Raw genomic sequence first — 144,179 nt, forward strand, 5'->3', positions numbered from 1 at the left:
TTACAGACTTCACTCTTACTATTATCTAATGATTTTACATTATAAATAAAAATAAACTATGTATTTCAACTTTGTGTTTGACAGAAGATTCTGAGATCTAAGTTGACCACCTCATTCTCTAGAAATGCATGCATGTCCTGCATATGTGTAAAAACAAACATTAGTGGCTGTCCATACATCTTAAGATCGGCATGACACACACCTATAAGAAATACTAAAACAAAGGAGGATAAATAAAAATATCATGAACAGTAATGGCTGCAATCCACCTAAAAATCCCCCTACTTTTCATACAGACTGAACCACTTGCTTCTCCGGTGCAAGCTCAAAGGTGAATATATGTGTTTCATCTGCCTAAGAAACATATGAATATTGAGTATGAGCCTGTGTTACCTTAAGTACTAGTTACTTTTTAAAGTAACTAGCACTTTTTCTGAGGAACTGCTAAAAAAAGGTAACACATACAAGGCTCTTGCTGTTAATGGAAAAAATGCAGCACAGATTTAGTTTGTCATATTAACCTTCTGATTCCCACATATATGATTTTACTTGAGATATTTCTTCCTTTCAATCTAAATAGCGACCGCAGATTAAATAATTCGGTATTTGAGCAGTTCATTTGTTATTTGTTAATGATTGTTAGTTAGTTTGGGACGCGCTTCAACAACATATTTGTAATGTGCATCTTTGTCCTTATTTGTAATTTGTATTGTCCTATTATTAAATGTATATTGATGTGTGGTCTAATTTAATTCAGTGGTGTTATAAAGATTTGTAATCTTTGGTATTTTCTACAGATCTTTGTAGGAACTGTCACTGAACTGAGGAAACCGTTTCGACTCGGACCGAAGACCTCTGAGCTGATGATATGCACATTTATTATGATTATAGTTATGATTTCTCATTGTTTATGCAAAAAGGTGAGCTGATGAAGACAAGTTTATTCACATTATATGCTCTAGACATGTTTCACATCATTACTGGGTGCTTTAATAACTTTTGGCATAAGTTACACCATTGCACAATCAAGTAAACAAACTAGTGAATTTAAGCATTTCCTAGAAACGGTTTAGACATTCAGAATAACACAGAGATAAAGAAAACACTCAGCTCCCTCCACAAACACACACACACACACACACACACACAAGCAGACAAGAAAATAAAAACAGCTGCCTGCAATTTCTATCTTTTGCATTCATTCTTTTGTAGGTATTGATAAAGTCTTTATTTTTTATTCAAATCAGCATGTTTTTAGCATCAGTCTTACATTATAGTACAGCCAGGCTACTTATTTCAAAGCTGATTTGACATTAAGTGCAGCCTGCACTGGATTCATACTGTATTTGATTTAACTGGTTTTGTTTTAATATACTTATAAGCAGAAGTTTATAAACATTTCCGAAAGTCAGCATTAGGGCGTAACTTGTTCAACACTGGTTTCCTGACTAGCCGCATCATTTCCACATATAATGATATAATGACCTGTAGGTTGTTTCTGCTCAATTAAACATAATAGTGCTGTGCGTCCAGTATATTCTGAGTTGATAGAAACCTTGTGATGGCTTCACTGTGCCCATGTACAAAGCTTAATCCAAAACAGAATATTTTTGAGCTCATGATTAAAAACTCACATTTTGATTCTTCTGTCAAAACTGGTGTGCTGTTAAAGTTCAAATTAAATTGGTCTATTCAATCTAATGGACATATAGATACCAAATTATTTTTGACACTAAAATGTTAACATGCATATTGTTTACACATTGTTGTTTTCCCAAGAGTGAGCATCAACGTCATGCTACGTGTGAAAAAAAAGGTACATCATTTGTCACAGGAGCAGTACCTTTTCAAAAGCTCACCTTTGTACCTAAAGAGTCCATACTGGTACCTTAAAGTTACATATTAGTACGTAAAGTGCACATATTAATACCTAAAAGGTCCAAAAGTGTAGCTTTTGAAAAGGTATCGCCCCAGTGACAGTTTTGTACCTTTTTTTCTGAGACTGCAGGACATTTCTTTCAACCAGTATTTATGTAAAATGTTTCCATCCTACAAATTTCAACAGAGCAGTGTGAGTCTAAATGTGTTGTTTTTTTTTGTTTAGTTTTTTTAACAGCATCGTTCCCTAAGGCAAGACACTACAGGAAGAAGCAAGAGTTTCGCAACATGTTGTTTCAGACTAGAAAACTGTTTATTTTGTTGCACTTTATATTTATACACATATACACACACACACACACAAATAAACACATGCTAAATCTAGCTTGACGGCAGGAAATGTGCTCGTGATACGTGTTCACACCCAGCTTTCTTCTTCAAGCCAATAAATATCAGTTCAGTGAGCCTCTCAGACACTTTCTGATCTTCATCTCAGACTCTTTCAGACTCTTTCATTCACACAAACTCAAGAACAACTCAAAGGTAAATCTGCATACAGTACACATGCAGTTAAACTTGTAAATCCTGAAGTTCAGATACTGAAGGATCTTCTATTGCATCACATTCTTCAAATCAAGATATTAAGCTTGCGTAAAAGCTTTAGTTCGAGTTAGTTTATTAATAAAATAGTATTTTATTTGACTTAAAATAAATCATGTTACACTGCAGCAGATGTTGATGTCAAACACAAACTGCTTGGATGAGAAGAAACACTTCACACAGTTTGACATATTGTTATGCATTTTACACCACAAAATCTATTTAAATGAGTATTTCAATTTTTAAGATCTATGAACTTCATAAGATTTTTGAACTCAACAGGTAATCTGACACTATTTTGTGTCTTAGTTATAATGCATTTAGAAAGCGTATATCTGAATGATTATGTGATGAATGTTTTGTTATTTGGACAATAATTCACAAATTTGGTTAAACATGTACTTGTATAAAACTCGTTCAACAGCTTTAATCAGATCATTAAAAGATTTGAGCTAGATCATCTTTAGGCTGTGCAGGTCATAACCATTAAAAACATTCAAACATCTAAATTAAGTTTTAATATAAAAAAAAATACAATAATTACAAATGATATTTAAATCTTTTGACATCTTATCTACATAAAACCTGTTATAGAGCTTTCTGATTCCTATAGCCTACATATTTCATCTCTCTGCATCTCTAATGATCTGTCTTTCAAATGTTTTCAGGATGAGAACGGAGGTTTTCCTCGTGCTCCTCATGACTCTGGTGTTCACTGATGGACTGAATAATGTCACGTTCAGCCGAGAGAAACGGGCTCTTTTCTCTAACACGGCATATCCTTGCCAGAGATCTCAGAATAACAATGCATATTATACTTTTAATCGCCGACATATTCTCTCAGAGGATTTTGACACAAACAGTGGATTGGCTTGGGCAGATTATCTCACTAGACAGGGTCTTTGTGGCAGAACACGTCTTCAGTCCTTCCTCCCTGGACGCTACAGCAATAGCATTAAGAGAATCTGCAACGGACAAGGCGTCAGAGACACGGGAAACTTGTGCATCAGTAGGAGGACATTCACAGTGTACATTGTTGAAAGCTTTTTGAGAAATGGACGATGTGAAGTTACACCTAATAACAACAGATATTATGTTGTTGTTGCTTGTGAGGCCATTGATAATGAATGTGTGCCTGTTCACTATGAGAAACAAACTAGGTACCGACCGTCCAGTTACGGTCAGATCTGCAGACCATAAGCAGAGGATGTACTAAGAATACATGTTTAACCATTTATTAAAACGTTGCTATGCCACATGCATGTTTAGACTGGATATAATTCCAGAAGCTTCTCAATAAAAGCTTTCTTAGCAGAGCACAGTTTGGTTTTATAAAACAAACTGATCAAATGTGTAACTCAAATGCTATGTAAGTTGCTTTAAATAAAAGCATCTGCCAAAGCCATTAATGTGTCTGTTCTTTTGTGAAATCATTTTAAATGTGTTTGAGTCGAGACACCCCAGGTGAATACGATAAAACAAATCTAATTAGGATCAAAACATTTCCAAATATTTTCTTTACACACGTTTCCTGAAATGTTATGTGTTAATGAGGCAATATATAATAAAATATGCACTAACACAACATTTTTAGAAATCTAAACACTGGATCAGTGTTTGGGTAACATTACAAGTATGTAATCAGATTACTTTTTTCAAGTATCTAGTAAAGTAACACATTACTTTTAAATTGACAACAAAATAGAGGGTTTTTTTTTCAAATGAGTAATGTAAGTTACTTAATTTTTCAAATGTATTTACAGACATCTCTCCTGTCTCCATGTTGAGTGAATCAGGAGTAAGTGCAGAGGCAATTCCTTCAACATGAGGTTTATGCATTTCATTTTTGCTGCAAAGGACCTTTACAGTTGACGAGTTTACAGTTTTGTTTTGTGTTTTGCCCAGTAAACTCCATCAAATGATGTTAAGCTCCCATTATGTCTCATTTCTTCTCCAGTTTTCCTCAGATCCTTCAGGTTCTTCATCAATTTATCTTTTCCCTCCTCCTTCAGTCTGTCAATCAAGAAATCCAGATGTTGAAGAGTGAAAGCGCTGTCTGCTTATGAGACCTTACACACACTTCATGCAGCTCATCATTGTAACACTTCATGACTGGACCCACGAGCAGCGCACGAGCAAATCAACCTATGGTAAGCTCACACTACAGGATTTTTGGCTGGATTTTGCTGTCCCGGACAGATTTCCAGAGTTTGCGAACAAAACCCTAGGATCACGACCAAATCGTTGCTCGTTGTGGTCGCCGGAGCTCGTTAAGTATGAGCAGAAGTTATCAACGTGATCTGAACCTGTCTCGAGCTATCACAGACACTACGACATTTTCAAACCTGTTTGATATTATCGCCACGTGATATCATAATGTGAGCAACACAGTGACAAGGTGGAACTAATCCAGCCAATCACAGTGCAGATGGTAGAAATGGAGAAAGGTCGATCAAATTAACCGTACATCATCTTCCAGGAAGAATGCAGCTGGTCCTAGGTGAGATGCAAGCAGGTGAGTGGGTATCCAAATCATAATGGGAAACTCAACTGAATGATAATGAGTCCTTATGTATTGCAGGTGCTGGTTGACGGGGCTGAACACAGGTAGAACGCAGATGGGTGAGTCCTTCCGATTGACTCAACATTAGCGATGTTACGTTCTGTGCCGAGGCTTGCATCGCTTTAGAGGAATGACGTCATTGATGATATCTGAAGCCTCGCTTGACCAGATTGGATCAGGTAGTTTACAAATTCACAGTCCTCTGCCCTGTTAAACCCAGCTACTTTCCAGTGTTAAACTAATGATATTCCCCCTCCTGCCTATTATGAGCAACCACTTGGTTTACACACATGTGATAGCCCCATTCATTTCAAGCCAATATGTTTATTATACAGTTATGTAATGTTATACAATAATTATATGCCACTAGAAAATACACATTATATTCATATACATAGATTAGTCTGTGGAAATTATTATTATTATTATTATTATTATTATTATTTTCTTCACCATTATTTCTATGCCTTAACTGGCACAGAAAATACAGTGTATTACAGATCACATCAGGTCATCTGTAATGTATTTGCTTGTTTTACACTCAGGCCATCAGGTGGTAGTGTGAGCAAATGAAGCCTTGAGAAATGAACCCTTCTGTGAACCACTTGGCTGAAACTGTGTTGGAAAAACCTTCTGAGGCTTCTTCTCGTCATCACTACTCAACATACATTGAAGTCAATAGGCAAGAATGATTAAACAGTCCTAATCACGATGAGACCAGACAATGAGTGTGACATGCACGGATAAATCATTCAGAAACAAAATACTCCAATAATGTACGGACATTTTATGTTAACTTTAACCCATTACTCTAAAATAATAGTTTTATTTGACTGAATACTTCAACAAGCCACAACGTATTTCTTTAAATAGCTCTAAATGTGTTATTAGCCATCTGGGGTCAGTTGTTCAAAAGTAATCTGATCAGATGTTGGCCATCAGAATAAAGCAAATCTTGAAAATGGGTTTTTCAAAAGACAACAAGTATTCTGAATTCAGATTAGATCATACAATCCAATCTCGGTTTTGATCTGGATTAAATCCTCAGTTTGTGTTGTTCAAAATGTTTTAGTAAGCTTGTGATACTTTTGATAAAAAAAAAAACAGACAACAACAACAACAAACTGGCTTATTCTGATCCCAGGGTGGATTTCAGGAACAAAAATGGAAAAAGAAAAAGAAAAAAAACCAACCCCGGTGGAATGTTGTGTATGTATGAATGAATGATATGCAACAATTGACAGTCAACAGAGCAGCCACAGCAAACATAGATTGGCAGACCATTTTTAACAAGCCTGTAGTCAATATATGCTCTGCAACTCAACAAGCAGATGACAGACACAACAGCACATGCAGTCATATAATAGTTTGGTGTGAGGAACAGAACATTATTATGTGAAAAGAGAACACACACACACACACACTGTGGGTGGGTGGGGGGGGGGTATTAATATAATTGCACTTCTAAATGTGATGCATGGAAATAAAATACTTGTGGCACAAACAAAACCAAAACTAAACACAATGGGGGAAACAAAGATGACTGATATTAATTAGACTAACTACACAGCTTGTAAATATTCCAATATTTGTTCAAAATGTCACACTTGTTATTTTAGATGGTATTATCACCATAACCTCTGGCTCGAACCAGTGACGTAGTTAATTTCTGGGTTGATGGCTGAGCAGATTCTCCATGCAGACATCAGACAGTGCTAGAAATAACCAGCTCATATCGGACATATCCTGAACACATTATGAAATGCTTGCAATATCTGGATGAGTTTATTTATTTAAGCCTATAAGCACCTTTTTATACAGTGATTATGCCTCTTACCAATATAGCTTGCAAATGATTTGCTTTTGTTTTTATTTCTATTCTTATATTAACATTTTTTAAGTGCACTATTTAACTCTTAGACAATCAAACTAGACCTAATTATAACCAAGAAGCTCATCTGCCAAATGTCTATGATTACTAAACTTGAGGAGAACAGACCATTTTGTAAGTATGAAAATTCAGATGCTTATGATGTAGGACAGACTTGACTTACTTTACCTAACCTGAGAATAATTAAAACAAGGTAGAAGGTGTAAAAAATAAAGCACCGCAAAACACCAGCTCTTTCACAAACACACACACATTTCCTTAGCTATTTACATGGGTCCATTACATAGACTGCTTTTGTGATATATATATATATATATATATATATATATATATATATATATATATATATATATATATATACACTGTAGAAACTTACTATATTTTTATACCAGTTAAAATAAAAATAAAATAAAATAAAAAGTTTGTCCCATAAGGGATATTGTGGACCCTGACACGTCCGGACATGTACAATATCCATGATTTATGGAGACGACAGCGGTCACCGTGAATTTGCCAACTAAAACATGTTTCTGGATCAACATCTTTTGATGGTCAAAAATATAGACTTAACCCAATCCCTACCCCAAACCTAACCCTACCCATAATTTATTCCTAAAATCAGTGGGAAATGATAGATGAATAACAAGAGAAGCACTAGAAGCACAAGTTGTAGGCCTAAAACCGATATTTACTGAAAAGTTATATCTCAATTCTGATTGGTTGATTGGAATGTCATTCCAGGATCAACAAGGATGAAATCACTTGGTGAAATCACCCTCGCCATATGACAGCATAGTAAAAAACATTTTACTAAAGAAAAGCAAATCATTTATTATACATTTTAAGCACACATTCAACATTTATTATATATATATATATATATATATTTTTTTTTTTTTTTTTTTTTTTTTTTGGTAAACTTTATATTCATAAAATTATTTTTTATTCATTACCATTTTCTTTAAAATAACAGAATGATGTGTTTTAAGCTCAATAAGCTTAAATACATTTTGAAAACAGATCTAGAAGCTCCATTTCCTTCTAAAACAATTATTCATCTCACATATTTCTTGCAATTGTACTGAACTATTCTCTGAAACACTATCAATTTGCCCATCTTTATTGTGCTCAGAATACTGTGCACAATGCTTAGTCCTTTACACCAACCTCTGAATGTGTTTCAATGTGTGCCGTACTCGAGGGCTGATGGGAGAAGATCGACCCAGCCACAGACTCACTGGGAAAAACTGCTGAGCTTTCCCCGGGGATGCTACTTCAACCACACCGACAACACCAGCTGCATCACAACTTTCAGATCAGCGTTGTCCTTAGTAATCATATAAATGAAACGCATGAAACAAACAGTATGTTTCAACAGAGGTGATTCACTTCTGATTGGGATCTTTTTGATTGTAGAAACTAGTTTACCATATTGGAATAAAGACTGAGTTAAAATATCCTTGTTTACAAAAGGTGGTAACCTTTACATGTTCATTGGCTTTATCTGCACCATCAAGAAACAAAACTACTGGAGCAGTTCTTCTCTGGCCAAACAATGAAATGCATCCATATGAATCACGGCCACACGCACAAACTCATAGTAATAAGTTTATACTGTATAATACATTTTTAAAAGGCATAATAATACAGCTTCATTTAAATAATAATCTCTCTCTGTTTAATGTAATATTAATAATAATTTAAAAGGTCAAATGTAACAATCTCCAGGAAAACAATTCTTAGAAATCATGTGTGAAGAAAATATTTATGTTATTTCTGAAAAAAAAAAAAAGCTTGGATCTTTTCAGCTCATCAGGGCTTACAGCATATTTCTAATAGTTGTGAAATGATAACTGATAACAAGTCCATTCATAGCTGTTCTGGAAGATTGACTTTCGGTTTGCATTTGGGTCTGTTGACATATTTGGGGAAAATGTTACATAGCAAGATAGAGAAAACAATAGAGATTGAGAAACAAAAATGATTGATCGATGTGATGAGTGGAGAGGAGGCCGACAGCTGTGGGAACGGTGTGTAGCCGGGGGAGTAAATGATAATGAGAGACACCTGCAACACTCACTGGTCTGGAGTCACACAGAGAAGCCAATTGTCATCTACTCTCCACTCGTCACAATATACAGATCAGACGTAGAATTAGTAGCACAGTGAATTTCGTTCACTAGATTTATAAATAGTGCGCACGATTTACTAATTAATTCCATCGATTTGCTAAATCGTGCGCAAGATTTAGCAAATCGAGGGAACGCAATAGTAATCGTGTGCACGTTTTAGTACATTGAGGGAACGAATTAGTAAATCGTGCGCACAATTTATTTATTTTTGCTTGCATGTCATGTGCGAGACTCCATAGCTTTAAAATAAATTTGAGATCATATTTATTAGTTAGCCTTTGGCTCAATAGATTGATTTAACAAAGTCGCTGTTGTTTACCTCTTGTGTTGTTGTTATTAGCTATTGTTAGTTTGTTCTCTTTTACCTCTAGTTGTGTCACGGCTTTTGCTGCTGGAAGGAACACGGAGCCGAAGGATAAACGAAACAAGGCTTTATTATATCTAACATAGGCATTATCCAAACATGGATCACAGAGGAAGACACAGGTAAGTAGCAAGTAACTGGTAACTGGTGGCAAGTGGCAAGTGGCAAGTAACAAGTAACAAGTGGCAAGTGACTGGTAGACCCGACCAAACAGAACTGAAAGGACAAGGCTTTTATACAAGGGATAATGGGGAAACACAGGTGGATGGAATCACTAAATTAACCGGGAAATAGAACACATGGAGAAATGAATAGACACACCTGGGAACTAATCAAACCACACACGGAAGACAGAAACTGGAACACAGGGGCAAAAACACACAAAATGAGTCCAGGTATGTGACAGTACTCCCCCCTCCCGGTAGGTGCGTCCTCGCACCGTAGAAACAACAAAGGGAGGCGTGGGTGGGAACTTGGGAGGAGGTTCCGGTGGAGGAAAGCCTCCCAGGAGGGGGCCAGCAGACAGGGACCACAGAGGAAGGAGCCAGGGAGGAGACGACGGAGGGAGGAGCCAGGGAGGAGACAGGAGGGATCTGAACGAGGAGCCACCCAGCAGGGCCCAGGCCACAGCCATAACGGCCCAAGGTGGGGCCGACGGTGGAAGGAGCCATGGAGGAAGAATGGTCGCTGACTCCAGGGACTCGACCCACGGCAACGGAGCAAGTGGAGGAGGAGCCCGAGGCGGAGACAGAGAGCCAGGGTGATGGGGAGGAGCCGGAGGTCCTGGGCGGAACTGATGGCTCTGGTGACTGACGCGGCGATGTGGATCCGGAAGGCCGCGGTGAGGCCAGAGTGACCGAGGACTGAGGTGTAGCCGAGGGGATGAAGGAGCCTGACGGAGCCAGAGGGACGGAGGGATGAGGCGAAGCCGGAGGAGTGGAGTCCCGAGGCATAGGATGGACGACGCCAGACCAAGGCGGGGCCGGAGGGACGAGGGAGCCAGGCAGAGCATGTGGACTGCCGGGCCACGGCGGAGAGGAAGGAGCTAGGAGCCATGGTGGAGCCGACGGGTCAACGGGCCGAGGTGGAGTCCAGGCCTCAGAGGCTGGAGACGGAGGTGAGGGAGACGCCGACCAAGGCGGCGCTGGAGGATGGCGCTCCCGCTGAGCTCGCACCACAATGATGGTAGGCTGAGGGCGAGCAGAGGGGCAGCCAGACGACAGCGGAGGAGGAGGCAGGAGTGGGTGGGAGGGTGGGAATTTCGGAGGAGCAGGCACTGGAGTGAGTTCTGGGGCTGGAGCCCTTCCTGGGCTTAACTGGAGTTCAGGAGCCTGTCCTGGGTTTAACTGGGGGTCAGGAGCCCGTCCTGGGCTTAACTGGGGATCAGGAGCCCGTCCTGGGCTTAACTGGGGATCAGGAGCCCATCCTGGGCTTAACTGGGGATCAGGAGCCCGTCCTGGGCTTAACGGAGGGTCAGCAGCCCGTCTTGGGCTTAACGGAGGGTCAGGAGCCCGTCCTGGGCTTAACTGGGGGTCAGGAGCCCGTCCTGGGCTTAACGGGGGATCAGGAGCCCGTCCTGGGCTTAACGGGGGATCAGGAGCCCGTCCTGGGCTTAACGGAGGATCAGGAGCCCGTCCTGGGCTTAACGGGGGATCAGGAGCCCGTCCTGGGCTTAACGGGGGATCGGGAGCCCGTCCTGGGCTTAACGGGGGATCAGGAGCCCGTCTTGGGCTTAACGGGGGATCAGGAGCCCGTCCTGGGCTTAACAGAGGATCAGGAGCCCATCCTGGGCTTAACGGGGGATCCATGACACACTACGGAAAGAAAAAGACTGAAAAAACGGAAAACAAAACGGAGGGAAAACACGCAGTTTTTAACTTTTTGGGTCGGGTCTTCTGTCACAGCTTACGCTGCTGGAAGGAACACGGAGCCGAAGGATAAACTAAACAAGTCTTCATTATATCTAACATAGGCATAATCCAAACATGGATCACAGAGGAAGACACATGTAAGTAGCAAGTAACTGGTAACTGGTGGCAAGTGGCAAGTAACAAGTAACAAGTGGCAAGTGACTGGTAGACCCGACCAAACAGAACTGAAAGGACAAGGCTTTTATACAAGGGATAATGGGGAAACACAGGTGGATGGAATCACTAAATTAACCGGGAAATAGAACACATGGAGAAATGAATAGACACACCTGGGAACTAATCAAACCACACACGGAAGACAGAAACTGGAACACAGGGGCAAAAACACACAAAATGAGTCCAGGTATGTGACAAGTTGATGGCACATTGGTCAACCTTGCATTGTTTTAACCTGTTAACTGTCACTCACATTTTTAACATAGACCAGAAAAGGGCATGATCCAAACCTACATTTTTATAATTCATGACTGAAAACATTTTGTAACATGATTTTGATGTACCATTTTCATGGTAATGCAATGTTTGAATTTAAAATGGGTTTCATAGGATGAATTTTGAGATTTTAAATTCTAAAGTGATATATAAGTTCTGATGATTTCTAAAGTGTGATAGAGAAAAAGGCAACAGAGAAGACTTTTTTTTTTTTGACAAAGATCAGAGCTCTTTTGAGGTGCACTCTTGCCATAAATTAATTTATTACTTTTCCTACATAATTTTTAACAAAAAGATTGGTAAAATACCAAGTTATGAGTCTTAGACCTTTCCAACGATATATAGTTTATTTAGATTAGATTAGGATTTAATTGTAATATAGTGAAGTAATCATAGGCGTCCCACCGAAGGGGCCGGGTAACAGTTAACAGGTTTGAATGGTACTCAATAAAAAATTTTAAACAAACAAATGAAATTGATGAAAAATTATACACTCATGGTCATCAATGCCATATAGACTGAATTGTTAACCATCAGGATATTTTTATATTTCCACGTACTGCTGTCTTGAGATCCTGTTTGACAAGTTAATGAGCTCAGCCTTCAAGGACAGTTTTTTTTTATTTTTGTGAGTTCTACGGATATTTGATCACAAGGAACACCATTGGTTTAACACCATTACTGGACTTTACACTTTCATCTGTTGTAAAATGTGAACACACACATACTTTTTTATGAGACTAGACTGTTTAATAAATGTGCATCTACAACACGAGCAAAATTATAGCACCTCTTTCCTTAAAGTGCATAGAAATGTAGCTAGAGCAACGTATTTCAATGAGTCTGGATGGCACGGTTTATAAGTTGTGCTCTAGAGTTTAAGTGCATCTGAAATTTGGCATTTGGCAACATTAAGTAATATATTTGTCTGGTGGTCCTCCCCTGAATTCACATGCTTGAGATATTTAAATTTAAGAATTAATTCAAATTAATGATGTACTATATAGTTCTGTCAACAATCCAAGAATATCATTATTTTGTTGTTCATTTTACAAAGTGAAACAAATGAGATTCAATTTGTCAGAACTTCCCAGTTCACTGTTTTGTTATAATAATGTGAGTGGCAAAGTATGTCACACATGTGACATACATTCACCTTTATGCTACTCCCTCATTTTTCCTTCATTAGCCATACAAAAATAACATGAATTACATTTGACGGCAGGTTCTGTTCAGTGCAACATACAGAGATCTTCTCTCAAGCCTCAGAGGAGGGGACTACATTTTCACCATTTCTAACTACAGGAGCATCTGAAGAACAAATCACTCTCAGTAATTTACACTGATCGGGTAAGGCACACTAAACTGTATGAATAATAATAATAATAATAATTAACACTTCTGAATTAGAGAAAGATCAGAAAAAAGTAATTATAAAAATAGATTAAAAACTTTTTTAAGAAAGCATAAGGAAACTTATGAAAGCATTACAAAACATCATGAAACCTTTATAAACTCATTTATTAAATAATAATAATAATGATGATAATAATGATAATAATAATACTGTTCATGGATCTTACCGCTGCTTTTCTCAGTCAGAAATCATCGGAGATGGGGAGCAATCAGTCAGTTCTAAAAGATAATGGCTACACAATAGTGAGTGGACAAGAGAATAAAACACTGGTGAAAAATAAAATTGGTGATCAGTTTGTCATTAAAAAGCTGAAGGCTCACCAGGTGAGACAAAAACTTTGATTATAATATTATTTAAATGCAAAGAGAAATTCTGATATATATCTGTCTGTTTTCAGGATGATGTATCTAATTTTCTTGAAAAGCTCAAACATCCGCACATAGTTGAACATAAGGAAATCATCAAAGGTTAAAATAAATTTACATTACTTGATCTGCATTCAGTTAGTTTGAATGTGTAGTGTTCACATTCAAACATTAATCAATTATTTTAAAGTACACTGTAATGCATTAATCTGCTTTCAGATGATGACTGTCTGTATCTTGTAATGGAGCTCTGTGAGGATGAAGATCTAACTCACAAAATCTATCCTGAAAATAAAGGAACTGTTGCATTTTCTGAGGTATGTTTGTAGATTCATAGAAGGTCAAATTTAACCCATTTCCATGACTTTAAGAATTAAACTGGTTAACAGTTGGAAGAGATGAAAAGATCAATGAGAAAGAACTTAAAAGAAGACATTTATCTACAAATGTGATGCCATTTGTAAATGTGAACTGATATTATAATTTTGTCACAGTGTTCATGTGTTGTTAGGTTAAATGTTTTCAATATGCTGGTTTTCAAATTGTTAAAAAAGTCAGCATGAAACAGAATATGCGATTGTCTTGTCTTTCCTCTTGTGGCATATATCTGAAATGGCTTCTCAATCAAAAAGAAATGTAGGGTGGGACTTGATTTTGTCTATGGAGAATTGATTGGATGGCTGGATGGGTGGGGTTTGCTATTAGTCAATCTCTTGTGATTGACAATCAATGGCATTGGCAAGCTCGCGCCAGTAAACATGTCTTCATGAAAAAAGAGAAGAGGTTTTGGTGCGAAAGGGAGGGGAAGTTGTTTTGATTATCCAACAAGTCAAATTATAAATAATAAAAAATAATAATAATAATAATTAGGGGAGTGATGAGACAACTCACAAAAGAGAGGAAACAGGAGAAATCCTCAATGATGAAATTCATGAGTGGAAAAATACCGCCAAGTTTTAACTAATCACCTTGAAATTAATGTCATTTTAGTTTTACTGAGTATGAATTATCATATCCATTAAAAGGCAATGATATCCAAGCACTGTAAAGGGTTTTGCAAGAGACTCAACTGACTGGCTTCTCTCCTGTGTGAGTCTCTTCAGCAGGGCCAGCTCTAGGTTATTTGGTGCCATAGTTATTCATTTTTATTTTAAATGTTCACACAACAACTCTTTAAAAGAAACAACCTGAAGGATACAGTAGAGAACAATGGAGAAGCATTAAGATCTCACCTCAAGGAAAAGCAGTCATAGTGTTTTCATTTTATTACGTGTTTTCATTTACCCCATCATTTAAAGCGCTAAAACAAGCTTTCAGATGTTTTCGCGCCACTCCCGGTTGCTGAGCAGCTGAGTTTGACAGCTGCCTGTCAGAGTGACTCAGTCGTTTTTTAGGATTGTAAATCTAGTAAAAGAAATGGACAAATACAAGCAGCGTGTGGACAGTGCACAGTAAAAGTGTACAGCGTGTGCACAGCTTTCATAATACGATACATACATTTAATTAACTTTTTTTTTTCATTCTGCAATTTTGTGATTCGTCCAGCAGATGGCGCCCCAGGCGGCCGCCTGTGTCGCCTGTCGGCAAAGCCGGCACTGCTCTTCAGACCTTAGAACTGATCATGAATTATGAATTATGACTTCCTAACTGAAGTCCTTTCCACAAACTGAACATAGAAATAAAAACAGAATAAATAAAAATAAATAGCAGTTTTTATTTTAGTCTTATTAAGTGCAAACATACACAGTACTCTTTCAATATTCAAAAAGCAAATGAGACCTTTTTTCAAGCATGATACAGAGTAAAAGATAGTCCAGCAAAAGATGGGTTCGATATTGGGAGATATTTTTATACGTAGCCTAATTTGCACACATCAGGGAGCCGTTATCAAAATGCTGCCAATTGAAATCACTTTTGAATGCCTGTGTTTTACTTTCGCTTTCGTATTCGATCACGCACACTCTGTGTAAAGGAATTGCCCATGCTGAATGCCTTCGTGCTTTCCCCTGCAGCCATGATGGTTTTTTTTTATAAGGGGCCAGCAACCTTCATTATTTCAATATAAAAATGTGATTGACTATAAAGTATTGGACTGTTTTAGTGCCTAAAACACAACTGAGTACAATTAATTTATACTTACCTGTAATTGAGATTTCCCTTTCAAGGGAACTTTGAACTGCATCCTCTAGGGGTCGCTATGGGGGACACCTCGTCGTGACCCACGTCTAAAGCATACATTGAAAAAACACCAATGAGTTGGCCGGCGACAGCCTCTGACGTCACTACGGATAAAAGGATAAATGGTGAACCTGACAGACATCAAGAAGAAAGAAAAGGTTTTCTTCTCGATGCTCAGGTTTTGCCTTCCGAACTTTTTGGTATCTCCGGTAAGGCAGTAATCGAGAAGTTCAGGGAGGCGAAGGCGTGCTCAGCTGTTTTCAGATCCTTTGTTCCATGAAGGTACAGGTCTGAGGCCGAACAACATAGGGATCTTGGCTGGTCTCGATCTGAGGATCAGAGACAGGCCCAGAAGGCTACTGTCGTGCTCACTCACGCTCCTCCCCCACCTGCTGGTAGGGGCAAAAGGAATCTTGGGTCACGGGGAGGTAGGCAAGACCTAAGAGATGTGATCCAGAGGAGGCATCAGCGTTCTTGTCCGAATCAGAGTGATACTTAGTATCTACTCATTCTCTTTGGGGTTTTTTACATCGGCCCTTATGATCCCCTTCCTAATTCCCCTGTAACCACCAGCTCTCCACCTCCACCTAAGCATAGCTCCAACATCATCATCAAATTTGCTGATGATACTACTATCCTAGGACTCATCACTAATGGCAATGAGACATCCTACAGAGATGAGGTTAATGCACTCACAACATGGTGTGCTGATAACAATCTCTCTCTAAACATCAGCAAGACCAAGGAGATGATTGTGGACTACAGGAAGACACAAAGAGAGGGTCACGTTCCCCTTCATATCAACGGAGAGATAGTAGAGACAGTTAAGAGCTACAAGTTCCTTGGCATTCACATCTCTGAGGATCTTTCCTGGAGCCTTCACTCAGAGACCATAGTGAGAACAGCCCGTCAGCGTCTCTACTTCCTGCGGAGACTGAAGAGGTTTGGCATCTCCTCTAACATCATGTTAAACTTCTACCGCTGCACTATTGAGAGCATTCTGACCAGCTGCATCACTGTATGGTACGGCAACTGCTCTTCTTTGGACCGCAAAGCTCTTCAGCGAGTGGTGAGAACAGCAGAGCTCATCATTGGACATAAACTCCCAGCCTTACAGGACATCTATCAAACTCGCTGCTTGAGAAAGGCTCGCAGCATCATTAAGGACCGCACTCACCCTGCTCATCACCTGTTTGCCACACTGCCATCTGGCAGACGTTTCCGATCCATCCGTTCACGGACAACCAGACTTAAGAACAGCTTCTATCTTCAAGCCATAAGACTACTTAACAATCAGCTGTCCTCCATCTAAAAACGGAATACATGCTGCTCTTATGTTTACTTCATTGTACTTGCACTGCCACTTTTTTTTTATATTCCTTCATGTTACTCTGTGACACTCTACAATGACTTTTGGACATTTTTTGTTCTACTCAGGAATACATCTGAATGTGTGCTGCTCTTAAGTTTATTTATTGCATCTGCACTGCCACTTTAATTTTCCTCCATGTAGCTCTATGTAACTCTACAATGATATTTTAGACACCGTTCTATCCCAGTAATCACAATATTACCTCAGGACTTCTTATGTACACCATAACTCTAAACACTGATTACCTTTATTGTACCTGTTACTTCCACTTATTTGTATATACTCTGTCCATGTCTTTCTGTCTAAGGGCACCGTAGTCACTCAAAAATCTCAGTGCTCTCCATGTACATCTGTGTCTTATGTCTTATGTCTTGTTATTGTCACTGTATGTCTGAGCCTCGTCACAAGCATTTCAATGCCCAGTGTAACGAATTAAAGCTTCGTAATCTTCGGAAAGAGGAGGCGGGAACCGGCGGACAATCAAAGGACATTTTAATAATAACAAAATAAACACAAAACAGCGCACCAGCCCCTCACGGACGACTGATGCGCACAAAATAAAACCAAAACACAACTAAAAGCCCAGGCCTGGTCCTCTCTCGTCCTTCACTGTCGTCGCTCCAGTTTTATATCCTTCCATCTCCTACGTGGGACTTGAGACCGGCAGTGGGTCGCAGGTGCCACTGATTTCCCAATCATTGCCGGCCTCCCTCCTTGTTCCCACGTCCCTCGGCCCCACCCCACTCGCCATATACCCCCATCGCCCCTCGCAGGCCGGGGGGTACCCTCAAGACTACGCTCTACCCCTCCCCCCCTCCCTCCGGGGGGGACCGCTCACGGGGACCTGCGGGAACCTGGGGGTAGGACAGACGAGGCGAGAGAAAAGTAGATGGAAGGAGGAGCGACAGAGACGAGAGAGGGGAGAAAAAAAAAAAAATTCCGGTTCCCAGACGCACTGCTGCTCGGCCCTTTACCGGCTGGGCGATCTCCTCCGCGGTGCCTGGCGGTGGCACTGGACGGCCCTCGGCGGACGGCACGACACTCCTCCGCCGCCCGGTGGACGGCGACGGCTCCTCCGGTTTTGGGCAGCCGGCAGGAGTCCCCCGTTCCCTGCTCCTCCCCGTTCAGGCGGACGGCAGCAGGCTCCGGCTCTCTGGCGAACGGCGCCGACTCCTCTGCTCCCTCACGGACGGCAGCCGCCCCTCCAGATAGCGGGCGGTCGGCAGCGAGCTCGCCCGTCCCCGGCAACTCACTCCAGCCCACCGCCTCGAGCGTCCATGGCGGCATCCTCCTCGCCAGCTCTGTGGCACCGCGGATTCCCCACAGCGGCGAGGGATCTTCAGCAGCGCGTCCCTCCTTCTCCCGGGGTTCGGCACCACTGTAACGAATTAAAGCTTCGTAATCTTCGGAAGGAGGAGGCGGGAACCGGCGGACATTTTAAAAATAACAAAATAAACACAAAACAGCGCACCAGCCCCTCACGGATGACTGATGCATACAAAATAAAACCAAAACACAACTAAAAGCCCAGGCCTGGTCCGCTCTCGTCCTTCACTGTCGTCGCTCCAGTTTTATATCCTTCCATCTCCTACGTGGGACTTGAGACCGGCAGTGGGTCGCAGGTGCCACTGATTTCCCAATCATTGCCGGCCTCCCTCCTTGTTCCCACGTCCCTCGGCCCCGCCCCACTCGCCACACCCAGTTTTCCCCAGTGTTAACTATGCAAATGACAAATAAATGCCTCTTGACTCTCTTGACTGTTGACTCTTGGTCGAGGTTAGGTGGGAACTTCTTGCATAACAGTCAGTATAATTATATAGGTGGGTCAGTATGATCCATGCTGTATAAACTTATATATGTATCAAATTGCTGGTGGTACTGCATGTGCAATGACAATAAAGTTACGATAATGACAATCAGGCAGCTAGATCATAGGTTTCTGCGGGAGCCTTCTTGATCATCAGGCCTGGCACGGCACTGCAAGGGATTTCATGGATGTCCGGACAGGTCACCCTGAGGGGCTTCCTGGCCGCTTGGTTGTTGCTGATGCATCAAGCGGGAAGTGGAGGTGGCAGTTACGAAAGTTTTCTTGAATATGCAGGTGATGCTCACCTCGTCAGAGGTTTGTTCATTTGAGCTTGCCTCTCCCGTGCAGTTCGGCACCTCTGCGATGCTTAGGAACTTTTAAGTACACACGCTAAGCTCTGTGTACTTTCTGAAAACCACATGGTGGTCAGTGTACATGTTGAACACTGCACACTTTCTAAAATCCACATATGTGGTAAATGTGCATGCAAGACTCTGCACACTTTCTGATACCCTTTTGAGTAAGGGTTATGCGCTCAGCTTCATTCCCTTGGACCTTGGTTCCTTAGGCCAGTGTGCATTTATTTATTCACTTCAAGAATCGTTTCCCTCAACATGAGGGGCTAATTGGGCGGTTCTCATGGTAGCAGCGCTCCCCTTTACCAAGAAGGGTTGCCTATGAGTGCGCTACTCTCTTTCTGAATTCTGAGTTCTCCTCTCATGTGAGATTGAGTTCTCTGCTTTTTCCCCAGAGCGCTCCAGCATTATTTCCAAAGATCGAGTTGATGACTCTCAAACATATTGTTTTGGGATGGACCATTCCATCTATGAGCTGCTCTATCAGAGTGCCATGAGAGCCCCCTCCTAAGAAAAGTATTTAAAATCCATATTATGTTAAGTGTGCACGTGAAGTCTTTGTGCACTTTCTGAAATCCACACTGTGGTAAGTTTGCACGTTAGTGCTCTGCGTTCTTTCTAAAATCCTAAATGGTGAGGGCTTCGCACGGTTGCTTCATGCCCTTTCTTGTGTTGGTAAAAGCCCCGTTCATCTTGGGCACCACTCCACCTATGTATCCTCGAATACCTATCTAAACAGGGTGTTGCTACTAGGGATCTTTTGAGACATCTCCTTCAGCAAGTTTATGCAAAAGCAAGCGGTAGCCCCTGTGTGACAGGCAAAACTAAGTATAAAAGGATAGGTTATTTGCAGTATTCCTTTAAAGGAATCTTCCTGATTCTAAGCCTTCAGCTCTACCCTGGGCTGAGGCCCTTGGCTGTAAGGGGTAATGACACAGGCAGCAATCCAATGTCCCAGGGGCAACTGCAATGGAAATGGTAGTGTTGGTAGTTAGTGTTTGCCATGATTCTGGCCTGCACTCCCCTCAGCATGGCGGCGTGGGTATACTGTTCCTCATAGCGTCCCCTAGAGGACGCATTTCACAGTTCCCTTGAAAGGGAATGTCTCAGGTTGCATCTTCTAGCTCCCTGCCATGTTTCGGAGGCAAGCTTCAGATGAAGAAGTTAATGACATGTTCTCCCAGTGACTGTTTATAGTTGCGCCGGTAGTGACGTCAGAGGCTGTTGCCGGCCAACTTGTTGGTGTTGGTCTTGTTCCCTACTCAGGGAACCATGGTTATATTCGTAACCTGAACAATTTGTGTTATTATTATAACAATTTGTGTATTATTCCCCACCTCCAGGTATTTTAATAAATGGGCTCACTGTAGCTTTATTGCCCAGTCAGCTTGGTTCTGGTTCTCAAAACTCCCAAAAGCTTGTTCTCCATCACTGTATACTCATTGATGAGACATGCAGATAGTGATAAGAATTGGTTAATTAAAAGCCAGCATTTAAATGTTTTCATTTTTGTTTGTAAAAAAAATTAAAAAATAAAGAGTGTGCGCCGTGAGCACAGTAACAGCTGTCAGGACAGCAAACAACATCTCACCAGACCGCAGTTCACAGTTGTTCTACTGAAGATCATGTGGAACATGTTACTTTCCATGCTCGTTTGACAGCGCCTGGCGCTGAGGTGAAGTTGAAGTGCTGTATGTGTCTGAAAAGTCTCCCGTTTGATGTGTTCATTAAGAAATTCAGTGGTGCCACGCCTTAATAAATGCATTTCATGTAAAGAAAAAAAAGGAGGACAGTGAGGTGGCCAAGATTAGGTAATTGGCAGTGTTGGGGAAAGTTACTTTTAAAAGTAATGCCTTACAATATTGCGTTACTCCCTAAAAAAGTAACTAAATTCGTTACTTTGTTACTTTTTATGGAAAGTAATGTGTTACATTACTTTTGCGTTACTTACTTTTTTAATTTTTGCGTTAAATATGAGCAGGGCTTGATTGTTTTTAATATAAGAAGTTCTATTTATAGAAAATGTAAAAGCCCTTTCACACCAAAAAGTGTAATGAATAAACCTCAGGCTGAAGGAAAAGTAAATTCACGTCTGTACAGTAGAACACAGGAGAAGAAGGTTCGACCCTTTTTAGCAATAAAAAAAAACAATGAAGCACAATTGTTAGTTTATCTAAAGTCATTTTTTAATTAGTAGTATGGTTGAACTGGATCATTAAAGGTCAGCAGCAAAGACACTGTTAATAAAATGGGAATAGATACATTTGTGTTATTTAATATATTTAGTTATTGCAGGTTTGCGTCATATTCTGAGTTTGCATTTCACTGTTTTGATTAATTTTGATGAATACTAAATCTGTTTTGTTTTTTGTTTTTTTGTGAGTGGGATGAATTAATGCACATTCACATTTATTCTAGAACTACAGTAACATCATGTTCACACAGCGCACACAGCGCCTCCATACTTCCGATTTCTCCCAATATGGGAACAGGAGGCTTGTCAGTCAAAAAATGGGAATACAAAGTAACTGGCGTTTCTTTTTTGAAAAAGTAACTCAGATATTTTCTTGTAAATTAAAAAGTAATGCGTTACTTTACTAGTTACTTGAAAAAAAGTAATCTGATTACGTAACTCGTGTTACTTGTAATGCATTACCCCCAACACTGGTAATTGGTGGCCACGCCCACCCCTGGTTCCGCCCCTGCATTGCCGAGCAAATTTCCTGAGCAAACACTCATGCAGGAAACAAACATGAGAATCAGTGCCACTCGTCTGCTGCAAATGGCTCGTTTTCTTTTGGAGGAACCAACCTAATCAAAAAAATCAACCTAATCCAGTCCAAAGAACTTCCAGGGATTTTGAAATTTTGCAATGCATGGAATTAAGACAAGGGCATAGTGTACAAACAAACGAACAAATAAAATTATATAAAATAATTACTCCTTCCACATAAACCACTGTCCAATTAAAAGTTATTTTGTACAATTTCTAGTACAGTATTAAACTACTGAATAGTAACTAATCACATCATTGAAAAGAGAGACAGAGAGAAAGAGAGAGAGAGAGAGCGTCTGTTGGGTATAAGTGCAGTTCTTGATGAGTGTGGTAATGAGGTGTGATTAAACTCAGAGGAGAGTAAATGTAGTGTGAATGGTGACTGTGTGGAAGTTGATGGATAGTTTGGTGTAGCAGTGAAAGTAATCAGGAAGGAGCATTACACCTTACAAATGTATGGATTATTAAAGTTAAGAATCCATTTACTATTTACTGCAAAAATGTTATTAGTATTATTATGTTACTATATATTTCAATACTTTATTTATTTTTTACAATGCGGTGCTACAAAGCTTTTCACTTAAATTGTTTTTTTATTTATTTATTTTTTTTTTTGCACTTACAGATTCTGGACTGGACTGTGAAGATCTGCATGGCATTAAAGCACCTGCATGATCAACAGATCCTCCATGAAAACCTGCAGCCAAAGGTACAAAATTAACATTTAAATAACATTTGTTCATTTGTTATTTTAATGTTATATGTGCAACATTTTTGTCAAAACTAAACTTTCTGGTGAAATAAAAGACTTCTGTCTCGCAGCTATAAAACTGGCTTCACTGTTTTTTTTGAAAGCAATATAAAGTTTGTTGTGAAGCTGATAACTAATTAGATATGTTTATTCTGATTTGTGTGCGAGTGGTGTGTGTGCGTCTGTGTCAATTGGCGCATTAATATAGTGTTTTATATATAGGCTACCATTCAAAATCAGTACGATTTTTTTTTTTTTACTGGAGTCTCTTATGCTCTTTAAGGCTGCATTTATTTGATCAAAATAAACCAGTACTATTGTGAAATATTAATATTTAATATAGTCCCGATATCTGTTTGACTAATACCAACATCAAAACCTATATAATAATAATAATAATAACAATAATAATAATACATAATAAATCATGATTAATTGCATATTAGTATATTGTCATAATTTCACATTGAACCTCCAAATTAAATGTATATTTCAAATATATCTAATGGCTTCTCCTTAACAGAGTAGCCTATTATTAACAATGGCCAGTATTTTTGATACCAATACTGCTACTGATATCTCCTATTGCATTTTATTTTTTATCTCTAATGCATTTTTACCTCCATTTTAGCCATTAATTATAGCCATTCAGCATTACAGCACATTTGAAAGACTTTTCTTGTTTTCACATTTAGTAGACTTTTGTCGGTTGAAGAGCTATACTGGCACACTGTCTGAAGTGGCTCAGACAAGCGGCAACCTCCCACTCTCTCTTGTGAAGCCCATACAGGAAGTGAGAAGTGAGAACCCTCCTGTTAATACAGGAACAGGAAGTTAAACTGTAATTTATCAACTGGCACCTAGAGGTTGGCTGCAAGAGGGAGTCAATCCCATAGACTTCCCATGTTAAAATATCCAACTTTACAGCCAAAAAAAAAAACCTTTACAGCCTGGTTCAAAAAATGATTAGGCCTACTGTCCAGATAGCTAATTTTGCCCTTCATGACAACTGTGACGGGGTGAAAATTTTTTTTTAAGATGGAGATGGCTGCCTCCACCCACTTTTGGCTTTAAAAATGCTCTTCGGAAAACTTGGCTGATGTTTTATACAGTCTATGGGCTCAGCCGAACATGCAGCCTTTCTGCGGTGGGTTGGTGTTGTTCAGTCTTTTTCTTTTTCGGCTGTGAAACAACGTCCTGGGCCAGTGATGCCACCTTGTGGACAAACTAATTAGTGTAAAAACAATTCAAGGCGTATGTGCGACCTGCGTGTACTCTTGCCGGATGAAGATTTATTCATCACATTTATATAATTCATTACACTTATATAGCGCTTTTCTGCTTTTCTAAGTGCTCTACATTGTAAAGGGGGTATCTACATTGTAATTGGGGGAAGTCGTGGCCTAATGGTTAGAGAGTCAGACTCCCAATCGAAAGGTTGTGAGTTCGAGTCCCGGGCCGGCAGGAATTGTGGGTGGGGGGAGTGCATGTACAGTTCTCTCTCCACCTTCAATACCACGACTTAGGTGCCCTTGAGCAAGGCATTGAACCCCCAACTGCTCCCCGGGCGCCGCAGCATAAATGGCTGCCCACTGCTCCGGGTGTGTGCTCACAGTGTGTGTGTGTGTTCACTGCTCTGTGTGTGTGCATTTCGGATGGGTTAAATGCAGAGCACAAATTCTGAGTATGGGTCACCATACTTGGCTGAATGTCACTTCACTTCACTCACTTTTTCACACTTCTTGTTTAAATATATATATATATATATATATATATGTTTGACAATTAAATCAATAAAAAGATTTTAGCCCCGCTCATAAAATATTTTGTTTGATTATTATATATGCTTTGGTATTAGTGTAATCTTTGAAGAGGAATTATTTTATATAGGGTAAATCTGAAAATACCTTCAACATCCAGAAAAATTTAGATTCAAACCATTTCTTTTTAAATAAAATGTTGGATAAAATCATGCAAGTTATATATGGACAAACCCCTGTGTAAACCTCCAGAATAGTCTATAGAAAGGACTAAAACTGTAGAGTGTGTTGTATGTGCAGTGTGTGAATGTAAGTGCTCCTGAAGTGGTTTTTACTGGCTCGGTGCAGGAGAAAATCTCATTTTGAGAAAGTGGCCCTGTGTTGTATGTGTTGTATATGAAATCTACAGACGCAGATAGTGTATTTTGATGTTTCCTTTCCACCTTAGTGTCTCACCTCAATTATTTTAATTTAATACTGCAGCTATAACCAAAGCTTTGCTAAAATGAAACTGACTAAATGTGTTTTGTCTTATGACAGAGTATATTTTTCACTGCATGTGGAACCATTCGTCTGGGAGAGTTTGGAAAGATTCATGAATGGTACAGTATATGCTCATTTAATTCAAAGTGTGGCTTGACTATTCAACTATTCAGCATGTACTACATGAAATATTGTGATCTGTAACGTATTTATGTTCCTATCAGGTCCACTGATGCAAAAACTGAAGCTCTCTCATACGTTCCTCCTGAGATTTTGAGCAACAGACCTTATGATGACAAATCGTAATAAACATAAAATATTTCTGATGTTATACTATTATTACTAAACAGTTTCCATAGCTGAATATTGAAACTCTAATCTTCATAATCTTGACTTCTTTACAGTGAAATCTGGAGTCTGGGCTGTATCATCTATGAGATGTGCATGCAGAAGTGTGCTGTAAGATTGAAATTGAACATGTTTACATCAATGTTAAGCTTTAATAAATAAATATTTAAAGTACACTGATTTTGTAAAATAGATATACTCCAGGTTACTCTCATTGAGAATCAACCACTCAACTGGAGATACTAGCTGATATAAAAATATCGGTCAGTCAGTACATTCGTTGTTTCGCTCATCTTGTTTTTTTATTTAATCATATAGCACCTTACAAGCTCACATAAACTACTGACTACTCCCAATTGCTGTACGTTACAATAAAAAAAGAAAAAGAAAAGAAAATCATATCACGAATCATTGCATTATGAGTGAATCGTTACATCCATATTGTTTTTGTATTACAGTATATTTAAAGTTCTCTGCACCCATTCAATAACTTCAAATCTTGTATATTCACGATTGGTATGCTGAATATCCACACAAGAACCATAGTTTGTGTAAAGATAACTTTTGGAACATGACAGCTCCTGTTCCTTTTCACTTGTCTGGAAAAGTGGGTATGACAGCAGAACTTTCATTGTGATTGAAATATTCCATAAGAACTACTTCATTCTAGTCCGGTTGCGCTCATATTGTAATTTAAATGCTTGAACATGAGCTTGTTCAGATTAATCAGTACAAATGCTGTTTTCTCCTTTAATATTGCATTTTGAATCTTGACAATGGTTCAGGAAAAAAGCATTGCTTGAATGTGAAATGACACATGAAATATGCATTTTCTGTAAAGCCGCTTTGAAACTATATATTTACACATGAAAAATGCATTTTCTGTAAAGCCGCTTTGAAACGATATATTTATTTTTACATTTTTACATTGTTTAACCTAATGCAGTACATAAAAATAAAATAAAATAAATAAAATGAGCCAAAAGAATGAAAAAAAGAAACCAATAGAGAATGCTAGTGTTAGAGGGTCATATTTTATATAAGAAATAAAAAGAAAAAAAGTAGATAGAATAGAGAATGCTAGTGTTAGAGGCTTTACAATAGGAATAATAGAAATAGAATAGATACTGCAAGAGTTAGAGGGTAAAAATTAAGATTAAAGAGATGTGACCTACTCTAACTCAACTTTGATTTGGACTTGAAACTGGGCTGATTGTTTTGTCTCAGAAAACAGATTTGTGTCCAGTGATTTTTATTATTATTATTTTACAAACTAGATGACAATGTTTTCCCTGTCTTTAGTTTCCAGGAAGAAACACAGTTGAGATTATTTCAAAGATACTGAGCTGCTCCTACAAAGCTCTGCCACGTACCTTCTCTAAGGACCTCCGTCAGCTGGTAACAGACACACTTCAGATTGATCCAGCGAATCGACCGTCTGTCAGTGAGATCTTGATGAGGCCTTTCATTATTAAATACCTTTATGAAAAGGTAAGTTTATTAAAATGTTCACTTTTTCATATATTTTCCTGTACACTGAATCTTTTAGACACTGCCAATGATGTAAATGAAATTAAATTGAACAAAACACTGAACTGTCAAACACACAAAAAATATTTCATAAAACTTTTTTTTTTCAGAGCACACAAACTATAAAAGAGCTTAATGTGCGTAAAAAATATGAAGACACTCTAGAGACACTTAATGTGTCTTTAGACAGTCAAGAGACACCTAAAGAGGCTAAAGTCAGTCTAAAGGTACTGGAAGAGCTGGCTGATGGTTTGGAGACAGTCTACTACAACACAACGGTTGGCAGTCTCACAGGAGGAGTAGTAGGTCTGGCTGGAGGAATCACATCTATAGTTGGACTTATTCTCACTCCATTCACACTTGGAGCTTCTCTGATTGTGACAGGAGTGGGAATTGGTGTGGCTGTCGCAGGTGGAGTCACAGCTGGTGTGAGCAATGTGACAAAGATGGTTAACCAGCGTTCAAACCGCCAAAAGATCAAAATGATTATTGCAGAGTTACAAGAAAAAATTACCTCCACAAGCTGCTGCATCCAAATCATCCAAATAGCAGTGAAAATTGAACAAATGAGATTACACAATAGCAGAATATCATTGTCCAATGCACAGTCTGATGAGAATGTGTTTGCAAATGCTGGAGCTCGACTTGGACGAGGGCTGGGAGGAATTCCAGAGCTCATACGTTTAGCTGAAGTCGCAAGTATTGGGAAAGTTGCAGCTCAGACTGTAAGAGCTGTTCGCGTGGCTGAAGCAGCTACAGGGGTTCTGTCTGGACTTTTTGTAGCTGTTGATATCTTCTTTATTGCCCTCGACTCCAAAGAAATTCACAAACTCCGCAGCGATTATGCTTCAATAGCGACCAGACAAGAATCAAGCACTAGGTCAACTGAGAGTGAATCAGGGCACAGTGATGCACAGAATCAGCAATCAAAGCTGCAGTCTGAAATCGTGAAGTTTGTGATCAAAATAAGGGACACTGTAGATGAGCTAAATGAGTATATGAATGAATTAAATGAAGAACTGGAAATACTTAGAACTGCGTTACCAAACAGTTACAATTAAAAATTATGAGAGTGGCAGTCTATATAATACTCAGTACGTTCATTCAGTAGCCAAGTATTGATTATAGTAGAAGCACATAACTGGGAATAGTTGAGCATATATTCTGGGTTTTTATTATGTAATTTCTAGTATGGTTATTAATCAGAGAAAACTTTTCAAGAGGAAAATAAAGAAGCATTTATCTCACTGCACTTCCAGTGATTGTATTTTAATGATCAATTTATCAATTTAATTAAATTAGTGTTTGTATGGCTCAAGTGGTAGAGCATTGCTTAGCAGCGCAAGGTTGTGGGTTCAATTCCCAGGGAACACATGTTAGGTAAATAATGTTAGCCTGAATGCACTGTAAGTCACTTTGGATAAAAGCATCTGCTAAATGCATAATTTAAAAAATATATAATAATAATAATTACGTTCTGAATGTATATTGGGCCTTTTTCTATTTAGAATGATATTTTGCCTAATCTTTATTTCCATGATGTTTTTAAATCTAGAATAATTGAAAATGTAATCACAAAAATGTCTTGAGTATGCCATATATCTGTTCATTTTCTTTTCTGCAGAGTAACTACAATCACAAATGGTAATTTTCAAGAAAATATAAATTGATTTGTCTTTAAAATATATGCTCAATAAACAATTAATGAGAAGACTTTAGGCTGTGTTTAGTTTTTCAAGAAACAGTTAATTTAGAACTGTTAATCATAACATATATAACAAATACAAATAAATGAGTATTTATCCATTCAAACATCATTTTGTTAAAGTGTGAAATATTTCAGGAATTAATGATGTCTTTGGATGCAAGTCAAGTAACAAAATACACAGTGGTTACACTGAGTACCTGCATCTTTTCCCCCGAGATCCTAGTTTTAACACATTTGTACTGATGTTCCCAACCAAGATTGTCACAATTAATTCTAGCAAATTCATCAAAGCTTGTTCATCCAGCTAGAGCTGTATTATACAGGTCCTTCTCAAAAAATTAGCATATTGTGATAAAGTTCATTATTTTCCATAATGTAATGATAAAAATAAACTTTCATATATTTTAGATTCATTGCACACCAACTGAAATATTTCAGGTCTTTTATTGTTTTAATACTGATGATTTTGGCATACAGCTCATGAAAACCCAAAATTCCTATCTCAAAAAATTAGCATATCATGAAAAGGTTCTCTAAACGAGCTATTAACCTAATCATCTGAATCAACTAATTAACTCTAAACACCTGCAAAAGATTCCTGAGGCTTTTAAAAACTCCCAGCCTGGTTCATTACTCAAAACCGCAATCATGGGTAAGACTGCTGACCAGAAGGCCATCATTGACACCCTCAAGCGATAGGGTAAGACACAGAAAGAAATTTCTGAACGAACAGGCTGTTCCCAGAGTGCTGTATCAAGGCACCTCAGTGGGAAGTCTGTGGGAAGGAAAAAGTGTGGCAAAAAAACGCTGCACAACGAGAAGAGGTGACCGGACCCCGAGGAAGATTGTGGAGAAGGACCGATTCCAGACCTTGGGGGACCTGCGGAAGCAGTGGACTGAGTCTGGAGTAGAAACATCCAGAGCCACCGTGCACAGGCGTGTGCAAGAAATGGGCTACAGAGAAGCAGCACTGGACTGTTGGTCAGTGGTCCAAAGTACTTTTTTCGGATGAAAGCAAATTTTGCATGTCATTCGGAAATCAAGGTGCCAGATTCTGGAGGAAGACTGGGGAGAAGGAAATGCCAAAATGCCTGAAGTTCAGTGTCAAGTACCCACAGTCAGATACTTAAACACCTCCACTTGAGGCAGGAACTCTCCACCAACCTGAAGTGGGCAAGCCACCCTTTTCCGACTGAGGACCATGGCCTCAGATTTGGAGGTGCTGATTCTCATCCCAGCCGCTTCACACTCGGCTGCAAACCGTCCCAGTGCATGCTGAAGGTCCTGGCTTGATGAGACCAACACGACAATCGTGTTGTCACCAAACCTGACCCCCTCTGGCCCCTGGCTGCGCCTAGAAATTATGTCCATAAAAATCATGAACAGAACCGGCGACAAAGGGCAGCCCTGCCGGAGTCCAACACGCACCGGGAACAAGTCTGACTTACTGCTGGCAATACGAACCAAGCTCCTGCTCCGGTCGTACAGGGACCGGACACCCCTTAGCAAAGGGCCCCGGACCCCATACTTCCGGAGCACCCTCCACAGGCCGCCGCGAGGGACACAGTCGAATGCCTTCTCCAAATCCACAAAGCACATGTGGACTGGTTGGGCAAACTCCCATGAACCCTCCAGCACCCTGTAGAGCAAGGGTGCCCAACCAGTCGATCGCGGTCGACCTGTCGATCGCGGACTGCTTTCCAGTCGATCGCGAGAGTAAATTGTACTCTGGTTTGCCCTTTCTCTCTCTTCACCCCTCCCGCGTCTCAGACATCAAAAACATAAAAAATTAACCTTTACAGACATAGTATTTCTTGAGTAAAGAAAATGCTGTATTTCTTTTTTTTTAAAACAACAACATCGCGAGTGGTTTTCTGTTCAGAGAGAGAGAGAGAGAGAGAGCCCCGGCCGCGCGCGCACACTCACTATTCAGAGCGGTCAAGCTTCCACGTACTTTTTGACAGGCGTCCTTGACAGGACGACCAGAGTTTGCAGCTCAAGTCGGCGGCGGTGTGTACGTACAGTTAACGCTCTATCTGTTGACGGCGCTGAGGAAAAAGCTCCACTGGAAAAGCGGTCGCCGCACATTTATATCAGAGAGCAAAGCCCGCGCACCCATCCAAGCCGTGCAGAACGCCTTCAGCACTCGCGGATCGTGCATACTCCGCCGCTGGCCAGGCTGCTTCTGCTTTACACACTATGGTCGTTCTTTTCTCGCGAAAAGGAGTTTTATATATATATATATATAGGCTATATTTCACCCCAATGATAGAAATATTCCATATATTTCTCACATTTTGATCAATATATATATATATATATAGATTTTTTTTTATTATTATAGCCTACATTTAAAATTTTGCTCTGGACATTTTTTTTATGTTTGTATTCAACATAATAGGCCTACCTTATTATCTCAATTAAAAGTACTGAAATGAATGTATATGTGACAAAAAAAGGCTGTTTATTATTTTGGCCAGTAAAAAAATATGCTTGCTGTTGGATATTTCATCTACCAGTCCCCGTGGCAGGTGAGCCAAAAAGTTAATTTCGGACCCTGGGGTGGGGGAGCGCATTTATCATGGGGGTCGAGTAACAAGATTTAACTCAAACTGTTTTAATGCTTTTCATTGGTTGTTAAATATTTGTAAAATTCACTGACATAAAGTTTGACCTTTATGAAAAAAATAACAGCGAAGAAATTATGGGCTGAATTCGAAATCGCATACATAGCCTACTCATACTATTTCAAATATATGTCAGCTAATCTGAATTCAGACAGGATTTTAGCTAGGCACGTTACATTATTAGTAGCTCGGTGGCATTCCGGCTCGTTGACTCAGCTCACTGAAAAGAGACGGCTCTTTTGGGTCACAAATGGCTCTTTAAAAAATAAATGTTGTGACTTTGACTATGATAGGTGTGAAAACAATTCTAATTAAATTATTTAACGAAATCATACTCACAATGTCTAACAATTTTTTTTAAATGCCTTGATTTGTTATTAAAGAAAAAATACTAAACCTTTCCATTTAAATTACATATTTTTAATGTATAGAAACAACATTCAAAACAATAATATAATAGAACCCATATTAAAGAAAAAGATAATAAATATTCAGAAAAATAAATAACTGAAAGGATTAATCTGGTCCCTCTTTTTCTTTTTTCTTTATTGCCATGTTATAACCAGCACTCTAGCATTATAACTTGCATGAACACACACTATTATTTTAAATAAAATTATTAAATATTTCATTATTACAGAATTATTTAATTTCTATAGGCTATATTTTTTTAAATAGTCGGCTCTTCAGATATGCGAGCTCCCGCCGTTCACCTCGAGCCGCATCATTTGCGCATTTCGCGCCACTATTCACTGTTACTAGGGAGACGTTGAGAGAGCTGCGAGTCGCGACATCAGCAAAAGAAAACACAACTATGGCAGAAGCCAAAAAAACGAAAACATATCATTTTCATTCTGACTGGGAAGAGGATTACTTTTTTGTTTATTCAAATTCGAAGTCCATCTGTCTTATTTGCAATTCAAGCGTGGCCTTACCGAAGAAGGGCAATTTGGAGCAGCATTTTAAGGCCGTGCACAAAAGCTATGACGCAGATTTTCCGGCTAAATCAGCTCTACGCACCCGAAAAGTCCGGGAATTGAAGGGGCAGTTAGCAGCACAGCAGTCCATTTTTACCAGGCCAAGCACCAAGGGTAAGGCTGCAACTATAGCATCTTATCGTGTCAGTCATGTTCTTGCAAAACACAAGAAGTCTTTCAAGGACGGCGAAGTTGTGAAAGAAGCGTTTGTCGAGGCTGCAGACACACTTTTTGGTGACTTTAAGAATAAAAGTGACATCATAGCTGCCATTAAGGACGTGCAATTATCCCGTGGCACTGTTACACGGCGATGTGAGGGAATGGCAGAGGATGTCGAGGAGCAGTTAAGGAAGGATGTTGAACAGTGCGAATGTTTTTCTCTTCAATTTGACGAGTCAACTGATGTTGTTGATGTGGCACAACTATGTATTTTCATTAGAATGGTTTTTGGAGACATGGGTGCAAAAGAAGAGCTGCTCACCATTTTACCATTGAAAGGACACACAAGAGGCAAAGATATTTTCCAAGCTTTCATGGAATTTGTCAACAAGACCCAATTGCCCCTCTTCAAACTCATCTCTATCACAACGTGCTATGGTGCTCCAGCAATGGTGGGCAGTACCAGCGGATTCATTGCATTGTGCAAACAGAGTGAATTTTTCCCGGACTTCCTTAATTACCACTGTATAATCCACCAGCAGGCATTATGTAGTAAGATTTTAAACATGAAAGAAGTGATGGATGTTGCAATGAAGATTGTGTGTTCCGTTCGGGCCAGGAGTCTACAGAGAAGGTTATTCCGTGCTCATTTGGAGAAGACTGGTGCAGAACACACAGACCTGTTGCTGCACACAGATGTTAGATGGCTGAGTAGAGGTAAATTTTTAGCGAGATTCTCAGAGTTGTTGCCTGAAATCAAAGATTTTCTGAAGCTTTCGAAACATGCAGAATATGCCCAGCTAGAGGACTACCAGTGGCTATTGGATTTAGCGTTCCTGACTGGTCCCTACTGATTTTAATTTAGAGCTGCAGGGTAAAGACAAACATGTAATCAACATGATCAGTGCAGTAAACACATTTAAAAGCAAGCTACAACTGCTTTCAAATAGGCTGCAACGCTATGACCTACGGAACTTTCCTCACATGCAGGCAGAACTTCAACGTCAGGGCAAAGACTTTGTGCAGCTTGACAGTGCACGTTTTGAGGAGCAAGTTCAGAGCATCTTGTTAGAATTTGAGAGGCGCTTTACAGATTTTGGATCCATCGAGCCTGTTGCCAGCTATCTGTGTTTTCCATTTGGTCCAAGTATTGATGTGGATTGTATAGCCTCCAAAATTGTATCACTGTTCCACTTAAATAACACTGCTGTTGAGAATGAGATTCTCACACTGCAAAATGACATTGAGATCAAATCCAGGGCAACATCTGACATGAATGGAGAGTTCTGGAACTTACTGACTGAACAAAAGTATCACAACCTCAGAAAATGTGCTTTCAACTTGACAGCACTTTTCGGGTCAACCTACTTGTGTGAGTGTGCTTTCTCTCACATGAAAATCATCAAGTCAAAGTACAGATCTACAATGACTGATGACCACCTTCTGGCCTGCTTAAGGCTTGCAACCAGCTCTTACTGCCCTGACTACGAGAAACTAGCTGCCTCCTCCCAGTGCCAGAGGTCCCACTAGGGTAGAGAAATAACTTTGTTATATGTTTTTGTTATTATTCATGTCTGAGCGTTTCTGGTTATTCTTGCCTACCCGTGTCTCTGACCCTTGCTATCTCTAACTCTCTCTGATTGTTCTGCCTGCCTACTGACCCAAAGCCTGTTTCTGGATTCTGATCGTTCTGCTGCCTGCCTACTGACCCAAAGCCTGTTTCTGGATTCTGAACGTTCTTCTGCCTGCCTACTGACCCAAAGCCTGTTTCTGGATTCTGATCGTTCTGCTGCCTGCCTACTGACCCAAAGCCTGTTTCTGGATTCTGATCGTTCTGCTGCCTGCCTACTGACCCAAAGCCTGGTTCTGGATTCTGATCGTTCTGCTGCCTGCCTACTGACCCAAAGCCTGTTTCTGGATTCTGATCGTTCTGCTGCCTGCCTACTGACCCAAAGCCTGCTTCTGGATTCTGATCGTTCTGCTGCCTGCCTACTGACCCAAAGCCTGTTTCTGGATTCTGATCGTTCTGCTGCCTGCCTACTGACCCAAAGTCTGTTTCTGGATTCTGATCGTTCTGCTGCCTGCCTACTGACCCAAAGCCTGTTTCTGGATTCTGATCGTTCTGCTGCCTGCCTACTGACCCAAAGCCTGTTTCTGGATTCTGATCGTTCTGCTGCCTGCCTACTGACCCAAAGCCTGTTTCTGGATTCTGATCGTTCTGCTGCCTGCCTACTGACCCATAGCCTGTTTCTGGATTCTGATTGTTCTGCTGCCTGCCTACTGACCCAAAGCCTGTTTCTGGATTCTGATTGTTCTGCTGCCTGCCTACTGACCCAAAGTCTGTTTCTGGATTCTGATTGTTCTGATGCCTGCCTACTGACCCAAAGCCTGTTTCTGGATTCTGATCGTTCTGCTGCCTGCCTACTGACCCAAAGCCTGTTTCTGGATTCTGATCGTTCTGCTGCCTGCCTACTGACCCAAAGCCTGTTTCTGGATTCTGATCGTTCTGCTGCCTGCCTACTGACCCAAAGCCTGTTTCTGGATTCTGATCGTTCTGCTGCCTGCCTACTGACCCAAAGCCTGTTTCTGGATTCTGATCGTTCTGCTGCCTGCCTACTGACCTATAGCCTGTTTCTGGATTCTGATCGTTCTGCTGCCTGCCTACTGACCCAAAGCCTGCTTCTGGATTCTGATCGTTCTGCTGCCTGCCTACTGACCCAAAGCCTGTTTCTGGATTCTGATCGTTCTGCTGCCTGCCTACTGACCCAAAGCCTGCTTCTGGATTCTGATCGTTCTGCTGCCTGCCTACTGACCCAAAGCCTGTTTCTGGATTCTGATCGTTCTGCTGCCTGCCTACTGACCCAAAGCCTGTTTCTGGATTCTGATCGTTCTGCTGCCTGCCTACTGACCCAAAGCCTGTTTCTGGATTCTGATCGTTCTGCTGCCTGCCTACTGGCCCAAAGCCTGTTTCTGGATTCTGATCGTTCTGCTGCCTGCCTACTGACCCAAAGCCTGCTTCTGGATTCTGATCGTTCTGCTGCCTGCCTACTGACCCAAAGCCTGTTTCTGGATTCTGATCGTTCTGCTGCCTGCCTACTGACCCAAAGTCTGTTTCTGGATTCTGATCTTTCTGCTGCCTGCCTACTGACCCAAAGCCTGTTTCTGGATTCTGATCGTTCTGCTGCCTGCCTACTGACCCAAAGCCTGTTTCTGGATTCTGATCGTTCTGCTGCCTGCCTACTGACCCAAAGCCTGTTTCTGGATTCTGATCGTTCTGCTGCCTGCCTACTGACCCAAAGCCTGTTTCTGGATTCTGATTGTTCTGCTGACTGCCTACTGACCCAAAGCCTGTTTCTGGATTCTGATTGTTCTGCTGACTGCCTACTGACCCAAAGTCTGTTTCTGGATTCTGATTGTTCTGCTGCCTGCCTACTGACCCAAAGCCTGTTTCTGGATTCTGATCGTTCTGCTGCCTGCCTACTGACCCAAAGCCTGTTTCTGGATTCTGATCGTTCTGCTGCCTGCCTACTGACCCAAAGCCTGTTTCTGGATTCTGATCGTTCTGCTGCCTGCCTACTGACCCAAAGCCTGTTTCTGGATTCTGATCGTTCTGCTTCCTGCCTACTGACCCAAAGCCTGTTTCTGGATTCTGATCGTTCTGCTGCCTGCCTACTGACCCAAAGCCTGTTTCTGGATTCTGATCGTTCTGCTGCCTGCCTACTGACCCAAAGCCTGCTTCTGGATTCTGATCGTTCTGCTGCCTGCCTACTGACCCAAAGCCTGTTTCAGGATTCTGATCGTTCTGCTGCCTGCCTACTGACCCAAAGCCTGTTTCTGGATTCTGATCGTTCTGCTGCCTGCCTACTGACCCAAAGCCTGTTTCTGGATTCTGATCGTTCTGCTGCCTGCCTACTGACCCAAAGCCTGTTTCTGGATTCTGATTGTTCTGCTGCCTGCCTACTGACCCAAAGCCTGTTTCTGGATTCTGATTGTTCTGCTGCCTGCCTACTGACCCAAAGCCTGTTTCTGGATTCTGATTGTTCTGCTGCCTGCCTACTGACCCAAAGCCTGTTTCTGGATTCTGATTGTTCTGCTGCCTGCCTACTGACCCAAAGCCTGTTTCTGGATTCTGATCGTTCTGCTGCCTGCCTACTGACCCAAAGCCTGTTTCTGGATTCTGATCGTTCTGCTGCCTGCCTACTGACCCAAAGCCTGTTTCTGGATTCTGATCGTTCTGCTGCCTGCCTACTGACCCAAAGCCTGTTTCTGGATTCTGATCGTTCTGCTGCCTGCCTACTGACCCAAAGCCTGCTTCTGGATTCTGTTCGTTCTGCTGCCTGCCTACTTACCCAAAGCCTGTTTCTGGATTCTGATTGTTCTGCTGCCTGCCTACTGACCCAAAGCCTGTTTCTGGATTCTGATTGTTCTGCTGCCTGCCTACTGACCCAAAGCCTGTTTCTGGATTCTGATTGTTCTGCTGCCTGCCTACTGACCCAAAGCCTGTTTCTGGATTCTGATCGTTCTGCTGCCTGCCTACTGACCCAAAGCCTGTTTCTGGATTCTGATCGTTCTGCTGCCTGCCTAATGACCCAAAGCCTGTTTCTCGACTCGCCTCTGTTTGATCCCTGAAACTGTCTATCTATGCAGATATTGACCTTTGCCTGGAGTTTCTGTTTAATAAATTGTTGCAAATGGATCTGTCTCTGCCTTCTGATTCACAACATATTTATTATATATGGATTAGAGCTACTTTTCTGTTTGTTTTGAGCATATTAAATCTGCAGATGCGCTGTGAGTAGCGACTGGCTTTCTGTTTGGAGTGGTAGATCTCGGCACACTGATAAATCTAAAAGTAGATCTTTGTTCAAAAAAGCTTGGGCTCCCCTGCTGTAGAGGGTATAGAGCTGGTCCAGTGTTCCACGGCCTGGACGAAAACCACACTGTTCCTCCTGAATCCGAGGTTCTACTATCGGCCGGATTCTCCTCTCCAGTACCCTGGCATAGACTTTCCCAGGGAGGCTGAGAAGTGTGATCCCCCTGTAGTTGGAACACACCCTCCGGTCCCCCTTCTTAAAAAGAGGGACCACCACCCCGGTCTGCCATCCCAGAGGCACCGTCCCCGACTGCCACGCGATGCTGCAGAGGCGTGTCAGCCAAGACAGCCCCACAACATCCAGAGACTTGAGGTACTCAGGGCGGATCTCATCCACCCCCGGTGCCTTGCCACCGAGGAGTTTCTTGACTACCTCGGTGACTTCAGCTTGGGTGATGGACGAGTCCACATCTGAGCCCTCAGCCTCTGCTTCCTCAATGGAAGACGTGACAGCGGGATTGAGGAGATCCTCGAAGTATTCCTTCCACCGTCCAACGACATCCCCAGTTGAGGTCAACAGCTCCCCACCTCTACTGTAAACAGCGTTGGTAGGGCACTGCTTCCCTCTCCTGAGGCGCCGGACGGTTTGCCAGAATCTCTTCGAGGCTGACCGATAGTCCTTCTCCATGGCCTCACCGAACTCCTCCCAGGCCCAAGTTTTTACTTCCACAACCACCCGGGCTGTAGTCCGCTTGGCCTGCCGGTACCTGTCAGCTGCCTCAGGAGTCCCACAAGCCAACCAGACCCGATAGGACTCCTTCTTCAGCTTGACGGCATCCCTTACTTCCGGTGTCCACCACCGGGTTCGGGGATTGCCGCCTCGACAGGCACCGGAAACCTTACGGCCACAGCTCCGAGCGGCCGCTTCGACAATGGAGGTGGAGAACATGGTCTGCTCAGACTCAATATCTCCAGCCTCCCTCGGGATCCGGTCGAAGCTCTGCCGGAGGTGGGAGTTGAAGATCTCTCTGACAGGAGACTCGGCCAAACGTTCCCAGCAGACCCTCACAGTACGTTTGGGTCTGCCGAGTCTGTCCAGCTTCCTCCCCCGCCATCGGATCCGACTCACCACCAGGTGGTGATCGGTTGACAGCTCCGCCCCTCTCTTCACCCGAGTGTCCAAGACATACGGCCGGAGGTCGGATGAAACGACCACAAATTCGATCATCGACCTACGATCTAGGGTGTCCTGGTGCCACGTGTACTGATGGACACCCTTATGCTTGAACATGGTGTTCGTTATGGACAAGCTGTAACTAGCACAGAAGTCCAATAACTGAACACCGCTCGGGTTTAGATCAGGGGGGCCGTTCCTCCCAATCACGCCCCTCCAGGTGTCACTGTCGTTGCCCACGTGGGCGTTGAAGTCCCCCAGTAAAACGACGGAGTCCCCAGTCGGAGCACTTTCCAGCACCCCTCCCAGAGACTCCAAGAAGGCTGGGTACTCTACACTGCCATTCGGCCCGTAGGCACAAACGACAATGAGAGACCTATCCCCGATCCGAAGGCACAGGGAAGCGACCCTCTCGTTCACCGGGGTAAACTCCAACACATGGCAGCTGATCTGGGGGGCTATAAGCAAACCCACACCAGCCCGCCGCCTCACACCATGGGCAACTCCAGAATGGTGAAGAGTCCATCCTCTCTCGAGGAGTGTGGTTCCAGAGCCCAAGCTGTGCGTAGAGATGAGCCCGACTATCGCTAGTCGGAACCTCTCAACCTCACGCACAATCTCGGGCTCCTTCCCCACCAGTGAGGTGATGTTCCACGTCCCTAGAGCTAGTTTCCGTGTCCGGGGATCGGGCTGTCGAGGCCCCCGCATTCGGCTGCCGCCCGATTGTCTAAGCACCGGCCCCTTACGGGCCCTCCTGTAGGTGGTGAGCCCACGGGAAGGCGGCCCCACATCGCTCCTTCGGGCTGAGCCCGGCCGGACCCCGATTAAAATACCCAACATTTTTATTTTGTTCCAACCCTGGTTTTTGAGATTCTATATAAGCAAACACCCCAGACATGTCGCACCACCTCATGGCCAGTTTTAACAACAACAAAAATAGTTTCAACATGATTCACCTCTCATTGAAGCTCTTCTCATCTCTACTTGTTTACTGCCTCATCATCATCACAGTGCATTTACAGAATCAATATCATTCACAACCCAAAACTGGTATAAGTAGGCACATTGGGACGCAGCGTCAGTGAATTTCTAGTTCACACGTCACATTAACATATTGACCTCATGATGTCACCATGCTAATTATGGTAACAACAACAAAAAAAATAAATAAATAAAAATGAAATAAAATGCTGAAGTTCATTTAAAAAAAAGCTGACGAAAAGCAAAAACGAGGGCATCATTACATAAACTTAATGTGTAATGTTTTTAAGTTTGTCACGTAGCAGTTCATATGATCGCTGGATGAAGTGATGTCAAATGATGCATCTCACTGAAGTCAGGGTTCATCGATCTTCCCCAAGTTCACAGGTCAGAAGTCTTCAACTTTAAGCGGCATTCTAGATGTTGTTTCCAAGTAGGGGTTTGTGAAATATCTGAATTATTTAGCTTCAAATAAAAAATTGCCATTTTCAAAATCACTTATATCTGTCATTACTAAAACTGTCTTTTATTTTTTAAGGATGATTGAAATGCATGTCCAAAGTCTGGAAAAGGCTTGTAGCGTGCATTGTGCCAATCTTATGTTTATGGAGCACTACATTTCTTCTTTATTGACTGAGAACAGGAGAAAGTAGACACAACCAAAAACTGCTTAGTGTAACTGCACAAATGAAAGAGGATCATTTACACTGAGCACACACTCTTTATACTGACATCAGAAAACCACACAGCAACATTTGAGTATTTTTTCTTGTCTTTATGGTGTTTTGATATGAGAACATAAATAATAATATTATTATTTTGAAATTAAAAATGTTAGTATATCATAGTGATGACAATGAACTCTACCAGAATTCAACCAAAATCCTGTTAGGATGCAGAAGTACTTCACTAACAAGGTGTTTTGTACTGAGAATCACATTTGTAAGAGCATAATATAATATAGGACAAGCAAGATCTGATGGAGAATGTTTTGAGTTTAGTATCCAATCCCCTTGTCAGGGACCAGTAAAGCTCTAATCACCTGTCAGCCCACTGGGTCTGCATTCTTTTGGCTCCACCGAGACCTGTCTGCCCAAGGATTCCTCCAGGCTCCCTCGTTCATCCAGACAAACCTCGGTCGGTCGTCGCTCAGCTACCGCCATGGACTTCCGGGTCTCCGGCTTCGCCTCGACCCTCCACCCCTTCGGCTTCACCAGGCTCCTCCTGTCCTCCGGTTTCCCTATCGTCCTCGCTTGCTCCATCGTTGCCCTGGTCAGCCGAATCCCCAGCTCTGCCTCAGGCACATGAGCCAACCTCTCCACCTTGGGCTTCCAGCCCTGCGATGTCGACCTGGTCGGTCGATCTCTCCGCTCCGCTGGGTCCTCCATGTGCCCTGGTTACTCCCACTGTCGGCTCCACCATGGTGTTGGCATCCTCAAAATTCTCCAGACTCCACGTCCCCGTGGCAGACCCCCACGACATAGGAGGGCAAGGTCCGTTGGCATGGACCCTGGAGGGGGGGGGGGGTAATGTCAGGGACCAGTCAAGCCCAGTCACATCCATCCCACAGCGATCACGCTCCCCTGAGTACTAATCACCTGCACCTGCTCACCATTGGGAATCTCATCACAGCACAATATAAAACACTCACCACAGTCCCAGTTCAATTTCAATTCTCCAACAGGAACAGACCATATGATGTTGTCTCCTGACCAACCGATGCACCACAGTTTCTAAGACGTAACGTATATTCACCTTTGAAACACTAACCTATGTGTCATTGTTCTACTGCCCCAATGGACTCCTAAGCATTCCCCCGTTACCTGAAATCCAGCAGTCTCCTGTGTTTCCTCTGAGCTTGCTTGATAGCTTCAGTTTCTGAAAGAGTAAGAGACAAGTATTAGCGAACTGTGTGACTATGTGGTATTGACATATCTGTAAAGGACGTACTCACCTGATTTCAACGCCGCACTGAGTGATCTGCACCAAACCTGCACCTGAAATCACTGACTACTTACCCTGCACTTGTGATTCTGAAAATAAACACTGTGTTTGGATTCACTTACCTCTGTCTCTCGTCTATATCCTGACACCCATGGAGAGCATTCTGGGAGATCCAGAATGCTCTCAGCAAAAATGATTCATGTTATCCCTACTCAAAAGCACTATACGATAACTTCCATCTTAAAATTTATAGTGAAATCAAATCAATGAAACCAAATTTTGCACCTTATTTCAAATAAATAAACTGAACAAGCAGCAAAAGTATTTGGAGTGTTTAAGGTTTCATATTCTATCAAATATTTTATAAAATTGTACTTGCCCGCAAGTTTGTCTCTGTAATGTTTTTAGTATTAAGGTGATAAAAACCCTAAATGTGCATGTCAGTGTTATTTATATTAATATATTATATATACATCATCAAGACAGTTTGGCAAAATCTCACATTTCAACTTCTGCAATTCAAATCAACTAAATCAACCATAATATGAGTGAATGCATAATGCACTAATAATTAAAATTTCCTGTGTTGGAACAGGATTTATGGATTTATAGTTGAATATGATTAGTATGCATGACAAGTAATAAATGAAACACTTTACAGAGGTTGAGTCCAATGTTTTTACCACCATAAAAATGAACACTGATCAACATACAGACGAGTGAAAGCACTGTCTCTTCACTTACATTTAAGATTCATTGCAATCTGAATGGACCGATCTAAAACTCTTTACTCAAAACTGCTACATTTTTTTTCCTGGATTTGCTGGTATCAGTCAGTCAGATTCAAATTCAATTCTGTGCACATTCATAGTTGCTAAGTTATGAAAATGGCAAACATTTTAAACATTTATTACCATAAATGTTGTCATCTATATATTCCGACTCTCAGTTTGAAAGCCTAATGTGAGGGACAGATAAATATTTGTCTGTCATTTCACTGAATTGATGGTCAGAACTCATTAATTGACTTTTGCAAAAAGAAATGTATATGAGTTCACTTAAATAAAATACAGTTAGAGCTACACACACACACACACACACACACACACACACACACAGAGAGAGAGAGAGAAACAAACACTGTGTGAGACCATCACCAAACAATAAAACAAGCACAACATGACAATACAGAAATTCACTCATACAATTACTAGCTGACAACATTTAACTGTTTTAGTGGAAAAGTTTAATTATAATAATTATTATTATTATTACTTTCAATTTATATATATATATATATATATATATATATATATATATATATATATATAAAGATAGCACAAGCTTATGTGTCAGGTTGTTATGTTATAAAAGTAAATATATCCTAGGAAATGAGAAAATATTAAAAGGAAAATCTATCCATGTAACAAGCAGTCTGACTAAATATTGATTTAAGACAGGATGTGTAACAGACACTTTCTGCAGATGCAAAGAATGGAGTAATGATTTTTGTTTGTGTGTGTTTCTTAAAGTAAAGTGTCTAAAAGCTTTAGATCTTAAGTCTTCTTAAGTTGTTGTATTTAATGTTGAAAACACATGTATTGTACTATTCTTTTCCTCTGTTAAAATGTAGAGAGGTTTTGCATTTTTGATGATTACGATGTGTTCATCTCCATGATTATTCAGAAGCCCCATCATCTCTGACAAATATTGCAGGAGGAAGTCAGGCCTTATTATTTGTTATTAAAGAATATATATTCACAAACCACTGTTAATATTAATAGAAAAGCAAGCATACGGTAAGCATGTTTTGTCAGTTGTAGGGATGAAAGAACCTGAGATACTTTGATCTCCTGAGAAACAGACAATACAAACATACACGGCATCTTCGACACACAGCTTACACAGCAACACTTGAGTAGAGAGGTCTGAGAATTAGCATTCACAAAGTTACTGTACTGTTTTAATTGTTGCATAAATTTAATACAATAGGTATCCAAATATATTCTATTTGTGTTGTGAATGTAATATGTGACATTATGTGCTGCTCTGGATGTGCTGTTTTGGATCATTTTATTTGGACATTGAAAGATTATTGATAGCCTATCTATCATCTACTGTATCATGTCTTGTTGCCCCATTAAAAAAGCCTGTTGGATACACTGAAAACAGTGGTATTCTACAGAAGAAGAAAAAGAAAGCACTGGTATCAGCACTGGTATCAGATTGGTATTGGATGATACTCAGAATCTTGGTATTTGACTGGCTCTTAAAAAATGATATCGGTGCATCCCTAGATAAGGTGCTTTAAACCTGAATCAACAAACTGAACTAACAAATATTGCTACAAGTGTGATCATATAATATCATATAATAATTGCTCTTAACAATGTTCATCGTCTGGCTGACTACGTCTTGTATACATTTTTCTGGAAAATCCTGTCATACGCAGATAAACTGACAATCACCACTCATAAGCTACTACTAAATATTGTAGAAACGTCATTTTCTGTAAAGTTGTTTTGTAATGATTTGTATCGTAAAAAGCTCTATACAAATAAGCTTGAATTGAATTGAATTGAATTGAATTTACTGTATTTTGACCTATGCATTCATTGTGCTGTGTTTAAGGATTAACAAAATAATAGATAATGTTCTGGGAGAAAATAATGTCCAGACCAAAAACGTCCTATTCCTGCAAAACACGTTGCATAATGAAAACAACACTAAACCAGTAAATGTACACAACCAGAGAAATTAAAGAACTCTGTCTACACTGAGTACATATTGATCAGAAGATGATCACACTTAAAGTGTCTGATTACATTATGAGGATTTCAAAAAACAAAGTATGGCATTAGATATCCTACGGTTATGGCTTCCATTTACAGCAAATATATCAACTGATAAAATGTCTAACTTGAATGCACTTTAAATAAAAGCGTCTGCAGAATGTGTAAATGTATCTACAATAATCTTTTCTGATTCTGATACTGATATTAGAAGACCGCACCACTGGCAGTGAATCAATTTGACCTAACCACATATCAGTGCATGCATCTCTACACACAGCTCTAGAAAAAACCTTAATGTCATCATCCAGCTCAGTTGAGTTTAATTTTCATCCAATAGTGTCTGTGTATTCAAGTTGATAATATTGACAAATATCAAGTGTCCCCAACTGAGAAAGCCAAAAGGTGACAATGGCAAAGAACCCAAACTCCATTGGTGACAGAAACGATCAGACTCTGTCAGGGGGCCAGTTCTTCTCTGGCCAGAGTTCCAGTTGACCTAATTAATGCAACATGACAATCTTTTAACAAATTGGAATTGTACAAATATGAAATTGTTTTATGTGTAAACCAGGTTAAAGATGGGTCTTTAATCTAGATTTAAAATGACAGTGTGTCTGCCTCCAAAACAGCTCTAGGAAGACTGTTTGAATGCTAAATAGTAAAAGGATCTACTGACTGCAGTTGATTTTGATATTCTAGCTATTAGCACAGACTTTTGGGATCGGATGTGAAGGACTTTAATGTGAAATGATCTTGCTAAGGACTGAAGGGCTAAACCTTTTGGGGCTTTAATTATAAGTAATTAGCAATATTTTAAAATGTATTTGTTGTTCAATATGGAGCTAGTGCAGAGTTGACAGAACCGGGCTGATATGGTCATACTTCCTGGTTCTAGTAAGAAATCTGCTGCATTTTGGACTAACTGGAGTTTGTTTATTAAATGCACAGAGCAACCACCCAAATCAGTCATTACAAGGGGAAGTCGTGGCCTAGTGGTTAGAGAGTTTGACTCCTAACCCTAGGGTTGTGGGTTTAAATCTCGGGCTGGCAATACTACGACTTAGGTGCCCTTGAGCAAGGCATCGAACCCCCAGCTCCCCGGGCGGCGCAGCATAAATGGCTGCCCACTGCTGTGTGTGTGTGTGCGTGAATGCAGAGCACGAATTCTGAGTGTGGGTCACCATACTTGGCTGAATGTCACGTCACTTTCACTTTTTTTTTTTCAATAATCTGACCTTGAGGTGATGAACGCATTAATTGATGCTTCTGCATTTGACATTTAGAACATATGTTAGAGATATGCAAAAGAGAAAAATGCAGTATTACAAATGTTAGAAACATGGTTTTCAAATGAAGGATTGCTATCAAATAGCACAACTGGGTTCCTAACTGATTACTTAGAATCAATAGAGCAGCCATCAAGCGTTAGACAGTATTCTAGGTTACTACATGCAGAGGTTTTTGGTCAATAATTAACAACTTTTTTTTTTTCTCTCTTTTTTTCAGAATTGAGTAATAGAAATTTACTAGTAATTCAATTTTGTATATCTAATGCACTCTGCTAGCTTTGTGAATTGGTATGTTTCATCAGGCTGTGAAGAAATATAAAGCTGAGTATCATCAACAGTGAAAACTCCATGTTCCCTGATGATACTGTATTTCCCACCGGTAGCATGTGCAGGGTACAACGGTCCTTGTACTGAGCCTTGTGGAACTCCATACTGTATTGTGACTGATTTAATATCTCTTACATTTACTGCTACAAACTAATACATGTCAGATAATTTCAGACTTCAACCATGCCAAAATAATTCCCATAATACCAACATAATTTTTGAGGTTATTCAAAAGAATGTTGTTGTTGATGGTGTCAAAAGCTGTGCTGATAACATCCTGACTTAACATGAGGATTACATTTATGGGGGAATGTTCCAAATTATGTACTGTATGTAATTGACTCTTATCAGAATAAAAGCTTACAGAAAATAGAGACTCTTTTGTAATAGGTCCATTTAATGTTGAATATTCAGATATCAGATACCTCATTTGGTTGGGAGGGACTCATTCACCAATAAATAAACATAATTTCTGAGCACAATCTTATTCAACTAGCCACTCTTCATAGACTGCTGGTGTGTATTAATTGTAATATCTAAAATAGCACATTTTATGGTTTGTAATTTTTTGTGAGGGCATAATATTCCTCATGTGAATAAAATATTGGATAAATTATAAATCTAACAATTGTTTAGAAACTAAAATGTACAATATAAAATGTATTATTTTCTTTAAAAGCAGATAACTGCTGAATTGTGAAGGTCTTCTGTGAGGTTGATGTATTGATGGATTCCAGGTGAGAGAAATGTTTATGCACTCTCTACAGCAGGTCAAATAATAATTGGAATGAAAAAAAGAAATGATGACAGTATTAAGAAAAAAATATAATAAATTAGCAAAACTCTTTTCACAAAACTGTCAACTGATCACAGTTGTAACAAAGCTCTTTGTTGAAAAATACTTGAAGTAGCTGTGCTACTATTCTTTAATCATTGTTGGATGTTTCCTATCACAAAACTAAATGTTTTATTAGATCAAACTATCCAATGGGCTATATGCAATTTCTTTGTGTAAATGAGAACGATAAATTATTCCTTCATATGCTGAGATGATGTAATGTGTTTTCTTAATCAGGATGGCCATACGTGTGATTTTGTTACTAACACTTTTTACTGGGCTGTGTGTTGCTAATTTGAAAGGTATGTTTAGAAAAAAATATTAGTAAAACTGATTTAAAAATCTGTAATCATTGTTTGTCTTCATATTAAATATCAATCAGAATAAATTATTAAAATTTAATGGTCATTGAAAAAAATCTTTTTTTCATTGACTGTGCAGGAAATCTTGCTCTTAATGCCAGGGTGGTGCAGTCCTCCTTAGGAAACCCACAGGGAGCTGCTGAACACGCAGTAGATGGAAACAGAGACTCAAATTACGGGAAGGGCTCATGCACCCTCACTAAAGCTGAGTTTAACCCATGGTGGAGAGCTGACCTTGGAAACGTCTACAGTATAAGCAATGTTTCCATCACTAATCGTGGAGACTGTTGCAAAGAGCGAATCAGAGGAGCTCAGATTCGCATTGGTAACAGTCTGGAGAACAACGGAAACAACAACGAGCTGTAAGAAATGTTTCAAATGTTTAATCCTCTTGCGATATTTATGTTTTGTCTAACAAAACGGGAGGCAAAATTGTACCTCCTCCATAAACCAACCACTCAGTGAGCCGCTGTCATTGAGTGTCAATTTTACTTTAACTTTTTTGTGATTAGACATTTATTAGTTTAGACCACTGTTTATTATAGCAGTGTGATATAAAACGTGAACAATCATTTAAGAATAGTCTTTTTATTTCAGTACAGTTGAATTGATTTTTTAGGCATGTGTTTAGAGGCGTCTGGTTTCCACTTTAACACTGTTCTTTATGTATTTCTAGGGCTGCAACTGTTCTTACTGTTCCTAATGGCACAGTAACGTTTACGTTTGAGCCTGTTAACGGACGATATGTCAACATATTTTTACCTGGGAACGATGAAATCCTTACTCTCTGTGAAGTCGAGGTGTTTGCAGGTGAGGAACAGAGAGAGAAGACAATTCTGTGATAGAATTTGTTTATGTACTGACTAATGTGCGTAATTTATTAACAGAAAAGGACAAACCATTGTACACTTGTGGTCCAAGTGAGTGCTCTTCATTTCTTTGAATGTTGTCAGTAACACATATATGAGACCTGTGCTGGCCAAATTAGTCGGAATGAGCACATTTTCAAAAATGAGTTCTCTTATTCACATTATACATTAAAATACCTAAATGCCTTCAAAATGATATAAAACTTATATATCATATATTATAATGATATATATATATGTATATAAAAAAACAGCCGTAGCTCAGGCAATAGAGCCAGCAAAGTAACATTTTTGAAAAATCAAACAAACTTGCACATTTTCCTTCAGTTCTTTTCTATAAAATCATTCTTAACATAATTATTTTATGTTAAACAGGGAATCTTGCTCTTGGAGGCAAAGCTGTTCAGTCCACTACAAACAGTGGATTAGGAGTTGCTCAAAATGCTATCGATGGTAAAAGGCAGTCAATTCACGCGTCCGGGTCATGCAGCGTGACTAACGGGGACAGAGACCCCTGGTGGAGAGTTGACCTGCTGGACGTCTACAGGGTAACCAGGGTTAGCATCACTAATCGTGGAGACTGCTGTGAAAAGAGGATCGAGGGTGTTCAGATCTGTATCGGCAACAGCCTGGAGAATAACGGCAACAATAATCAGCTGTAAGTGCTGTCTCTGTCTCTTAACACTGATACAAACAAATTGAGAAAATTAGTAAGATAAATATTACTTTGAATAAATCATTTTAATACAAACTTGCCTTTGACAGAAGTATATCTGATGTGCTCCTCTCTTTTTCTCTGTTTCTGTGTCTCTTCACAGGGTTGCGACTGTTGGACCCATCCCACTCGGAGACACAAAAACATTTGAGTTTAAGTCTGTTAGCGGGAGATACGTCAACCTTATTGTGCCTGGACGCAATGAATATCTCACTCTGTGTGAAGTTGAGGTTTATGCAGGTGAGTAATAAAAAAGAGAGATGTGTCGTGTAGAAATATGCATGTATATATATGTAATATGTGTATGCAGGCTTAATGATTATTATTATTTTTTTATGATTTCATTTCCAGATTAAGTGAAATTAAATGACGTACATCACAGTCCACCGATCCTCTGATACTACTGTTTTCTGAGCATTACTATTATTGCACTTTTTAAATTACTTTTCAATTTACTTATGCACCTTTAGCCTTCCTCCAGGGGATTTTGTATTTACCCCCTAAACACCCTCATCCTATTCTTTATCTTTGCTTTCTTCATTAATAAATTACTACAGCATTGTATGTTGTATTGCATGTGTCTGAATCAAAAAAAAAAACATTTGGATGTTTACAGTGAGCAACATAAGAAATGTACAATGTATGCTATGTATGTAGCTATAAAAACACATTCCCACTCGTTTTGACAAAAGGTATGCTCAGATGATTGGAGTCCGTTTGATGAATACTATTCCATGGCTTTAAAAATAGACGAAGGGAAACCATAAATTAACAGGGTTGCAAATTTATCCTAAAGCTCTTAAGGTGCAGAAAAAGTTGTGTTAGGCAACAGATCATATTGCAACAAACATTTATCAATTATTTTAGCTCTTTCAAATGACAATTTAAATGAATAAAATGTATTTATATAAATACACATACATATGCACACAAACAAATTGTAATTTATATTTATTATATAAGTGTATTATGTAAGCATAGGCTACCTCAAATTTTGTGTTCTGAATCCAAATGCATTTTGTCAAATGAAATGAAATTAAACTTATATTTTAATGACAGAGTAGTGAGCATCTTAAAGGGATAGTTCACCCAAAAATTCAAATTTCCTGTAGATTAACTGTAGATTAAGATGTACATGAATTTATTTATTTATGTATTTTTTTAGTAGAATATTAAGGAAGGTTTTTAGCTGAAACCGTGCGCCTTGCAAGTCAGCAATTACCGGTTTTGAAAATAATAACAATAATAACAATAATAATAATAATAATAATAAAGTATATCATGAAACACAAAATGAATACCCATGGCTTCTGATGATACATCGATCTTATGAAGAGAAACAATCATCTGTGCAAGAGACTGAACATTATTTAAAATTAATTGTAATACAGAGCTTCAGGCAAATGGTGCGGAGTGATGTCCGGTTCATGAACAAATCATTATTTTTAAGTGATTCTTTTTATTGAAAGAAATGGTTTACCAAGTCGGACTGAACCGTCTGGAACAGTTTGCAGCTCAAGCAGCACAGATCTAAAGGTTACTCAATCAAAACTCACTTTTAGACATCCAACAGTCACTCTGACTGAGCCGAAATACCGCTGTATCTGAACCTTTGATGAATGAACTAAGTCAGAGCTCCAGATCCTCCAACAGTCTCTAAACGGAAGAAACTCGGACCGAAGACTGATGAACCGCTGACATGTACATGCATGAACCGAGCACTTGAGTGAAGGGCCAAATTATGAAAGAACCAGCTTCACGGGATATAACAAGGATACAAAGCAAACATAAGCAAATGACCTATGCTGGTCAAAGATAATAGAGTTTATTTGTGTGCGTGTGTGTGAGTCTTTAAAATTCATTTAAATAGTTTATTAGTACCTGTTTGTCATTCTGTGATTCCAGTACTGCAGAATTTTGACATCAATGTTTGCTATAAACCTCTAGACACAAAATGTAGGTAAGCTTACCCTGGTGTGATTAATCTGTATCATCCTTATTTATTTAATCAGTAAAAGACTCATAGACTGAAGTAGTTTAAGTCTTTGGTTCTTTTAAGTGTGATGATTTTTGGCTCACATTTAACAAAAACCCACCAATTCACATCTTAAAAAATTAGAATATGGTGACATATCAATCAGCTAATCAACTCAAAACACCTGCAAAAATTTCCTGAGCCTTCAAAATGGTCACTCAGTTTGGTTCACTAGTCTACACAATCATGGGGAAGACATTGTCCAGAAGACCATCAGACACCCTTCACAAGGAGGGTAAGCCACAAACATTCATTGCCAAAGAAGCTGGCTATTCACAGAGTGCTGTATCCAAGCATCAACAGAAAGTTGAGTTGAAGGAAAAAGTGTGGAAGAACAAGATGCACAATCAACTGAGAGAAGTCTTATGAGGATTGTCAAGCGAAATTGATTCAAGAATTTGAGTGAACTTCACAAGGAATGGACTGAGGCTGGGGTCAAGGCATCAAGAGCCACCACACACAGACGTGTCAAGGAATTTGCTGAACCAGGGGCGTCTTACCTGGGCTAAGGTGAAGAAGAACTGGACCGTTGCCCAGTTGTACAAAGTCCTCTTTTCAGATGAGAGCAAGTTTTGTATTTAATTTGGAATCCAAGGTCCTAGAGTCTGGAGGAAGGGTGGAGAAGCTCATAGCCCAAGTAGCTTGAAGTCCAGTGTTAAGTTTCCACAGTCTGTGATGATTTGGGTTCAATGTCATCTGCTGGTGTTGGTCCATTGTGATTTTTGAAAACCAAAGTCACCGCACTTCATGCCTCCTTCTGCTGACCAGCTTTTGAAAATGGTGATTTCATTTTTCAGCAGGATTTAATTATGTCTTTGGATGTAATTCAAGTAACAAAATACACAGTGGTTACACTGAGTACCTGCATCTTTACCCCGAGAACCTAGTTTTCAACACATTTGTACTGATGATCCCAACAAAGTCTCTGGCAAGTCATTCTGGCAAATTCAACTTGTTCATCCAGCTAGAACTGTACAATAATATCTACTTGGATGCAAGTCAGTAAAGTTTGCAATAAAAATGTAGAATACATTTAAACAAAAAACACTTAAAGAAGAAGACATGAAATAGGATTTGTTCTGAATATTGAAGCCTTATTTGTTAATGTTCATGGAGCTGAACAAACAAATGATGCTTCAACCCACCAAACATAGTGGAGCTGGCTGCTATATACAGTGGGTACGGAAAGTATTCAGACCCCCTTAAATGTTTCACTCTGCTATATTGCAGCCATTTGGTAAAATTATTTAAGTTAATTTTTCCTCATTAATGTACACACAGCACCCCATATTGACAGAAAAACACAGAATTGTTGACATTTTTACAGATTTATTAAAAAAGAAAAACTGAAATATCACATGGTCCTAAGTATTCAGACCCTTTGCTGTGACACTTATATATTTAAATCAGGTGCTGTCCATTTCTTCTGATCATCCTTGAGATGGTTCTACACCTTAATTTGAGTCCAGCTGTGTCTGATTATACTGATTGGACTTGATTAGGACAGCGATACACCTGTCTATATAAGAAATTACAGCTCACATTGCATGTCAGATCAAATGAGAATCATGAGGTCAAAGGAACTGCCTGAAGAGCTCAGAGACATAATTGTGGCAAGGCACAGATCTGGCCAAGGTTACAAAAACATTTCTGCTGCACTTACGGTTCCTAAGAGCACAGTGGCCTCCATAAACCTTAAATGGAAGACGTTTGGGACAACCAGAACCCTTCCTAAAGCTGGTTGTCCGGCCAAACTGAGCTATCGGGGGAGAAGAGCCTTGGTGAGAGAGGTAAAGAAGAACCCAAATATCACTGTGGCTGAGCTCCAGAGATGCAGTCGGGAGGTGGGAGAAAGTTGTAGAAAGTCAACCATCATTGCAGCCTTCCACCAGTCGGGGCTTTATGGCAGAGTGGCCCGACGGAAGCCTCTCCTCAGTGCAAGACACATGAAAGCCCACATGGAGTTTGCTAAAAAAACACCTGGAAGATTATCTGGTCTGATGAGACCAAGATATAACTATTTGGCCTTAATTCTAAGCGGTAATTCTAAGGTCATCACCTGTTCAATACAGTCCCAACAGTGAAGCATGGTGGTGGTGGCATCATGCTGTGGGGGTGTTTTTCAGCTGCAGGGACAGGACGACCCTCGAGGGAAAGATGAATGCGGTCAAGTACAGGGATATCCTGGATGAAAACCTTCTCCAGAGAGCTCAGGACCTCAGTTGGGCCGAAGGTTCACCTTCCAACAAGACAATGACCCTAAGCACACAGCTAAAATAACAAAGGAGTGGCTTCACAACAACTCTGTGACTGTTCTTGAATGGCCCAGAGCCCTGACTTAAACCCAATTGTGCATCAATTGGGAGAGAGACCTGAAAATGGCTGTCCACCAATGTTTACCATCCAACCTGACAGAACTGGAGAGGATCTGAAAGGAGGAATGGCTGAGGATCCCCAAATCCAGGTGTGAAGAACTTGTTGCATCTTTCCCCAAAAGACTCATGGCTGTATTAGATCAAAAGGGCGCTTCTACTAAATACTGAGCAAAGGGTCTGAATACATAGGACCATGCGATATTTCAGTTTTTCTTTTTTAATAAGTGTGCAAAAGTGTCAACAATTCTGTGTTTTTCTGTCAATATGGGGTGCTGTGTGTGCATTAATGAGGAAAAAATGAACTTAAATAATTTTAGAAAATGGCTGCAATATGACAAAGAGTGAAAATTTTAAGGGGGTCTGAATATTTTCCGTACCCACTGTGTGTCGGCTCTGAGTGTCATATCATCAAGATTTGTCTCCTTCAGTGCATAGATTGCGAGCAGCTTGATTTCCTTCTGTGTTTCTGAGGAGGAAGTTGTCACAGATGACTCCATGTTATTGACAACTTCAGATGCAGAGGAGTGGGTTTGTTCCGGTAAAGATCCTGACACCCTCCCTCCCACACAACCAACATGGCCCAGCATGGACATTGAGGTGATCCATGTTCTGACAAATGCTTGGCTCCAGAAGAGCCTGCCCACGGCCTCCTGGACTAATGGTGCATTTCAGGCCAAGCTTCTATGCACTAAGGAAGAGTTTCGACACATTGTACGTATTTTGCAAAGTTAATATTAGCCAAAGCATTGTGTTCTATAAACAATTCAAATATAACAATTTTGGTAGATTTACCAAGTTAATAACCATGCAAACATGTCATAACAATCCATAAAAAGGGTTTATGTGGTGTTTTATCTTAGTAACATCACAGGATTGCAGTCACTAGGTAATGGAAGAGTTTCTGTTAATAAACTTTCTGCTAAAGATCTATTCTATTGACAAAGCATGCAATTCATTTTCATTAAAATAGCCATGTTATATTTATATATAAAAATCTGGTCCATTGATAAAGCCATGTCTCAGGTCACATGTGACTTATGGATCACCTTTTCACAGGCGTCCAATCACAGCTGACTTCTGGAAAAGCGGAATTAACCAATGTCATTTGAGATTACAATTAAAACATCAAGTCCTGCCCCATGACATAATAGTGTTCGTGCAAATAAAAACCAAGTAAGTGAAAAAAATAAGGAGCGCTAGAATGAGAGGGATGATCGTGCATCCTCACCTGCGAGGGCTTGCCTGCGCGAGTGTTTAAATAGAGCTAACAGGCTCCCGTTTCCTCATGTTGGATCTATATCCTTTCTCGGAAGCAATTTACTGTGAGCATAAATATAACTGGTGCACTGTTTTTTTTTTTGGCATAGATTTGCCGGCTTAGATGCCTTGTCTACAAGACGCCTCCACACCATTAAATGATCAGTATTTTCTGATTTGTGTGCAAAACAGAATGAGGATCCCTCTTCTTGTAATGTGTTGTCAGTGTAACCTTTCTGCATGAGCTGCTGGATGAGGGGTGCACCCCTTCCATGTCCAAAGTACTTTATACGTGACAGCCATCGCTGCAAATCATAGCCTCTCTCACTGGATAGTAGATGGTATAGCCTTGGCTTATGCCTCAGCAGGTTTACAGTTTCCTATAGGAGAAAGGGCTAACTCAACCAGGGGAATAGCCTCCTCCTGGGCCTGGTTCAGCAGGATTTTGATTTGTGATATCTGTGCGGCCTCCGGCCGGTCGTCGCTATCACCAGGATTTATAACTTGGACATCCCTGCCCTCCAGTTAGGGATTTTGTCCACTTAATAATAATAAAAATATTAATAATAATGTTAAACTACAAAGTATTTATTAATTGTTCATGTGATCCAGCTTGTCTTTCTCAGCTGTATAATAGTAATTTTCATCTTTAAGACACATAAGTAAACTGATAACTTTGTGAAACAGTCCTGAAACTGATTTTTTTTTTTCATTCTTATTATTAATTGTTGATATTCAATATTATTATTTGCCTATAAGTCAGTGTCAAGGTACATTTACTAAATTTATAGTTCATGGTTCCTAACATCATCCTTAAAATTATTGCTTAATTTATATTAAGTCAATTTGATACCTTTTGTTTACTAATTTTAGTATGTTGGGCAAAGTCAACAAATTTAAATACTCAACATATTTATTTTGTTCCAACTGCAGTTTTTGAGACGCTATATAAGCAAACACCCCACACATGTAGCACCACCTCGTGGCCAGTTTTAACAACAACAAAAAGGTTTCAACATGATTCACCTCTCGCTGAAACTCTACTCATCTCTACTTGTTAATTGCCTCATCATCACAGTGCGTTTACGGAATCGATATCATTCAAAATTGCAGATTTTAATTGCTTTCCAGGTAATGGACTAGATGATGGAGGAGCGAGGGAATGAAGAAGAATCAAATGGGATTAATGAGGATCACCTCAAGTTTAATTAATTTAGCTGTTCATGTTCAGTTGATACAGGTCAGCTGATCTTTCAGGGTTACAACACAAAACTGGTATAAGTAGGCACATAGGGAGCATCAGTGAATTTCTAGTTAATCACACGTCACATTAACATATCGACCTCATGATGTCACCATGCTAATTATGGCAACAACAACAAAAATAAAGATAAAATAAATAAATAAAAATGACATAGAATGCTGCAGTTCATTTTGAACACAGCTGACGAAAAGCAAAAATGAAGGCATCATTACATAAACTTAATGTGTAATGTTTTGAAGTTTGTCATGTAGCAGTTCAAGTGATCGTTGGATGAAGTGATGTCAAATGATGCATCTCACTGAAGTCAGGGTTGATCGATCTGCCCCGAGTTCAAAGGTCAGAAGTTTGACTTCAAGTGGCATTCTAGATGTTATTTCCAAGTAGCGGTTTAAGAAATATCTGAATTATTTTGCTTCGCATCAAAAATTAGCATTTTCGAAATCACTTATATCTGTCATTACTAAAACTGTCTTTTGGATTTTTTAAGGATGATTGAAATGCATGTCCGAAGTCTGGAAAAAGCTACGTAGAGTGCATTGTGCCAATCTTATGTTTACAGAGCACTACATTTCTTCTTTATTGACTGAGAAAAGGAGAACGTAGACACAACCAAAAACTGCCTAGTGTAACTGCACAAATGAAAGAGGATCGTTTACACTGAGCACACACTCTTTATTCTGACATCAGAAAACCACAAAGCAGCATTTGAGTATTGTTCCTTTTCTTCATGGCAAGTGTTGTGATATGAAAACATAAATAGTAATAATATTATTTTGAAATCAAAATGTTAGTATATCATAGTGATGACACTGAACTGTACCAGAATTCAAGCAAGATCCTGTTAAGATGCAAAAGAACTTAACTTATAAAGTGTTTTGTACAGAGATTCACATTTGTAAAAGCATAATACAATATAGGACAAGCAAGATCTGATGGAGAATGTTCTGAGTTTAGTTTCCAATCCCACGCAGAGCATTCTTTTAAATCCGCTGTCAAGTTTCAGCTGTCAGCAAAAATGATTCATTTTATCCCTAGTCAAAGCACTATAAGATAACTTCCATTTTACAATTTATAGTGAAATCAAATCATTGAAATAAAATCTATCACCTTATTTCAAATAAATAAACTGAACAAGAAGCAAAAGTATTTGGAGTGTTTTAAGTTTCATATTATAACAAATATTTTATAAATTTGTACTTGCCCACAAGTTTGTCTCTGTAATGTTTTTAGTAGTAGGGGGACAAAAACCCTAAATGTGCAGGTCAGTGTTACTTACACGAGTATATTATCTATACACTATCTAGACATTTTGGCAAAATCTCACATCTCAACTTCTGTAATTCTGAGACTAAATTAACAGTGCTATTCATGTGAAACATGACATAGTGCAAACTAAACTAAATACAGTTGAAATTGATCCAACCACAAAATTAAAGATCCCTGTTAACATCCTGATCACAAGGTCACACACATTAAGCATTTGATTACATGATAAGAAGCAAATTCTAATTCATAAGCCAATTCTGCTCAGAAACTAATGACAAGGAACTAATAAACTTATGAAACTTGAGTGCACTTTATACAAAAGCATTTGCACAATAATTAAATTAATCTTTTCACATTTTTTTTTTACTTTGATGTGAGAAATCACAACTGCCACTGAATGTGGCAGCTAACTCAACCATAATAGGAGTGAATGCATGATCCACCAATACTTAAGATTTCCTGTGTTGAAACATGATTTATTTAATAAATATGGATTTATAAATTAATGATTAGTATGCATGACAAGTAATCAATGAAACACTTTACAGAAGATGACTCTGATGTTTTTACCAGTATAAAAAAAATAACACTGATCTACATACAGATGGGTGAAAGCACTGTCTCTTCATTTTCATGTAAAATTCAATGCCTTTGAAAAAAATAATAATAATAAAATCTGAATGGACCGATCTAAAGCTCTTTAGTTAAAACTACTATTTTTTCCTGGATTTGCTGGTATCATAGAGTCAGATACAAATTCAATACTGTGCACATTCATAGTTGTTAAGTTCTGAAAATGGCAAAAATGTTAAACATTTATTACAATAAATGTTGTCATTTATATATTCCAACTCTCAGTGTGAAAGCCTAATGTGAGGGACAGATAAATATTTGTCTGTCACTTCACTGAATTGTTGGTCAAAACTAATTGACTTTTGCAAAAATGTTTAATATGATTACACTTAAATAAAACACAGTTAGAGCTAAACACAGAGAGAGAGAGAGAGAGAGAGAGAGAGAGAGAGAGAGAGAGAGAGAGAGAGAGACGCTGTATGAGACAATCGCCAAACAATAAAACAAGCACAATATGACAATACAGAAATTTGCTCATACAATTACTAGCTGATAATCATTCAACATATAATAATTTCAGTGGAAGAGGTATTATTATTATTATTATTATTACTTGCAATGCAATTTACCTAAAAAAGCTTCTGTGTCAGGTTGTTATCTTCAATATATTCTAGACAATAAGAAAATATTGAAAGTACAAAGGGAAAATACATCCATGTAACAAGTAGTCTGACTAAATATTGATTTCAGACAGGATGTGTAACAGACACTTTCTGCAGATGCAAAGAATGGAGTAATGTTTTTTATGTGTGTGTTTCTCCATGATGATGAGCTGTCAAAGTCATGGAGCAAACCGTATACTTCTTGCATCTTTGTGCCCTCGACGTTGACTTTTTCAACTATCGTGGATGCAAAGTCGTGGGGGTATTCGGAGATGCCTCGGGTTGAAGAGATGCTTGCGAGCTATCTTTTGGCAGAATCTGCATCCTTGATTAAGAAACCTACTTTCCCCTCTAAACCTTGTAAAATAATATCATTGTTAGTGGGTAAAGCTTACCAAGCTGCAGTTCAGGCTGGTGCTGCGCTGCACACTATGGCAGTGTTACAGGCATACCAGGCTGACCTGTTGAAGGACTTGAGTGTGGGAAGTACAATCGACTAGGAAGCGTTCGCTGAGTTTCGTCGGGCCACAGATTTGTCTCTCTGTGCGACCAAGCAATTGGACGATCTATGTCAGCTTTAGTCAGCACGGAGAGGCATCTGTGGCTTAATTTGAAGGGCATTAAAGAGAAGGAACGTTTGTGCCTTTTAGACTCTCCTATCTATCCATCTGGCCTGTTTGGCGATTCGGTTAATACGGTTGTCAACAGGTTTAAGGAAGTAAAGAAACATGAAGAAGCATTCGTTCAGTTCCTTCCTCGCCGCACTCAAGGGGAGGGGCCATCAGCCACCCAGCCTCACCCCGGTCCTTCAAAAACCAGGGAGGTTAAGCAGAGCGTGGCGGACCATGCTCCCCCTTGTAGGGATTGGGGACAGGTTTGCCGTGCTCAGCAACCTCCCAAGCCAGACCTCAGGACTATCATTAATAAGAAGAGGAAGTCCTGATGCTCTGGTGCCCGTGCTGGTGGTGGTAGTCCCTCACGGGGTGGGGCTCGCTAGAGAGCTTTTCGCCCCGCCCCGTTACCCTCACAAAACCCTCCATCCCCGCCACTTCTTGTGCTTCGGGAGGCGGTGGTTTCCAGCGAGATATTAGATGTTCCAGTGTTTCCTGCCGTCATTCAGGACACGGAACATCTAACATCCCCTCAAAAGGAAGTGTTAAAATTGGTACCACTCTCAGAGAGTCTGGCAGCATGGAAACTTCTGCCGGGCATTTCTGCGTGGGTATTGAGCACAGTACGGATAGGATACAGGATCCAATTTATTCATCATCCTCCAAGTTTCAACGGTGTGGTCTCCAGGTACAGGTACTGTCTCAAGAGCTACGAACTCTTCTGGGCAAAGAGGCCATAGAACATGTTCCTCTTCCACAGAAAGAGTCGGGCTATTACAGCAGATACTTCCTGGTTCCCAAAAAGGGTGGGGAGTGCGTCCAATCTTGGATCTTCGAGGCTTAAACCGTACAAAGCGCTCAAGTTCTAGATGTTAACCATCAAGATGGTAGTGTCGCAAATTCGGCATTGCGATTGGTTCATCACGATCGATCTGAAGGACGCATATTTTCATATAGAAATTTTGCCACAACACAGAAAATTCCTGAGGTTCGCTTTCGGGGGTGAAGCATACCAATTTTGGGTTCTTCCATTCGGCCTAGCCTTATCACCCCATATGTACACAAAATGCATGGATTCAGCGCTGGCTCCATTTCGACTACAGGGCATTCGCATTTTGAATTATATCGACGACTGGCTGATACTAGGCAAGGCAAGGCAAGGCAAGTTTATTTATTTAGCACATTTCGTACACAATGGTAATTCAAAGTGCTTTAGATAAAAGAAAGTAAAATAATCATGAAGAAAAATAATAACAAAAATAAAACAAGCAATTTTAAAACTTTTAAAATGATTAAAACATTTAAAAACAGTTAGAAAATTATTTGACATAAAAAAAATTAAAAAAAAACTGTGAAAATATAGTGCAATCAGTTCGGACATTGCACAGTGCTCATTCAATTAATGCACAGCTAAACAGATGGGTTTTGAGTCTAGATTTAAATGTGACCAGTGTTTTAGCACATCTGATCTCTTCTGGAAGCTGATTCCAACTGCACTACTAGCACAATCGCAAGAGATGACGCTACAACACAGAGACATCGTGTTAGCTCATCTAGTTTCTCTGGGGTTGAGACTCAACACTGAGAAAAGTGTTCTTTGTCCGGCCCAGAGAACAACTTAGAACTGTCTCCCGCTCGAATCAAGACCATTTGGCAGACCATGAGCAAGGTCGGGCTAGGCCAAGATCGCACTGTTCGTCAGTATCAAAAGATGTTAGGTTTCATGGCTTCAGCATCCATTATGATTCCTTTGGGGCTGTTGCACATGAGAACGTTTCAGTTGTGGCTAAAAGCCAGAGGATTTCATCCAAGAGCCAATCCTCGAAGGCAAATAAAAGTGACGCGCCGTGGGCATCGTACACTATCTCTGTGGCTCAGACCCCGGTTCCTTGCATTGGGTCCCACTCTAGGGGCACCGTGTCATCGCAGACTGTTACCGACGGATGCCTCCCTGATGGGCTGGGGAGCAGTCCTGGATGGCCAAAAAGCTCAAGGGGAATGGGAGGGTCATGAGCTTGATTGGCACATCAATTGCCTCAAGCTGATAGCCGTATTTCTGGCTCTGAAATATTTCCTCCATCATTTGAGAGGCTGTCATGTCCTAGTACGGGTGGACAACACAGCAACAGTCTCTTATATAAATCACTAGGGGGGTCTGCGCTCATGCAATCTGAACAAGATAGCGAGGCAGATTTTTCTTTGGGCCTAGGACAAGTTCCTGTCCCTCAGGGCAGTGTATATTCCACGGCGTTTGAATGTGGGAGCAGATTTACTGTCCAGACAGACACTACAGATGGGGGAATGGAAACTCAACCCAGACGTAGTGAAACAGATTTGGAGAAAATTTTACGAAGCAGAGGTGGACCTCTTCGCCTCCCATCAGACAGCACAATGTCCCCTCTACTTCTCTCATAGTCACCCAGCCCCCTGGGTCTGGATTCGATGGTGCACACATGGCCCAAAATGCGCCTGTATGCATTTCCTACAGTTTCTCTGCTCCCGGGAGTCCTAGCCAGAGTTCGCCAATAAAGGTCTTGCCTCTTGCTGATAGCGCCATGTTGGCAGAACAGAGTGTGGTTCTTGGAGATAATATCTCTCTTCGACGGCTCGCCATGGGCGATTCCGGAGAGGAGGGACCTTCTGTCTCAGGCAGGGGGCACGGTATTCCATCCCAGGACCGACCTGTGGAATCTTCATGTTTGTCCTCTGATGGGTACCAACTGAGGAACACAGGGCTTTTGCCGGATGTTATTGATACCAATCTTAGTGCTAGGGCTTTCTTCACCAGACAGATTTATGCCAGTAAATGGGGTGTCTTTGAGAGGTGGTGTGTGGTACACAATGTACTTCCAGTCAACTGCCATATTGCTTCAGTTCTGGACTTCATGCAAGATAAATAACAACAGGCACATGCCCTGCTACTCTTAAGGTTTATGTGGCCGCTGTTTCGGCTTGCCATGCCTTGATTAATGGGATGCCACTCGGGAGACACCCTCTGCTCTCTCGCTTCCTTTGTGGGGTCAGACGACTGAGGCCTACAGTAAAATCCAAGATGCCTTCTTGGGACTTAGCTATAGTTCTCGAGGGTCTGATTGAAACCCCCTTTGAACCTTTAGAATCAGCGTCTGATAAACTTCTGACTCTAATTTTATTTTATTTTTTTCTAATGGCAATAAATTATTTGAAGAGAATTGGGGATATGCAGGCTCTGTCTATCTCACAATAATGCTTAGACTTTGCCCCAGGGAGGGTGAAAGTGATTTTGCATCCTCATCCTTACCTGCCAAAGGTTCCGTTTTCGGCTGTGCATCCGGTCATTCTAGAGGCCTTCTGCCCTCCGCCGTTCACAACGCCGGAGCAGGAGAAATCTTATAGACTGTGTCCAGTCCATGCTCTTCAGACTTACGTCCACCGCACTAGCCAGTGACGTAAGTCGGAGCAACTGTTCGTCTGTTATGATGGTGGTAACAGAGGAACAGCTGCCACCAGGCAGACCATGTCTCATTGGGTCAAGGAAGCTATTGCTTTGGCTTATGAGGAGCGTGGTCAAGCTTCGCCTATAGGTCTTAGAGCTCACTCCACAAGGGGGGTAGCCTCCTCTAGTGCTTTAGCAAGGGGTGGCCCCTTACAATAGGTTTGTGATGCGGCAGGTTGGTCCTCTCCGCACACATTCATAAGATTTTATAGTTTTTTAATTTATGCTACTCCAGACTCCCATGTCCTTGAGTCAACATCACAAGCTAATGAATGAGGCCTTCTTGTGGTTTGGTAGCACACCTGCACAACCTTAGGGGTCCAGACATTTTCAAGCACGGCGGCATGGGTATTCTCGTTCCCAATGCACTGAGCAGCACAGCATCGACTGAAGCTTTTGAAAGGGAACTTTCCCGGTTACTTAACTGTAACCTTGTTCACTGAGAAAGCGGAACGAGATGCTGCGCTGCTCAGTGCATTGGGAAACGTCTTATTCGTGACCAGCTCTGAATAATGTGTGTAAAACGTCGATAGAATTGACCAGGCGGTAATATATGATGACGTCATCGCAGTGCGCCCGCAACACGGGGCAGTCCTGGGACATATTCAGCATGGCAACGCAGCGCAGCATCTCGTTCCGCTTTCTCAGGGAACAAGGTTACAGTTAAGTAACCGGGAAAATATTCTACAGAAGAAGAAGAAAGCACTGGTATCAGATTGGTAAAGGATGATACTCAGAATCTTGGTATTGGACTGGCTCTTAAAAATGGTATCTGCATCCCTAGATATGTTTTAAAGGTGATTAACTGTTTTTTTTTAACTATGCATTCATTGTGTTGTGTTAAAGTTTAACGTCCTATTCCTGCAAAACACGTTGCATAATGAAAACAACACTAAACCAGTAAATGTACACAACCAGAGAAATTAAAAAACTCTGTCTACACTGAGTACATATTGATCAGAAGATGATCACACTTAAAGTGTCTGATTACATTATGAGGATTTCAAACAACAAAGTATGGCATTAGATATCCTACGGTTATGGCTTCCATTTAAAGCAAATATATCAACTGATAAAATTTCTAACTTGAATGCACTTTGAATTAAAGCGTCTGCAGAATGTGTAAATGTATCTACAATAATCTTTTCTGATTCTGATAATGATATTAGAAGACCGCACCACTGGCAGTGAATCAATTTGACCTAACCACATATCAGTGCATGCATCTCTACACACAGCTCTAGAAAAAACCTTAATGTCATCATCCAGCTCAGTTGAGTTTAATTTTCATCCAATAGTGTCTGTGTATTCAAGTTGATAATATTGAAAAATATCAAGTGTCCCCAACTGAGCAAGCCAAAAGGTGACAATGGCAAAGAACCCAAACTCCATCGGTGACAGAAACGATCAGACTCTGTCAGGGGGCCAGTTCTTCTCTGGCCAGAGTTCCAGTTGACCTAATTTATGCAACATGACAATCCTTTAACACATTGGAATTGTACAAATATGAAATTGTTTTATGTGTAAACCAGGTTAAATAGATGGGTCTTTAATCTAGATTTAAAATGACAGTAGCACATGTACAATAGCACATGTTTTGATTTGTAATGTTTTGTCAGGGCATATTATTCCTCATGTGAATAATATATTGGATGAATTATAAATCTAGCAATTGTTTAGAAACTAAAATGTATAATACTATTTATTTGTTATATAAAATCTATTATTTTCTTTAAAAAAAAGGTAACTGCTGAATTGTGAAGTTCTTCTGTGAGGTTGATTTATTGATGGATTCCAGGTGAGTTGAATGTTTATGCACTCTCTACAGCAGGTCAAATTAAATCATTGTTGGATGTGTCCTGTCACAAAGCTGACATCAATCTTTAAAATGGGCTATATGCCATTTTTGTGTAAATAAGGATGATAAATTGAAAAGTATCCTTCATATGCTGAGATAATGTAATCTGTTTTTTGTCTTAATCAGGATGGCCATAAATGTGATTTTGTTACTAACACTTTTTACTGAGCTGTGTGTTGCTAATTTGAAAGGTATGTTTAGAAAAATAATAGTAAAAATTCCTGGATGTAAACATCTGTAATCATTGTGTGTCTTAATATTACATATCAATCAGATCAAATTTTTTTAATTATATGGTCAGTAAAAACTTGTGATTTGATTCTTTTTTTTTTTTTTTTTCATCGACTGTGCAGGAAATCTTGCTCTTAATGCCAGGGTGGTGCAGTCCTCCTTAGGAAACCCACAGGGAGCTGCTGAACACGCAGTAGATGGAAACAGAGATGCAAATTACGGAAAGGGCTCATGCACCCTCACTAAAGCTGAATTTAACCCATGGTGGAGAGCTGACCTTGGAAACGTCTACAGTATAAGCAATGTTTCCATCACTAATCGTGGAGACTGTTGCAAAGAGCGAATCAGAGGAGCTCAGATTCGTATTGGTAACAGTCTGGAGAACAACGGAAACAACAATGAGCTGTAAGAAATGTTTCAAATGTTTTATCATCTTGCAATATTTTTAATGTTTGATCTAGTTTAACAAAACAGGAGGCAAAACTGTACCTCGTCTATAAACCAACCACTCAGCGACCGACTATCATGGAGTTTCAACTCACTTTTTTTTTTTTTTTATTCAGATTGTGATAAGACATTTATTAGTTTAGACCACTGTTTTTTTACAGCAGTGTGATATAAAACATGAACAATCATTTAAGAATAGTCTTTTTATTTCAGTACAGTTGAATTGATTTTTTAGGCATGTGTTTAGAGGCGTCTGGTTTCCACTTTAACACTGTTCTTTATGTATTTCTAGGGCTGCAACTGTTCTTACTGTTCCTAATGGCACAGTAACGTTTACGTTTGAGCCTGTTAACGGACGATATGTCAACATATTTTTACCTGGGAACGATGAAATCCTTACTCTCTGTGAAGTCGAGGTGTTTGCAGGTGAGGAACAGAGAGAGAAGACAATTCTGTGATAGAATTTGTTTATGTACTGACTAATGTGCGTATTTTATTAACAGAAAAGGACAAACCATTGTACACTTGTGGTCCAAGTGAGTGCTCTTCATTTGTTTGAATGTTGTCAGTAACACATATATGAGACCTGTGTTGGCCAAATTAGAAAAAAAAAAACTATTGTCGTTTAAAGGCGATAGGGCCAGCAAAGTAAATTTTTAGAAAAATCAAACAAACTTGCTAATTTTCCTTCAGTTCTTTTCTTTAAAATCATTCTTAATAACATAATAATTATTTTATGTTAAACAGGGAATCTTGCTCTTGGAGGCAAAGCTGTTCAGTCCACTACAAACAGTGGATTAGGAGTTGCTCAAAATGCTATCGATGGTAACAGGCAGTCAATTCACGCGTCCGGGTCATGCAGCGTGACTAACGGGGACAGAGACCCCTGGTGGAGAGTTGACCTGCTGGATGTCTACAGGGTAACCAGGGTTAGCATCACTAATCGTGGAGACTGCTGTGAAAAGAGGATCGAGGGTGTTCAGATCCGTATCGGCAACAGCCTGGAGAATAACGGCAACAATAATCAGCTGTAAGTGCTGTCTCTGTCTCTTAACACTGATACAAACAACTTGAGAAAATTAGTAAGATAAATATTACTTTGAATAAATCATTTTAATACAAACTTGCCTTTGACAGAAGTATATCTGATGTGCTCCTCTCTTTTTCTCTGTTTCTGTGTGTGTTCACAGGGTTGCGACTGTTGGACCCATCCCACTCGGAGACACAAAAACATTTGAGTTTAAGCCTGTTAGCGGGAGATACGTCAACCTTATTGTGCCTGGACGCAATGAATACCTCACTCTGTGTGAAGTTGAGGTTTATGCAGGTGAGTAATAAAAAAGAGAGATGTGTTGTGTAGAAATATGCATGTATATATATGTAATATGTGTATGCAGGCTTAATGATTATTATTTTTTTTTTATGATTTCATTTCCAGATTGAGTGGAATGAAATGACGTACATCACAGTCCACCGATCATCTGATACTACTGTTTTCTGAGCAATACTATTATTGCACTTTTTAAATTGTTTTCAGTTTACTTATGCACCTTTAGCCTTCCTCCAGGGGATTTTGTATTTACCCCCTAAACACCCTCATCCTATTCTTTATCTTTGCTTTCTACATTAATAAATTACTACAGCATTGTATGTTGTATTGCATGTGTCTGAATCAAAAAAAAAAACATTTGGATGTTTACAGTGAGCAACATAAGAAATGTACAATGTATGCTATGTATGTAGCTATAAAAACACATTCCCACTCGTTTTGACAAAAGATATGCACAGATGATTGGAGTCCATTTGATGAATACTATTCCATGGCTTTAAAAATAGGCGAAGGGAAACCATAAATTAACAGGGTTGCAAATTTATCCTAAAGCTCTTAAGGTGCAGAAAAAGTTGTGTTAGGCAACAGATCATATTGCAACAAACATTTATCAATTATTTTAGCACTTTCAAATGACAATTTAAATGAATGAAATGTATTTATATAAATACACATACATATGCACACAAACAAATTGTAATTTATATTTATTATATAAGTGTATTATGTAATCATAGGCTACCTCAAGTTTTGTGTTCCCAATCCAAATGCATTTTGTCAAATGGAATTAAATTAAATGTATCTTTTAATGACAGAGTAGGGAGCATCTTAAAGGGATAGTTCACCCAAAAATTCAAATTTCCTGTAGATTAACTGAATTTATTTATTTTTTTTTTATTTTGAGTAGAACATTAAGGAAGATTTTTAGCTGAAGCCGTGCTCCTTGCAAGTCAGCAATTACCAGTTATGCAAATAATAATAATAATAATAATAATAAAGTATATCATGCAACACAAAATGAAAAATGAATACAAAATTAAAACATTATTAATTGTAATACATGAGCTTCAGGCAAATGGTCCAGAGTGATGTCCGGTTCATGAACAAATCATTATTTTTAAGTGATTCTTTTTATTGAAAGAATTGGTTTACCAAGTCGGACTGAACCGTCTGGAACAGTTTGCGGCTCAAGCAGCACAGATCTACAAGTTACTCAATCAAAACTCACTTTTAGACATCCAACAGTCACTCTGACTGGAAATGAGCCGAAATACCGCTGTATCTGAACCTTTGATGAATGAACTAAGTCAGAGCTCCAGATCCTCCAACAGTCTCTAAACAGAAGAAACAGTTAAACTCGGACCGAAGACTGATGAACCGCTGATATGTGCATGCATGAACAGAGCACTTGAGTGAAGGGCCAAATTAAAGTTTGTATGGTTGCTCATGGTCTATGTATGTAGCCTATGTGTTACATTATTGCGTGACTGCATAAACAAACCAGTTCATTGAAGCAAACCGTCTGAAATTGTCAGCAACACATCCAGACCGTCAGGTTCCATCACCACGCCCACTCGTTCCCAATCACCCGCCTTCTGATCACCTGCACCTGCCGCTCCTCATCAACGCACCTCCATATATACACAGCACTTTCATCAGAACACTGTCAGATCTACTCGTTAGACACTGGACTCAAACTACTCTCTTCTACCACAGTATTATCTACCAGTCTTCCCGCCGTTCTGTTTGTCTACAAGTTAAGTTTGTTCCTGTTTTATGTTTGCTTTTGCATTATTTCTTATGATGTGATTTATGTTCTGAATGAAACCTTTCTGTTTTGAGTTTATCCTGTATTATTAAATACATCTCTAAGTTCATTTACATCTCTCTCTTTCTTCCCTCTGAGCGTGACAGAAGATCTGACCTAGACAAGATACAGATCCTTCACTATGTCAACTCGCCCCACTTCCGATCCTCTCCTATCAATCTTCCAGCCTTCACCGAGCACTTCCCCCTTTGCCTCTGGAAGTCCCATGGCCTTACCTGCTTGCTATTCGGGCGAGGCGGACAAATGTAACGGCTTCCTCCTGCAGTGCACTCTGCATTTTGAGATGCAGCCCCAACGATTTCCCACGGAGCGATCTAAGACGGCATTCATCACCAGTTTGCTGTCAGGCCGAGCGCTGGATTGGGCTGATGCACTATGGCAAGCGGAAAATCCCATAATCGGTAATTTATCTGCATTCACTAAACACTTCAAGGAAGTTTCTGGAAGGACTACCGGATCCTTATCAGTCTCGGATGAACTGTTACGCCTGCGTCAAGGCTCTTCTTCGGCTGGTGAGTACACTCTCCGGTTCCGCACCCTAGCGACCCTTAGTGGATGGAATGAACCAGCGCTCTGCTCAATCTTCCGTCAGGGGTTGAATTGCAACATCAGACAGCAACTGGTGATTTTCGACGATTCAATCGGTCTCGAAGGGCTCATCCAAAAGACCACCCAGATCGCTCAGCGCCTGTTTGCATGTTCTCCTGACACCATCTCTCTGCCAGCCGCCTCGCCCGTTCCTGGACATTCCCCTCCAACACCAGAACCGATGCAGACAGACTCCTATCATCTATCCGCTGCTGAGAGATACCGCCGTGTGTCCCAGGGGCTCTGTCTATACTGTGGAGGCAAGAACCACACCATCACTTCCTGTCCTATCAAACCATCACTACCTTCTGTGAGTATTCTAAATATCTCCCCAGACGTAACTAACATGAGAAAACTTTCAGTCATTCTGCGGATTAAAGACTCTGCTTTCACAGTCCAAGCTCTCATCGACTCGGGTGCCTTGGGGAACTTCATCCCCCTCAACACACTGAGAACCCTCAACCTACCAGTTTTACCTCAACATCCTCAATATCAGATCAACACCATCAGAGGAGAGCCCTTGGGATCCGGCCAAGTGAAGCAACGTTCGCCTGACTGCCAACTTCAAATCGGCAACTTCCACGTGGAGGACATCTCATTTCTGGTGTTGGAGGGTGCTACAGTGGACATCGTCCTGGGACGTCCCTGGCTGATTAAGCACTCACCTTCCATGGATTGGGAGAGATGTGACATCCTCGAGTGGAGTTCTAAATGCCACGAATCCTGCCTTCGACACCTACACGTCCCAAAACTCTCTCTTCAGTCAACCCTCGTCGAGAGTCCTGAATCCACCAAGTGCATCTCCATACCGGAGGACTACAGGGCGTTCCAGGACGTCTTTAGCAAGCAGGCTGCTACCAGATTACCACCTCATAGGCCATGGGACTGCGCCATTGACTTGCTGCCTGGAGCGAAACTTCCCAAGGGTAAGATCTACCCTCTGTCCATCCCGGAGCAGAAGGCCATGGAGGAGTACATTAAGGAGGCTCTCCACCAAGGTTTCATCGTGCCATCTACCTCACCAGCCGCCTCCAGTTTCTTCTTCGTGGGGAAGAAGGACGGAGGTCTGCGACCTTGTATTGACTACCGTGTCCTGAATTCCCAGACGGTCAAATTTCCATACCCCCTGCCGTTGGTCCCAGCTGCCCTAGATGAACTGCGTGGAGCTCGCATCTTCTCCAAGCTGGACCTGCGTAGCGCCTACAACCTCGTTCGTATCCGCCCTGGGGACGAATGGAAGACCGCCTTCATCACCCCTACTGGCCACTACCATTACCGGGTCATGCCCTATGGCCTGGTCAACGCGCCTTCTGTCTTCCAGGGCTTCATGAACGAGGTGTTCCGAGAGTTCCTCCACCGTTTCGTCATCGTCTACATCGACGACATCCTCATCTACTCTCGGAACCTGGCCGACCATCGCTACCACGTTACGCAGGTCCTCTCGAAGCTGAGACACCACCACCTGTACCTCAAGGCTGAGAAGTGCGAGTTCCACCAAACCACCATCCAGTTCCTAGGCTACGTCATCAACCCAGCTGGGATCAGCATGGACACGGACAAGGTCGCAGCCATCAGGGACTGGCCCCAACCCACCTCAGTTAAGGAGCTTCAGTGCTTCCTCGGATTCGCGAACTTCTATTGCCGCTTCATCCACCAGTTCAGCCTTCATTCAGCCAGCCTCACCAACCTGCTTAAGGGCAAACCCAAGACCCTCACCTGGACTCCTGATGCCACCCAAGCCTTCACCTCACTCAAAAATGCCTTCTGTACGGCTCCGGCCCTCATCCTTCCAGATCCTACCAAACCCTTCATCGTGGAAGTAGATGCGTCCGTCGGGGCTGGAGCCGTACTCTCACAATACTCCGGAGAGCCTCCCAAACTCCATCTATGTGCCTTCTTTTCCCGGAAGTTTTCCCCAGCGGAACAGAACTACGACATCGGCAATCGGGAACTCCTGGCCATTAAGCTAGCTCTGGAGGAATGGAGGCATTGGCTCGAGGGAGCTACACACCCTTTCAGCGTCATCACCGACCACCGAAACCTAGAATACATCCGAGAGGCCAAGCGGCTGAATCCTCGCCAGGCTCGGTGGGCCCTGTTCTTCTCCAGGTTCTGTTTCACCATCACCTACCATCCAGGCCACAAGAACCTGAAGGCGGACGCATTATCCCGTATCTACCAGCCAGACCCGCAGCCAATCTCCGACCCTATCCTTCCTCCAGAGCTCTTCCTCAACCCCATCGTGTGGAACTTGGACCAACAACTCCAGGAAGCCATATCCCGAGAGCCAGTTCCGCCGGGAGGTCCAGAAGGGAAACAGTACGTCCCTTCCTCCATGCGCTCCTCCCTTCTGGACTCCATCCACTCCTCTCCGGGCTCTGGACATCCAGGCAGCAAGCGGACCCTCTCACTTCTTCGTTCCCGGTACTGGTGGCCCAGGATGGCCCGTGAGGTTACCCAACATGTCCGTGCCTGCTCGGTCTGTGCCATGACCAACACTCCACGACAGTTACCGCAAGGAAAACTCAGGCCACTACCCATACCTGCCCGTCCCTGGTCCCACATTGGCATTGATTTTGTCACCGATCTACCATCATCCAACAATTTCACCTGCATTCTAGTCATCGTAGACCGGTTCTCCAAGTCGTGTAGATTTGTTCCCCTCAAGGGATTGCCCACGGCTATGGAAACCGCAGAAACTCTCTTCCAGTCTGTCTTTCGCTATTTCGGCCTACCTGAAGACATTGTGTCGGACCGGGGACCACAGTTCATCTCCCGGGTATGGCATGCATTCTTCAAAAAACTTCAGGTATCCATCAGTCTATCTTCGGGCTACCACCCTCAAACGAACGGCCAGACTGAGCGGAAGATACAAGAACTCGGACGGTTCCTCCGGGCCTATTGCTCTTCCGACCAGCATGACTGGAGCCGTTACCTTCCCTGGGCTGAATATGCCCAAAACTCTCTGAAACAATCCACTACTGGACTTACTCCCTTTCAGTGTGTACTAGGCTATCAACCCTCTCTATTTCCCTGGTCGGAGGAGCCCTCCAACATCCCAGCCGTTGACCACTGGTTCCGGGAAAGTGAGAGGGTCTGGGACTCGGCCCATGTTCACCTACAGCAAGCAGTTCGGAGACATAAGACCTTTGCGGATGTCCGACGTCGTCCAGCTCCCACCTTCCAACCTGGAGAGCTAGTGTGCCTCTCCACGAAGGACATCCGCCTCCGACTGCCCTGTAGGAAACTCAGCCCCCGTTTCATCGGACCGTTTCCCATCCAGAGGCAAATCAACCCCGTCACCTACCAGCTCCAGCTCCCTGCACACTACCGTATTCACCCTATATTTCATGTTTCCCTACTCAAACCTGCCACTAATCCTCCTCTTACTCCCTCCACAGAACCTGGTGGTGCCGAGGTGCCTCCTCCTCCGGAGGTCCAGGAGGACCCTTTGGTCTACTCTGTCCGGGAGATCCTGGACTCTCGGCGGCGAGGGGGCTTGTTTGAGTACCTCGTGGACTGGGAGGGCTACGCCCCCGAGGAACGGTCCTGGGTTCCTCGCAATGACATTCTCGATCCATCTCTACTCTCGGACTATCATCAACAACATCCGGATCGTCCTGCTCCCAGACCTCGCGGCCGCCCTCGCCGTCGTTCCCGGGCATCGGGAGCTGCCCATGGAGGAGGGGGTACTGTCAGCAACACATCCAGACCGTCAGGTTCCATCACCACGCCCACTCGTTCCCGATCACCCGCCTTCTGATCACCTGCACCTGCCGCTCCTCATCAACGCACCTCCATATATACACAGCACTTTCATCAGAACACTGTCAGATCTACTCGTAAGACACTGGACTCAAACTACTCTCTTCTACCACAGTATTATCTACCAGTCTTCCCGCCGTTCTGTTTGTCTACAAGTTAAGTTTGTTCCTGTTTTATGTTTGCTTTTGCATTATTTCTTATGATGTGATTTATGTTCTGAATGAAACCTTTCTGTTTTGAGTTTATCCTTTATTATTAAATACATCTCTAAGTTCATTTACATCTCTCTCTTTCTTCCCTCTGAGCGTGACAGAAATATCCTGAACATAAGGATACAGAGCAAACATAAGCAAATAACCTATGCTAGTCAAGGATAATAGAGTTTATTTGTGTGGGTGTGTGTGAGGCTTTAAAAATCATTTGAGTAGTTTATTAGTACCTGTTTGTCATTCTGTGATTCTAGTACTACAGAGTGTTGACATCAATGTGTGCCATAAACCTCCAGACACAAAATGTAGGTAAGCTTACCCTGGTCTGATTAATCTGTATCATCCCTATTGTTATTATTATTACTTTTTTTTTGTAGATAGTCAGTGTTTTCTGATCATAAATAGTCAAAATGTTGAATATTTGCGATTTGTGAATGGGGTGCCTCTTCCGAGCAAATTCAGTCACTCTTAACACACCTCAGACCACAGGAAAATCTGATAAAATAATCTTTATGAGTCACTCCTCGTGTACATTGAGGCCATCTGGTGGTGGAAATGATAAATAAGCCAAAACAAATGTGAAATAATTAACTGAAACATGCTGTAGATTGATCTGCCTTTAAACATCACTGCAGATGTCAACAGTGAAATAATGAAACATTTTATAATGACATGATTTTCTCATCCTCCTATTACTTAAACATGTCTGTATTTGCAGACATTTATTTCTGTAAAACATATTCAATCATGCCCTATTGTTTTTAAATAACATTTTATATACAGTTAATTTTATAACTAAGTTAATTTTATAAAGGCCTTTACACATTCTGAAAGCTCATCTTCATGTTTAGTTATGTTTAGTTCGTTCTTGTGTTAATGTAAGCTTGATCAACCTGTTTTGCGGCGGAAGTGTGTATGAGGAAGAGAAGAGAAAGAAAGAAGGGAGGAGCAAAAGTTAGCTGTTGAATGTTTACCTAGCTTTAAACAATTTACGCCTGCTTTACCTTTTATGTGTATCACACATATGATTTAAAACTAAACTCGATACATTTATTGCATGTTAGGTCTTGTTTAGTTTCTATCATCTCAGTGTAAAGCACAAGTTCCTGTGTTTTGAGCTGGACATGTGGAAGCTGAGCTGCTGTGTTCATCATTAGGATGCAGAACACGAGAGCTTCGATCAGGACTGCAGAAAGGTTGGTCTAGTGTTAATAGTGAGAATGTGCATGTGTGTTCACGTGCTTGTGTGTGTGCTCTATATGTAGGCTAATGTACGGTTTGCATTAAGCTGTTATTAGAGTAGTGTCGCGAGTGCAAGTAGTGACGCACAAACAAGGGGCGTGGTCTCCATTTTAAATGATACATATATCTACACATGGACGGTTTTTGTTTCAGTCTTCTGCGTTTTCTATTGAATTGTACTGTACACATGGCAGGGTTTTCCCAATGGTATAGGCTACTGGGGGAATACACTACATTGTAGCTGTTGTAACAAGTCACGCTGCCTGATAAACAGCTGTTCATGCATAAAAATCTGAATTTAATAATAACAATCACCATTTGTATTCATTTATTTATTTATTTTATTATTATTTTTTTTATTATTATTTTTTCTAATAAAAGGCCTTGAAAATATATCTGAAAAAAGGCATTACAAGGGAGTTTCGAAAAAAAAAAGAAGTGAATATTTGTGTTATTTTCTAATGAAGATGTGTTATTTCTTTATCAAGAGAAATAGGCAGAGTTTAACAAGAATACACAGCGAAGTATTCATCATTGTGCAGCCCACTGGAAAATCTAGAGGGAACCGTGAGGCGATGTCTTCTAAACGAAACCGAAACCAGACCCAGTAAACTATTAACACACTTTCGTGACGTAATGCCGCTTTGACTGTCGGGTAGAAGTCTGCCTTGGAGCTCGCGCTCAGTAGCCTACACATCATGAAGGGGGCGCGCGAGAGCACGCTTCTGAAAGCTAAAATGACGGACATAAACAAATGTTATGTATTGATGGTGTAATGAAACTGAATAAATGTAATAAATGATTATATGTTTAGCAGATAACTGATGAGTTGTGAAGGTTCTCTGTGTGCTGTATACATGAGATAAAATGTATGTGTACACTTATGTTTAGAATAAAATGTTTTACCTCAATTTTTATCGATAAATACTGATTAATTATTATATTATTAATTAAGTAATGATTCCTTATTATATATCCATTTTAAAATCGATGAAAACTGATTAATTATAATTTATATTAATTGCATTGGTTATCATCTTGGTAGTAAATAGCTAATTCTGTAATGAGAATAAATAAATTGCTGGATGCACTCGGAAATAAAAACAAACTGGAGATCTAGCAAACATATAATTGATCAAAAACCTCATAATTTAATATTTTACTGATAATTGTATTATGTGATAACCTGATATATCGGTGAATGTGTTGTTTTCTTATTCACAGAAGCAATGTCATCAACTATTCAGCCCCGCCGACGAAACAGCAAGGATGTTCCTCCCAGACTGGCGTAAGAGATTGTTGTTACTAATTTACTCATTTGATTCAGAGAATCAAAATAATTAGTTGTTTAACTAAAATGAAATTATTTACCATATTGCCTATGAGTTGTTAATAAATGATGGCAGGAGAAAACTACAAGAAAAATATCAACCTTCTCAAGCTGCAGACAAAAAAAAAAACAGAGAGAGAGAAGACGACTCAGTGTTTGGAAATGAACAAAAATTATATGTTGATTTAAAATATGAATTCATTATAGTTTTGCCTTTGTTCAGGACTGAAACAACATTAACAGTCATAAACAACCACGAACCGGTCACTGCAAATCATCTGTCCCTATAGACTAGATTATAACTGATTGAGATCATAACATGATGCTGAATCCATTCTGTCTCTTGTAGATCACATCACGATGCCATCCTCATGAATCCAGGTCCTCCAGCACTTTACCGACTGAACACAGACAGAAAATATATTGATGGCAATCAGAAAAAGGTGAGACGATGGACATATGGAAAAAGAGACCGAAACAAGCAGAACAAAGTCATCCTGCTGGTGGGAGAAACCGGAGCTGGGAAAACCACCCTCATCAACACCATGATCAACTACTTCCTCGGAGTGAAGTTTGAGGATGAAGAGTTTTACCAAATCACAGAAGAAGAAGAAGAAGAAGAAGACATAGAAGAGTCATTAACCCAGACAGCTGAGATCACTGTTCATGAGGTGTTTGTCGAAGAAAACCCAACATCTCTGACCATCATTGACACTCCAGGATACGCAAACACTGACGGATACGAGAAAGACAGAGAGATCTCTGAGTATCTGAGCAGATTATTCTCAGATGAGGATGGGATTCATTATATTGATGCAGTGTGTTTTGTGATGAAGGCGACTCAGAATCGACTCTCTGGAAAAGAGCTTTACATATTTCACTCAGTTCTGTCTCTGTTTGGTAGAGATATAGAGAACAACATAGTGATTCTGTTCACACATTCAGATGGACGGCATCCAAGAGATGCTCTCAGTGCCATTAAGAAAGCCCAGATTCCCTGCAGAAGAGATGGGAAAAAACAAGCCGTTCATTTCTTATTCAACAACCAGCAGAAAGAGAAAAGAGACAAACAGTGTGAGAGTGTTTTGAATTCCACCTGGGAGATGGGAGACGAAAGCATGAGGGAGATTTTGACACTCCTGGAAGAGAAGAACAGAAAAAGTCTTCAGATGACATTAGATGTTCTGAAAGAGCGAAGACGACTTGAGGCCTGTGTCTCGAATCTGAAGAAGCGAATCTGTGAGGAGGAGCTGAAAACGAAAGAACTGACTGGGATTCAGGATGCCATTAAAGAGCACAGAGACAAGATTCAGAAATGTGAAAACTTTCAGTTTACAGTCAGAACATCTGTCAAAGAGAAAGTCTCCACAGATGATGAGTGGTGGTGGAGCAGAAACCAAACCTGCTGCAATGTCTGTGAGGAGAACTGTCATAAGAAATGCTGGGAAGAACCTTCAAGCTGTGAAGTCATGAAAAAAAACCACTGCACTGTGTGTACAGGAAAGTGTCATTACAGTGAACACGTCAGGGAGAATAAAAAATATGTGGTGAAGACAAAGACCATCACAATGACATTTCACGAGCTTAAACTGGAGTATGAACGCACTGGTGAAAAGCCGAAAACCATCTTTGATAAAAAAATATATGAAAATATTTCAAACGAACATGAAAGAAATAAGAAAGAATCTGAGAATAAAACAGAAGTAGAAGAGAAACTGGTCAGTGATCTGGAGAAGATTAAAAATGACAAGTCCAACCTGCTGCATGAAGCTTATATCATCGTTGTGAGTCTGTCTGAAATCGCACTGAAAGCAGACAGCGCTTTCACTCTTCAACATCTGGATTTCTTGATTGACAGACTGAAGGAGGAGGGAAAGGATGAATGGATGAAGTACCTGAAGGATCTGAGGAAAACTGGAGAAGAACAGAAAAATAAGGGGGCTTTACATCATGTGATGGATTTCACTGGGAAAAATTGCAACCGATTTGACAATCGTGTAGCAGGTAAAATAATGATAATAATAATAAAACAAAATGCAACAAATCTGAAAAGACAAGATGAAAAAGCCCAACAGATGTAGATACATCTGAGAAAATATTTCACTTAAAAAAGTTCCATTAAGAAATAACTTTTATGTTTTGTAAAATAAGATTATCAAGAGTCAAAAAGAATGCATTACACTAAATTATCACATAATAACGTGTGTGTGTATATATATATATATATGTGTGTGTGTGTGTGTGCAGAAATTACACTGAGAGATCATTTCAGCAATGATACCAATGTTTCTATCATGTGACTTACGTCCTTGTTCCGTCCAAAACACACATTCAGTTTTGGCAATGTGCAAACTACACAAGAAGTCGTATTTCCATTTTTATTATTATTAAGGAGGATTATTTATAGTGTTAATAGTGTAAAAAGTGCATGTAATATTATCTGAAAAAAGAACCTTTATATTAATTCTGTGTTTTCTTTATAGTTATATAGTTATGAGATAATCCTATAAAAATGTATAATTTATCAAATTTTTTATTATTATTATTTTTTTTTTATTGCAGCAGCAACGGCAGCATCCATACATCACCACCGGCGCAAAAGCATGGATGAACCTCCCGAAATAATGTGAGAAAACATTGCTACACATTGATTCAGAAGACTGGTGCTTAAAAAAAAAACATACATTATTATATCATGGTGCAATATTAATAAAATATCTCTTGAACTTAATACACTGCCTGCCAAAAAAAGTCAGTAAGTTTCAGTAAGCAAACACTTTAAATGTTAGGATTTAATATTTTTTTTTGCATGCAGTAATCAATGTTTCTGGTGTGTTGTATGTTTGGCACCAATTCTTTCAACCCTTACTGATGCGGTGTGTACATCTTCATTTCTTAAACAACCACACTGGAAGATGTACATATGCCAGACAATGTCAAGATTTATTGGACCCAAATAGTGAAATAGTGGTTCAGTAAGCATGAGGAATCATTTTCATTTATGAACTGGTCCACCACAGAGTCCTGATCTTTACAGAGTGCTTCGACTTTCCAAATCTCGAAACAAGATCTCGACCCATGAATGTTCTTGATGGAGGTAAATGTTGTGACATTGCATAATGTTGTCGAAACAATGCCATAATGAAAGCACAATGTTACACGAAGCTAAAGGCCGTCCAAGAGTGTGTGACTTTTTTTGGACAGGCAGTATATTTCGAATAAAGTATCATAAGTAACATCTGCTAATCAGCAAATATGGTTACCGTTAATAAAAAAGTGTTTGTATTCAAAATTGTAAAATATATTGGCTAATTATAAGCTCTTAATATTTCTTTTCTCTAGAGCCGGAGTTACTCGTCTCAAAGATGAATTTATTGAGCTCTACGATAAAGATCACCCTCAGCTTCAGCAGTGCACAGAGAGACTGTGTCATATCATCAATAAGTTTGAAAATGATTGCAGATTTGCCTCTGAAGGCTCTAGATTAGCAGGATGGGGGGGCATAGCTGGATCTGCTGCTATAGCTGCAGGATTAGCTTTAGCTCCATTTACTGGAGGGGCTTTTTTTGTTGCTGTTGTGGTTTTTCTTCTTTTCGCTATATGTATATTCATAAGTGCTCGAAGTATAAGTGTAAACTGCAGCTCGAAGAAAAAGCGCCAGATGACAGGGTTAAGAAAAGGCATTGAATCTGAACTGAAGGGATTTCGGGATAAAATCAGCCCTATGGCTGAAAAGATGAAAGACATTCTTGAGCGCACTGAGACAATATTGGGAGAGCAAGATGCCACATGGATAGAAGACGTTACTGAACTGACCAAGCAGGTGTCTGAAACTATGGCTTTAATTTCAGAAGTTTATGGTGGGTTCAGCTTTGTGTTTAACATGATGTCATCTGAAAACACCAGGACACTCGATGACATGGACAAACTAGCAGATACATACATAGATGCAGAAATAGATGAAAGTGAGATGAACACAAAGGCTGGGAAATTCATTGTTAAAATGAGGAACTTAATTGATCAGTTACAAAACATTGTTAATGAACTTGAGAAAACAAAAGACAAACTAGCAGTTTATTAGAATACAAACTGAAAACTGAGGCAAGTTATTGCTCGATCCAGCTGAATCATCAATTCATCTAGTGACCAGCCTCGCATTACAGTTAATAAAGTCAAGCCACCTTTATTTTTGTAGTGCAGACCAGGGTGTAGAATTGGGGTAGGGGGAGACTACCAAACTGTCCCTAGTAATCATTTTTATCAAACAATTACATATATGTAAATTCATTCTAACATGTTACAAACAGAAAATCAGTTTTATATTGAGCTGCTATGGTTTTTGTGTGACATGATACCATGTAACTCTCACACAGTGACACAGCAAGTTTTCACTTCAAAACAACCATTTTTTGAGGGAAAAAAAGTATAGTTTACATTGCTGAACTCTGTTGGTCATTTAACATTTCTATAAAACAGTTGTCAAATAATAAATGTTTCGCTACTTCTGTCTTATCACTTCAGCTGGAATTCACTCTCTATTTTGGTGAACAGAAACCCTGCTTACTTTGATCTGCCAAAAATGCATTTCTCAAACATATTTTTTCTCCTCAATGTTGTCAGTCCAGTTGCATCGTTCAGGTTGAATCTATAAAAAAAAAAAAAAAAAACTTGTTAAATGTTGTTATACTACATTTTAGTCAAAGTTAAATCTTCCGGTTTCAAAGCAAAGTTAACAGTGCAAAGCTTTTTACATGAAAAATAATTAAAAACCTAAATTACGTGGCCTTGAAATCCTGTGTTGAGGAAACAGCACCCATTTCTCGTGGCCACACATTTAATGCGTAAACAAACCTGCGTGACAACAGCAACCTGGGGTTATCAGAGATGAATTCATAAATATTTTAAATTTAGAAGTATATTAATCATAGAAATTATTACATTTTATTATATCGACCATAGGCCTCGGCTACCGGACTGTATTGAGCGCAAGGTAGACAGCATTCAAATGAAGTTTATTATGTATGGTACAGAAAGTAGGCCTACATAAAATAAAACATTTTTATCCATCCTACAGTTATCACGATATAATGGAGGACAGGAGGAGGAAAAAGTAGCCAATGCATTTCTAGCCAATCGTAATTTAACACTTAAAATACATAGCCTTATATTTTTTTTTAGAAGCTGTCAATGTTTTATACTATTTTTATTTGCATCTAGGTTGTGTCCGTTTTGAGAATCTGGAGCAATATAATTATTTAATCTATTATAGTTCATTGTTAAGTGAGAATGTTATGTTTAAGTCATTATTTGTTCGTGCAGAGGCTAATGTAAAAACAAAATATGAAAATGTGTACATGTATGTGTTTCTAACCAAACCGTATATTTGAACATGATGAGCATTCATGATATCTTTATTAGGCTGTTTGTTGAAGATGTCAGTGTGTGAACTTACAGCTCCATTTCTTATTTTTTCTTTTTTTTTTGGTGATCAATTTTTTTTTTTTTTTTTTATTTATCAAAACAGCATTCATTCAAACAAACAAAACAGGGAAGGGGGAGCAACAAATGTATCAATATTTTTACAATCTGGAAGTAGAGAGAAAGAAAAAAAATATTTTTATAGTCATTCCTTTATATAATCCAGAATTTTGGTAGAAAAAACATTGCCATGCATCGATTTTACTAGGTTTAACCGTGTTCATGTGTGTTGTTTATTCACAAGTCACTATTTTAAGGGAGCTGTGAATCCAAAATGTTTGTGCACACATGGGCGGAGTAAACCAGTTTTGTATTATTGTCTTCTTTGCAGCTGTAAAGCCAGCAAACAGCATTCTCTTCTTTAATGAACGTATACAGGAGAAAGAATAATCATTGAAAAGACATAAAACTGGATAAGATGTGTAATCAATTTGTAGGAAAAAGCCGCCATAGGTTGACGACAATTGGACATTCCCAAAACGTGGACCTGATGATACAGCTTTAAATATATAGCAGTTATAGGTTAATTGCAGTTTCATTTTGAACCTCTTGTAAGAAGTTATGTATGCTCTATGGATGACTTTGAAATGGATAATACGTTGAAGCAAGTTTTTATAAATTAAGATTAGATCACTCTCTTAGTCGACCGATAAATCAAAAACTGTTAATTCACGATTCCATGTATGTCTAATAGAAAGAGGATTTGCAGTGTGACCATTAAGTTTACTATATATTATAGGAACAGATGGCCGACCAGAGGATGGTGCGATCCTTTCCCACATAGGATGAGAGGAAATGGGGGATGCCCAGGGTTATCCTTGTTTATGCCCAATGTAGACCAAGAGGGCTGGACAAATGGCCGATTTCCAAATAAAAAATTAATAAAGTTGTGCCATAAGGGTATGTTGTTACAAAATTTGAAAGATCCTCCCATCAGGCGTTCCACCTTTTTCCAGATCCTCATTGAACTGGCCTAAACCGGGCCAAATTTATATTTATCCTTTTTATTTCCTGTGCCAGCAAATAATATATCTTGGAGTCTATGTGGTTTAACCTTGTCAGCTTCAATTACTCTCCATGAAGCTTTAGATTGAGGATCAACCCAGATATGAAGAGCCTTAAGGACAAATAATATAATTAAACATTTGTTACAGCCAATCCTCAATTTATAACTTAGTTTCTGACGGAGCACCACCTATGAATATTATAGTAGGCTACTATAGTGTTTCGGTGAGGAATTAATTATTGTCAAAGTCCTTTTAGGCAAGTCGTGCCACTCGGCCGCCATCTTGGCAACGTCTCCGGGCAGCTATTTCAGAATAACAAGACCAGCTCCTATCTAAATGAATGGGCAGAGAGTCAGAACTGCACTTTCACTGGTCACTGGGACATAAAAACAGCATGTATAGAAACAGCAGTGAAATACGATAAAAATCGCTGAAAGAATCAGAATCAGAATCAGAATCAGAAAGAGCTTTATTGCCAAGTATGCTTGCGCATACAAGGAATTTGTTTTAGGAATTTGTTTTAGTGACATAAGCTTCCAGTAAACAGACACACAACAACACACAGAAAAAAAAAAAAAAAAAAAAAAATTACGGGAGAATTACAAATTGGCAAATAAATAAGTGTATAAACAATTGTGCTATAAATGATAATGGAATAGGATTGAGTGAGATGCAGGAATGTTCTAGGATGGAGGGGTAACAAATAAATATAAGGATATTGCACATTTTTGCATAAGCATAAGTTTAAGTGGGAAACATTTAACTGTTCATGAGGTAGATTGCCTGGGGGAAGAAACTATTCTTGAAATTGATGACTTTGCCCCAAAATAAGGTTTAAAATGCCTTTTTCCCCACAGGTTATACCTTTACTACGCATGTGCAAGGGTTCCTCAACTGTGCGCGTACGTCAGTGGAACCAGACGATAGGCTTAAATGTTTCCCGGCTTGACTGTTAAAAGCAGATGATTGGCTGTCCAGCGGGAGGGGCGGGACATGTGCACACAACCGCCATATTTGCCGTTAAGGGTTTTCCTTATATAGTTGTATTGAGGATTGAGGAAGTGACATGTCTCTTATAAACGGTCTCTGTTATTGTGTATCAATTGTAAATGAAAACACAACACGCTCATTTATCGTCTCACACGGCCATAAATACAATCATAAAGTCAAACCTTTATTGGCATAATTATCAGGCCTTTACAGTATTTGCAAAATATATGGTAATATATTAATGATAGCCTATTTACATAATGTTAAAGCCATACATGAACTGAAAGGGGAAATGCAACATTAAATATAAAAATAGGCCTATATTCTTAACCAGTTTTTATTCCTTCGACGTCACCGCCAACAACAAAAATGGCAGAGATTATATCAGGTAATGATTTATTTAATCTTGAAAGTGTTTAATGTGGAGTTTTTTATTTTATTTTGCATGACCTGCCATACTGAAAGTAATAGTGGATTTTGAAAAAAAAATGTTTACAGGAAACAAAAATGTCGCTAGTAAATCAATGCTTAAAAATACCTAGAAACGATACTGCATTTCTGTAGTATGACTCAATGTTAAGTGATCTTCTTTCTCCTATTTCCTCTTTACATTCCAAAGTGTTTCCAAAGGCATAATTTCCGCATATTCAATTGATGGCACTCGTTGACTGACAGGAGCCTGTTTTCAAATGCTCTGGTGTGTGTCATCTGCCTACCAAACGTTTACACACCCACTCATCAGAACAAACTTGAGCTCATTTTAAAGTATTTTATCTTTGTGACATTAAATGTCATAATATTTATTTATTTATTTTAAAATGCTTTATACCTAAAGAATGAAATAGTACTTTGCAATTATGATTTATGTATTCTCATATGAGAAACGGAATCCAGTCATGCCAGTGGCTTATAAAGAGATGCTTTATTTAACATATGCACTAATAAATGCATTAAATGTCAAATCTATACCAATAGATGTCCATTGGGTTTAAGATTTTGTCATTGTCTTAACCTTGGAAAAGTTCACATTCACAGAGAAACAGAAGCCAGAACTTGTCTTCAATGGAGCCCATTTCTGGAATACATTAAGGAGACAAATATGTCCCAGTATTTTCTCTCTCTATCTGTATTTTTTGTTTATTTACATGTAGTTTTTGCCCCTGTACAGCATGTTACGCTATCATTCAGTGTGTTTAGTGTGTAAAACTGTCTGCCTGGAATTTTGTTTTATTTATATTACATGAATGCAGCTTATCTTTCATTGTGATCCTTTCATATTTTCTTCTTCTTCTTTTTAATTTGCTCTTGTTTTCTTCAAATATTTTCAGTGAGTTCCAGTAAAAAAAAAAAAGAGTCAGGTTTAAATACCATAAAAACAGCAACAACTAGTTATATGGATAACATTAGCTCCTCCCTGAAGCATCTAATATAAGTTAAAAGAAAGTGAAAATTAGGGCATTAGAACTTAAGTGTTGCATTCACATAAACTACCCTCTACCATTTATCCCTTGAGTTTTGTGGCAGACAAAAAAAAGAAGCAATGTGAGTACTTTTATATTTAATCAGATCTAACAAAACTGTATTGCTTCTATATTTGTGCATAACCGTATTTGCACTTTTTTAATTTAATACATGGCTAGGTGTGCATTAAATGATTTATATGTGAGTGTCTCTGTGTATTTAATGTTGATTTCTTTTCTTTTTTTTTTTTTACATTTTAAACCTTTTAATTACATGATAATGTAATTTTATATGATTTTTGAAACAAATATATGAATTATTATTGCTCAATGCATTATTGTAATGAAGACCTTCCAGGGAAGACTTGTACATGTCAACAGAGCTGACAGCGTATGAGAGATTCAGAGCACACAGAGTCATAAATAACCTCCATATTATTCATATTACAGAGACTAAAATCAACATCAGAAAACGAGAATGGGAAGTAAGTGATGAGGAACAATGGCTGTAATGCTAGATATCAGCAGAGTACTTAAAACAAACCTTTATTTAAATTAACACTAAACTGCAGCTATATCTGAATTATATATATATATAAAATTTGATATAACTTTTTTTTTCTATCTTTCAAATAGATGTTGTGTCTTTACAAGAAAAAAAGATTGTGCTTCTTGGGAAAACAGGAGATGGCAAGAGCAGCTCTGGAAATACAATCCTCCAAAAAAATGTTTTCAGACCTGATTCTTCACCTAATTCCACAACATATAAATATGTAAGAGAGAATGGGACAGTGGATGGAAAAAGGATTGCAGTTATTGACACCCCTGGACTCTTTGACACAAACTATGATGATGATGAGGCCATTAAAACTGAGATAATTAGAGCCATTATTGAATGTGCTCCAGGTATTGATTCCTTTGTCATTGTTCTAAAAGTTGACAGGTTCACTATACAAGAAATTGAGATTGTAAAAAAAATAAGTGAGTATTGTGGAGAAGAAACCTTTAAACATGCAGTTGTTTTATTCACTCATGGCGAACAGCTAAAAGGTCAAATCATCGAAGAATTTGTTCAGAAAAGTCCAAAACTGCAGGAGCTTGTTGATAAATGTGGAGGTCGCTGTCACGTTATCGACAACCATTACTGGAATCAATGTCTCCATTGCCCCTGTAGTTGTGGATACAAGAGTAATAATTTCCAAGTGAAAAATCTGCTGGATAACATAAATGAAATGGTGCAAGAAAACGGCTGCTACACCAATGAGCTGATGTTAATTGCAGAGCAAGAAATTCACAAGGAGATGAAAAATGAAAATGAAAACAATTTATCTTCAGAAGAGAGACATGAAAGAGCAAAGAAGAATGTTTATAAAAAACCCTCATTCAGCTTGCAGGAGTGACAACAGGGACACTGGTTGGTGCTTTTCTGGGCATCGGTGTTGCAGTGGCCTCTGTTGTTGCTTTACTGAAAGGAGCAAACTACAATAAAGCATTGAAGCCGGGAATTGAAGCAGTAAATACGGCACTAGCAGTTGCAGGAGTATTAGCAGGAGCAGGAGCAGCAGGAGGAGTAGGAGCAGGAGCAGGAGCAGGAGCAGCAGCAGGGGTAGGAGCAGGAGCAGCAGGAGCAGGAGTAGGAGTAGGAGCAGCAGCAGGAGTAGGAGCAGGAGCAGCAGCAGGGGTAGGAGCAGGAGCAGCAGCAGGGGTAGGAACAGGAGCAGCAGCAGGAGTAGGAGCAGCAGCAGGAGTAGGAGCAGGAGCAGCAGCAGGGGTAGGAACAGGAGCAGCAGCAGGAGTAGGAGTAGGAGTAGGAGCAGCAGCAGGAGTAGGAGCAGGATCAGCAGCAGCAGGAGTAGGAGTAGGAGCAGCAGCAGGAGCAGCAGCAGCAGGAGTAGGAGTAGGAGCAGCAGCAGGAGTAGGAGCAGGAGCAGCAGCAGCAGCAGGAGTAGGAGTAGGAGCAGCAGCAGGAGTAGGAACAGCAGCAGGAGCAGTAGTAGGAGCAGCAGCAGGAGCAGGAGTAGGAGCAGCAGCAGGAGTAGGAGCAGGAGCAGCAGCAGCAGGAGTAGGAGCAGGAGCAGCAGCAGGAGTAGGAGCAGCAGCAGGAGTAGGAGTAGGAGCAGCAGCAGGAGCAGGAGTAGGAGCAGCAGCAGGAGCAGGAGTAGGAGCAGCAGCAGCAGGAGTAGGAGCAGCAGCAGCAGGAGTAGGAGCAGGAGCAGCAGCAGGAGTAGGAGCAGGAGCAGGAGCAGCAGCAGCAGGAGCAGCAGCAGCAGGAGTAGGAGCAGCAGCAGGAGTAGGAGCAGGAGCAGCAGCAGCAGCAGCAGGAGTTGGAGCAGCAGGAGTAGGAGCAGGAGCAGCTGCAGCAGGAGTAGGAGCAGGAGCAGCAACAGCAGCAGGAGTAGGAGTAGCAGGAGCAGGAGCAGCAGTAGTAGGAGTTGCTGCAGGCACTGGCATTGGAGCAGCAGCTGGTACAGGAATCGCTATAGGTGTTGTTGCTGGAACTGCAGCCCTTGCAGGAGCAATTGGAGGAGGAATCACTGCATACAAATCAACAAAAGAAGCTGATTCTGTGATTGATGCCATTAAGATTGCATCCAAAGCCAACTATAAGAATGCAAAAAGGGTTGTTAAAAAGGCAGAACAATTCCCTTTAAATGTTCGTAAGAAGTTTCAGGAGAATAATTTTTCAAAATAAAGCATTACAAATTGATTTGGAAATAAATGGTAAATTTCATAAAAGAAACTTCTGGCACAGGAGTAATAAGGAAATGCAATAATCAACAATTTTCATGATTAATTATTTGTAGTAGACAACCATAACCTCAACTTCTGTTTTATTTAAATTATGTAGCCCCATTAGTATGCTTACACTGTACTAAAAAATATACATGTTTATGTTTAATTGATATAAATATTGAGGAAATTACAAAATTGTGATTTGTGTAAGTATAGTCCTCTCTGAACAAGCTGAATATGGCACAAGTGATGTTTTGCTGGTCATTCTATGATATTATACTACAGGGCCGTTGAATGCTTGAATCTGATTGGCTGACGAACGTTCTGAGGTGTGCAATTATTTTCTGGGAAACGCACGGCGAACGTAGTTCCAGGCAGCTCTTTTGACCGCATTACAGTTCCATATCACTTCACATAGTTAACAGTAATAACGCATTATTTTTCTAATAACTCAACAGCCCGGAGGCAATTTTTCCGCTTGTACTATGGTTACCATACCTCGAGACATCGATCCTATGATTTATTTAAAGGGATTTGTCCAGTTTTTGTACTTAAATCGCTATTAGTATTAGTAGCTAGTACCAAAACATTGTTAGTAACGGAGGCTTGAGCCGTTGATAGCATTCTAATGCAGTTGTTAATGAAGTTATTAGAAAGAGAGCGACAGAGACACACACACACACACACACACACACACACACACAGAGAGAGAGAGAGAGAGAGAGAGAGAGAGAGTGAATTAGGCTAACGTACCTCTGTGTGTCTCTAAACACTCTTCTGCTGCAGCGTCTCTAAACAGCGCTGTTATTACATTGCTAGTAAGAATTGTCATGTGTAGCCTTTAAGTTGCTACACTATATGGCTAACTGATAAAATCGTCAGGGAAGTGCTGAAAACACCTTCTTGTGCAAACTGCGTGACTTCCTCTTTGGTTTATTGATGAGCTGTATTAATGTACTAACTTTTACGTTTGCATCATTATATAAATTAGGTTTAAAATTGAATACATTTTTGAGTTTTTTATTTTTTATTAAATTATTGTTTATTATTATTATTTAACATTGTTCAGAGCAACCAAGGCATTTGTGTTGCATTTGTCCCTGGTTCTCATGCTTCATGTCAGTCTTAAGTACAGTGGCTGCAGAAATATTCATGGATCAACTTTTTTTCTTTTCTTTTTTAATCATCACACATATGTTCATCTTTAGCAATATTAATGGCTGCACTTATTTAATTAGAAGCCTTGTACTCTGTCCTGTATAAAAGTGTATATGTGTACTATTGTGTGTACAATCCATTAAACGCTCCTGTAATTTGTATGGCCCAAACCTTGTTATATGAATAATCACATCAATATATTATTCCAAGGCTGTCCAGTTGCCAGATCTTGTATGAAATGCATCCTACTCACACAAACGACATATAATACAATTTTTTTTTAACTTTCACCTCAGTTTTTTGCCCCTTAAAGGTCCTGTTTTTTGTGCTTTTTTGAAGCTTTGATTGTGTTTACAGTGTGCAATATACGCTTGTAAAAAAACTTTTGTATTTTTCACAAAATTCACCTGTATACAATCTGTATACCGCTGTTTTCACTGTCATAAAAACTGGCTGATGACTTCCTTGTTCTATGAAGTCCCTCCTTCAGAAATACGTGACGAGTTCTGATTGTGCCAGCGGCTCCTGTGTTGTGATTCAACAGCAGCTGAGCGCACGCTGCCCTTCTGAAAACGCAATTGGGCTAGTTTTGGACTAGTTTTGAGAAGCAAGTGGGTAGGATTTGTTTTGAAAACCTGGCAATCCTGATCTGAACGCATGTGCTGGAGATGTACTTATAATCACAGAACGCCTTTACTGACGAGATGCGCATGAAAATCGCATTAGATTTTTTTGCACAGCCCTAACATCTAGTTAACAAAGGTAAACAGAGTTGCCCTTTGTGTAATAAGTTACAGAAACTGTTAAACGCACCAACTTAAATAATAAAATACACTTACTGGTTGTGGTCCATAAACAACGCCTTCTCCAGACAAAGAGGGAACTGCTCCATCTTTCAAGAATAATCTTTGTGCGAATCCTGCATTAAACTGATTGAGATTGAGGAAGCTGTCCTCAGCAAAATGTGCTGCACATAGTTTTACATGTGACATCATTACTGCAGGAACTAGAGGGATGTAGTCCAAACGGGTCGTTCATTGTAGGCGAATTCTGTTAAATAAAATATTTCGCATGGCATTGAACTTTGAGCTTTAGAATTTTACAGATATTATTTATACTCTAACAACAACATTACACACTAACTAAAGTTTAAAACATGGGATCACGAAGAATGGAACCTTTAAAGGGTTCACAAACTGCCTTTAAAATTTTTTACTGTTCTCTTCCACTTATAATATTATCAAGATATTTACATAAAAATAAAAACAAGCATCATAATTTAGCAGCAATAAGCTATTTCCTGTCCTGTTTTGACCCTCTCATCAGAACACTCAGTTCTAAAGGACACCTGTGTGCCCACCATAGACTGTAAAAAAGATGGACGATGTACCTTCACTCTCTTCCTTTGAATAAAAGTAAAGCCGCACATTTCGCAATAGGGCACGGACATATTGTGCTGATTTGGGACCTGAGTCTGAGCATATACTCGCATATAAATGATCAGTAATAACAGACAAAGCAATAGTTAGCACGCAATAAAAACATTACTGTTAGATCCAATATTGCCACAGCTTCTTCATTTAGTTTACATCGCATTTCATTTTAGGATGTTTTTTTTTGTTGTTGTTTTTTATTAAACGCAACAATCAAAGTTAGTGATAATGTCACTTAGGCTATATAATTTATTTGCAGTTTGAATAACCGTGGTAGTCTCATATAATTATCAATTTAATCTTTTAATTCAATTAAATCACGTTAAATACAAATTTAGTAACATTAAACGTTTTATTAGCATACATGACATCCATGTTTTAACATGTTATTCTAGGACAGGTGTCAAGTTTTGCTAATGATAGACAGCTCAATGAAAGTCTAACTGTAAAATAACCATCAGAAGATTCCCTTATGAAAGAAAACAATAAATCGTCAAGTTAAGTACCTATAATTAATCGGAGAGTTGAACAATCACATGAAAACATATTTTCGAGTCTGTACTTCCTGTAGGAGATTCACCAGATCAACTGACTGACATAAAGAGCTTAAGAAAAAAGGTACATGCACTCTGTGGACAGATTCTGTTTACTTTCCAAGATTCAAATTACTTATACTAACAAAGAAAATACAAAGTTTATATTTCTGAATTTACTTAACTTGAATGTGCATGTTGACAGACACATCTGAGGAAAAATAAAGGCAATAAAAAGATAAAAGGAGGAAAATAGGAAAGACTCTATGCTCCACAGTCTTTGAATCCAAGACACATGAAAATAAGAAGAAATCAATTGCAATGCCTGAAACAGCTTTTTAGTTTTGAAGGAGTATTGAATTGCAATCATGTTTATTGAGCACTCCATTTCTTATTTAAAGTAAACACACCTTAAAACAAACTAGCTGCTCAAAGCAGTGTTTACATTGGATACTCTCTCTCTCTTTAAACTGATATCAGAAAAGCACACAATAGCATTCAAACCATGTTTTCCCTTTTACGACAGGAAAAGTGTTGATATAAGAACATAAATATTGATATTATAATTTTAAAATTGAAACATTAGCATAACAATTTTTACACTGATCAGTAAATGGTACTGAACCTTCCCTGAATTCAACTCAAATCCTGCACTTCACACTAACAAAGTGTTTTGTACAAAGAGTGGCAGTTAATTTGCATCGCGAGATCATAATATAGTAACACATATGATTGTAATGGAGAATGTTTTGAGTTTAGCATCCCAATCCAGACATGCAGAGCATGCTGGGAAATGCACTGTTCTATTTCAGTTGTCAATAGAAATCATTCATGTTATCCCTACTCAAAAGCACTATACAGTAACTTCCCTTTTACAGTTTATAGTGAATTGAATGCATTGAAATCAAATGTTGCAAATCATATCAAATAAATGAACTTAAAAAGCAGCAAAAGTATTTGGAGTGTTTTAAGTTTTATCAATAAAAAAATAAAACTGCTGATTGTTACTTACAATTATTTTCTGAGATCAAATTATCCATGTTACTTTTGAAAAACGTGTCGCAATGCACACAAAACTAAACAGTTTAAATTTACCCAACCATAGAGTTCCCTGTTTACATCCTGATCGCAAGATCACAGATTAAGCATTAGATTATATGATAAGAAGTAAATTTGAATAAGTACATTTTGTTCAGGAACAAGGAATGAATAAACATATCACTTGAACACATTTTTAGGGAAGCATTTGCTAAATATGCAAAATGGATATTTTCCCCTCTCTTTTATTTGGACATGAGAAGCCACAACTTTGACTGAATCAATTAACTCAACCAAAATGAGTGAATGCATACCGTGTTAAAACAGGATTTATAAATAAAAATGGATTTATAAATAAATATGATCGTATACATGACTTATCAATGAAGCACTTTACAGAAGTTTTTTTTTTTTTTTTTACCAGCATAAAAAAATTAACATATATCAACATACAGAGATGAGTGACAGCGCTGTCTCTTCACCTACATTTTAAAATTAATTAAAAAATCCATTGTATTTTTCAAAAGAGAACAGCAGTAAATAAAAGTGCACATCTTAGTTTATCTGAAATATCCTGATATCTGATAATAACATTAATAATAGCAGAATCAGTAATGGAAACTCAACTATGCAGACAGTTCAAATTCTGCTGCAAAGCAGCACTTAAAGACAATTGTTTCATTGTTCAGATCATGAATGCATTTGTTATATGCATCACATTTAATGTATGGACTAAGCTACAATACAACTGAACAATAAGGCACACATTGTTATAGCATTTTCATCTGTAATTTAATGCACAAATAAATGCAAGCACTGTGCATTTGTACTAGAAAATATGAACCATTTTGTGTTGGCTGGTAAAGAACATATGAAAATGGATCCCCTTTCAATATCCATTAAATTATTAATTTTACATTCTGGTATTTATGAACTAAAGGGGTACTTTAGCTGCAATGTGTGCTTCTTTTCTAGTAATATGCACGGAGGTGGGGAATTATAAAAAAAAAAAAACTGTTTACACTACATACACATTGATCACGAGATGTTCACCCATAAAGTGTCTGATTACAGGATTTCAAACAACAAAACATGGCACTAGAAATCCTATGGGTTCTGTTCACTATGAACAAGGGATACATGAACTGATGAAATGTCTAAATTGAATGCACTCTAAATAAAAGCATCTGTGGTAAGTGTAAAGTGATTTTAATATGAGAAAACCACACCACTGCCAGTGAATAAGTTTTATTCAACCACATTTCAGTGCACCCATTCCTACCTGTGCTCCAGTAAGTCTTGAAAATGAACATTAATCAGTATAAAGAGAAGCAAAAACACTGTCTCATCACCTACATTTTGAAATCCATTGCATTTTGGGTTGCTGTTGTTAAGAACATGAACTAATGAAATAGTTCATTAAAATCCTGTTATTACTTGTAACTTCCTGATTACATTTATACAGAAATTATCAAAATTCTGTATGTAATTGTCTCTTATCAGAATAAAGGCTTACAAAAACTGGATACTCTTGCAATAGGTCCATTTAATGTTGAATATTCAGATATCAGAAACCTCATTCGGTTGGGAGGGACTTATTCAGCAATAAATAAACATAATTTCTGATCACAATCTTATTCAACTAGCCACTCTTCATAGACTGCTGGTGTGTATTCATTTTTATATCTACAATAGCAATTTTTAGTTTGAAATGTTTTGTCAGGGCATAATATTATTGATGTCTATATATTTTATATATATATATATATATATATATATATATAGAGAGAGAGAGAGAGAGAGAGAGATGACTGATAAATAACATAATAGATAAATAGACATACATATATAGATCAATAATAAATATAGCAAACAATTATTAACAAATTTATCATGTCATTTATTTATTGTATAAATGTATTATTTTGTTTAAAAGCAGAAAACTGCTGAATTGTGAAGCTCTTCTGTGACGTTGATACATTGATGGATTTCAGGTGAGTTGAATATTAATGCACTCTCTACAGCAGGTCAAATTATTATTTGAGGGAACATAAATGTAATTTATTTATTAGAGTTTTTCAATTAATCTGGTATCACTTTCACGCATCAATCGCTGGATGTTTTTACGCATACGGGAAAGAAACGTCAGAGGGTTTTGGTCAGAGAATACAATAATGGGCCCACTTTTAGCTTTAACTTTTAACTGTTTAAGTGTTGATTATTAGTAACTAAAACCCTAATTAATTAATTTTGTACACCTCTCTACCTAACCGTCGTTCGCACACATTTGCCAGTTTTGTAGTTTTTTCTAACACGTTTTATTATTTGCATTTATCCACCACACTTTAAAAATTTACCTGAAATAGTAGACCATCCAGGGACTTTTGGCATCCTCTTTCCAGGCCCAACACTTTAGGCTGTCTCTGAGCACTTTTTTTTTTTTCAAGAGCATTGTAATACAGCAGGGAACTACACTGCGACCAGAATGATCACATATGCGACCTTTTGAAATGACATTTAATTTTTATGAGGTCGCAAATGTATCGCTGATTATTTTTGTACCTACCTTATGTTTTTGGCAATATGCTATGATTTACTATGAGCATTTATTAAAACAGAAATGTGTATTTTAAGAATATGTTTTATTTTTCAACACATCAAGTTGGCTTCAGCCCCGCTGAAAAGCTGAACTGAGTAGCTGGTTCCTCGCGCGCTGTGTTCGGTGCGCACGAGAGAGCCACATTTCACGGATAGCAACACTGAACCGAGCGTTCACGGACGTTCGCATCCTCCTGCACCTGAATTAACAAATACAAATCGCAGTTTAAACAAACAGAAAGGGATGCGAAAGAGCTTAATTCAGCACAGCGGTGTTCTGGTGTTCAGGGCACATGCAGAGTTGAGTCTCAAAGTCTTCTTGATTTTGTACCGACAAATAGGCCTACAGTCGTGGCCAAAAGTTTTGAGAATTACATAAATATTAGTTTGTAATTTGAGAATAACAAAAAGTTTGCTGCTAAACTGCTTTTAGATCTTAGTTTCAGTTGTTTCTGTGATGTACTGAAATATAATTACAAGCACTTCATACGTTTCAAAGGCTTTTATCAACAATTACATGACATTTATGCAAAGAGTCAGTATTTGCAGTGTTGGTCCTTCTTTTTCAGGACCTCTGCAATTCGACTGGGCATGCTCTCAATCAACTTCTGGGCCAAATCCTGACTGATAGCAACCCATTCTTTCATAATCACTTCTTGGAGTTTGTCAGAATTAGTGGGTTTTTGTTTGTCCACCCGCCTCTTGAGGATTGACCACAAGTTCTCAATGGGATTAAGATCTGGGGAGTTTCAGGCCATGGACCCAAAATTTCAACATTCTGGTCCCGAGCCACTTAGTTATCACTTTTGCCTTATGGCACAGTGCTCCATCGTGCTGGAAAATGCATTGTTCTTCACCAAACTGTTGTTGGATTGTTGGAAGAAGTTGCTGTTGGAGGGTGTTTTGGTACCATTCTTTATTCATGGCTGTGTTTTTGGGCAGAATTGTGAGTGAGCCCACTCCCTTGGATGAGAAGCAACCCCACACATGAATGGTGTCAGGATGCTTTACTGTTGGCATGACACAGGACTGATGGTAGCGCTCACCTTTTCTTCTCCGGACAAGCCTTTTTCCAGATGCCCCAAACAATCGGAAAGGGGCTTCATCGGAGAATATGACTTTGCCCCAGTCCTCAGCAGTCCATTCACTATACTTTCTGCAGAAGATCAATCTGTCCCTGATGTTTTTTTGGAGAGAAGTGGCTTCTTTGCTGCCCTTCTTGACACCAGGTCATCTTCCAGAAGTCTTGGCCTCACTGTGCGTGCAGATGCGCTCACACCTGCCTGCTGCCATTCCTGAGCAAGCTCTGCACTGGTGGCACTCCGATCCCGCAGCTGAATCCTCTTTAGGAGACCATCCTGGCGCTTGCTGGACTTTCTTGGACGCCCTGAAGCCTTCTTTACAAGAATTGAACCTCTTTCCTTGAAGTTCTTGATGATCCTATAAATTGTTGTTTTAGGTGCAATCTTAGTATCCACAATATCCTTGCCTGTGAAGCCATTTTTATGCAACGCAATGATGTCTGCACGCGTTTCTTTGCAGGTCACCATGGTTAACAATGGAAGAACAATGATTTCAAGCATCACCCTCTTTTTAACATGTCAAGTCTGCACTCTAACCCAATCAGCCTGACATAATGATCTCCAGCCTTGTGCTCGTCAACATTCTCACCTGAGCTAACAAGACGATTACTGGATTGATCTCAGCAGGTCCTTTAATGACAGCAATGAAATGCAGTGGAAAGGTTTTTTTTTATGGTTAATTTTTTTATTAAATTAAAAAGTTAATTTTCATGGCAAAAAAGGACTATGCAATTAATCTGATCACTCTTCATAACATTATGGAGAATATGCAAATTGCTATTATAAAAACTTAAGCAGCAACTTTTCCAATTTCCAATATTTATGTAATTCTCAAAACTTTTGGCCACGACTGTACATACTAAATATGTCAAAATACTTGAAAAAAAAAAAAGTGTTTTCGAGAAGTCTGTGGTTATGTCTTAAGTGAAAGTAAAGAGTTGGAAAGAAATCGGATGTGTATCATTATAATGGATACACTGTCTCTTAAAGTAACCACGCCTAATTAACTAGCTCTGCTATCAGTGTCTTTAATGTTAATTCAAGAAAATGAAAGCAAATCACTCACTCCTCTTAACTGAATTAATTTGTAGTTTTAACAAGAATTTATCCACAGTCAATCCAAAAATCAGATATAATTCATTATATTGTGTTATTGGTGGGTGCAGGACACTAGTTCATTAGTTTTAGTTTGAGTGTGTATTTTATTTTACTGTGAAAACTATGCAGTGCTATTTTAAATTCGTTTCTGGACACCTACAAATGTAAAAAAAAAAAAAAAAACCAGTGTAAATAGCACAAATAAAAAAATAGAACGAACATACAGTAAATATTAAACAATTTCACACAGGGCCCACTAACCCCAGCTACGGCCCTGGGTTAAGGTACCAAGACGGAGCAATGCAATGTGTGTACTGTAAGAAATAAAAAAAGAAGGCATGTGGTTTAAAAGATGGCAAGTAAAATAAAAAAGTACATCTGAATGCAATACAATTTCATTATTATCCAGATCCGTTTACTATATCATGTTCTGCGCCAGTAACTGAAAAAGTTAGTCGCGCAAGTGCCACCAGTGGAAAAGGTAAGTGTAGTTCTCTGTACAGTACATTTTCATCTAACATTATACAATTTTATACACAAACTTTATTTCTCTGATAGCACGTCAATCATGGAGATGTCTGTTTGATGTCTGCAAGACATTTTTTAGTGTTTGCTCATCTGCAATACGTCTATAGGAAGTTTCTTTTTAGATGTCAAATAGATGTCTATTTGATGTCTTTAAGATGTTTATGATTTAGAATGTATGTAAAACTGACATCTTAGGGACATCTATCAGATGTTTGTACACAGCAGATGCTTTTCAGATGTAGCGATCTTTAACAGACATCTTGCAGACGTACTCACGACCAATTCGTACGTATTTTACAAGGTGGCTTATTCGTACAAATTTGTATGACCTCATTCGTACGATTTTATATGATTTGTCTAAACCCCAGTAACGGTTAGGTTTAGGGACGGGGTAATTTGTAAAAATTTATATGAATTGTGCAACTCGTAAAATATGTACGACTTGGCACAAATCTTATAAATTTGTACTAAGTGTGGTCATACGAATTCGTACGAATAAAGCACCTCGTAAAATAAGTAGGAATTGCTGTGAGATTGGGTTGGGACACCGCTAGCATGCCTCATGGTGAGATTTCTCCAGTTCAAAATAATAAGGATCGACATGTTTTTATGAAATATAGTGGAGTACAATATTATGGTATTAGACTGTATTGAAGTAAAAGTTTACCAAATTAAAGATACTTGAAAATTATAACTACAGACACCTCAAAATTTTACTTAAAGTAACAATACTTATTTACTATCCACCACTGTTCTCCTCTCCCATTTGTGACAATGTCTTGTTATGTCTCAAATCAGGATGGCCATCCATGTGATTTTGTTTCTAACACTTTTTACCGGGCTGCGTGTTGCCGGTTTGACAGGTAGGCTATGTTTAGGATAATACAAGTAAAAATGCCTGGATTTAAAAACTGATTGATTATTGATTGAGGAATCAATTTTTTATCATATTGAACAGGAAATCTTGCTCTTAATGCCAAAGTAGTGCAGTCCTCCTTAGGACACCCACAGGGAGCTGCTGAACATGCAGTAGATGGAAACAGAGATGCAAATTACTGGAAGGGCTCATGTACTCACACACAAGCTGAGTTTAACCCATGGTGGAGAGTTGACCTTGGAAACGTCTACAGTATAAGCAAGGTTTCCATCACTAATCGTGGAGACTGTTGCAAAGAACGACTCAAAGGAGCTCAGATTCGCATTGGTAACAGTCTGGAGAACAACGGAAACAACAATGAGCTGTAAGAAATGTTTCAAATGTTTAATCCTCTTTGGATGTTTATGTTCTATCTAGTTTGACAAAACAGGAGGCAAAACTGTACATCCTCCATAAACCAGCCACTCAGCAAGCCACTGTCAAGAAGGCATACCATACTTGTTTTGTTATTTTCATATTGTGATTAGACATTTGTAAGTTTAGACCATTGTTTCTTATAGCAATCTGATATAAAACATGAACAATCATTTGGATTGTAAAGAGTGCTATACGAAATAATTTGATTTCAGTAGTTTATAAAAATGTTTTAGGGATGTTGTGTTTAGAGGCATCTGCTTTCCACTTTAACTCTGTTCTTTATGTATTTGCAGAGTTGCCACTGTTCTCACTGTTCCCGATTTCACTGTAGAATTTGCGTTTGAGCCTGTTAACGGACGATACGTCAACATTTTTTTACCTGGGAACGATGAAATCCTTACTCTGTGTGAAGTCGAGGTGTTTGCAGGTAAGGGACTGCGAGAGAAGAAAACTGTAGATAAGTGATAACATTTTAACATTTTATTTAATGTTCTTATCAATCTTTTGATTGTTTGTTTAATTATTTTATTAACAGAAGAGGACAAACCATTGTACATTTATGTTCCAAGTAAGTGCTCTACATTACTGTGAATGTTGTCAGTAATACATATATTATATTCCTACTGAGCATTTGCTAACCAATAAGTTATAATGCACATCCAGACAGTTGTTATCATAAAATAAACCCAGACAAGATGATCAGAACCCCGGCTTATAAGACGGCTACTTGCCACAAAAAAAAATGAAAAAATATATTGAGTTGAGATCAGATCAATTGTAATAAACGCAAAGCTTCTGTGAAGAACAGTAGCTCCTAGTCTCAGCATCAGATGTCGTCACCATGGACTGTTGATTCAACGTGCACATCACACACAAAATTGAAAACACTTCTGGAGTTGTCATCTAATTGGTTGTATTATACAGGATTTCTGGGAGACGTGTTTTGTGTTCTTTAATGTTATGCCTGGTAACAAAGATGCAGTGATGTCAAACCCCCTCATGTTAGAAGAATGCCGTCATTTTTACAACTGTGATAATGAGCGCTTAGTTTGAGACAAAACTGTTTTTAATTAATGAATGACTGGTATTAGATACCCAGATGAGCAGTCTGTTATACATCATTGCTATTAATGACGATCATTATTTGGAAATATCAGATCTTGGAATATCAAGAATAACCAATCAGAATCAAGTATCCCAGAGAGCCATGTAATAATCATTTGCATTACATTGCTTAGCATTATTTTGCCCATTATATTGTAATAATACTTTAGTTCATTAAAGTAAAAAAAAAAAAAAAATATATATATATATATATATATATATATATATATATATATATATATATATATATATATATATATATATATATATTTTATGTTAAACAGGGAATCTTGCTATTGGAGGCAAAGCGGTTCATTCCTCCACATACAGTAACTTGGCGTCTGCTCATAATGCTGTTGATGGTAACCGGGAGTCAGTGTACGCGCTCGGGTCATGCAGCGTGACTAACGGGGACAGAGACCCCTGGTGGAGAGTTGACCTGCTGGATGTCTACAGGGTAACCAGGATTAGCATCACTAATCGTGGAGACTGCTGTGAAAAGAGGATCGAGGGTGTTCAGATCCGGATCGGCAACAGCCTGGAGAATAACGGCAACAATAATCAGCTGTAAGTGCTGTCTGTGTCTTAACACGTATACAAATTGTTTGAAAATGAGTAAATGAGATAAAATTACTTTTAATACAAACTTGCCTTTGACAGAAGTATATCGGATGTGCTCCTCTCTTTTTCTCTGTTTCTGTGTGTGTTCACAGGGTTGCGACTGTTGGGCCCATCCCACTTGGAGACACAAAAACATTTGAGTTTAAGTCTGTTAGCGGGAGATACGTCAACCTTTTTCTGCCTGGACGCAATGAGTATCTCACTCTGTGTGAAGTTGAGGTTTATTCAGGTAAGTGATAAAAAGAGAGAGATATATATATAGTCGTGGCCAAAAGTTTTGAGAATTACATAAATATTAGTTTTCAAAAAGTTTGCTGCTAAACTGCTTTTAGATCTTAGTTTCAGTTGTTTCTGTGATGTACTGAAATATAATTACAAGCACTTCATATGTTTCAAAGGCTTTTATCAACAATTACATGACATTTATGCAAAGAGTCAGTATTTGCAGTGTTGGTCCTTCTTTTTCAGGACCTCTGCAATTCGACTGGGCATGCTCTCAATCAACTTCTGGGCCAAATCCTGACTGATAGCAACCCTTTCTTTCATAATCACTTCTTGGAATTTGTCAGAATTAGTGGGTTTTTGTTTGTCCACCCGCCTCTTGAGGATTGACCACAAGTTCTCAATGGGATTAAGATCTGGGGAGTTTCAGGCCATGGACCCAAAATTTCAACATTCTGGTCCCGAGCCACTAAGTTATCACTTTTGCCTTATGGCACGGTGCTCCATCATGCTGGAAAATGCATTGTTCTTCACCAAACTGTTGTTGGATTGTTGGAAGAAGTTGCTGTTGGAGGGTGTTTTGGTACCATTCTTTATTCATGGCTGTGTTTTTGGGCAGAATTGTGAGTGAGCCCACTCCCTTGGATGAGAAGCAACCCCACACATGAATGGTGTCAGGATGCTTTACTGTTGGCATGACACAGGACTGATGGTAGCGCTCACCTTTTCTTCTCCGGACAAGCCTTTTCCAGATGCCCCAAACAATCGGAAAGGGGCTTCATCGGAGAATATGACTTTGCCCCAGTCCTCAGCAGTCCATTCACTATACTTTCTGCAGAAGATCAATCTGTCCCTGATGTTTTTTTTGGAGAGAAGTGGCTTCTTTGCTGCCCTTCTTGACACCAGGTCATCTTCCAAAAGTCTTGGCCTCACTGTGCGTGCAGATGCGCTCACACCTGCCTTCTGCCGTTCCTGAGCAAGCTCTGCACTGGTGGCACTCTGATCCCGCAGCTGAATCCTCTTTAGGAGACCATCCTGGCGCTTGATGGACTTTCTTGGACGCCCTGAAGCCTTCTTTACAAGAATTGAACCTCTTTCCTTGAAGTTCTTGATGATCCTATAAATTGTTGATTTAGGTGCAATCTTAGTATCCACAATATCCTTGCCTGTGAAGCCATTTTTATGCAATGCAACGCAATGATGGCTGCACGCGTTTCTTTGCAGGTCACCATGGTTTACAATGGAGGAACAATGATTTCAAGCATCACCCTCCTTTTAACATGTCAAGTCTGCCATTCTAACCCAATCAGCCTGACATAATGATCTCCAGCCTTGTGCTCGTCAACATTCTCACCTGAGCTAACAAGACGATTACTGGATTGATCTCAGCAGGTCCTTTAATGACAGCAATGAAATGCAGTGGAAAGGTTTTTTTGGGATTAAGTTAATTTTCATGGCAAAGAAGGACTATGCAATTCATCTGATCACTCTTCATAACATTCTGGAGTATATGCTAATTGCTATTATAAAAACTTAAGCAGCAACTTTTCCAATTTCCAATATTTATGTAATTCTCAAAACTTTTGGCCACGACTGTACAATTCATAAGATGTGTTCACGCCATATCGTAATTTTATGATGAAAGTGTTCACGTCCTCGTAGAACTCGTACTTACAACTTGTGAACTGGAAGTTTTCTGACAGCTACAACTCAGATTCATTAGGTGCTATGTTTAGGCATTGATAATGCAATAGTTCCAAGTCCAAGTGTGTAAACAGCTCAAAGTAGAATGTCGTGTCATCTCAAAACCACAGTAATTATGCCATGGCGTGAATGCAGCAATATATATATACGATTATGTCTCTGTTGCCTTAATTAATAATATTTTTTTTTTTCTGATTTCATTGCCAGATTAAGTGGAACAGGATGATGTCACACCTCAGTTCACTGATTCTATAATCAAAATTAATCAAATTTCTGTTTTCTGAGCAATACTAATAGTGTACGTTTTCATTTTATCTATGTAGCTTTAATCATTAAGAGCTTTTTTGGTGCACAATGAGAAAGGTTTTGAATGGTGAAGGTGTAAAGCTTTGAAATTCTTAATTTCAGTTTGCAGCAGGTTGTGTATTTACAGCCTGAACAAACCCATCTTTTTGCATCTTTGCTTTCTACATGAATAAATTACTACTGCATTGCATGTTGTATTGCATTTTTCTGAATCAAAAAATAATTTGGATGTTTACAATGAGGAGTAAGTATAGTGATATGAGGTGTGAGGTTAACAACATCCAAAACCAATTTGAATCATATATAATTCTGCTCTTCCTGCACACATCTGACTTTAATGACAACAGTAATGAAAATTGTATTCCTTAAAACCTCGTGCTACTGTCTGACATTAAAATTAAGCTTATTTAAGCATTGCTTATGTCTACTATACAAACATATATCTATAAATTTATATTAATTTCCACAAGTATATCATGTCATACCTCAAACTCTTATAATCATATAAGTAAGAAAATGATTAAATGTTAATTGTATACATTTCTGAATTAGTTTTAAATTCAGTAATTTTAATCATTAATACAAAGAAAATAATAACCTAGTTAGGTATAACTTTAGCCTACTGTAAAAGTATTACATTACTGAGTGTCTGAAAAGCTTTGATGCAAATACTGATTGAATTACCAAAGACTTTTCCATCCCAAACAAGTGTGACTTCAAGTTAAATAGTAACCCAATAATATGAGGTGTGTATTTTGTCATGAATGTGTGCTTCATAGTCATTAGTCATAGTGTTAAATGGACTAATTCTTTTAACTCAGTGTCTAGAAGAAAAAAATTCCTATAAGATTTAATTTTTACACACAAGTGGCAGGTTTGGTCATAAATTAGTTTTAATGGATTAAGATTAGTTTCTAGCATTCATTGTTGTGTGCTTTATGTTTTTAGTAAAACAACAACAACAACAAAAAATCGGCTGATCTGATCTGAACCTGAATCTCAGTAATACTAAGATAAGTTCTAAGCATAAACAGTTTGTTTGTGGTTCAACACAACAGCAGCTTGCATCTGTATCACCAAAGCATCCAAGCCGATCACTCTCATCTGTCCTAGTAGATCTTAGAGATGTCGTGATCAGTTTCAGAGTGAAGAAGCTCCTTTCACAAGAAGCTGTACTGTATTAGAATTGCACCACTGATTCCGCCAAATCGAATACAAGCAACATCTAAATGTCTACTATAATAAGAATCAGCAGACATTGTGATAGCTTGAAGGGATAGTTCACCCAAATAGCTAAATTATGTCATTAACAGGGACGTGCACAGACATTTTGAGGGGCAGGGGCTCAAGTGAAATAAAAGGCACTTCTCATAATTAGTTTTTTTTTTTTTTTTAAACAAAAAAGTATATATATATATATATATATATATATTAACGCAACTCTGACTTACTTTTAAAAAAAATAATTTAAAAAGTTAATTAATTTTATCTTCCTCAAACTCACGCAATTGTTTCATTTTCAAAAGATGTCTACAAAATAATCAGTTGACAGAAACCATGGTCTCCTTAGTATTCACTAGGTTTATAGAGCAGCAAAGGAAACCATTCCACAATGTGCATGTTTTGAACACATTTTCTATGCTGCTAGTTTCAAGTATATATGAAGAGTTCATCTGAAATTTTCTTATGAGCTTTTTTTTAAGCTCGTATTTAAGTTCAGTAATTTTACTTAAATGACAATTAATAGGTAATTTTCATTGCCAGTAAAGTGAAATAAGTGAACATAAACATACAAGCTTGATAAAAATGATTATTATTGAAGGAAATTTCAGATGGAACTTTTTCATCTGAAATCTTAATATTTAGAATAATCTAAATAACTGCATCAAACAGAGGGGCGTATTTTACAAAAAATTTGTTTATTTTTGCACAAGGCACTACATCGTTTTAATTATTTTGGTGTTATCAGAATACATAGCACTTTAAAATTAAACTTACCAAAATAATTGAGTAAAAATTCAATAAAAGCCAATGTCATGTATGTATTTGTGGTGGTATGGAATACTATTTTATAAAGGTTTCGAGGAAATAAAAAAAGTTAAATTACTTAAATAGTTAATTTATAAATATTGTTATTTTTAAAGTTTAATGTTAACTTATTTCTACTCAGTTTTATGTATTAATGTACCAGATGCAGTTACTCAGATTTACTATACTTAACGAATACTTAACGAATCATTCGATGTAACCGGATGTGTGTGTGTGTGTATATATATATATATAGCAAAAAAAAGTAAGTGAGTATAGCAAAATAAAGTGAACTGTGGCACATTATACCCAAATAATTTTCATACATTGGATAACTAATGAAATTGATAAAAAAAAACAAAAAACTTTCCAACACTTTGACCTCAACATGTTTTGCTTACATGTTTTTTTTTTCCAGAATTGCTAATGCAACCTTTTAACATCACAGACTGAACAAAATGAATCATTACTTGGTAATTGGTCAACAAATTATTGACAGTTGTCTGATGTTCTTGTTTTTTTACATTACATATCTTTCAAAGTTATCTGATATTAGGATGATATAAAGATAAATTTGTTCTGACAGTCTAACTCTGAGTTCTTGTCATATTTTATTACAATTTTCTAAACTAGAGCAAATAAACTCTGATAATGTGAGAAATGTTGAAGGTGTCTGAATAAAATGTGGTTTGACTGTATATTTAATGTTGCAGTGAAGACTACTCAGTGCTATTTTACATTTAATTACTCAGTTTCTGTACCTGCACTTACAAACATGGAGAAAAAAAAAACTGTGTAAATAGCACAAACAAATAAACAGAACGAACATTCAAATCAAACATTTCAAACAGCACCGGGCCGCTATAACCCTAGCTACGGCCCTGATCAGAACACGCTGGTTTTTAGCTCTATTAATGGTTGCCTTTATTTAATTAGATTTAGGGCTGAACGATCAATCGCATGAGTGTCTGGTCAGTAAAGGTAAAGCTGGTTCTGTGATTAGCGGTAAATCTCCATCACCTGCTTTCAAATGAACGGCACTAAATATACAGAGCCGTAGTTTGCTGAAAGCCACGCAATGTTGCGTTCATAACCGCATCTGAAGCGATATTGCGTGGCTTGTCAACAAACTACGGCTCTGTATATTAAGTGCCAAGCTCATTTGAAAGCAGGTGATGGAGATTTACCGCTAATCACAGAACCGGTTTTACTAACGAGACACGCATTACAATCACATGCGATTAATCGTGCAGCCCTAATTAGATTCCTTGTTCTTTGTCCTGTATAAATGTGTATCTGTGTATTAACGGCAAGTTAAGTACCTTACCGTGGAGAGTTGGATCATATCAAAACATATTTTAGCGTCTCTGCTTCCTGTAGGAGATTCACCAGATCAACTGACTGACATAAAGAGGAAAAAGGTACATGCACTCAGTGTCATTTCAATGGATAGATTCTGTTTACTAATTACTTTCCAAGATTCAATTTTCTTATACTAACTTCTACAAATTACTTGTCACTAACCTGAAGATGTTCCTCTAGCTAGAAAATTCAGTATTGTTCTTGTATTTCTTCAGTTATTTTAACTAGAACTGAGTTTTGTGTTCGTTGGTATAGAACATATGAAAATGGTTCTCCTTTCAAGATCATTAAATTCACTTTACATTCCAGTGTTTGTTGAGCATTAACCAAGCTGATGAACTAAAGGTGGACTTTAGCTGCAGTGTGACCTTTTCTATTAATTCACCACCTCCAGGCATATTAATAATCCCCTTAAGCTTCACAATATTAACTGAGATGGTGGTGAATTCCATTTAATATTAAAAACTACAATACTCAAAAGAGATTTTCAAAATGACTTATTCGTTCTTTCTGAAGCCCTCCTCTATTTCCAAAGATGACTGACTTCTGTGTGCGAGGTCTTAAAACATTGAAAATGAGTTTGTTGTGCCAGTGATCTTTACTGAGCACTACATGCTTCTCCCTTAACACAATGGAGAGGAATGAATAATGTTGACACTGAGAACACCATTATATTGAAATTGTAAATATATTAATCTGTGCATGCAAGATCTTCAAACTAACAGAGTGGTTTTAGAGATTTGTCAGATCATAATGTACAGTGTCAGATGGTGCTCAAACGTTTTGAGCCAAGATCAGTGACCATGGACCTGATGAAAGACAAGATCTTCTGTACCTTTTGAGTTGAGAGGGGGGACAAATAGCCCACATTTTACCGCCAAATTGAGGCTTTTTAAATGTGTTAATTATATTTGAATTACACCAAGGCTTTGGTCCCACTTTCAGATTGATTCATTTTAAAGGGATAGTTCACCCAATAATAAAAATCTGAATTAATAACTCTCCCTCATGTCGTTCCAAACCCGTAAGACCTCCGTTCATCTGAACACCGTTTAAGATATCTTCGATTTAGTCCGAGAGCTCTGCGTCCCTCCCTTGAAACCGTGTGTATAGTATACAGTCCTGTGACCAATTTAAAAAAAAATAAATGAATAAAATTGTTTGGCCTTCTGCAAAGTATGTTCATTTACTGTACATGTACTCAATAGTTGGTAGGGGCTCCTTTTGCTTTAATTACTGCCTCAATTCGGCGGGCATGGAGGGGATCAGTTTGTGGCACTGCTGAGGTGGTCTGGAAGCCCAGGTTTCTTTGACTGGGGCCTTCAGCTCATCCATTCCATTTAGTGTTCACGACATTTGGTTGTCAGTGACTTATTCAGCAATAAATGGAGCATGATTTCTGAGCACAATTTTAGTCAACTTGATACTCTCCATAGACTGCTGGGGAGTATTCATTTTCATATCTACAATAGAAATTTTGGTTTTGAAGTGTTCTGTCCAGGCCTATTACGTGGTTTTTTTTTTTTTTTTTTTTTTTTTACGCAAATAGGAAACCTTTTTAATAACAAATTTCTCATTGTATAAAACATGCGTTTTGTTTAACCGCAGATAACTTCTGATTTGTGAAAGGTCTTCCTTGACATTGATACGTTTATGTATTTCAGATCATTTTTTTTCTTTGGAAAAACTGCAGGATGATTAATCCCCATATTCTCTTGTAATACTGCTCCCGACCCAAGTTAACTCCCATCCTCATGCAGTTTAAATGAAAGTCTGGCACATTCCGAATAGGGGTGTAAAACATATCTTTAGTGGACAGAAGCATGTTCCCACTTGTTAGACCATACTAATTTCCTTTCATCACTGAGTAAATCAGTATGAGGGGTTCCAACACTAAAGAAGTTTTGACTGAAGTTAATACCACACCCTTCAAACAACTTCTGTTCACATTTATTAGCTAGAGATGGATAATCTATCGCAGAAGCCTTAGATTCTATTGGTTTCGCACTTCGTTGACCCACTCTTTTTGTTGTGTGTTTGTGGGAAAATCACAGTTGCCGCATCCAAAAAGCACCCAATCTCATTACAACTAAATCAAATTGACAGGCCAAACAATTTATCTCTGAATTGTGTGGAGTTTTTTTTTTTTCTCCTCGAGCAAACTTTTGTACAAATCTTAATCTAACTTTATACAATTTTAAACCACCTTTATTTCCAAGGTGGCACACATGCATCATGAAGACCTCTATTTGACCTCTGCAGGAAACTTCTCTCCTGCAGTATGTCTAAATTTTTTCAAATTGGATGTTTAGATGTAGAGGCATCTATCAGATGTTTCTACCAAGCAGAGGCTTTTCAGATGAAGCAATCTTTATCAGACCTCTTGCTGACGTATCTAGGTTAAATATGAACAGATTAAATGTGTAACAGATTCCCACATGGGCTACTTTAGTGAGGCTTATTTTGGAACTTGGCTTTATTATTGTGCTTACAGTAAACCGTCCTTTTACAGCAGACTTTGTTTGCAAAAAGTGGTGGCATATAACCTATTCATTTACAATAAATGCTCAAATTTGACTAACTTTTCACGCCACAGATGTGTGCGCACTCAAGATCTGAGGATTTCATTTTTAGACAGACTTGTGAATTCAGTGACCTATTAACTGGAGTCAGTCTGACCTGATCATTTGAATCAGTTAATCTAGAACCGCTGTGATCCTCGCAGTCCAATTTAACTGGTTCATTAAACTTCACGAATCGGATCCTACAATCATGTCTCATGGTGCAGCGACTTCTCTAGTTCAAAATAATGAAGTACTGAAGACACCCTTTTTAGGAAATAAAGTGGGAGTACAATGAGTTGGAATGGTTTGCAGTAAGCTTCCCAAATTAAAAGTGCTTAAATTAAGATGTCTCAATTTGTTACAGTAAAATACTTATTACTATCCACCACTGTTCTCGTCTCCCATTTGTGACAGTGTGTTATGTCTTGAATCAGGATGGCCATCCGTGTGATCTTGTTTCTAACCCTTTTTACTGGGCTGTGTGTCGCTGACTCGAAAGGTATGTTTGGAATGATACAAATAAAAATAAAAAAATACCTGTATTTAAAAACTGAATTTGGTTTGAGGAATTGATATGGATTTATTGGCTTGTTTGTTGCCTCAAGATGGCTATCAACTTCATGTCATTGTACAGGGAATCTTGCTCTTAATGCCGAAGTGGTGCAGTCCTCCTTAGGAAACCCACGGGGAGCTGCTGAACATGCAGTAGATGGAAACAGAGACTCCAATTACGGGAAGGGGTCATGTACTCACACTAAAGCCGAGTTTAACCCATGGTGGAGAGCGGACCTTGGAAACGTCTACAGTATAAGCAATGTTTCCATCACTAATCGTGGAGACTGTTGCAAAGAGCGAATCAGAGGAGCTCAGATTCGTATTGGTAACAGTCTGGAGAACAACGGAAACGACAACCAGCTGTAAGAATGTTTATCATCTTCAGATGTTTATGTGCTATCAAGTTTGACAATACGGGAAGCAAAATTATACCTCCTGCACAAACCAGCTACTCGGCAAGCCACTGTCAAGAAGACCTACTATACCTTGAATTTATTTTCCATATTGTGATTTAGGCATTTGTAAGTTTAGACCATTGTTTCTTCTAGCAGTGTGATGTAAAACCCTAAAAATAATTTGTATTGTGAAAGGTGCTACACAGTCTCCTTAGACTTTGGTATAGTTTAATTGTTTAGATCTGTACATGTGTTTAGAGGCATCTGGTTTCCAATGTAACACTACTTTTTGCATTTGCAGAGTTGCAACTGTTCTCACTGTTCCTGATGGCACTGTAGAGTTTGCGTTTGAGCCTGTTAACGGCCAGTATGTCAACATATTTTTACCTGGGAATAATGAAGTTCTTACACTGTGTGAAGTCGAGGTGTTTGCAGGTAAGGGACCGGAGTCGACAGAAGTGTGGTGTGGGTTTTTTTTTTTTTTTTTAATTCTTTTTTTTTTTTTATTAACAGAGGACAAACCGCTGTACATCTGCGTTCCAAGTGAGTGCTCTACAATACTGTAAATGTTGTCAGTAACGCATACAGTATAATATTCCTGAATATTTGCTAACATGAAGGATAATGTACATCCAGACAGTTATTTCTTTATCACAAAATAAACCCAGACAACATGATCAGAACCCTGGCTTATTAGACCGATACCTGCCACAAAAAAAGGATCCAAAATATTGAGATGAGTTTACATGCATTATCAGCTTAATTGTAAAACCCAAAGCTTCTGTGAAGAATAGTAGCTCCTAGTCTCCATATTATGAACCTTTTGACTGAACCTCTGATTAAGATCACACACAATTGAAAACGCTTCAGGAGTTTCAAAGCGGTCACCTGATTGGTTGTACTATAGAAAATTTCCAGAAGGTGTGTTTTGCATTCTTTAGTTATGCCTGGTAACAAATAAGAAATGGCCCAAAATATCGCCTTGCTTGGTGTCAATCAATCCCTATAACATTCAACGTAGAGCCAATGTTTGAGTAATAGGACAAATGAAAGTGCTAGCAGGATCCTTTATTTAAGGCTGTCACGATATTAGATTTTTCATATCACTGTTATTGTGGCCATAAGAATTCACAATGTCGATATATCGTGTATCTATAGAAACCTTGGGGTGGGGAAGATATCAGTCAAATTATTTCTTACTTTGTTGATTGAGTTTTTCTTTTTCACCCAATGAGCATAATGTTGATACTGATAAACGCAGGGCACAAGACTCTGGCTCTCTCCGTCGTCTTTGAAGCTCTTATGAAATGACAAGAGATAAAATACTGTCAAGTTCAGCAGTATGATGAATAAATATTAATGGTAACACTTTACAATAAGATGCAATTTATTAACATTAATGTATTAACGAACGGACCATAACAAAGATTAATACATTGAATAACTATCTTTCTTAAAATTACCTTTTATTACACAATGTTCATAGTACATTAATGTTAAACAACTTGTGATTTAACAATGCATTAGTAAATGCTGAAATGAACATGAACTAAGATAAATAAATGAACAATATTTCCACAGCATTTATTAATGTTTATATATTTAACTAATGAACCTTATTGAATGACCACAGATGAGGCATTAAGTGCATGGCACTGTGACCAACTTAACATTTTACAGAGTTTAATGTAGCAGTGTGGTCGCTCAGTTTTTCAAGATCCGTTTTAATCATGTAACTGTTCATAGATTTGAACAAAGAAAGAAATTAAGTGTTACTACGCACAGGCCGTATTGATTGCAAATACAAAAATAAGACAAGTAAAGAAAACGCGGTACTTATTAAAATAATCACCCTTTACTTAAGTATATGAACACAGAAAACCGCTGTTAATAGGTTGTATAATACTTCCCAGTCTATGACTAGTAAAATAACTTACTCTGATGAACACAGCTCTCTTCAGAGTAGCTGCGAGTGCTGCGTCTTCTTGTGTGACAGGTGTCAGAGTTAAGGCACGATACTGCCACCTGGGCACTCAACCAGGTACTGTTACCAAGTATTTACATGTGGTGTCATCATAAGAGAACTGTTCATTTTAAATATTGCGGTTATCACTAATACTGGTATATCCTCATGCACTAAATTAACATGATATCGATAATTGTTTATTTGAATATCACTGTTACCGTCAATACCGGTATATCGCGACAGCCCATATATATATATATATGTGTATATATATAATTTCTTCTTTTTTTTTTTCCAATCGTTTGGCTGGTCCTGTGACTTTAGTCAGGTGCGACTTATTTATCAAAATTAATTGGACATGAACCAAGAGAAATAAACGTCTACAGCCGTGAACGTGCTCCTGTAGCCTCTCCCTGAAAACATAGCGTAAAGTTATTGACTATTACTTTGTGAAACAGGGAATCTTGCTCTTGGAGGCGAAGCGGTTCAGTCCTCCACATACAGTAACTTAGCGGCTGCTCAAAATGCTGTTGATGGTAACCGGGAGTCAATGTACGCGCTCGGGTCATGCAGCCATACTAACGGGGACAGAGACCCCTGGTGGAGAGTTGACCTGCTGGACGTCTACAGGGTAACCAGGGTTAGCATCACTAATCGTGGAGACTGCTGTGAAAAGAGGATCGAGGGTGTTCAGATCCGTATCGGCAACAGCCTGGAGAATAACGGCAACAATAATGAGCTGTGAGTGCGGTCTTAATACCTACACTAAATTGTTAGAAAATAAGTAAATAAGATTAAGTTACTTTTAATAATTAATGCCCTTAAGACAGAAGTATATCTGATACACCCCTCTCTTTTTCTGTTTCTGTCTCTTCACAGGGTTGCGACTGTTGGGCCCATCCCACTTGGAAACACACAAACATTTGAGTTTAAGCCTGTTAGCGGGAGATACGTCAACCTTATTGTGCCTGGACGCAATGAATACCTCACTCTGTGTGAAGTTGAGGTTTATTCAGGTAAGAGAGAAAAGGGGAGAGACGTGGTGTAATTTGGAGGTGTACATTTTAAAATAAGTTCATGCCATATCATAATTACTAGTAAAAAGCATTAACATCCTCGTTGAAAACATAACTATAACTTGTGAACTCGGAGTTTTCTGAGAGCTACAACTCGTCCCAGTACCACCTGACCACCTCAGATTCAGTAGATGCTATGTTTGGGTGCTGATAGTGCAATAGTCCAAGGGTGTGAACAGCTCAAAGTAGAATGTTATCTCATTCACAGTAATTACAGCTTGGCATGAAGGCTATTATGTCCCAATTCTATTTTATACCCCTACCCCTCCACCTACCCTTTCCCCTTGTCCCTTGAAACAGAATGTCAAGGGGTAAGGGAGAAATTATTCCCCAAAAATTTGGGACCCCACTACTATGCCTATACTATCTAGCTAATACACACATACTGGTGTGCTGATGTGCATTAGAGCCTTTAATTATCATTCTGTATTAAAGAGCTGCTTACTGACACACACGCACATATCGGAAATTTTGCATCTCACTCATCCAGGAGAAAATAAACTGGTTAATGCTGCCCCATGATTTTTATTAAATACCGAATCGCTACATCATATTTTCCAGTGATGAGAGGATGCAATCGATGTTTAAGTAAACTCACTCGAGATAAATGCACAGACGCGAATACACGCAACTTCAATTTCTCTCTCGAATAGGCAATATTTGAGAAAATGGTTTAGTGATTTTCTAATTATTGGGAGGATTAGCCCCCATCAATGTCTACAGCAGTTATCGCCCAGACATATGCTGTGCCATTATCATGCAGTCTGTAATATGAAGCTAGCAAATATGAGCATGTGTTTTTGTTTTTCAAACATTTGAGTAACCCGACCGTTAATATTAACTCCCAATTGAATGTAAAATAAAACAAATGATTACTCTGTTAAAATTTTATGCCAAAAAAAGCTTACATTTTGTCTTTTTGTTTGCTGCAGCAGCCATGTTGCTAAGAATTCATACCCCTTCGTTTGAAGTGTGGTCCCGAAAAATCTTCGTTTAAAGGGCTATCTGGCCCTTACCCCTACCCCTCCAACCAAAAGAGAATCGAGACACCCCTCGAAAGGGAAAGGGGAATGGCTAAGGGTAGAATTGGGATTGGGCATAGGTCTCTGTTGCCTTAATGACCATTTTTGTTTTCTGATTTCATTGCCAGATTAAGTGGAACAAGATGTCACACTTCCTGGATTCTATAATCAAAATTAATAAAACTTATGTTTTCCAAACAATACTAATGGTGTGTGTTTTAACTTGACCTATGCAGCTTTAATCCTTAAGAGCTCTTGATTCACAATGAGAAGTTTTGAATGGTGACTGTTTAAAGCTTTGACATTCTTAACTTCAGTTTGCTTTAGGTTGTGTATTTACAGCCTGAACAAACCCATCTTTGCTTTCTAAATTACTACAGTACTGCATGTTGTATTGCATTTTTCTGAATCGAATCATTTGGATGTTTACAGTGAGGAAGTATAGTAATGCGATGGGTGTGAGGTTAAAACCAATTTTAGTCTTTAGTCAGATGTGTGCAGGAAGAGCAGAATTACTGACAACAATGTAAGTATTACTTAATACCATGTGCTACTGTCTGACGTCAAAAGTAAACCACTGCAAAGGAAAAGTTGTAACAGGTTTGCAAATGTAGCCTAAATTAAGCGGTCAAGGTTGAAGCAAGGATTAGTTGAAGAAATGGATCATATACATCACAATAGACATCTGGCACTTTCAAATATGACCATTTATATTAATTAAATGTGCTTCTGTATACTACAGAAGTGTATACAGGTAGCTATAAATGTATGTTCATTTCCATAAATTTATTGTCATGCCTAAAACTCGTATAATCATAAATGGTTAAATTTTTGTCTGTCCCAAACAAGTGTCTTCAATATCAATAGTAACTCAATATTCCGAGGAGGGTTTTTTTTTGTGTGTGTATTCATAGTGTTAAATGGACTAATTGTTTTAAATCGGTGTCTTGAACATTTCCACTAAGATTAAATTTTCCATAAAACCACAAGCAGCAGGTTTGGTCATTAGTTTTAATGGCTTAAGATTAGTTTCTACCATTTCATTGTGGTATGCTTTTGTTTTCAGTAAAACAATATGCAGACTTGGGGCCCATTTTATAAAGGAGGTTAAGTGAAAACTCTGAGTATGTTAACCCTGAAATGAGGGTAACTCTAGGTTTTCGGTTTAGGAATGGGAGGTTTGTCAAACCTGAGAAAGCAGGGCAAGTCAAGCCAGTTTTTGAAAGCGCTAGCTTATACTCCGAGTCAGTTACCGTAACTTACTGTATGAACCTAACCTTGTCAGGAGCAGGTTTTTCTTCAATAAACCAAGAGTTTCTTTTGGTCTCCTCCCCCTTTTTTTAAACACTTCATTGATGCATGCTGGAAAAATGCTCTTTCAACTAAGTGTTTTTTGTTTTCTTTTATTCCCCAAGTACAAACATAAAATCAATCTTTATTTTATACATATTTTTTTATTTATATAAGATACTTAGTCTTGTTTCCTGGGGGGGATCTAAATTAAGTGTATTTCACTTAAGTAAAATAATCGTAATGGAAAACAAGATTATTCTGATTGTCTATTACTAAGTGCAAATCTACTGTAGCTCCGCCCTCCGTCGACACAAGGTTAAATACGACACATGTGAATAACAGCTTCAATGGTGTAGACAGTAATGTTTTGGGAACGGAAAACTAGCTTGTAACGCCATTGATTGTGTTAGAGTCTGGCTTTTGCTGTGCTTGTTCTTCTCACTTTTCCCATCACATCTCACATTAGAATTTATTATTAGTAAAAATGAACAAAATGTTCTAAAAGTGGAGGTAAAATGCCTAACGAGTGTTTAATAATGATACAACTATTAATAATTGTAATAAATATAATTTGCAATCTGCAGAGGTGGGTAGAGTACCCAAAAACTGTACTCAAGTAAAAGTACTTCTAGAAATATTTACTCAAGTAAAAGTAAAAGTACTAGTCTTGAATAGTTACTTGAGTAAGAGTAAAAGAGTATCGGATAAAAAAATCTACTCAAGTAGTTAGTTACTAGTTACTTTGGGTCATATATACTGAGCCTATTTTTATTTAGATCTATAGATAAAATGTATGTAATATATGTGTGTGTGTGTATAAATGGATATATTTCATCAGCCTTTACTCCAATTTATGTAATTTATTATAAAACCCTGTCTGTTTACTTAAGTAACAGATATAGGTGTCATGCCATAACATATTTTTAATAAGACTGACTTTATATTAAATGAGAATTTAACATTGAAAGTTAATGTGATATAAAAATTGCTATTAATCTTTCATTGTTCAGAAAGAAAGCAAATAACATTTACATTATCAAAGATCATTTTCACTGACAGTCTAGATTTCAGTCACTCTCAGAAACTCCCATTAAAATCCCTGAAACTGTTAACACCGTGAAATCAATATCTTAATTAAAGATTCGCACACACATCTGCACTATTCAGTGGTATTCAGTCAGGAGCGAGTGAAGGAAGCACCGGCATTTCAGCTATGACTCATCGGAACACCTCTGATTGGCCAATGCTTTAATAAGCTCAAAAGTATCATGTGTGATTGGTTATAATGCGCAGTGCTGTAAAAACACATCTATCTCTGGCTCAATGCCAGAGAGTGAGAGTGAGAGTGAAGTGACATTCAGCCAAGTATGGTGTCCCATACTCAGAATTTGTGCTCTGCATTTAACCCATCCAAAGTGCACACACACCGAGCAGTGAACACACACTGTGAGCACACACCCGGAGCAGTGGGCAGCCATTTATGCTGCGGCGCCCGGGGAGCAGTTGGGGGTTCGATGCCTTGCTCAAGGGCACCTAAGTCGTGGTATTGAAGGTGGAGAGAGAACTGTACATGCACTCCCCCCACCCACAATTCCTGCCGGCTCGGGACTCAAACTCACAACCTTTCAATTGGGAGTCCGACTCTCTAACCATTAGGCCACGACTTCCCCTAGCAATCACAGATCTGAATTTAGCAGCTGATGATGACTCGCTGAACGTACTCGCGCCGGTGTGATTGTATTAAAATTAATACAATCTTAATCGGCTATTTTTTGTCTTTTGGAAGCTGCATTCAACTTGACTCCCCTGTTATAAGCCACACACGTACAACAACTAATGTCACAGTGGTATCGTGTACTGTAATCGAATGTAGCCCAAGTTATTACCTGTTAAACAGTAGACAGCACACACGGTGTTCATCTAATAAGGATCTCCATCGCTAGCAAATAATAGCCTTTGGAGATTTGCTTTCAATTCAGTGCAGTTCCATAGCCACGTTTTCAACGCTGCTGATGTTAAACGTTACAACTCCGGGTGAACCACTTCAGACGCTCAGCGCGTGCGGCAGGGAACTGAATGACTCATTCAAACTGATTCATGAACCAATTCACTCGTTTGCCAATTGGTTTGATCAAGCCTTGGAACAGAGTTGACTCAAAAGAATGAATCATTCACGAATGGGCATCGCTCATTGTCCAGAGAAAAGTAGACGGCGCGTTTGGAATAAACTGAAGCAGTTATAACATTTATTGCATTAAGATAAAGTAACGAGAGGAGCGTCGCCCACAGTAACGAAGTAAAAGTACAGATTTCCCCCCCCAAAATTTACTCAAGTAAGAGTATAAAGTACCCATCTTTAAATATACTCCGAAAAGTATTAGTTACCCCAAAAAATTACTCAAGTAAATGTAATGAAGTAAATGTAACTCGTTACTACCCACCTCTGGCAATCTGTTATTATTGCATCTTGTTAATGTATAACAATACTGAGGTTCAAATGTATCTGCCAGTATAAAGTATAACTAGCATCTAATTATTTACACTTAGCCTGTTTCAAAACGGCTACTTTTACATGGTAAATAGAATATATCACGGTTTTCACTGTACATTTTTTCTGTAAATAGCATCTAGAGCTACTTGTACTTAGCCTACTGTAAAATAGGATCTATCGCTAAGAAAGTATGTTAATTCCACTTAGTGTAAATAGCAACTGATGTATTTTTCTTACTCTATTGTGGGAAGTAAGAAAACTTCCCGACGGTGGGAAGTCGTGGCCTAATGGTTAGAGAGTCGGACTCCCAATCGAAAGGTTGTGAGTTCGAGTCCTGGGCTGGCAGGAATTGTGGGTGGGGGGAGTGCATGTACAGTTCTCTCTCCACCTTCAATACCACGACTTAGGTGCCCTTGAGCAAGGCATCGAACCCCCAACTGCTCCCCGGGCGCCGCAGCATAAATGGCTGCCCACTGCTCTGGGTGTGTGCTCACAGTGTGTGTGTGTGTGTTCACTGCTCTGTGTGTGTGCATTTTGGATGGGTTCAATGCAGAGCACAAATTCTGAGTATGGGTCACCATACTTGGCTGAATGTCACTTCATTTTCCTCACTTTCCTATTGGCAGATCATTTGTAAAATAAGAAAAATGCACTTAAAATATTATTAATATTATTTTATATATTTTTTGCCCATGAGATACCATAAAATGATTAGCTATTAGTTAATCTAACGTACTGACCGTTATCACCTGTGATATTATAACACTGAGAAGAATTAAATTTGTATCGAGTCTGAAGTATGCAGATGGATTTTTGGCAGGAGCTGTTGCCATGGTGATTCGTAATATCGGCGATCCATTGATAATGGCTTTTTATAGTTTTTTTATACGCTTAACTCAGAGTTGGTCAATGTAGATTTGATTAAACCAACTCATTTCAGCTGTTCTGTAAACGAAAACTCCCATCTCAGGGTAAGTCAACTCAGAGTTCAAGTTTAAACTCAGAGTTGGTTGAACCTCCTTAGTGAAACGGGCCCCAGATCTGACTTGACCCAAGCCTGAATCTCAGTAATGCTAAGAGAAATTTGGAACATAATATGCCAAAAGTGCACATACACGATTGGTTTGCGATTCTAGAGAACAGCAAATTGCATTTGTATCCCCCCCCCCCCCAAAAAAAGCTAATCACTCTAATCGGTCATTTGTATTGTACCGTATTAGGATTGAAACATTGATTCTCCCAAATCGAATACAAGCAATGTCTAAATGTCTACTATTATAAGCAGCAGCAAACATTTGGATGGTTAAATATTATTTATCACCAAGTGCACATGCCAGGTTACGTTACCTTTAACGTTTTGTTTTTGTTCTGAGGAAGATGTGAAGCATGCAGCCTCTACATGCAGTCTTGCTCGGAGTAATAATAATAAAGATTATAAATATAACTAAAATAAAACTAAATTAACTCGAATTTAACTACATCGTCATATATGGTCTGACTTGTTAAAAGATCAAACATCCTTTTGACCAGTAAATGAACTTTCAGCTAACGTTGCGCGCTCAGGCCTATGTCATAAACTTTAGCTGACCTGCAGCACCACCATTTACAACGCCAGAACCCTGGCAAAACTAATAAGTTTCACAATCGAGTTGCAATCCCTGAAAACCTTTAGATGTTTTACAATCTTCGCTGACATTGCCGTAACAGTAAACACACAGACATCAGATGCCAGACACCAGACGCGTTTCTATGCACGACTTGAGATGAAATATTTAGCCTTTCGTGTAATGTTGTAAAAGTTTCTTTGGCAAGAAAATCCCATCTTGACTTACCACATTTATTCCTGTTTAATATTTGTATGCGTCTACAGGGCGTCTACTGATATAGCAACGCCAGAAGTTAATATTGACAACATAAAATACATATTAAAGGATTTAGGCTACAAAAGTATGTGTGAGTGACTTATTGAAATAAAACACTTTTTTTCAACAAGGACTTTTAAAAAAAGAAAAATTGTATAGGTTAAACCTAATTTTAAAGTAAAAACATCGGTTGATTTGAACATTAACACAGAAAGGCATACATTACTGGTAGATTTACAAATAGGGTCTTGAGATTACACTCAATTTTCGTTCACACTGTACATAACAAAATAAATGTTAAATAAAACAACACTTAAGAAAAAAAATAAAAATAAAAAAAGATAAAGAAAAAGTAGGGGAGTAACAGATTTTCACATTAAGAAACCAAAGTCATCTAATGAAGAAAACTAAAATCTTGCTTTGGGACTTTTCCTTTTAACGTCTCCAAATACATCACAAATTTCATGCCAGAAGTTAATATTGACGAAATAAAAGACATATTAAAGGATTTAGGCTACTAAAGTAAGCATGAGTGGCTTATTAAAATAAAATAAAACAAGGACTTTTGTTTAGATTAAAACTAGGTTAGCCTATATGATCTTTATTTTTCAAGTAACTCATATACACAGCTGGATCTAACGATCCTGAAACAGGACACATATGTTCCAAGGGTTAGGTTGTAGCAAAAAGAACATCTAATCATTTGTCAGTTTATTCTACAGAAATGATTGCCATATGTTTGGCTCTTCAGTGGGTTGAACACGTTAATATGCCTAAAGTTGTCATATGTTCAGACTAATTTTCAGCAAATCTTCAACTAGACAAGACATTTTGTCAGTCATTTTACAGAGTTCAGAATACAAACAAAAACAAATATTTATTTTTTTATGGATACCTGCATATATAGGAATAGAAGGTAATGAAGTAGTGGATCAGATAAAAACATTAAAATGTCAGACATCGAATTTAATACTCCAATGAGTAAATTTGAAATAAAAGAGCTAATTAAAAAAAAAAAACACTTAAGATACGTGGCAAATTAAATGGGGTGGTGAGATTAAAGGAAAGCATTTATATAATCAAAGAACAGTTGGAAATGAAAGGAGAATTTTGGGAATAGAAAAGACAGCATAATATCTCGCCATAGAATTGAACACATTGCACTTAATCATTATTTATAAGAGGAAAAACATGTGTCTGGACTTTGTGTTAAATGCGATCTTCCTGAAACAGTTGAACCTATTTTAATAAAATGTAAAAGATATGACAACGAAATATTACAACTTACAGAAGCACTTAATATAGAAATAAATCCGATCTCATTTTAGAAATTGTTAAATAAAGATGTGACTATAGAAATGTTTCACAGATTAAGTATCTCAGATAGTTGCTAAGCAGGATTTAAAGAATCACTACTAAGTTTATTATTAATATTATTATTATTTTATTTTCGTCAATGCTCCACACTCCTGCCCTGTAGGTGGCGGTAAATGCACCTAAAGCTTTGCGTCAAAGAAGTGCTTTGAGTGGGACCGGATGTAAGCATTCTGAGTGTGTCAGCGGTGCTGTGAGGTCGATCCAAAGGAGACTTCCCAAACTCTTCTGGGAGATCTTTTATCTTTTGTTTAACTCTCTGTCAGTAACAGTCTCCATTTTTAAAATTGTAGTTAGTGGTAGAGTGCAGCATAGATTTGACAAGTATCTTGTCTGATGCATTTTATTTTAGATCCGCGTAAATCCATACCATCTTTTTTTCTTTTGTTTTAACTTTTCTAACATTGTGACAAACGCCAACTTTTGGTTTGTAACATTGCTTTACATTCGCTTCTTTTTTTTAGTTTGAGGTAAGGTACAAATGCTATAAAACTGTTACCTAGTTTTCTTTTTTAGCTGAAAAAAAAACACCTTTTTAAATTGCAATGCTACATGCTCTCACTTTCTCACATCTTTTCCACTTGTTGCTTAACGAACGTATCTGATAGTTTTTGACTTTTTTAGTTTTAGATGAATAAACAGTAACCTAGTTTTCTTTTTATTTAATTTGTAACAACTTTAACACCGTTTTTACACTTTCCCATGTACGGAAAAAAATATCATTACATTATTTCCATTTCGTCTATGTTTATAACCTTTTTTTCTTGAAATGCACAGTGTATTTAAAACCTTAATAAAAACTTGCCCTATACCATTTTCAAGATTTCACATTTTAATGTTTAAAAAAGCACATAGTTCCCACAAACAGGTGTCCAGAACAGATGGCTTTTATGACCCCCATCAATCAAATATTTGGAGACTAGGCAGCCTATACTCTCTCTAACATGTCTTACTTGGCAAAATCATGGCGGCCGGGCTAACTGGCAGAAGAAAGTTATTTCTTTCCTCATAAAAAGGTGAAGGTTTCAAGTGTTGTTAATGTGTTTGACTGTAAATCCATGTGAATTCTAAGGTAATTTTGTTACAGTATAAATGGTAAACTGTAAGTATGATGTTAAGTTCACTTAAAGAAAACTTTCAAGTATACTTTCAGAAAAGAACTAGCCTACTTTAGTAGTTTTTTACTGTGTGTACTTTCATAAAAATAATAATAATAATAATAAATGTCTAGAAGTAGGCCTAACTTGTAAACTATCAGTACACCTATACTCAAAATGTACTACTGTTACACTTTATTCTGTTGTTAAGTGATTACGTAAGATGCGCTGTTTCCGGGTCCAAGCCTCGACTCGCTTCACTTGAGAATACGACCTCAGCAGCCTTTTATGAGCACTGTTTATTCATGTTAATCATATAAGCTAAATGCTTTCAAACTTACGGTGTACACTACAGTCTCCGTGCTCACACTGTCCCAAACACATAAGTTTTATATTTATTTATAAATTGTTTTAGATTCATTTTCTGGTTATCTTGGACTTTTGTATGCAGTTAAAGGTTAGGATTAAAACTTTTTTGCTAGTATTTTATCACATTGTGAGTGTATATTAGCTCCTTTTGTTGTTTTCTTGTGCTATCTGATAGAGCGTTTGGACACGGAAGTGGTGCTCCGTGACATCAGACTTAACAAGCAAATACACTAAAATGTAGTGGTTGAACAATATGGATTTTTTTATGGCCAATGCCGATATCTTAGAGAACAGGGTGACCCATGTGAATCCAATATAGGTTATTACTATCCAAAGATTTATTTGTTGAGTGTCTGCAGGACTGTTAAGAGAGGTGGGGGTGTAGCTGCTCTATTTAAAGATGTCTATCAATGCAAGCAAGAGTCATTTGGTCAGTACTTTTGAATATCTAGGGATTGTGCTGAAAGGTGCTCCACGCATTCTGTTTATTATTATTTATAGGCCTCCAAATACTCTCCAGCCTTTGTTGAAGAGGTCACAGAAATGTTATCAATGATTTCCTCAGAGTTTGACTGTTTTGCTATTGCAGGGGATTTTAATATTCACATAGATAATGCAGAAAACAAAACTACAAAAGAAATGATAACGGTTTGAAACACTTTTGACTTGACTCAGCATGTGCATGGACCCGCACACAAAGGTGGACACACTCTAGACTTAATCATCAGTAGGGGTCTAAACATTTCATCCATTGTTATTAAGGACATAGCACTATCTGATCACTTCTGTATTTTCTTTGATATATTGATCTCTGCTACAACTGAATCTAGATCGGTCTCTGTCAGAAGGAGATGCATTAACGAGAACACAAGTGTACTATTTATGGAGGCTATATCTTTAACACCAAGCATTTCTGCAGACTCTGTTGATATTCTCCTCTATTCCTTTAACTCAAAAGTTAAGAATGTTATTGATGATATTGCTCCAATAATAAGAAAGAAAACAAACAGACAGAAATCAGTTTGGAGAAGATCAACAGCAGTTCAGACTATGAAAAGACAATGTAGAAAAGCAGAGCGGATGTGGCGGAAGACAAAACTTGAAATCCACTATAGCATCTATAAAGACAGCCTTCATGCTTTTAATGTGAAACTAGCCACAGCTAGACAGAATTTCTTCTCAAACCTTATAAACAGTAACTTAAATAACACTCATACTCTTTTTGCCACTGTTGAGAGACTGACAAACCCCCCAAGTCAGATTCCCAGTGAAATGCTCTCAGACAGCAAATGCAATGAGTTTGCATCCTTCTTTTCTGAGAAGATCATCAATATCAGGAAGGCGATTAGCACATCCTCAAGTAATGCAGAGGTCAGACAGATTAGGCCACAATATCAAAAAGATACTATGTCTACTTTTGAAGCAATTGATAGCAAAATTCTGGAAGACATAGTGCAGCACCTAAAATCGTCAACCTGCTATCTTGACACACTTCCCACATCTTTTTTTCAAAAGTGAGCTTAACTGCTTAGAAGCAGATCTTTTAGAAGTGGTGAACGCCTCACTTCTTTCTGGGACATTTCCAAACTCCTTAAAAAATGCAGTTGTTAAGCCCCTCCTGAAAAAGAGCAATCTTGATAACACCATTTTGAGCAATTTTAGACCAATATCTAATCTTCCTTTTATAGTTAAAATTATAGAAAAGGTTGTTTTTAATCAGCTGAACAAATACTTAAACTCAAATGGATACCTGGACAATTTTCAATCTTGTTTTCGACTGCATCACAGCACAGAGACAGCACTCATTAAGATAATAAATGATATTCGCTTAAATTGTGACTCTGGCAAAATATCGGTGCTGGTATTGCTAGATCTCAGTGCTGCGTTTGACACTGTCGATCATAACATACTACTAGAGAGACTGGAAAACTGGGTCGGGCTTTCTGGGATGGTACTCAAATGGTTCAGGACATACTTAGAAGGGAGAGGTTATTATGTGAGTATAGGAAAGCATAAGTCTAAGTGGACGTCCATGACATGCGGAGTCCCACAAGGGTCAATTCTTGCACCTCTCTTGTTTAGCCTGTATATGCTTCCACTAAGTCAAATAATGAGAAAGAACCAAATTGCCTATCACAGCTATGCTGATGATACCCAGATTTACCTAGCCTTATCTCCAAATGACTACAGCCCATTTGACTCCCTCTGCCAATGCATTGATGAAATTAATAGTTGGATGTGCCAGAACTTTCTTCAGTTAAACAAGGAAAAACCTGAAGTCATTGCATTTGGAAACAAAGATGAAGTGTTCAAGGTGAATGCATACCTTAACTCTAGGGGTCAAACAACTAAAAATCAAGTCAGGAATCTTGGTGTGATTCTGGAGACAGACCTTAGTTTCAATAGTCATGTCAAAGCAGTAACTAAATCAGCATACTATCATTTAAAAAACATTGCAAGAATTAGATCTTTTGTTTCCAGCCAAGACTTGGAGAAACTTCTTCATGCCTTCATGTTCACCAGCAGGGTGGACTATTGTAATGGGCTCCTCACCGTTCTTCCCAAAAAGACCATTAGACAGCTGCAGCTCATCCAGAACATCTGAGCATATCACACCAGTCCTCAGGTCCTTACACTGGCTTCCAGTTACATTTAGGATTGATTTTAAAGTACTTTTACTCGTTTATAAATCACTCAATGACCTAGGACCGAAATATATTTCAGATATGTTCACTGAATATAAGCCTAACAGACGACTCAGATCATTAGGATCGAGTCAGTTAGAAATACCAAGGGTTCACACAAAACAAGGGGAGTCCTCCTTTAGTTACTATGCCGCCCGCAGCTGGAATCAGCTTCCAGAAGAGATCAGATGTGCTAAAACACTATTCACATTTAAATCTAGACTTAAAACTCATCTGTTTAGCTGTGCATTTATTGAATGAGCACTGTGCAATGTCCAAACTGATTGCAATATATATTTTCACTGTTTTTTAATTTTATTTTTATTTTATGTAAAATCATTTTCTAACGGTTTTAAATTAATTTTAAATAAGTAAATTTTTAATAATTTTAAAAGTTTTAAAATTGCTTGTTTTATTCTTATTTTACTTTCTTTTATGTAAAGCTCTTTGTATGTGCTATATAAATAAACTTGCCTGGCCTTGTTAATTATATTTTCAGCTCTTCTTGCTCTTTCTCCATCTCCTCTTCCTCTACCCTGTCCTCCACCCCTCATCGCTTCCTTTTCCACTGCTCATTCTTCTTAATTTTATTGTCGTTTCTCCCCATTTGTCTTCTTTGTTGTTTTTCTCTTCCCCTTTAGTAGTTGTTGTAATTATGACAGCTGTGTGAACAATTAGGAAATTGGCTTTTTCTGTGTTGAGTGGGTTACTAACTCATCAGATATCAATTTGGGGTTACAGTTTTTCTCTGTCGCTATGGTACATTTCTTATATCATACTTGACATTTGCAAAACAGTAAGTGCATTTGTTCAAACAACTCGTACAAATAGCAAAACACCATGGATTACCTGCAAAAGCCATTCTCTTGCTCAAAATCCTTACTTCATCTGTCAAAAAAAAATATTTGTGTCAAGGAACATGTCAGTGCCATCAGAATGACAAGTCCTTGTGAGAAAAGGTTCTGAAAAGGGCGAGAGAAAGAAACAAATTCAACTGTCAGCTCTCATCTAGTTTCCCTCTTTTTAAAAACCGACCTCATAGTCCTGAAGTTGATTTGAAGTTCAATGAAACCTTTAAATGTCTTTGTGAACATTTCGAGGCTTGTCATGATTGTTTTGGAGATTTACTTGAAACCTGAATTACTGATGATTTAAGTGATTGTATTTAAAATCAAGGTAATTTCAGAAAATTCACCAACATACTTTTACTAATAAACTGATATCAATTCACTTCTGCCTCCTTCCTTTTAGTGCTTAATCAAATATTTAAGAATTATAATGCATCTTGTGTAACGGTGTAATTTAAACAGAGATAGTAATACATATAATGACAATCAAATAAATTTCTCTTCCCTGCTTTGTCTCTGTCTCGTCTACTGTGTGAGACTCTCTCTGCACTGCTCTCCTAAACTGGAATATGGATTTGATTAATTGGTCTCTCAACGCAATTGACACCATCTTTTCAGAACCATGATAACAGGTCTTCTGCTGATTGGATTAGGTTTTGCCCTGGGTTATCAGAAAATTAAGAAGACTGGGACAGCTGTCCAAAGCCTCACAAGGCTGTCTGTCATGGTTGAAGCAGTGGGCAGAGCGGTCAGCACTGAGACTGAGACTATTAACCGCAATATGGATAGCATCACAAAGAACCTCAAGGCTTTGGAAAGGAAATTGGAGAATTTGGAGACCAAAATGAACAATCATAGTGACCGTGAAATGGAATGTGGCTACTATACCAAACAACTGGTATCTTATCTTCTTTCGGCTTCTCTAACAGCATCGGTCTTGGGCTGGATAACAAATTTTCTCCCGGGCGAGCAGTGCAGCCAGACCTTTCTCGCGTTCCTCGACCCCGCCCACAGACACCTGCAGATTGTTGACTCTGTCTAGGATCTGACCAAGGCTGTCTCCTTGGCAACTTGCTGTGACGCTGTATAATCTGCGGACTGAGGCATCTATATTGAATCGCAACTCTCCGGGCCTACAAATACACAAACTCTTACACGTATACAGATATGCATTGACCCCACAACCCCCCATCCCTCACCTCCTCCGCTTTGTTCTGCCAGTCTGGCAAGCGGGTCTGAACAGTGCTTTAATAGCTGCAGGACCGGATGGCTGTTTGCCTGTGCTGGATTACCTCGAATATGCTAAGGTGTTTTTCCCGTTCCCGTTTTTCTGTTCCCATACTGTACTCCCAAAGGAGCATAGTCTGGGTGTTGTTTTTTTCTCCTCACTTCCCTAATGTTATGCTGTATTTCTTCCTCAATTCCCTGTCTTCCTGTTCTGTCTACCCCCTTGTCAAATTGTATGTATGTATGTATGGACAGGTTGATGGCTAATTTCGCTGGTACTAGTGACAATAAAGGGCTACTACTACTACTCAATTTTAAACATTCACACAACACATGAGTGCAATTTTAATATGTCAGTTGTGTATTCACTGTCATTGGCTTTTTTATTCTTATTGTAGTATCTATATATTTTGTTTTATTTATTTACTATTTTTCCTGCCATTTCATGTTGTTGGAACTGTAATGCAGTGAACAGAATCTCATGTGAATGGAAAGAGAACCGCACAAGCATTCACTGTTGTCCAATGACTTGCCCGATAAACCTAACTTGCCTAATTAACCTAATTATTTAGGGCTGCAACTAACGATTATTTTGATAATAGATTAATCTGTCGATTATTTTTACGATTAATCGTTTTATGAACTTATATTTTAGTTTTGCCCATTTTTCCCCAAGTAAATTATAAATAAAGGGTATTTATCATTCAGCATAGATTTTTAAGAGATTTTAACCATTTTGCATTGTCATATCCTCATCAAAAATATACCTGGAGTTGTTTTATTATGTGTTAGTAATCCTTTTTCGAACTCTTCTGCAATCAGAACACTGACCAATACTCTAGCAAATTTCACAAGGAGATTTCAAATAATGTTTTCACCATGGCAGTCCTTAGAGCTCCTAAAGTAGTTTAACATCCCGAACAAAGCTTATTAAGGAATCTTTCAGAACATATTTTCACGAAGAATAAAGATAAAACAGAATAAAATTGCAGTACATTGCATTTTATAATTTACTGGGAAACAGCTTTATAGCTTATGCTGTGAAATTGTAAACAATCCTTCGAAAAAAGTGCCAATGGCATGAAACCTGAATGGAACTCACATTTTAAAGTAAAATCCATCAGAAGGTTGTCCAGAAAAAAAAATTGAACACACACAAAAAACCTGCTGTGTGAAAAAGAGCAGTGAATACTTAGAAAAAAAAGTGCATTTGAAATATATTTAAACATTTACCTCTCTCATTCAGTCATAATTAAGCTGCAAGACTGAATTATGAACTGGTAAACGACAAACTGATCACAGAGCATGTTTGTAAAGCTTTAAATGTTAAACTGTTAAAAAGCAATGTTATCAGCTTTTACGACTAAACATTTGCAAACAACATTGTACTGGAGAATCTGCACAAATAAAAGTCTTAGGGGCCATTCACATATCGCGCCTAAAAACGCGTGGAAAACGCTAGGCGCGCCGCTTTCTCTTTCTTTCCAAAGCGCTCGGGCAGTTGCACCCCTGAGGCGTCTGCCTTTGCTAAGCAACCATGACGTGCTTTCTCCATGAAGACGCGGAAATTTCAGCAAAGGATAAATGGATTTGCAGCTCAAAAAATCGCTTGCGGTAGCTCTGCTACTAAATTTATTTCAAAATGGCAATCCATATACAACTATGATCAGCTGTTCCTTCATCTTGGCTGAGCTTTCAGCGTTGTTACCATAGACATCATATTTATGATGTCTATGGTTGTTACGAGAAAGGATGAAGCTGATTGGTTAGTTCTTGTCACATGACCCACGGTGCGCTTGCGGCTCTCTGAAAAGTTGAGATGTTTTTAACTCTATGCGGTGCGGACGCGCCTGGAAAAACGGGCGGCTCGCGTCCGCGTCGCTTCCATTATGAGCGCGCATACCGCGTGCCTACATTGGAAATAACGAATTTGAGCGCGCAAAAGTCGCGATATGTGAACGACCCCTTAAACAGTTCAGTAGTGCAGAGTTTACAGGTTACTCTTCTTTTTTGAAGGCTCAAAGTAAACTACTCCCACATCCCGCTAAATGCTGCAGAGACGCTGTTCGGGAAGCACGTGACATAAAACGAGGCTAGCTATTGGCTATTCGCTACTTCTCCTGCTGTACTGGCTGAGTAAAACCTCCGGTGGCTCATTACTGCCACACTTTGGTCACCGCAGATTTGAAATATGCACGAAATGAGCCGCTTATGGCAAATAAAAGTTATTTAGCAACTAATCGATGACTAAATTAGTTGACAACTATTTAAATAATCGATTTTAATCGATTAAATCGATTAGTTGTTTCAGCTCTATAATTATTCCTCTTTACCCTTGTCAAAAAATCCTAAAGGATTCCAATAAGAAAACTGTACAGGATTGTAATTGGAATTTCTATCATATTTTGGAACCGTTCCTATAGGATTCTGATAGGAATAGTCTTGTAGGACAAGACATAAATATCCTGTAGGATCAGTCCTATAGGATTTTAATGGGATCCAGTTGGGTGACTGTTTATATGGGATTTCTATTTTTTTTTTTTTATTATTATTCTAAAGGTACACTTTTCCATTGTATTTGTTTCATGAACAAATAGTACTTGCAGTTTGCTTAAACTCACCCTGATGTAGACATTGTTTATTGTATGTTGCACAACCTTTAGTAACATTGTAAACAACATGAGAAGTGATTTGTGCAGCACACAGCATTAGTGCAAAAATATCTAAGGCACTGATAATGGATTGATCATACACATACACACGCGCACACACACACACACACAATGTAGAACTTGTGTCCTCCAATGTAAATATCCACTGGACCAGTTCTAGACTCGAAAGGAGTGAGGAGAACCATATGAAGTGTACACAGGAAACCAAAAGTTGAACATAAAAATAACACTTTACTGTAACAATAATAATAGCAAATACAATCATAACAAAGAACAATAAAACATCAAACAATATGTAGAATTTGATATCGTAACTCAATTAATGTAAATGTAATGTAAAAAGAGAGAAAAAAACGGAAAAAATATTGTATCAAATATATTCCAGAGCAATCACTAATGCTCTATCAATTGAACATATGCACGATTAATTCCTGGTTTTAGATAAGCCAGCTCAGTCATTTCCAGTCAGTTGTACTGTGCTTTATAATGGGAGTTACCTTTGCTCAGTTTCTCTACAAAATCTATTCACAATTTAAAGAAAATTTTTGTTTATCTAAGAGGACCAAATGTCCACATTTACCATTTCAGGAATGACAAATGCGGGTGTTAAATATTAAGCAGGTAAATCTCATAAATTGTTCTGGACTCATTGCTACGATTGACAGTAATAACGGAAGACAAGCCAATGTCAAAATAGAGCGGTCCATTAAGTGATTCAGACTAAATTCACAGTAGCAAAACTACAACAGTAACAAGTCTGTGTTGACAAAATCTTTAACTGTAAAAGCTGCTAAATATAAAACTTTAAAAATGTAGTTACTAAATTAAATATAAAAATATTCAAAAATGTGTAATGCATTATTTAATTGTTAAACCATATAATATTTAAATTTCATTTGTAGTTAACTAGTTAATTATTTAAATAATTCTCCCTTATACACTGTTGGTGTTGGGACATATTTTTGTGAGACTTTGTGATTCTAGCACTTTTTTTTTAAATTCTGACAAGAACTAGGCAGGAGAGGTTTCTGTACCTATGTAAACCACCACAATCAGCTTTAACGGAAGTTTAAGAGCTGGCTTATGTTTATGCGGAAGTTATAAAGATCTCTGTGCATATGGTCAATTGTTTACCAGGCAACATAACAGGTCCTCGCTGACAAAGGCCCGTCATCTTATTCTAACGCATTCTCATCCCAAGGCGTCATATACTGACACTCTTGACATTTCGTCAACATCCTACGCATATGGCACCCTCTAGCGTCAATATGAGACACAGATTATGGGTTAAGGTTAGGGTTAGGGTTAGGGTTAGACCGCTAGGAGGCGCCTTTTGGCCCATTTTTATCTGCTTCTAATATTGACGCTAGAGGGTGCCATATGCGTAGGATGTTGACGAAATGTCAGGAGTGTCAGTATATGACGCCTTGGGATGAGAACGGGCTGCTTATTCTCTTGTCATACATGTCTTCTCCATGTAACTTAGACACACACACACACATCACAGGAGAATTGCTGTCTCATGTGTCAAACTTTTTAACTGGAACATAAAACCTGACCTCGACAACAGCCCGTAAGAACATATAACTCCATAAATACAAGTAATTAAATTATTGCGCTAAACAAAACCGTAAAGCCCAATTCAAAACAGCTCAAAGTGGCAGAACAGGCATTTTGTACTCACTGCTCCAGTGTTTTATACAATTAAATGTTATTATAAACTGCATACAATAATATTTCATTAATATCAGTTGTTAAACGTAATGGCAGACTCCTGTAACTTACTAATCAGAAAACGAGATCAACAACTCACCAACTGATATAGTTAATTAACTCAAAAATGTTTGTTTAGGATGCAGCCCAGATACGTATCGTTATTTCTTCCCTTTTAGCGTCTTTAAATAAACTTTTAACAAGTTTAACAACGTTAATACTCGATTTCTCAGCATCCTCTCCTCTTTGACCGTTACTGTTTAAAGTATGCGCGCTACAGTTGCACGCGCACTACATTCGGATAGCTTAAAGGGGAAGTGTCACGACAATACCATTATAGATGTTTGTGTTTCTATGAATTTTTAGTCACATGTAAGACATTTTATCTTATTCGGATATTTTTAAATAACATATTTATTATTTTTACCTTACTGTATTATGAATTTCAGTTTTTATATTTGTGTACATTCATGTAGGCTGCATTTTTATTGGTTACAAGTACACACACACACACACAGTGTAACTCAAAAAATTTAAAGTTACTCTTAAAAGTAATTAACATAATCAAATAAGATCCTACAAGACAAAGTGAATTTCCATTTAAAAATCACAATGTCCAATATGATACAAATCAATAAAAGATCCTACATGAAAAATGTAAATTCCATTAAATAAAACTCAATGTCCAATAGGATTCTAAGCATCAAATAAAATCCTACAGGACACAGTTAAATTCCATTAAAATCAATCAGAATGTCCATTAGGATTCTAAAAATCAAATAAAATCCAATAGGACAAAGTGAAAATCCATTAAAATCAATCAGAATGTCCAATAGGATTCTAAGAATCCAGTAAGATCCAATAAGACAAAGTGAAATTCTAATAGGATTTTTTGACAAGGGATGCCTTTACATTTATCTTAATGCTGAGGATTAATATTTTGCAAAACAATTAGTATAATAATATGTACTGTACAGTCAACATGGCAAAGACAAAATAAATTTAGACTTGAGTAAAGTAATTATTAGTGCTCACAGAGAAGGATATACACGTTTATCTAAGCGTTTTCAAGTGTCAAGAACTGTCATGAGAAGAATTATCAAGAGAACAAGACGGGCAGATGCAGGAAGTGAAAGATTTCAAAAACTTTGGAAAGAATACTAGTGAGAGAGGTTTGAGACCCAAGAACAACTGCCAAGATACTAGTGATTGATTTAACCAAGTCTGGGATTGATGTCTCAACGAATCACTAGAGACCTGTACAGGGATGGACTGAGAGGTTGTCGACCAAGAAAACCTCCACTTCTGAAGAAGAGACACCTACAAACTAGACTAAAGTTTGCCAAGAAAACAGTACAATGATGAGTAAATGTCATGAGCTTATGATCCCTCACAAAATTAAATTGAAAGATGAATGTCTCATAATTTAGCAGTTGCTAAGTGACACAAAGTACATGGTGTAAGAGTTTGAGCGAAAAGAAAACACCAAGAGTATATAAATCAACAGGAAACACACATGCGTTTGTAATCTTGAAATCTAAGTGTATCCATTCATTAATATCTGCAGCAGATGAAGTTGAGTTTGTCAGTTTCAGGACGGCTGATCCAGCGCTGATCTCCTCCAGACTGAACTGCTCCAGATCTCACTGTGTGTTCACAGTCCTCCTCTGATGTGCCGTTCCCTGGAGCCCAGTTCTGATAGCACACGCTCTCTCCACTCACCCAGAACCAGATGCCCACAGTGCAGGAGTGACGTAAACCCAACCACAGCTCTGCAGTAGACGCCAGGTGTACCACGTTCATCACACGACGCTGAATCTCTTGTGAATGAACCGAGACCAGATCCACATGATTCTGTCTGCAGTATCTCAGAGCTTCAGACCACGTCAGATTCTCTCTGATCACAATCAGTTTATCTGGAAACCAAACAGAGCACAAGCAGAAACTAGAGAGAGACTGATCAAAAACAACATTAGAACAAACACTGTGGATGAATTTGTCATGTCAGACATGTAGCGGGAACTTTAAGAGATCTGGAGGAGATGATGGATTGTGTGTGTTTCGTGAGGATTTACTCACCTTCATGACACACAAAAGGATATTCTTTGTTACAAGAGATGTCAATCCATTGTCCCTGAGCGCTCTTTTCAACAGCTGTACAGTTTTCATCACCTCCAACATTATTAGGTTCACCAGACATCCAGTATCTGAATGAAGAGTTACTGTGATCTGACCACTGCCATGAGTCTCTGACTCTAAACAGACCGATCCAGACATCCTTAGGTGTGTTATTATCACTAATGATCTTCTTAACCTTCTCATTCTCATCCTGGTCTCTCACACTGACCAGATCAGTGTGATTCTGTCTGCAGTAACTCTGAGCATCTCTCCAGTTCATTGTTTGTCTGATAAAGACAAGACCTGTGATTGCTTTTAGGATAAACAAAATCAATGCTTAATTATCTCTCAAACACTTACACTATAAATAAACTCCACAATGGCAATGTGACGAGCTCATAGTTGAGCATGTGACTGAATAGCTTTAATAGTAATTTGTACAATTGCAGTTTGTAAACAGTATGTGTATATTTTGACATTAATATGCCATTATATCTGTGGTCACAAAACATGTAATAATAAAACTTTATACAAGGGTATATAAAAGTATTTATTCTTTGGTAAGATTTGATAACAATGTTGATAATAAAACCACCATCCATCATCTTTACCAGCAGTGTTAAAAAGGCCAGTCATTTGTTAACTTGTTGGATAGGCAGTTTTTACAACTCAATTAAAAAAGTTTTCCTAAAAAATAACCTACAAAATTATGCAAAAGCCGATTTTTATTCTCTTCAATTTGACAAGCATGTAAATATGTGTGAAAAGTGAAACACTTTCTTTCTAGTGTTGCGTCCTACAGAGTAATTTTATTCTATATACATATGTTGTATGTCTTCCCAACCAGTCGTGGTTGCCCCCCCCCCCCATGCCTTATTTCTGTGCAGGTAAAGCCAGGTGAAGGTGATCTCCTGGACTGAAGGATGTTCGTTTGGGGAGTGGTCTTGTCAAGAGAGTTTAAAAGCCTCATTGTGCTCAAGGGAAGAGAGTGTGTGTTTCTCTTGTTGTTTTATTTGGTTGTTTCTAAGCTTTGCTGCTGTTCAGTTGTGAATGAGTGTAAAACCTTTCAATTGAATTCTTTGCCTTGCTGTTAACCTCTAAACATTGTTACATTGATATAGACACTTGTTTCTTTCTGTATTTATTTTGATACCAATTGTGGAAACGTATTTTCTGTTTTCAATATATATATATATTATAACATACCAAAACAGGGATTTCTGGTGAGTGGGTGCCCTCTTTTTTATTTTTGAATATTTTTTTCCTGTTTAAACTAGAGAGGGAGTAAGGGAGTTATATTGTTGTTTATTTCCTTTTTATTTCTGTAAGGTAAGTGTAGACTTGGTCACGATAGTTAGAGGCATTTTTTTTACTGTATTTTCTTTGGGATTTTCATCCACTCCTGAAGACTTAATACTTCCTTGTTTGTGTATCTCTGTAGGTCAAGCTCTGTAACAGTCTGCCTTTGAACATCCATTTCTCTCCATCACTGGATGCTTTTATATCCAACTTAAAGTCTAATGGTTACTCTCTATCATTCGAGTGATGCTGTGCATATACTCTGAATAGTTGGTGTTCTGCGGATATATCAGTCTACTACATAACCTGGCAGTGCCAGTGAATATGACATAGCAAGTTTTGTTCCTCTTTAATTATTAACTCTTTAACTATACAATATAGTTATAACATTCAGGCTTACCACTATCTATATTTATACTTATCTCCATTTTTTTTATATATATATTTATATAAACACACCGAAAATACAAAAACGAAAATAAAAACAACTAATAACTGAGTGTTGTAGTGACAAATTAATGGGTTATTGCCAAATATGAGACCCGTTAACTACATTTATCAACCAAGTCTCTTATTTAATGTTTATTACATTGAATGTTTGCACTTACTATTGTTGCAGATAAAAGGTTTGGAAAAACCTCTATCTACCAAGTTGTTCATATGAAGTATCTTTTGTTAAATTAATGTTTACTACATTAGGTGTTTGTACTCACTGTTATTGCAGATGAAAGTGTTGGTAGTACTACATGGAAAATCATGCCATTGTCCATTTCTCATCATAGCACAATAATCTCTGCCTTCAGGTTGTTTATATCCCCAGTTCAGATAGATAACAGGTTCACCTGAAGACCACTGCCATTGATCACGACCCGTCTTCTGCAGCCCAATCCAGACACGTTCATCAATCACACTCTTCATCAGCTCCTTCATGTCGTTCATGTTGTCAGCTGTGGCCAGATCTGTGTATTTCTCTCTGCAGTATCTCTGAGCTTCAGTCCAGGTCTTCTTCTCATTTATAAAGTGATACTGACGCTGAACACATTCAGATACGGAGCAGAGAGCTGTGAAAGAGAGACGCTGCTTTAATGCTTTTCAGAACAGGATCAAACCTAATGAAACTAGAAACCATTAATAAAACCACAAACACTCACCAACGAGAAGAAGAATGAAATATAGAGTTTGCTCCATTTCTGAGAAGAATAATATAGATAAACTCATGTTTGAAGTATTCACTGATTCATTTTAGTTTAAAACATGATTTCAGTGATAATTAAAAATCCATCGTAACAGGAACATAAATGCATCACACACAATCATTAAGACAATATTAATATCTCAAAGTCTGATTTAAAGAATGAAGAAGTGAGTTGTTCTTACTTTAGAGGAGTGTGTTTCTGAGTCTGATGTTTTTGTCTTCAGCTTCAAACTCTGTGATGATTTTATCTGCTCTCATCCGTCACTTCATGTGTTTATTCCTCTAAAACAAAAGCCCTTTTCATTTTTCTTCCTCATTCACATGTATTTCCTTCTGTTGCTGTTGATGTCTGTGTTGGTGTTTGTTGCTGTAATTCTGTGGAAGTGTGTTCATTTGAATGTGGTGGAGATGTTCTGGAATGAAGTGTATTTCCAGCAGCTTCACACGAACAACCTCAACATTTACATTTTATTTTCTTATAGTTTTCTTTCCATGTTGTACACATCAATACTGTCATAGACCGTTCCCGGTTACTTAACTGTAACCTTGTTCCCCGAGAAAGCGGAACGAGATTGGGAAACGTCTTATTCGTGACCAGCTGTGAATAATGTGTGTAACATACCGATAGAATTGACCCAGTGGTAATATAGCCTCGGTTGATGATGTCTTCGGGGCGTGCATTATTCACATAATTTCACTATACACCTGCTGTTGCTTTCTCTTCATATGTTTGTGTAGCATATTTGTCCCCATTTATTGATGGCTTGTGACAGAGACGAGAGCTGCATTTTGCCCAAAGTTGAACAGTTATCAACCATAGTCTCAGCTCAGTGATGGCAGTGCATCAAAATGCAGTGTCATCAGTTTGCCCAAAAGAACACAGAACGTTAAACACACCATTACAATTTTTCTTGATTGCTAAAATACTTTAACCAGGCTTTTGAACTAATATTTCAAAACCATAACGCCATTTTTGACAAAAGAACACCCATTTCGCTGAGCTATAAACACTGTTCCCCTGCTTTAACACATGAGTCAGATTTGGTGAACTTTAACTGCAAAACTCTACACACAAAGGCAAATAAATACAGTAAAATATAAAACGAAAACGACAGATTACTTCCATGTTTTTGCCACAAAATTAAATTTTATTATCTAAGGAAAGAACATAGCCTTCTCCTTCTCCTGCTCTCTCCTTTGCAGATGCTTTGTGATGTGGCTACACACCACTTTGCATATTTATCTTTCAGATGGGATTCTGCTTTGTCTGTCATTGGTTGCTCAATTATTCAGATACGAAACTATCAAAACACTTTTTAAAGTGTTTAAAAAATTGTTTCACATGACACTTTAAATATGTATGTAACTTATAATATTAATTTAATGTTTATCTAAATATGTTACAATTTATATGCACTTTGTTCTTGACATCTTATATGAGATATTATAGGGAATATCTGCTGTGTGTGATAGCGGTGTACGTACATTCACAAATAAAGAAATGCTGAAGAACATTTATTAACATTATGTCCAAAAAATCTATTATTTTCTAAACATATGGAAAATAATTAATATATAAAGTCATCCGCTGGATTGAGTCTCAGTGATCTCCAACTCTCCACTGAATGAGTGACAGCATCCAGGTAAGAACACCTGCACAGAAACAGCATTACATCCTCTTTGTTTAGGAGCCCAATTTAATGAAATTAACATTATTATATGTTCAGGGAACTAGTGACTTCATTTACATCCAATATTCAATGAAGTGAATTAATAACTCTCTTTCAGCATAAATAAAAATAAAATGACATCAAAATATGTATATGTATCCTTTTACTCAAATCACTCTTCTACTTAGTAAATTTTTTTCTCGCTTGAATATCTATCAGATACACAGCTAACAGCAGTTAAACAGGCTGACGCTTAATATTCTCATAAGAACAATGTATAGAAATGAAATCCTGCAGAAAAGTCTTCCAAGTTAACTCAAACTTAAGTTTGACTCACAAAAACAAACACATTACCATGTCCTACAAAAGCCTGAACCACAATTGGTAAGAACTGATCTTTAATATGGTACCTGCACAGAGAAGCTGATAGATTGAAAACGAGACTGTAGCTGTTGCTCCACTTGTAGTTGAACCCGTGATCATCGTGGCTGTTGTTGTAGCAGCTGTTCCCGCCATTGCAGTGGTTTCACTAGCTGCCGGATTGGCAGATGCTGAAGAAGCTGGAGATGCTGGAGATGCTGGTGATGCTGTAGATGCTGGAGATGCTGTAGATGCTGTCGATGCTGGTGATGCTGGTGATGCTGTAGATGCTGGAGATGCTGTAGATGCTGTCGATGCTGGTGATGCTGGAGATGCTGGTGATGCTGTAGATGCTGTAGATGCTGTCGATGCTGGTGATGCTGGAGATGCTGGTGATGCTGTAGATGCTGGAGATGCTGGAGATGCTGTAGATGCTGTCGATGCTGGTGATGCTGGTGATGCTGTAGATGCTGGAGATGCTGTAGATGCTGTCGATGCTGGTGATGCTGGTGATGCTGTAGATGCTGGAGATGCTGTAGATGCTGTCGATGCTGGTGATGCTGGAGATGCTGGTGATGCTGTAGATGCTGGAGATGCTGGTGATGCTGTAGATGCTGGCGATGCTGAAGTCGCTGTAGAAGATGGAGGTGATGTAGAAGCTGGAGTCGCTGTAGAAGCTGGAGTCGCTGTAGAATCTGGAGGTGATGTTGAAGCTGGAGGTGATGTCAAAGCTGTAGATGTCATTACTGTGATGGTGGTGCAGTGACATCCATTGATGAGCAGAAGAGCAGTTACAGCAAAGAGACTCAAATGCTTCATCTTCCTTCGGGAAATAAACGTGTTGAACCTTGCTGAATAGACAAAGGTTTGATTTGATAGATTATATAATTCTACTGAATCATAAAGTGTAGCTGGACTTATAATCCAACGTGATCTCATGAGAATACGTGTGTATTTTTACGTAAAATTTGGTTCTACCATACGTACATTTCCTTACGTTTTCATGCACATAAAAACTTACAACTTTGACGTATTTATATTAGTAAAACGTACAAATACTTACGTGTTAGCAGCTAAAAAACTTAAATAATCTAACATAAAGTGTGAATGTATACGAATTCCCATGTATTAATATTAAAATCGTGGCTTTAATGATTTAAATCTGTTGTATTTAATGGTCATATCAATACATGTTTTTATTGAAAGTAGTTTACTCATCTAGCTACCTAATGCTGCAAACTCCTTTCGGGGGATTACATAATGTTAAACGAGACTACACTTTGAAACCTTAAAATGAATACAATTTATGTAATTGTTTAACCATTTTTGTTATATTTTGTTGTGCGATTTTCTCCTATCCAATGACTGACAATACAACTATAGATACACAAAAGCACAGCATAAAACATCACATCCATTTTATTTGTTTGCTGTACTCCATATCTTTAGAATCCAGATGTTTGCAAGGAACATATCCAAATTCAGCTCTTTATCAATCGATCTTCATCTTCATTCTCAGCAACAGCGACCGTCACAGTCAAAGCCCGCGCTCGTTATGATTCGAATTTGAAAATAGCGCCAGTGCGCCACCCTCGAGAAACGTTACGACAGGGTTTACGGCACTGATATCGAAATCTCATTGGTTCTAACCAAATTCGTCACAGATTGCGACATGCCGTGTTTCAGGTGATAGACATTTGAAAGCCAGCGCGCCTTCACGGAGAGAAGACAGATACATCATTTCACGGATTAATAAATTAAATTCTGCTCTGTACCCTATAAAAACTATTACCTCCAGAGAGGACTGCGACTGGAACTCATTATCATTTGAACTACTTTTGGTACCACTTTTGATATTTTCGCATAAAAATAAATGATTAACGTTACACTTGCTTGTCTGTTATTTGTTTATTTATAACAGTAACTTTATGTAGTTTTAAGAAATGGTTATGAGTAGGTTTAGGTGTAGGATTAACGTTAGTGGCTCAAAATAACGTTTTAATGTTATATTTTTGCTAAAATTGTGTTTTATTATGTTTTATTCTTTTAACATTCTTTATAAAATGGGTAGGTTTAGGTTCGGATGGGGTTTAGGGATCATACATTTATAAAAAAAAATTATAAAAAGGGAAAATATACATAAATATATTAAAAAAAATAATCAGATACGCATTTAAAAGCAGCTTCATGAGCAAATTTCTATGGATAACTGACTGGTCAGAGAACACGTTCTATCTACGTATTTGAGGTTGTTTTTACGTAAATTTAGATATGTATCGAACTTGTAATTACGTCCAGATAATACGTAAACGACACTGTAAATACGTAAAGGCACATACGTATTGGACAGTTTTAATTTACGTCTAAATATGTACGTTTTGATTGTGAGATCAGGCTGTATAATCACACTTGGTAAAGTTATATCCACCTTATTGTGCAAGTCTAAGTTATTTTCTTTAAATGTGACTGATTTATTAGCCAAAATGAGTAAATCAAAGTGCAGTAAACGGTAAAAAATAAAATAACAAATAAATAAAAATTAAATACTTGCGCTACAAACCAGGGTGTTTATGATTATGGTAATTAAGAAATTATATATTGTGTTTTAAAATATTAATTACCGTGGTGTTTTGATGCCTTCTTTCCTCTGATTTAACTGTTCTGTAAAATAATGTCATTGTTAGTCGTCCACAGGGAAACTGCTTCTGGCCTAAATTATTTTACTGTATAAGTAGGTTATGAAAGTAGGTCATAAATACAAAGTATAAAATATATTCATCTAGCTAATCAATTGTGAATTCATAGAAATGTATAGTCCGATAATAATACTGTTAGTAAATGATGTAGCTTAAATGAGTTGCCCGTTTAAATTAATCTTTACATTTACATTTAATCATTTAGAAGAAGCTTTTTATCCAAAGAGACGTTCAGATTAAACTATTTATAATATGAGTGAAGATCATGAAGGTTCACATACCTGCTCTCTGTGTGGTTGTCACTTCAGTCGGTCGGTGGCTGAGGTTTATAAGTGTTTGTGTGAATAATCAGATCTGTGATCTCTGTGGAAACCCCTTTCTGACCCGCTGGGTAATTGTACGTTTCGATGAGGAAAGGGATTGGGTTTCAGCACTTCCACTTATTGTTCTTATGTTAGAGGTTGATTTCAGCCCTTTAGCAACAGACAGAGCTGTGTATCAACACTGACACACGAGTAACCATGGTCCAGTTTTATATATATATATATATATAGAAAATAAACTATTACAGGAGCATCTCACAATCTGCCAAGTAACTTTTTGTTTTGTGAGTAGCCCAGACTACATCTAAAAATAGACTAGGTTTAGAGTGTTGAATAGGTTTGTGAAAGTTCAAATAAGTAAAATCAGCATTAATACTTTTAAATAGAGAAATGTGGTTAATGTGAAATACTTTTGGTATGTTTACTCGGGATGTTTTCTTATGGGCATTTAATATGAAATTGTGATTGAAATCGTGAAAAACAGTGTTGAACATATACAGTAGTCAACATTTGAAATGGATCGTAAACGTTGTTCTAAGACTGGAACGCATTTTGGTTTTTGGTTTTAGGACAACTTTGAAGAAAGGTGTTGATCCACTTCAAATGTCGACTACTGTATACCTTAAATACACCTTCAAATTTCAGATAATTTGAACATATTGTTTTGATAATGACAAAAAAACTAAATTAATGCATCAACTGTCAAGTATATGCAAATATTTGAATAAGTTAGGTCTACAATAAACATGATTATATCGCTAGAATGATCACTATCTTAGCAAATATGTGTATATAAATACATGTATATAAAGCAAACAAGTATTTAAATTACTAATAACCATAATCACACATTCATTGTGAACCATTTAAATATACTAGAACAAGTTCAGTGTACATGCATGACAAGCATTTTTAAACGTGCAAATATTGCATGTATTTTATTCCTTTAGTTACATTTTTAGAATCCTCATATAAAAATAAATTGTTATGATTACGAATCAGTTATGACCAATTAAAAAGAGATTGTCACAGGTCCACATAAAAATATTTTACATGACCAAAAAGTACATATGAAAATAAGACTCAGATAACAGTGCATCATTTTGATCCCTTTAATTACTTTTTTTTCCAGTTGTTCATAGTATTACACAGAGAAATTAGCCACACAAATTATTTTGATTGCATTCTGTTATTCATAACAATTTTTTTTTTGTTAATTACATTATTTCCTTTTTAAGTGCTAAAGCTAAGAAAAGTTACACAAGAACTAGCACACTGATGTCTAATCCATGAGGACATTGAGACGTAAATCTATTTCACAGAAAATAAAAGGGTTTCATTGAGGACAGTTAAAAATAAAAAAGGGACACACATTTACATTCACACCGTCCGAACACACACCACAACATTATCCATTCTTTTCCCCATTATCTGTATTTTATTGTGCCATTATTCTCAGCTTTATTAAGGTTACTTCTCTATGTATTTGGCAAAAATGTCAGATCTATTTCTATTTTTGGTAAAGGCTCTTGTGAATCTGGGATGATCTTGCAGTCTTTACGCTAGACGCAGTTACCAACATTTAATTCAAATTTCCATTAGAAACAAAGAAGAAAAATACCAGGTTTCCCACTTACGCAATCCATTAAAACATTCTGTCATGAACAAGAGAAACAGCTCTAGAACGGGATAAAAAAGAAAGAAGAAAAAAACTAACATACGCTGTACGAACTTTCCAATTAACTTTGATTATTCCGATTTATTGTCGTTTTCAGGGCAGTGTTTTGCTGAATGTGATTGTTACAATGCATTAGGTTTTGGTCTATGTTGTTATTGGCAAGTGTTAGCGATCCTGGAAAAAAATATATCGCAAAAACTCAGTGATTTCGGTATTCTTTTGGAGCACTCTATATCAACATTTCTATAGGTTTAAAGTTGAAACTTTGCAGCTATGATAACCTGCTAATCTCAATGGCTTGCCGATTGGAAGATGTCTTGGAGCTAATGGGTCACTAACATGGCTAAACCCTGCTGGCAGTGAAGGGGCTGGTTAGTCAGCAAAGTGAATTTGAATTGCTCTGAAGCGCCACATTTCTTCTGATCAAACTCACACATAATTCTCTCATTGTGCTTTAAAGTTAAAGCACTGCACGCACGCTCAGGCATGCCAACATGTACTGTTTTACTCTGTGTACAAGTCTCTATGGTTCAGCATTAGATCACACCATGGCTATAAGTACACTTCTAAGTTGTGCTAGTGCTCTCAAGTTACCTTAAAATGAGGAAATTCCATTGAAAGACAAACGTCAGCATCACCATGAGGCCCCCCTCAACGTTTCCAAACAAACACTTCTAGCAGACTAACAGGGTTAAACAAAGTACTTTGGCCGTACCATGACACTTTCAGGGTATCAGGTGGCAAAACTATGGGCCTTTGTTATATACCACAGTAGACTAGCTACTAGCTGGTGATCATAGTCATATCTGCTGTACAGTGATACTTTACTCCAAAAAATATGTGCACCAATTTAAGGCAGGCTACACATCCAAAAACTCGCAACTCACTCTCATGGCAATTTGTAGGCCTAAGCATTTTACGCTTTGGTGAATTGGTGGCTAAGTTGTATGAATTTGTCTGCACTGACCGTTAAGTTTAGATGTGGACTTAGATGTTATTCTTTATATTGTATGTTTACCTACAAATCAAATCGTATGAATTTATAAAAAATCACCACCTCCGGTGAAAAGGACACATGGCAGATGAACTTCTCTTTACAGATCAGTAGTTCCTTGAATTAAAAAAAGACATTATTAATTCATTATTATTCATCCTTCAGGTATTCTATTTCTCAAACTAGTGGGTGAGGTTAGAGCTGGACTTGTGAAAAAGTGTGTTTCCATGCAATTTTGCATCATTGCTTAATAATTTCTTAAATGTTGTCCTTTTATTTGGGAAAGCCTCTAAAAGCCAAACACCTAATCATGTAAATGCCCAAGACACTCTGATGACAGTTTGTAAGTATTTTACAATTTGGCGAATTTTATGAATTCTAAAAATCGCACAAATCAAATCGTTCAAATTTTCTCATGAGACAGGGTTTAAATGACTTTAATGCTGTTCTGTTGACCCATTCACGACACACAAGCTGAACAAATTTTTCATAATGCTAGAGTTGTTTTTTTATCTCATGTAAACAGACATATTTTGTTGCGTTATCATTGGTTTATGATTTGCAGTAAATCCTCGAGATGGGTTTTTTACAATGACCAAATTTTGTAATAGTTATCAGCATTTTGTTGTACACATAAACACACTCTGTTGGAAGCACTAGTCCGATTCTTTTACTAATCGTGCTCTCTTTCAACTGAACGTCATTGTGAAATAGACATTATTTACTTGAATAGGCTAGTCTTCATAATCTTTCATCAAACTCGCTCGACCTTTGAAACAACTTTCCTTTACGGCTGCCGTCATCAATTCTTTTTATTCCCAACCACCATATAAGCTAGACACCATTAATTCGATTAACACACGATTCCCCACAGATAAACTGAAACCCCGTCCGACATTTAGGCTTTATCTGGTTTCTATGAAAATACATCCGATTACAGAAGTAGCCTAAAATGTGAACATCATGTCACATGACTTCAAAAGAATGACCCCTGTGTCTTTTTTGTTGTTCTCTCGCACTCTCACACTCTCACTGTCATTAAACAAATTTAAAATCCTTAAAAAAAAAAAATAAGAGACTGACAAGGTCAATGAAATTCTGGCATGCATTTCAAAACTGGCAAAGACCCCAATGGCCCTAACCCTGAAACCAAACAAATCAAAGTAAGATAATACAATTACAGTATTTTATCTTTCTCGCTTTTAATGTATATAGCTTCTTTAAGGGCAAATGGAAGACATGAGGTGGCTGTCATCGACAGAGACGAGTACTTCGGCCTAAAACTTTCACCAACGTCTCCGAAAATACTGTACTCCTCTCACAGCAGCAGGATTGTATTACAGAAGAAAATAATACAAAATACAAAAACTAAAGAAAAAAACACACACACACACACACACCAAAAAATAATAATCACATAGAAGTTGATAGACACATATTATGAGCTTATTTACTCTTTTCTCTATTCTTTTGTTTAGAAATTCAACATGTAAGTAAGAGAAACATTGTTATTTATCTTTTTTCAGTGACCCTCGTTGTTATTAATATTAATAATCAATATTCATATTAGAAGTATTACTATTGGTTAACACTAAATGTGGGTCTCACTAGAGGCCCCGCCCATGCCACAGAGTTGCTCTATCATCTGCCTGACGGGTCGGTGAAGGGTGAAGGGTGAAGGGAGGGAGAGAGTCGTCATCATCCGCCCGTCTTCACGCACAGAACTCACTTTCCCAGAGGACTCCAGCGCTCCATCCATCTGTGCACCTCTCTCCCCCCGCTCTGGCGCTCCTCAGCACGACACCTCCATGGTATGGGACGGGCTCGGGGGCAGCTGTCCACCCTGCGAGCCCTGGGACAGCGTGCGGGATCGGGAGCGCGAGCCCTCCATGGAGTAGGAGGAGGAGAGCGAGGTGGTGCGCGAGCGCGAGAGACGCGTCATGCAGGACGAGGCCACTGAAAGAGAAGAAAAAAAAAATGATGCATTTAGCAGACGCTTTTAT

The 144,179-nt window shown here is 38.6% G+C and overlaps 6 protein-coding genes and 1 long non-coding RNA gene across 8 annotated transcripts in view; 4 read left to right on the plus strand and 3 right to left on the minus strand.

Annotated features, from left to right (window-relative positions):
* The first annotated feature begins 2,330 nt into the window (after window positions 1–2,330).
* LOC132100199 (uncharacterized) lies at window positions 2,331–3,887 on the plus strand. Its single transcript, XR_009423096.1, has 2 exons — window positions 2,331–2,421; window positions 3,147–3,887. It is a non-coding gene; the product is annotated as an uncharacterized LOC132100199 (long non-coding RNA).
* Window positions 3,888–13,019: 9,132 nt separating this feature from the next.
* Window positions 13,020–28,152, plus strand: LOC132095956 (uncharacterized). The gene is made up of 8 exons (XM_059501052.1): window positions 13,020–13,141; window positions 13,390–13,531; window positions 22,688–22,771; window positions 25,114–25,175; window positions 25,281–25,358; window positions 25,461–25,515; window positions 26,707–26,895; window positions 27,045–28,152. Exons 2-8 carry the CDS (start codon window positions 13,406–13,408, stop codon window positions 27,993–27,995), a joined length of 1,545 nt encoding a protein of 514 aa, XP_059357035.1. The 5' UTR covers window positions 13,020–13,141; window positions 13,390–13,405; the 3' UTR covers window positions 27,996–28,152.
* An 18,287-nt stretch (window positions 28,153–46,439) lies between these two features.
* Window positions 46,440–112,404, plus strand: LOC132100117 (uncharacterized). Its single transcript, XM_059505795.1, has 10 exons — window positions 46,440–46,465; window positions 46,804–46,868; window positions 47,008–47,290; window positions 47,605–47,738; window positions 48,173–48,455; window positions 48,616–48,752; window positions 97,824–97,856; window positions 110,574–110,856; window positions 110,995–111,131; window positions 112,342–112,404. Exons 1-10 carry the CDS (start codon window positions 46,455–46,457, stop codon window positions 112,344–112,346), a joined length of 1,371 nt encoding a protein of 456 aa, XP_059361778.1. The 5' UTR covers window positions 46,440–46,454; the 3' UTR covers window positions 112,347–112,404.
* Window positions 73,223–79,133, plus strand: LOC132099604 (uncharacterized). Of its 2 annotated transcripts, none has more exons than XM_059505763.1 (5): window positions 73,223–73,482; window positions 74,753–74,816; window positions 75,208–76,862; window positions 77,421–77,484; window positions 78,201–79,133. In XM_059505763.1, exons 2-5 carry the CDS (start codon window positions 74,758–74,760, stop codon window positions 78,937–78,939), a joined length of 2,517 nt encoding a protein of 838 aa, XP_059361746.1. In that variant the 5' UTR covers window positions 73,223–73,482; window positions 74,753–74,757; the 3' UTR covers window positions 78,940–79,133. The 2 variants fall into 2 exon arrangements, with proteins under 2 accessions (XP_059361746.1, XP_059361747.1); XM_059505764.1 differs by having other exon boundaries at window positions 77,424–77,484.
* Window positions 112,405–130,751: 18,347 nt separating the features above from the next.
* LOC132096260 (C-type mannose receptor 2-like) lies at window positions 130,752–134,450 on the minus strand. The gene is made up of 4 exons (XM_059501518.1): window positions 134,412–134,450; window positions 133,974–134,321; window positions 131,923–132,273; window positions 130,752–131,759 (listed from the first exon to the last, which is right to left on the minus strand). The coding sequence occupies exons 1-4, from the start codon at window positions 134,446–134,448 to the stop codon at window positions 131,398–131,400; spliced, it is 1,098 nt and encodes a 365-aa protein (XP_059357501.1). The 5' UTR covers window positions 134,449–134,450; the 3' UTR covers window positions 130,752–131,397.
* Window positions 134,451–135,693: 1,243 nt separating this feature from the next.
* On the minus strand, window positions 135,694–137,304 carry LOC132112321 (testis-specific gene A8 protein-like). The gene is made up of 2 exons (XM_059519763.1): window positions 136,536–137,304; window positions 135,694–136,108 (listed from the first exon to the last, which is right to left on the minus strand). Exons 1-2 carry the CDS (start codon window positions 137,302–137,304, stop codon window positions 136,056–136,058), a joined length of 822 nt encoding a protein of 273 aa, XP_059375746.1. The 3' UTR covers window positions 135,694–136,055.
* Window positions 137,305–143,267: 5,963 nt separating this feature from the next.
* The window catches only part of LOC132100254 (protein NDRG2), a 28,643-nt gene continuing 27,731 nt past the window's right edge, over window positions 143,268–144,179 (minus strand). The window contains exon 16 of the mRNA XM_059505796.1: window positions 143,268–144,132. Coding sequence (XP_059361779.1) covers window positions 143,969–144,132 — 164 coding nt within the window. The 3' untranslated portion in view covers window positions 143,268–143,968. The remainder of the gene's footprint in view (window positions 144,133–144,179) is intronic.

The sequence above is a fragment of the Carassius carassius genome, chromosome 2 (genome assembly GCF_963082965.1).
Source record: "Carassius carassius chromosome 2, fCarCar2.1, whole genome shotgun sequence".
NCBI lineage: Eukaryota > Metazoa > Chordata > Actinopteri > Cypriniformes > Cyprinidae > Carassius > Carassius carassius.

Coding starts and splice junctions, on each gene's coding strand:
- LOC132112321 (XM_059519763.1), bottom strand. CDS start 137,304: ATGAAGCATTTGAGTCTCTTTGCTGTAACTGCTCTTCTGCTCATCAAT. Junction 136,109..136,535: donor CTATCAGCTTCTCTGTGCAG/GTACCATATTAA, acceptor GTTTCTGTGCAG/GTGTTCTTACCTGGATGCTG.
- LOC132095956 (XM_059501052.1), top strand. CDS start 13,406: ATGGGGAGCAATCAGTCAGTTCTAAAAGATAATGGCTACACAATAGTG. Junction 22,772..25,113: donor ATGAAAACCTGCAGCCAAAG/GTACAAAATTAA, acceptor GTCTTATGACAG/AGTATATTTTTCACTGCATG. Junction 25,176..25,280: donor TTTGGAAAGATTCATGAATG/GTACAGTATATG, acceptor TGTTCCTATCAG/GTCCACTGATGCAAAAACTG.
- LOC132099604 (XM_059505763.1), top strand. CDS start 74,758: ATGTCATCAACTATTCAGCCCCGCCGACGAAACAGCAAGGATGTTCCT. Junction 74,817..75,207: donor GATGTTCCTCCCAGACTGGC/GTAAGAGATTGT, acceptor TGTCTCTTGTAG/ATCACATCACGATGCCATCC. Junction 77,485..78,200: donor GATGAACCTCCCGAAATAAT/GTGAGAAAACAT, acceptor TCTTTTCTCTAG/AGCCGGAGTTACTCGTCTCA.
- LOC132100117 (XM_059505795.1), top strand. Junction 97,857..110,573: donor ATTGTACATTTATGTTCCAA/GTAAGTGCTCTA, acceptor TTTGTGAAACAG/GGAATCTTGCTCTTGGAGGC. Junction 110,857..110,994: donor AACGGCAACAATAATGAGCT/GTGAGTGCGGTC, acceptor GTCTCTTCACAG/GGTTGCGACTGTTGGGCCCA.
- LOC132096260 (XM_059501518.1), bottom strand. CDS start 134,448: ATGGAGCAAACTCTATATTTCATTCTTCTTCTCGTTG. Junction 134,322..134,411: donor TTTCATTCTTCTTCTCGTTG/GTGAGTGTTTGT, acceptor TCTCTTTCACAG/CTCTCTGCTCCGTATCTGAA. Junction 132,274..133,973: donor CACTTTCATCTGCAATAACA/GTGAGTACAAAC, acceptor TTATCCTAAAAG/CAATCACAGGTCTTGTCTTT.